General features: G+C 40.0%; 3 protein-coding genes across 7 annotated transcripts in view; 1 reads left to right on the top strand and 2 right to left on the bottom strand.

Annotated features, from left to right (window-relative positions):
- Positions 1-66,842: 66,842 nt before the first annotated feature.
- cd276 (CD276 molecule) lies at positions 66,843-130,018 on the bottom strand. Of its 3 annotated transcripts, none has more exons than XM_040129266.1 (8): positions 129,732-130,018; positions 122,945-123,040; positions 111,529-111,879; positions 108,940-109,236; positions 88,260-88,397; positions 84,725-84,766; positions 78,757-78,795; positions 66,843-67,721 (listed from the first exon to the last, which is right to left on the bottom strand). In XM_040129266.1, the coding sequence occupies exons 2-7, from the start codon at positions 122,988-122,990 to the stop codon at positions 78,773-78,775; spliced, it is 897 nt and encodes a 298-aa protein (XP_039985200.1). In that variant the 5' UTR covers positions 122,991-123,040; positions 129,732-130,018; the 3' UTR covers positions 66,843-67,721; positions 78,757-78,772. The 3 variants fall into 3 exon arrangements, with proteins under 3 accessions (XP_039985200.1, XP_039985190.1, XP_039985209.1); XM_040129256.1 differs by lacking the exon at positions 129,732-130,018 and adding an exon at positions 128,814-129,119; XM_040129275.1 differs by lacking the exon at positions 129,732-130,018 and adding an exon at positions 128,679-128,798.
- ubl7b (ubiquitin-like 7b (bone marrow stromal cell-derived)) lies at positions 129,774-134,978 on the top strand. The gene is made up of 11 exons (XM_040129245.1): positions 129,774-130,190; positions 130,590-130,770; positions 130,991-131,110; positions 131,212-131,297; positions 132,669-132,753; positions 132,846-132,903; positions 133,020-133,153; positions 133,567-133,616; positions 133,710-133,886; positions 134,016-134,129; positions 134,363-134,978. Exons 2-11 carry the CDS (start codon positions 130,596-130,598, stop codon positions 134,501-134,503), a joined length of 1,140 nt encoding a protein of 379 aa, XP_039985179.1. The 5' UTR covers positions 129,774-130,190; positions 130,590-130,595; the 3' UTR covers positions 134,504-134,978.
- A 3,825-nt stretch (positions 134,979-138,803) lies between these two features.
- zgc:158464 (uncharacterized protein LOC791139 homolog) overlaps positions 138,804-144,179 on the bottom strand; it is a 103,059-nt gene continuing 97,683 nt past the window's right edge. For all 3 annotated transcript variants that reach the window (XM_040132330.1, XM_040132338.1, XM_040132349.1), the window contains one exon: positions 138,804-142,330. In XM_040132330.1, coding sequence (XP_039988264.1) covers positions 142,144-142,330 — 187 coding nt within the window. In that variant the 3' untranslated portion in view covers positions 138,804-142,143. The remainder of the gene's footprint in view (positions 142,331-144,179) is intronic.

The following is a 144,179-nucleotide window of genomic DNA, read 5'->3' as shown; positions in this document are numbered from 1 at the left end:
AAAGAATTGTGACCAATATATGTACTAAGTGGGCCATTTTATACTTAACTGCATTCTCATGGACAAACTGAGCCACTATTTCCAAACAATCTCAGACCTATTTTTACCATTTCTTCCTTCATATCCGTCGGGTCAGCAATTAGGTTCAACCAAGGGCCATTTTTTACAGCATTGTTCAATGGGGGACACACAACAGCTATTTGTTGACCACTGATGGATCTACTGACATCTGTTAAAGGGGCTATATGTAAGTTTTCTCTGCCACTGGGCGTGGTTTCTTGGTGGTGGTGATAATGGTTGCTTGCCAAGAGCTTCAGACATCTTGCGTTTGCAAGACAAAAGGTTAGAATCTGAGCAACATTTCTTCTTTATCCTCTCATGTTGGACCGAGGGGCGACTGGACACTACAGTGATTCACTATCGGAAAGTAGTATTACGAGTCAGGTTGGTCCGGGAATAGCTGGATAGCATGCTAATTTCAGTAGAAGAAATGACAAAATAGAAATAGAAGCAAAACAAACGTTGAGATTGCTACCGCTTTCCAGCGCTGGAGCCAGCCGTAGGCTTGTAAAGGAATGAAGTTTGATGCTGAACTTACTCTACACTGATAAGTAAACACCTGTTAATGCTACTATTGGCTATGTAGTGATAGCAACAACTTACATATAGCCCCTTTAAAGGAAAGCACTCTAAAAACGTAAACAGTTTCTTTATCATGGATCCTAAAATACAGATATATACAGTACTATGAACAGTCACAGAATTGAGTGGGGCTTTTCGAGTTTCAGTCTTTACACATTAAGGAGCTTTTGTGTTCACTGATTGGTTGTCTTTAACAATGTGGGCCAAGGATGTGTGAGTAGTAATACAAGAGCAATACTGATTGGGGGGTCAGACCAGGAAACATCATGTCATCTCCACTTGTCCTTGAAAAAACAATCTGTTCTTACCACTTCTTACCACTAAAAAATTTTATTAAACAAAAATATAATGTCATTTTTTTCCCATTGTCCTTTTACAGTAAGAAAACTTAATTTACCTTCAGCAAAGGTGAAAACGAACCATCAACTGCATCTGCAACAATCTGCATCTACGATTTACACTTCAGTAAACTGAAAAACAACTATATCAAGAAGTTCTACAACTCTGAAACAGCAATACAATTTCAAGTTGAGCTTCAACTGTGAAGTACGACTGCTCTCTTCATTGCCATTCAGTATTTTCACTGAGCTGAAATGGACAGACAAAGAAACCCAGTAAGATTTTCTCGATTGACCTGAAGAAACATTATTTGTCACCTTGCCTCTTTAGGCCTGCCCTACTTTTTCTCTATTATTCATTCATATTTTGACTAAAGCCTCAATAGATTTTGATAGAGTTTGTTGAGTTAAAGCATCACAATTTTAACAATTTCTCATATCCAGTAAGCCACATTGAGAAATACTGTACTTCTAATATATTTTGATAAAAAATACAAATAGAAAAGGATGACTTTGCAGTACTGTTTCTTGGGCAAAAATGCGTTTTTTTTCTCTCAAAATATCAAAACAGATTACTCTTGCTGTCAATGTCTCTAATCAATGGATTAAAAATAGAAAAAAAATTAAATTTGCACCGTAACAAAAAACTACCCAAGCATGTGTGTAAGACCTGATTAAAAACCTTGACCCAAACATTATCCTTAAATTTCACCAAAATAATCTACACTAAACTAAATTCAATCCCAAACAAACTCAACTGAAACTAAAAATACATGTGGCAGCATTTCTGTAGTAATTTGGTAGCAATGAGGAAAAAATAAGAAGAAACAGTCTTATTACACAAAAAGGTTTAGCTTTCATAGGATATGTAGGAATTTGAGATGTTACAATAGATTAGATTAGATTAGATTCGACTTTATTGTCACTTCACAAAGTACAGGTATTGAGACAACGAAATGCAGTTTAGCATCCAACCAGAAGTGCAAAAAGCACCAATGTGCAGAGTAATATGCATATGAATAGAGACATATACATAACAGTAAGGGGTATATACATGAATACCTACCTGTATACTAAGATGTATACAGTATGAGCAGTATTAACAGTATGAACAGACGGAAATTAATACACTATGATATAGCAGTTCTTGTGCAGTTGCTCTCTGTTGAGGAGTGTTTCAAGGATTCATGTCCTTAGCATAAGTAGATTCAACTGTATAAACAAGTGTACAGGTTGTGTTAAGTTGGGACTGGCGTGTTAGCCATGAACTACACATACCATATGTTTACATTTTTCTGGCATTTCGGCCAATGCAGTTTAGTTCTGCCCTTTACGGGCCAAAGCAGTACAGGCCGTCTGCAGTGCAGCTGCAGCACACGGTGCAGGGCCTCAGAGACGCCCTCTACTCTGCAGTCACTGAGATTATGTCTCTCAGTGAGGAAAACGAGGCTCTAAAGGAGCAAGTTGCAAAATGGATGATGGCAGATGGAGACGCGGCTCCAAGAGGAGCTCAGACAAAAAGAGGAGCTCCTCAAAAGACTCACCAGAATAGGGCAGACTCCCACTAGGGCGTACATAGACTGCCTGGCTCTGCTCGTTCAAAAAGACAAAGACCTAAAGAGGAGTGAAGAACAGTGGAAGACCAGGTGTGAGGCACTGGAGGCAAGCCTGCAACAGGAGCTGGTTCAGAGAGACAAAAGCTGAAGGAGGAAAGTGCAGGAGGTGTAAAATGAGAGGAACCTGCACAGTAAAAAAATGTCTCAGGTAGGAGGAAGAATGGAGGAAGAGGGAAAGGCAGACTGAGGAGCAGATCAGCCTCCTAACCTCCAAATATTTACTGATTCAGGTACGATGCCTCAGCTGATCCTTTTACCTCAGAATAATGGCCAGCTTGTGTCAGACTTTGTTCTTGGAAGTTGAATAAAAAATACAGATTTTTATCTTTTAAGAAGCTTGTCAGCAATACAAAGGAACAAGAGGAGAGCAAGATTCAAAACAAGCAGGAGGAGAAGAAGATTCAAAAGGAAGAAAAGATGGAGAACAAAGATAATGAGAGGGTGGAAGAGGAGACAAAGAGGATTGAAGATAAATTAATGAAAATAAAGAGAAGAAGCCAAAGAAGGAGAGGGGGAAACAGAACTGGGGTTAGCTACAGCAGAACATCCCTCCCCCTGAAACCTAACCCACTCCCCGTTCCCCGCTCCTACCCTTCATCCAGCCTCTGCCCCCTTTTCCCCCACTTCAACCCCTTGCTCACACACCAAAACAAACCCTTCACACCTCCCAGCCATCTGTCCCTGTGCATGTATTACATATTGTAAACATGTAAGAAGTGAATTACATCTGCTTATGTATGTCTTTCTGAATATAGATACAGGATACATGGCTCTTATCAAGTACTGCAGTATTACAGTATTTGTTTTGGAGGAACAGATCGGATATGATAATGTATTGCATCTTTCTATCTTTAAATATGTCTCTTGTTTTAGAATCAAATAGACAATGGGAGTTAACATATCAGTGTGAATCTTGGAGGTATGGAAAAAGAGTCAAAGTTTTCTCTAGGAATTTTTCTTTCAAGTTGTTTTTCATTGATCTTGGTGATCAAATTAGTCTTAATGCCCTAAAAGAGCACTAGGTTGGCACGGTTTACTGTGACAACAGAGGGGGTAAAAAATAAAATATCATCATGATCATGATCTGATTAAAACAGCCCTCGTAACACCCCTGTTCCATGTTCTAAAAAACGTCCACCTCTGGCAATGTAGTGTCCCAAAAGCAATAAACCATATAATAATAAATCTCTGTTCATATAACATATAAACTACTTTTAGTTTCGTTTTTATGGTTTGGGCTATATGCCCTTTAGTTCAAATTAAGGCAATCGCCCTTAATGTAGTGCCGCTCAAAGGCTGACAATTGCATTTGTATAAGATAGCTCAAAATATAATGAATAGATTACTGTGAATTTGATTAAGCACTTGAGGATGGACCCTGTGTTTTGTCACTGTTAACTTTCCAGGCCAAAACATAAGGATAACTGTCCTGCAAAAAAGATGGCAGAGGGAGGAGCAGACTGTATGACAGGACATGAGAGGTCTGTTTGTTCGAACATAATAAAGTATCGTCAATCAAAAGTTAATTTTTACCTTAACCAAAATGTTAGATAAGGATCACACACAAACACATAACACACAATTGCATCTCACATCTCATCATAATGGATAGATAAATGCAGACTGATTTCCTGATGTTCCTGCTTTAAACACAGTAAAAGTTAACTTTTTAATGCCGATTTCCACATCTCCACTAGCTGGAGAGTGATTAGTTAAAATGCTTTTAATTTACATTGTAATCATTATTCCATTATTACCATGTATTTAGTTTGCTTGAGTTGATAAAATCACCAAAGTGTTCTGAGACATCACGTGCCAAAGAGATAATGTTCCGGCACATGTAAACCCCAGACTGTATTAAAATCACATTCCATGTAAACAGTTGACCCGAAATCTTCAATCCAAATAATTTCAATCAGAATGAAAAGGACGTGTGCACACAACCTCACCGAGGAGACTGTATCGTTGTACAAGGAGAGTTGATTAATGATCCAGTGTGGACAAATATCTTCAACTCCAGTTGTTAAATGTGACATGACATCGTTTTAGAGTGGCTGGGTCAAGTGAGCAGAGCACAACCCGCTCCCTGTCATCGTCTGTTATTCATGTTCCCTGCTGGCATCTGATATCCACTCTGCCAACACTCAGCATGAAGTCACATAAAAACACCCTCAAACATATATTTTTTCGCAGTTTAACTTTGACACATTCAGTTGTCATACGTAAAAATCTAATTAGACAGTTGTGCCATGTTCTTGAATTGACTTGACCTGAGTATAATACAAGTACTGGTTCGGTTTGAGCTGCAGGTAAAAGTCTGCGACAGCGTAGCTGGTATTGGTTTCACCATATGAGTCTCTGTGTGTGTGTGAACGTGTGTGTGTTCATGTGTTTACGTGCGTCATCATCGCAAAATGTGGTCCTGGAGACACCTACTGTAGCAGGAAACACCACAGAGACAGTTTTAAATACTTTTGCAGGTGTTTATACGCAGATTTGCCACAATATTGAAAACAGTCACTGGTGTTAATGTTGTGGCTGAATGGTGTATATATACAGTATATACAGTGGCATGAAAAAGTTTGGGCTACTGTGAATAGCTAAGGGAGTAAAAGATTCATCATAAAGTTAAAGATGAAACATTTCTTTAATATTTTAAGAAGGATTATTTTAGTTTCCATCTTTTACAGTTTCAAATTAACAAAAAAGGAAAAGGGCCCAGAACAAAAGACACCCCACTAGCTAACACCCCATTTGGCAGGTATCACAGCTTGTAAACGCTTTTGTAGTCTCAGAGAGTCTCAGTTCTTTTTTGGGGGATTTTCACCCATTCTTCCTTGCAAAAGGCTTCTAGTTCTGAGTTCCGATGTTGTTTAGGTCGGGGAACTGTGAGGGCCGTGGCAAAACCTTCAGCTTGCCATTGTGGATTTTGAGGTGTTTTTAGGATCATTATCCTGTTGTAGAAGCCATCATCTTTTCATTTTCAGTTTTTTTTACAGACACTGTGATGTTTGCTGCCAGAATTTGCTGGTAATTAATTGAATCCATTCTTCCCTCAACCAATGAAATGTTCCTCTTGCCACTGGATGCAACACAGGCCCAAAGCATTGGGCTTTCTCCTGCTTTGTGGGCATCAATTACTTTGAATTTCAGAGTGCTAGGCTTAAAGGAGCTTATGGCTGCTGATTGTTGGGACAAGGTTTGGGGAGTCAGAGTATTTATAAAGCTTTGAAATTTTCATCACCTGACCTTTCTTAATGATGACTGTGAACAAGCCATCGCCCTAACAAGCTAATTAAGGTCTGAGACCTTGATAAAAGTTATCTGAGAGCTCAAATCTCTTGGGGTGCCCAAACCTTTGTATCGTGCTCTTTTCCTTTTTTTCACTCTAAAATTGTACAAAACAAAAACATTTGTTTTACCACAACATTAAAAGCGTTAACTGGATTTAATGCTTTGGCTGTCACGTAATAATGTACTACTGAGTTCTGAGTACTCATGGGTCGCAACGTCAACATGTTGAGAGCATCGCAGCTGCTGTGATCCCATCACAAGATGGTTTCTATAGTTTTTTCTGACTTGCCATGTGACTCTATTGCCTTTTTACCCAGAGTTCCTAATTTGAGTGTTTACTTGCACAAAGTGCAGCAGTCTTCAAATTCATTATTTTCTGCAGGCTTCAAACAACTAAATGCACTTTTCTCGAGCCAGATCTCGTTGAACTTGCACTTACCTATATCAGATGAAAGTACCGTTTACAAAAACAATTTTAACTTGTTACTTCTTGAGGATGCTGTTTTTTTTGATGAGAGGAGACGCCACCACATCGTGACACACTAGCTGGGTGTGCTCCGATAAATTCTGACCAGTAATTTCCGTCTGTTCATACTGTTAACCAGTGGTTATTGGTTACACGTTGGTTTCGTTTCAACGTGATCAATAAAAAATGTTCCCAAAAACAAATTTAAAAGCATGACTGAAGTTAAAGCAACTTTATGAAAGTAGCTTTAACTTCATAATCAATTCAAATTTTTGAGACCTTTCAAAATCGTATTTAAGATGTTTTAGGGGGCTTCAAATTCAGATTATTTGATTTTAGACTTTTTAAGGACGCACTGAAACTCTGTATAATATATTCACAATTTAAAACAACAACAATATAATCTGATTAGTTTCACATGCAGCCTTTGTTCTTATCGTAATTACAATCCGGATCTGGGATCTGAGATTGAGTGCTGAGGCAGTTGGCATATCTCATAAATAAGCAGCAGCTACAGAAAACAAAATGGCTAAGATAAAATAACAATTACCACATTTCAGAAGAATGGCTTCAGTGCATTATAGTAATTCACTAATGAGATCAGTTCTAAAATGATGCTAACACAGCTGTCCTGAATTACTTTCATCTGTCTTCCTGCTTTTTTTGAAGCGAGGAATCAAGACATGACACTGTCACAACTTCACCCTGAAAGTGCATCCACACCAGTGGGATGGCTTGCTGTCATACTTGGAACCAGCCTCCAGGAAATGTGGACTGCGGAGAGAAAAATATCTATGAGGGGTTGTGAGCAAGAGAATGGTTGCCATGGTGATGCAGTGGCAGGCAGGCCGGGAGAGCTGGATGTTGGTTTCTATGGGCCACAGGACGTCAGGCGGGGTGTGAAGTGGCCAGGGCTGTAATGAGCGCTGCTAGGTGTGCTGACGAGCCAGCTGACGGGCCTCGATGCTACACTTGGGCCTGGGAATTTACAGAGCCTCTGTCCCTTAAATCCCATGCATGACCCTCTTCAAAACACAGATTTGTGTGTTTAATTGTTGCAGTGCCTAATTCCCAGAGTATGAGAGGAAAGTGGAAATGCATCCGAAGATGTGAATTCAAATGAAATATTTAAGGCTTCTAATGAAATATTCTGTAAGGTTTGGAGGTTCTATGGGGAACTCTTCCAGTGGAGCTGCTTTTAAGAAAAGAGAGGCAGGCTGTTTTAATGAGCCTCTGGGCAGCCTCAGCCAGCCCTCTAAACTCTGCCTGTGTGTTTAGTGGCCTTTATTCCTTGTCTGCCCTGGACTTTTCATGGGACAATGATTGACCAGACATTGCATTAATAGCTTGTTGAAATCCTGTGCACCCCATTTCTGTCTTGACAATACGCAGGATGATCATCTGACATCTTTGAAGTCAGCTTCCCCATCCCGATCTGCATTTCTGATATTCTCAATCACGAGGATAATCAAGTCTTATGGGCATAAAATATATTGCGTTTTATCTCTGAAACATATTGTGAATTAACAGGGAGATGGAAATTGATACCCCATCAAATCTGATTAAAAAAATGGGTGATGATATTCTTACAGTTTTTTTTTAGTTTTTAGTTTTTTTTACATGTCACTAATGGGCATATCCAGACTGCTTAATTAGGGACACATTGGATATGTTAATTATGCCAAGAGGAAAGGAGCTGGAGTGTTAAATTACTTGACAATGCAGTGGCTCATCCACTAAAAACAAGAGGCATTTTAAAGGTTTGAAATGTAATCACAATGGTTCAAAGAGAATTTAAATAACAGTGGCCTTGATTGTATATTGAGGTGAAACTACAGACAGGGAGAGGAATTTTAACCTCTAGGGAGGTGTTTATCAATGTTGGCTGTAAAACATTTCCTGTCGTGTTCGTAACAAAGGAATGGAACCTTTGATTATGCAGTGCAATCAAAACTCTTTGTTAAAAAATGAACTGATACTACGTTCCCTTCTACACAATTACATGCAGTAAATCAGCACGTAATCACCAATTTACATGCTTTCACTCTGAGAAAAGTTGTTTTCTTCTGTAGGTTTGTTGTTAAATTATTAAGATCTTTTTTCTGTGCACTGCATTTAGCAAGGAGGCTGCAAGTGCCTCTAGATTTGTCCCTGTGAGTACTTTAGGGAGTGGATCAGAAAAAGAAAAAGAAAAAAATACTGAATATTACATTCGCAGCCACTAAATATTATATTTATGTTTTAAAAATATTCATGCAGATTCTGTCTTGGAGTTGAGAATTATGTGCAATTGTGAGTGAATGACTCAGCTCTGATTTGATCATACCAGCCGAACTTACTTGCTGGCTGTTCGTGCTGCTGTTGCTTACTGTGTTGCTTTTTTTTTTTTAATCCTAAAGCCAAAATAGAAAGGTATATTTGTTTTTGTTTTTTTTAGATTTTAGTCCCTGACAGGAACAGGAATCACACAACTGAAAAAATGAACACATATGCAAAATGTGCTGGTATATGGAAGAAGAAAGAACAAAAGAAAGGTGAGACAGCAACTTCCTGAGTCCTCTGTGTCTAGAGCTCAACGCCAGTGGCTACTGACAGTCTATATTAAAGATTTGCGTTGCTGCATCATGTCATACTGAACCACAGGAGTTTATTCAGACAGATTCAAGTTTTAGATTTTAAAACAGTTTTGAAATGGTGTTTTGAGTTGGCATATTTAGCACTGCAATCTTTCCATTCTAGCTATGAACTAGAAGGGCTATCAAACTTGCCTGATTATTAATTTACTAATCAGGTGCATATTAGTCAGTATTATTCATAACAATCATTGTAATCGGGTTATTTTAGGCTGTTAATTTTACAAATACTTATTTTTGCTATAGGTGTTATTGCTGTAATTTTCCTTCAGCCATCCAATGTATTAACACTACTATCAGAAATAAATAGGCTACATCAGACAGGAGATCTACAGTTATAGCACAGGGGCCATCCTGCCTTCATACTCTAGCTCGAAGCCTTGCATGGCACTTGACAGTGTGTGACTCTCTCTTCTTGCTCACAATTATGTTTAATTTACTTCTGTGTGAAAGCAAGTGCATCACTGAGATGCTCTCATTTATAAAAATACATTTTATTTTCCAGTGTCATAAATACCAACAATTCAAGCAAAGCAGAGTTTGTCAAATATATTACAATCCGGTTATTGAATCCGAAATTGTGGTCTAAAATAACGTGTATGGTACCCAGAAACAAACAATTTTGAAATAAATGATCCTTGGCCTGTTTTGGAGAGACAAAATTGAACGATAGAACGAAAAAACAGATTTCAGTTTTCTGACCTAATTTTTTTCTAATCTTACTTGAAAAAAGAAACAAACAAAAAACAAAGAAGCAAACAGACAAAAACCTATAGACTCTAACAGTAATCTGTACTGTGGTTTCTTTCATGTTCATTTGTTTGGAGTCTAAATATGGTTGAATCTGTAAAATAAAATATTGTTTCTATGGAGTAACATAGAACCTGATTAATCACTGCAGAAAAGAACAAAATTCTATTTATAATGCAATGTAATTAGCCTGAATGCATGGAGTTAAATTAGGGATACTAACATGGGGTGTTAAGTGATTAAATATGATTTATTAGGACTATTTAAAGAATAAAAATTAAAACATTAACTAATGCAATGCCATCCCTGCTTTTATTGAGAGTTAGTCCAAAGACAGTTGGATTTCACAACTGAAGAAAAGAGGAGAGAAAAGTTAAAATGTGATATTTGATCCCAGCTCCTTCATAGTAAACAAACATTGGCAGTTTTAATTTGATTTTAAGTGGAATCACTGTTTTATCCACAAGATTAAGATATGAACAGAGCCAACAACTGAAAGTATAAAAATCACTTATCAAAGTCCCTAAGCCACATGTCTCATCTCTATTGTGCACTTCTTGCCAATATACAACATCACTCGGAGCTCAGATGCTGCAATAGTTGTTTGAGAGTGACTGCACAGTGTTGTCTTATTTTTTTGTGGGTATAGAGTCTCTCCCTTGTGTTCTCCTCCATCTTTGAAGTTTAACTGTTCCTCTCCAATATCCAAGCCCTTCTTCTTTGCCTTAATAGGACCAGTGGTGTAGCAGATGGAGCTTTACAATGCAGTGTGTGTGGAAAATTAATAGTCCTGAGGTGCAGAGTGTTGCATGATGCTTTTATAAGTTAACAAATATTTAATGTGTCCTTCTGAGGAGAGAAAATGCATGAATAATGCATGCACCAAACTAGTGTGTTATGCTAGCTGGATGGTTAAAGTGGAACTACAGTCAGTGGGTAGATTATCAAACCCTTTCCCCTCAGACTTGTGTGATGAATACATCTGTTTGTATTGTGTGCTGAGTGCTGTAACCAGGTTATCAACAATATGCTGAATAATGTAAGTGAAGCACAGTTGAGGCACAAACTATGTGTGTTTTTATGCGTGTCTGTGTGTGTGTGTGTGTGTGTGTGTGTGTGTGTGTGTGTGTGTGTGTGTGTGTGTGTGTACTGTCAGTGTTTGTGTATGTGTATCTATATGTGTATGTGTGCAGAATCTACCTTGTGTGAAGATCAAATCTCTAAGAAGGGCCAAGAATTTAGTGGAGTGACAGATGTACTTCTATCATCATTCAACTACTGTCATCACTGGTATTACTGTATAATTTGAGCACCACAATAAAACTGTTATTTTCTATATGCCAACAGAATAATTGTTTTATCTTGGTTAAACTGACAAGCTGTTTGTATTTTTTGTTAAGAAATGTAGTAAATACGGAACACTTTTATGGAGTGATGTTTAATTATGCTTTAAGGTACTTTTATTATGTCAATTCTGTTGCATGCACACGTGAACAAGTGTTTCAAATTTTACGTCCATACTTTATGGCAGTTATTGCTAACAATATATTTAACTATATCTGATGATCACAATCACTTCCATTTAAGATGACTACATAGTGACAACAAACTTGGAGAGAAATTATGTAAAGCATTATGTAAGACAACATTTGTGGAAAACTGTCCTGCCATTCATTGTCCTACATGAAGCTTTCTCCTGCAATCAAGTGCAACAACTGGCAAAACTTTGCTTGTCTTTGTTCCTGAACCTGAACTATGAGTAGCATGTTTTTTTTAAAATAAATTTTGACATTCATTTAATAGTGTATTATATGAATGTGTCGATTTGTTTCGACTTTTTCAATTGGTTCTTGCCGAGATGTCCTACAGTCGTGGTTGAAATTATTGGCACTCCTGAATTACAAGTACAGAATTTAGCATATCTTCAGAAATAAGTGCATGTTAAAAAAATTTGTATAAACACAATATTTGATTAAATGTCCAAGGTCACTGAACAAAAAAAGCTGTCATATAGTAAAATAAAAAATACAGACATAAAATGTACGTTTGACACAATTATTTGCACCCTTTTGATGAATTTATATAAGTTTCTCAAACTAAAAAAAAAAACAAATAAAACTCTCTTGTGTTTAATTTTCAGTGTTCACATGACCTCAATTAACCAATTAATGATGGTTTTATTTAATGATGGGGCTGATTGTTTCCAGTTTCTTTTTCACAATAGCGAAGACAAGAGAGATGTCTGATAGCATCGGGAATTTCACCACCAAAAAACATAAGTCCAAAGGCTACAAGGCCACCGCCAAATATCTTGAAATCCCTGTTTCAACAGTTCGTAATGTTAGCAAAAGTTTCACAGTCATAAAACTGTTAAGACGCTGCCAGGACGTGGTGCTATAAAGGAACTCAGTGAAAGAAGTTTCCGAAGGTTGATGCGGATTGTGGAAAAAACATCACGCAAGACATCTGAAGATCGCTGACCTGGAGCAATAAGGAGTGATGGTTTCAGCCTGTACCATAAGCCTCACACTAAACCGAGTAAGGCTCCTTGGGCGAAGGCCAAGGAGGACACCACTTATGTGATGTTCTTTTCCACCACATAAGGAAAAGAACACCCTACCTATGGTAAAACATGGTGGAGGTTCTATCATGCTGTGGGGCTGCTTTGCCAACTCTAGTACTGGAGGCATTGAATGTGTCAAAGGAATAATGAAATCAGAAGTTCACCAAGGCATTTTAGAGCGGAATGTGTTATCCAGTGTCAGAAAACTAGGTTTGAGGTGAAGGTCTTGGATCTTTCAGCAGGACAAAGACCCAAAACACACACATCCAGCAGCACAAAAGAAGGGCTGAAAGGAAAAGATAGACTTTTTTACACTGGCCAGCAGTGAGTCCTGACCTAAATCCCACTGAAGACCTTTGGAGAAAGCTGAGTTCTGCCATTGCAAAAAGGACTCGTGCAAACTTAAAAGAGCTTGAATGCATAGCAATTGAAGAGTTGCAGAAACTACCAGCAGACAGGTGCAAGAAGCTTCTAGATAAGACACTATTAGAGGCTGTCACTGTTGCCAGAGCTTCTGAAAACATACATTTTGTGTTTGTATTATTTGATTATCGTGCAAGTTTTTTTTTTTTTTTATTTTATTTTGTTCAGTAACCTTTTATTTTATTAAAATTTATTTATATATTTTATTCAAATATTTTTGATTATACAAAATTGGTTAATTTTCTTTTATTTCTGAAGATATTCTAAATTCTGTACTTAAAATTCAGGGGTGCGAATAATTTCAACTGGCACTGTACCCTCCTGTTCTTCCGCTTTGGTGGACATTGATTTCAACTGGATTTTGGCCAAGTCTTGAGCACACTCTATTAGACAGAGGTAAATGGTAGCTGGACTGCACTTATATAGCGCTTTTAGAGTCTTATCGACTACTCAAAGCACTTTACAATACATGCCACATTCACCCATTCAAACACACATTCATACAGCGCTTTTCTATACATACACACACACCCACACACCGATAATACATCGGGGGGAATTTGGGGTTCAGTATCTTGCCCAAGGACACTTCAACATGTGAATTGGAGGAGCCGGGGCTAAAACCACCGACCGTCTGGTTAGTGGATGACCCGCTCTACCTCTTGAGCCACAGATGCCCATGGTGATAAACCTCTAGGATCCAAAAAAGGAACATGGATATGTGAAAGCAAAGTTCATCTCTCTGGTAATTCATCACGATTACAACATCTCTAAGTATAACACACCTTCCTTTACGATTTCAGTGTCTGTTTTACTCCTCACCTGAGCCCCAATTCCTTCATTTTAATCAGTGCTTTGTGTGTCTCAGTTGCACCTACCTCAGTTTCCCAGCAGAGGAGACATAATGTAAGGTGCTGCATTGGAATGAAGACTTCTATTTGACATTGATGCACCTTTGTGGTATTATATGCAAATTGACCAGGATGAAGGCGGAGGCTGTTTGATATGCAAATGATGATTTTGGGGCACTGCAAATGTGCACACCACTGCTTTTCTGTTAATTACCTTCCCTGTGGAGTCAAGAAACTTTATTAGAGAAAGAATGAATGTGACCATAAAGAGAAGTTCCAGTTGTCACGGTTTGAACCTGCTGAGGATGTAGTGTATTCAACATCACAACACTGAATAAAGTCATGATCTATGCTTGTCCTGCAATCGTGGACCATGCAGTGTACAGCAATGCTTAAGTCTTGCAGTGATACAGGAATCGGTTTTCAAATAGAAACAGAAGTGCAAACTGCAAAACTACAGTCATTTTTGAAAGAAGGTGTAAACAGTCATATAAACAGTCACAGTGAATATAGCCAGTGTTAAAAGAAATGCAACATGTCTTTGGCAATAATCTTCACTGCACTGCTCCAAGCTGTAATCTGTGTGTCAGGATCAGATACAGGCTAGCTCACTTTTATTGATTCTCTTGGTACTCGCAATAAAACTATAATAACTGGGTGTTATTACACTCTATGGCCTTATCAAGTATCACTATGGCCTGGTACCTTACACTACACCCAGAGAAGGTCAGCCCAGGAAAAAAGTTCCCAGTGGCTACATATCACAGTAAGCTGCTTCATATTGTAACGGGCTAGCATTATAACTCTGCATTCCTTACCATTTCACACCTGCAACCTAGCATCCTATCAGTGACCAGATAAGCTACACGCACTAACCAGCATGTTTTTTTCATGGGTGAAAATTGATTACTTTGTCAAATCTATTTCCTTTGAATTTCTGAAGGAGCCTTTGATCAGCTATAGATGGTGTGTAATCAAAGACAGGGTTTATATCACTTGCATCATGCATTACCAGTTGTAGTCAACCAGCTGTCAAGCGCATTGCATTGCAAAGAGGCCGGCACATCCCGTGTGTGCACCAACCACAGATTCACAAGCAACTACCATTCACAGCCTTTCTGATGTTGCTTTGGAGGCGAGAGAGAGCATGACTCTCAGTGCACACATATCAGAAGCATGTTTTGAGGCATATCGACAGCTGGATGAGCAACACTATTCATTAATAAATTGAACTTTTTGGGGGATTATTTCTCCTTGCGTGATCTAAAAGAAAACCTCTTGTCAGGCTCACTGATCTCGGAATTCAGGGAAGCTTTCAAGAATTGCTCCATGTCTAAGACTTTATATAAACCAGTGTGTGCTTTCTGAGTCATGTCTAATCAAGAGACCTTTCTCAGCAGACATCTTGACTTGTCAAACCCAAGTGTAACCAAAAACATTATCAATGGCTGCATTCTATTAAGGTGCTCTGGTGCCAGTTCCCTGCATGCTGTCTCACTGGCTCACTGCAAGCCTGGGATGGAGCTGAACCGTCATTAATGTTATTATTCACACTTTTTCTTCTCCTGCTATAATATGTCAAATTGTCAGCATTGAGAAATTCTTATTGAATTTGTCACAGGTGGATGTTGCCCAGGTTTTAGAGACATGGATGATCAAGGAAGTTAATCTTAAAACATTGTACCTCATATGATATTGAATTTGAATGGATTAATATTGAAATAATGCTTCAAATACACGGTCTACAAGAGGTTAATTGAGGATAATTGATTTGTTGCACTGTCAACAAATCACATGCAAAGACCTAAACCAACAATGTGTTAGTCCATCTCTCATTACTTTTGTCTTCCCTATCCTGTTAGTGGCACTCAGTGCCAAGCCCATTCATTCCCAATTAAGAAAAAGTCTTTAAAGGCTCTACACACCATCTTTGCAGTCATAGGTGTTTTCATTTATTTTGACAGGTTGGACCTCTTCTGAGGATTATGTTGGTGCATACCAACTGAGTTTGATTGCACCTGTATGGACAGGGATGTTACCTCTTCATCATTCTTACTGGTTCATTGTGTTCAGTGACCTCATGTAATTTTCCAGCAACGTTCCACCCAACTTCAGCCTAAGCAGAGGGGTAATTAGCCCAAATAAATGAAAACACCTGCATGGGTGTGCAAGGCCTTTAAAAATGAGTCACAGATGTATAGTTCAATTTTTTTGTTAAGTTATTTCCTAAGACAGCTGGGCATGGCAGTTTTTAACTAATTAATTTCAGAGGTAAATTAATGCACGTTTTGTGTTCTAGTGAGTATTTACAGCACCAGACTGGGGTTTGTAAGACTGACTCAAAGTAAACTATGTTGTGGCTCCTTTATGAGTCTGCAGTATGTTTTGTAGGTCCACAGTACACAGGAATAATATACATATATCGGGGTTTGGCTACATAGGCACTACTTGTTACTCAGATCAATTCATTGTTGGTTTTCATATTGTCATGGGATTTGGTGAATGTAAGAAAAATTGAAGAATATTGCTATTCTAAATCTTTAAGGAAATGTGTGTTAAGCATTACTGTAAAGACATGCGAGCTGCATTTATACCCAAAAAGCCTGACAGCACCATTGCTTCGTGTTCAACATGGTTAGACTCTCAGTCTCTTGTCATACAGTACTAATGCTATAATGTGCCCAATGTACAATATAGAATGCCCAGAAAGGCCACGGGTTGTTTCAACTGTGACTGCACCAGCAGCAGATTGTCTGAAAGGAACACAGGCAACTTGTGAATTCTCAGTGGCGTTCTCGCAATGTTCTTGCAATGTACTGTTGGTCTGGTATTCCACCACCACTGCCTTCCACTTTCTTGCTGCAGGGAGAATTTGTTAATGTTATTTGAAAATGTTATTTGCTTGCTTCTTCAACAGCATTTGCAAGACAACAGCTATGTTTGTGAAATATTGTTGCTTTGTAATCATAATAATTTAGAGATTCAGGTATTGTCTCATAACCTCACAAGAAAAACAATCTTAGTGATCTCTAACAGTTTGTTTTATAGGAATTCAGCTGTAGTGAGTGCTCAGTCAGTTAATATTCCAGATGTAATGTGTATTATCAAGAAATAATTTAAACATGTCCATTTACAAAACAAGAGTCTACCATCTCCTGAATGCTAAGAAATCCAATGCTTCACTGGCCAAGCTGTGCTGTATTGAGGAGCTGAATCATTTGCTCTCTTAGCACGCTCACTGCTTGTAGATAGGGCTTTGTCTTGTGTTTTAAGCAGATATTTGACACTAAGATGGGTGTTTTCTGTGCCTTGGAGGGGTGTGCAGTAAAAGGATTGCAGTAAAAATTGCCAAGGTTGACTAAGGACAGATAAGAGCCTCAAATTTATTATAATTATTCAAGTTGCCCCTGCCTCTGAAGCTGTTGTAATATCTACTTCCATTAAATAACAGGCCAGAGGAGCAAAGGAAGGTAGGGAATAATAAATAAATATTGGTCAATTAGGGCAAAATCAGGGCTAATCTTAGCAATTTCTTTCACATCAGTTACCTTGAAATGGGGAAATTTACAATATATGACAAAAGTAACTTGTAGCTGGATGATACAGTAACGTGCAGAGGTGGAAAGCTGTCACAATTACTTTACAGTAAAGGCTAATTTTTAGTGAACTTGCAACTTTTACCAAAGTTCCTTAGTTTTCTAAACAAATGTCCCTGTTAAAGTTTCATTTGCTGTTCATTAGTTTGTTACTAATATAACTACAAAGTTATATGTAAATGAATATGATGTATTTAAAGATCAAAGTATCAAAGGAAATGAAGGGCATACTTCTTGCATTAGGTCTTTTACTGTTGGTAGAGAAAGAAACAGTTGTGGGTGAAGACTCCTGCTCAATGACCCTAAGCCCTGCCCTCCTTAGTTACTCTTGCTATTGCTATGTCAGTCAAGCTTTTCACTGTAGCATAGCACATATGCCATTTCCTCTGATAGCCGTGGCAGATTTATCTCTCAAAATTTGCAGTTATTTTTGAAACAGCTGGTCTTAAATTTCACACAGGGAAGAAAACAGTCTGATTTTTTGTCAGCTGAAATAACAACTTCTGCCAGCAGATTTTATCAGCCAAGACTAGCTAATGCTAAAATTAAAATTCAGTCTATTTGAAAACTTTGTATCCAGATGATTGAGTAGATTTTGTTTCAAATGAGAAACCTGTAAAATAAATATGCACACGGAAGTCCATGTAGACAACATGATATATTGCTAAAACACTGAGGTTAAAGCTACACGTCACGGGTAAAAAGTCAACATCATTTCCAGCTGATGGTCAATGTAGACAATATGGAAATAAAAGAGCAGCATTTTTCATGTATTGCAGGGTAGAGCTAGTTAGCCCTAGTAACCCTGGGCTATAATACATTATGAAAAATAAAACGTTACCGGTTCTAACATAACCAATGGAAGGTTTAAGAGCTTACAATAAAAAAACATACTTGGATAAGCAACGCAGTGGTTAGATTTATGCTTTGATGTTTGTATTTTTACACAGGATGCTTTACTTTTATTGGGAAAACGGATTTGAGGATGAGGAATGACCTATAACGTAAGTTGGCTGGAGTTGCTGAAGTATAAACTTTCCCAAAACAAATAAAGAACCGGACATAGTGGTTATTTTTTACTCTAATAAGCCTGATATAGTAGCATCTTTGCTCCCGCAGGGTAGATAGTGCAGTGAAAAACAGGTCTTTTTCTGGCATAACCCCACAAAATAATGCTTTTTGGTAATGACAGGTTACATCTGCAGGTAGTAAGCCAGCTAGTCGGACATGCTATCATTTGCAATTTAGTTTGAGCAGAAAAACACACTTTAATCGATTCCTTCCTTACACTTTTGCTCCTATGTTTTTTGGATTTTTAAAGGCTAAACAAAGACAGCACCTTCCAAACTCCTTAGATACCAACATTGCTCTTATTGTTACATACACACTATTTCAGCATGTGGAGAAATCTACAGCTCGACAGGCCTGCCATGCCTAGTTGTGATTGCTGAGATATGATTGGACAATTGCGGCTTGATGTAGGAGAAAATATTTTCTGCTCATGTTTCATGACATATATTTTTTCCTGTGAGAGTGCTAGTGGAATTCCTTAATTTAGTCTTTCTGTGTGGTAAATTGTTTATTATCACTTTATTTTGAGTAGGCTGTCAACAGAAAAGATAAATATTAAGGTACAAGAATGGCAGTCCTAGTTGTGTGTGTGCGCTTGCAGATGTGTGTAGGGGAGAGCATTTGGGTGTTAACTATGTATACACATCCAGTGACAACACAACCACTCCCAGAAAGAAAGGTTTCTGAGGCCTGGCCCCTGCAGTATGGTGGGCTTGGTGATTAACAGGGGTGCAGTGCAGGAGGGGCTGCAGAATGATTAATTGAGCTCAGGACCTCATCTGCAATGTTTTGATGAAAATGAAGAGAAGAAGAAGGGTCGTGTATGTTGAGGGGGAGGGAAGACAACAAGGTACTTTAATGAAGCTAGAAGGCAAATAACTGTGCCCGGTTGGTTGTATGAGTTGGTGTACAGTAAGTGTGCCTTTGTGGATGGTCTTGTGTGGTTATGTATGACGACTCTTTCCCTCGCTCGCCTCTCACTTTCTCCCTTTAAAACTCGACATTGACAAAACCACAGAGGGACCCGGATATCTTCTCTTCACCGATGTACAACTGATTTAACCTTGCCAAGCACAAAACTACAGTTTACATTTGGGCTTTTGATAAAGTTTAATTTAATCTTGCCTGAGGGAAAGGACATTGTGCTCCAGTAACTTTATTTTATTGTTTTATACTACGTCCTTGAGTCATGCACGGTTAAGAAACAGATCCAAAATGGCGACAACGGCAAACGTAGAAGACACACCTTGAGAGAAAGCATGAAAACAGCCTTTTCAGATGAGCCGCAATTGTCACTCAGCATGTGAAGGGCTGAATTGTGCTCAAGAGGAGAGTCTCTAATGCGTTTGCCTGATTGAAAATCAGTTCTCATAAACACTGCAATCACCTTTATAGTCTCCCCTAGACAGTTTGATCCCCAGGGGTTGTAATAAACACCCAGGGGAATACGAGGTGACATGCAGTTTGCATTTTGTCATAAGAGAGAAGTGATAGCCTACTTTGTCATGAATGTATTTCCTTCAAATGACATTAAAGACTGAAGGATTTAATTGGTATGTGAGCTGCAGTGTGTAAGTTGGTCTGCAGTACATCAAAACACATTTTTCAAACAGGCAGAATTTTCTGCTCCTTCAACCACTAAATTGTTCTTTTTACCACTGATGAGTGTATGTTATATACTTGGAGGTAGATGGACTGCCGTTTGTAGCAGAATTAAATGTACTGCACACTCATTTCTTTCACACTATTCATAAATCTTCTGACTCATCTAAAAAAATATCCCCACCCCTGTTACGAGCTGAAGCTCAACATGAGATCTCAAGGCATTGCATTGCTCAGTTGAGCCTGTCCATTGCAGCCCCTAGAGGCCGTGGAAGATCCCTTTCCCTTTCTAAATTTGGCAAGCCTATTTCATTGTTTTCTTTGCAATTAGTAACTTTTTATTCTGCTTTTAAAGGCCCATCTTCTAACCTCCTTTCGACGGTATTTAAAGGCTACAAACTGATTCTGTGACTCAGTGCATGTGTGTGGGAACCAATTTTCAGTGCTGCCATTCATCACTGTATATACATGCGCCTGCAAATATTTTGGCCATACAAGAAAAATCCATTGACAACATGTAGATTTAGGTTTTGAAAACACTACAACTTGGATCGAGATGCTTACATTAATTTAAAGATTAGAAATACGATTTTTTGTTTTTGTTTTTGTATATTTAAACCTGCAAGAACTTTAACTTTCATTTAAGCCTGCTGCACAACAACCAACTGCAAAAAAAAGGATCAGGAAACCTGTGGGTTGACTATGTTGTGGGACTTTATTTAGTAGATTGTTAGTGGCCAATATTTATAACATCAGGAATGTGGCACTGGAACACTGGAATGAAATGCATTCATTATCAGTGATATGTGCTATACCTTTTAAGGGTTTTTCCATTTTTTTCCCCTAAACCTCTACAGACTAGATTAGATTGCAGACAAGGTTATTAAACTAAAGATCAAGACAAGTCCATGCCAATAGCACAAAGGTTGCAAAATATGTTTTAAATGCAATTTCCTAACCTTTATATACTGTAAGGACAAACAAAATCAAACTGAAACAAAGTAAAAAGCAAACAAAAACTATTAATTTCCAGAACATAAAAGAAAACTATAACTGCACCTTTGCATACCTTGAAAAGTGCCTAAAACAAAAATTTGAAATCTATTGGAAAACGACAGATCAACATAAAGAAGAACAAAATAAACTGCTGAGGATGTTTCTTTTTGTTCCATTCCTCTCTTTTGAAACACGGGTACAACAAAACAACAGGACTGAAAAGCATGTCTCAGGACAAAGTTCAGGGTTTCTCAAAACTCAGCCTCTTTATTCAAGAACAAGTCAGTACACAGGAAGGCAGATAGAACAGGAAAACAATTCCGAAAGGACTGGACAAAAGATGTGGTCGAGACTAGGCAAACTTACAAAAACCTGAAACACTAACACAAGGAGATTGGTTGAATGCTTGTCAGGAGGAGCAAACACAGACTGGCACAGAGGGAAGGGAACACAGGGACTAAATACACTGGGAGAGGGGGAGACAGTTGGACACAGGTGCAACACATTAGGGTGGCGTAGGCAATCACAAAGGTACGAAACACCCGAGGGCAGGAAGTATCAATCTCGAACAAGAGGGAGAGTTGATGACATCAAAATAAAACAGGAAATAGTACACAAGGTCTAAACTAAAGGAAAAACCTGACCTAATTGGCAGAACAAGACATGACACCCTTGCCGTATTTAAAACTGATCTGCAGGCAAAAAGCACAGAAAATGTCTATATTCTGCTGCATAGAGCCGTTTTTAGGGAAAAATAACAAATTACCACTAAGCTTGATAAACGCACTGCATTTCCTGTGTTTGCTTCACAATAAAAGACACCCAATGGTTCACCAGCTACATGTTTTTAATTTGAAGCAACAGGATTCTATCTAATAAGGTAACATTACAAACACTAACCTGGGGTACCTAAATGCATTTTTTCAGTGGCTTACTGTATAGACAGGTAAGCACAGGATGTAAATACATTAAATTACTAATGCTGAAAAAATGCTACCCATAAATTTGATCACAAATTGAATTTGATATAATGAAAATCTAAATGGTTCTAACTATAAGATGCTTCAGTGTTATGCTTTCATTACATGACGGTAATTTCTTTTTCATAAATTAAGCATGCGATTATTGTATTATTCGATGAGGAGTATCATACAGTAGTAGACTTGACTTACACTTACCACTGATCAGGTTTACCTTAAAACACAAGTTACTATTGTAATTCAACCTCTATTCATCCAAGCTTTCTTTGTGAAACACTTACCTCTCTGGAGAAGCAATTAATGCTCAAAATAGAACTTAACAGAATATATGCAGTACTTTGCATTATCTTGTGATATCAGTCAACATTGTCTAGGTCTGCTCATGACAGAAGTGTCTTTCCTTTCTGAAAAAAAAAAAAATACAAAATAGAGGCTGATACAATTATTCAGATTTAGAGTGACACGTTGCATCTGCTCAGTACAACTGAATATGACAGGATGAACTTCATTACTGTTATGTGTTTCCTTGTGCCAGTCTAAATAGTAAGGAGATGTAGACAGAGAGAGGAGGATGAATTTTGTTCCTAGGGTTCCTCTGACTTAATATCTCAAAGAAGCAGGCTTTAAACCCCCTAAAATGGATCCAATTACAAAGAGGTCTTTTTTGGTGATGCTTGTGGAACTGTGTGTAATTGTGTAACCCTAATTTTCCTGGCATGGAGGCTCGGACAGAGGCCTGTCATCTCCCTTAAACCTCTTCTCTCAGGCACGTTGCTGAAATGAGATCTTAGCTGCAGAAATGGTGAAAGTAATATAACAGACACCAAGAGAACAAAATCACCTTCTTACAGAGAAATCCCTTAGAAAAAGGGCTTTAACTTCCATATCTACGCTGGCCTCTCTGCTGACATGATGCAGTGAAGAGGGCTGTGTGATATCCACTAGCTGTACGGTCTAACAGATGAGAGGAAATGTTTCATCTCTCAGGGCATGATCTAATTTCAGTGTATGATTTTTTTTCCCCCTAACTGGATTCAGTGGTTAATTCACATGTAGTCTTATGTGTGCAAATATCCCCTGATGCACTGATGAAGAAAAAGAGCGGTCTGGCTCGTGTGACTCGCTAAGTTCACCTGCTGTTTGCCCCTCTCCCCTCCCCATGCCTCTCCGACCTCATAAGCAGTAGCAGCATCCTCTGGCCTGGCAGTCTAATGGCTCATAAATGTTTTATAGCAGTGTATGATAGTGCAATGACATCTGGCTATTCTGTGTCTACCTCAACTGTTGCCAGTCCTTTCAGAGGAGTTCACGCTGTGATGACAAGATGCCCGTTGTTCCTTTGACTTCCATCAAGTCATTCGGAAACTGGCTGGCACCAGTCTCTGAACAGAAATAAATACAATTAATATGAAGGCTGTTTAGACATACGACGTAAAATGTTACGTAAAACTGCCGGTTTAGTTTTCCTTATCGTCATCAATTAGAAACAGAAGCCACTCAGTCACTGATGTTCAATTTACTGATGTGATTTTTCGGATGAAAATGAACTGTTTTGGTTAAAGAAAAGTAGGTTAATGGAGGGTGAGTGTATATAGGATTATATGTGTGGGGGGGCTCTGAAGCTACTGCAGATAGTAGCAAATCTCCTGCCTTTGATCTTTGCAACCATCAAAGAGATGCGTCCTCCCAAAGTCAGACACTCAGCTACATGCGGGGCTGCATTTCATATGCTATGAGAGAATGTCAAACAGCATCTCTTCATTTCTCTCTCACCGGTCAGTAATCTCTGCACAGAGACACTGTGAGATTGTTGCTTCCTACATCACAGACTGCCAGCCACTGGCACAAAGTTGTTAGGGTTGACCCGAATACCATTCTTGGGGCTTTGACGCTTCAGTCAGAATTAAAATATAAGAAAAATAATAAAATAAAATAAAACAATAGAAAAAAGAAAATTCTGCAAGACGGCTTAACTGTTACTTACAGTTTTCAGGTGATTTGCCAAACTCGTTGCAGATTTGTGATAGCCGTAACATGTGAGACTGTCACGTGCTCATGTGTCACTGTCTGAGTGTCGGTGCTGGTAACGGGAGATGGGAGCTGTGACGCAACAAACTATCACTATCACCTCCTCCGATCACTACGATTAAATATCATTGTCTTAGAATAACTAATGATAATTAATGCTGATACATAATTAATAATGTTGGAAAACTATTTTTTTTATTTTATGGGCTATTTGGGATTTTTGTGGTGATGCATTTGTAATAATAATAATAATTTTAAAAAGGCAGCATTCAAATACTGATTTGGACATCAGTTACCATGGCAACGTTAGAAGCTTCAAAGCTTCGAAGCATTCAGGTCAGCCCTACTAGTTAGCGCAATAACAGATGTAAAAGCAAGGCACTGCCTTTAGCCATCAGCGTATGAATAACATAAGACAGACAGTAGAGGCATTGTTTGGCTTTTTCCTGTACTTATGACAATGAATCAAACTGTTGTAAGTCTCTATGCTTACACATGCTTCCATACATCCTATGCTTTCTTTACATTACTTTGCATTACATTCACATTAATGTTTTTGCTGCTTAATTATTGGTTATGTATCTTATGTCTATTACTGTATGACTGACATTTTAGTTATATCCTATATATGTATTTCTATTTTTTTTTCTTTTTTTTGCGTTTTTCCCTACAGTATCCTGTTATATTCAGTTTGTGGCTGTAAGAGCTCAGTAACCATTAGTGAAACATGATCATACCATGTTGTATTGTATTGTGTTGCATCCTGGATTGTATCATATGGAACCATATAGTATCATCCTGTAGCGTACGTGTACCCTACCATCCTTGGTGATGGATCCATTTTATACTTTCGTTTTTTTCCCCATCTTTTTTCTTTTCTTTTCTCTTATGCAGTGCTCCTCTAAAACAGACAGGATTTATGCAAATCACTTTGAACTATCTATCTGCCATTATTTTACATTACCTGTGCTGCACGGATCCTGCTCATTTATCTTCTGGTAATCATGTCTTTTGACAAAAAAAGTGTCTTTCAATGATTAAGAATACACCAAACCTTGCAGAATGGTACCGCCTCCTCCAGTACTGAATTTTACTTTCTATATAAATGTTACAACTTTTAAATCACCTTTTCCTCCCCCATGAGTAAATTGCTGGACTGGAGGCCAGTGGTCCCTGCAGCTATAATGCAGCTGCTTAGATATTTTTTGTCATGTCAAAGTGGCAAAAACATTTAAACCTCTCTCTGTAACTGTACTCTTGCAGGTTTTTTGTTCTCAAACAGCCATTTTGGGGTCAGAACAATATTTACAGTTGCTTCGCATCAATGTAAATTACATTATACCTTTAGATACTTTTGAGTGTGATTTATGTGACTTCTTCATTTGTCTCTACAGTATGCAGAAAAACGTGACTTCTTAATAAGTTGAGCTTGTGTGAAGACCTTGAAGAGGCAGTGTGGAATTAATCTTCCTTTGCCAAGTTCCATCCCTTCTGTCACTCTTCATTTAGGTGACTTGCAGTCATTTCTGCCAATCAATGAAATTTTAATGACAAAAAAGGCAACTCATCAGCTCAACCAGTGTACAGTAATCTGTCATTTACCACCGTGAAGTTCAACATCAAAAATGTATTCTCACTACACCCACGACACCCATCGACCTGTCTTCTGTTTGTAAGATGTATTCAAATGTTGTCTTGCAGCTTTCTCAAGATATCGGCTATAGGCTGCCAGTAGTGGTACATAGTACGCACTGTAGGAAGTGATTGCTTCTTTCTTCCATAAGGGAGGAGACAACTTAGTGAAGAGACATTTAAAATTGATCTGTTTGCTGAGCAATGGAGATCCAATCCACTGTAGGATTCAATCAGTGGACTTCTTTAATGCGATGATAGCTGAACCTAAACATTTACCACTAGCTTATTAGTCACTGTTTTTTGTGCCTACTAAAATTACACATTCATTTTATGAGATGGGCTGTATTCCAAATTCATGTTCATATTCTATGCTTTAACTTCAATTTTGGGTAGTTGTTGTTTTGATGTATCAGAATTCCTTGAGGATAAGGCTAAACGATTTAATACCAGAGTGGCTTTCATTATTCCAGAGAGTCCGAGCGATCTACTTCTAGCATTTGAATGGGCAGGCTGTGACAGTTTTGCTATTCATTTGTGCTCTCTCTGCTACAAAATGACATGGTGTATGATCGCACAAGGTCTACCCAAGATCGCAATGGTATATCAGCATCATTCATTTATCTAATAATGCAGTTTATTAAGAATGCAGACAAGAAGAACAATGTCTCATTTTTGATTGTGTTGTAGGGGCTTCCTTTTACCTCTTTTGTGTCAACCAAGCTATTAGTATTTATGTGTAGATACTTATAGATACATAGTAGAATTAACTTGACAATATCCCATAGTAATTCCACTTAGAGGCACCATGTCGAGTTTTTGTGTAAACAAACAAAAGTAATGTTTACATTCAGCGTTTGTCACCAAGAGGTCAAATTAACATGCTGAATGGAATTCTTTCCTCATAAAACATTTGCAAGGCTGATTGTTTGAAAATTTAAATCGTGCATTGTTTACATCTATGTTTACTACCTTGCAGTCTTCTTCTTTACTTTGTTGCTGCTTTGTTATGCTTCTTGATCAAACAGCGAAAAGCCTGTGGCAGAACTGTGTATGTATTTGTCCTCACGAAAATACTAACAAAGCATGGAACCACTCAGAAAAACATTGCTCCGTAGTGTAGACTGGTGGTCAAATCTCAACAGGGAACGTTTAGATAATGCAGTTTCTTAGGAATGCAGGAAAGAACAAAAAAGCCTAACTTTTGCGCTGATTGCACGGTCTTCCTTTCATCTCCTTTGTGTGCACTGAAGCTATTAGATTTTACCTGTAGATATGTCATTACATGTTGATGTTACATGTTAATTAGGCTTGGTCATTTTTACCATTATGTCACAATATTGTTTATAGTTTTCTATCCTGTACCCTACTGAAGATAAACTTAGTCCATCTTGCACAGTTGTCAAGGTTTCCATTTCACCGTGAGAAAAAGTGACAGATAATTGCCAGTAACAACTAAATCACTTGATAAAGGAGAATAAATAAATGTAAATTCAATTACCCCCCGTGCTTTCAACGGCATTCACGTGTCATTGGGAGTGTGCATTTGGGAATTTGTTGTTCAGGAGACATTGATTAATTATGCCACACACAATTAGCCCATCAAATTGAGTGTGTCCTCCTCTCCTGTGGAAAGGTGATGTCAGAATTTTATGGGGCATTAGGCAGTGGTGCTCCTTGTATTTTCTTAGAGATCACCAGAGAGTAAGAGCACCAGGGGAGAAGCCCATTTGCAGGCTGTTTCTGTATGAGTTGGGAATTGTGAGGCCTGCAGGGTAAAGAGAAGGCTAACTGACCCTTTTAGACCAATGTCAATACTGATACCCATCATTGTTTGCACTCCCAGCAGGGTCCACGGCCTGCCTTTAATGTCTGTGGCATCTCAGTGATTGAGGGAAGAAATGACAGCGAGACAAATTAAGAAAGCAGACAGAGATGGCTGCCCCTGTGGTTCCTCATTCCCGAACACAAATTGTCACCTAATACTTTGCTTCTAGGTTTTTCCCAGACACTGAATAAAGAACATTGGCCTGCAAAATTATTATTGCTCTTTCTACTAATGCTTTGTCATTGATATCAGGTTTTGGTTGTATTCTCTCCATGTTTAACTTTGCTGTATGTGAGGTCCGCTTTCCAGTTCTGTGCTCTTATCAAGTGTTCCTTTAAGGACTGTAAACATCAAGCTGCCAAAGTTGCCAATATGTTGCTTCATAAGTTTAAGAAAATCCTGTGGAAGCTCTTATGTTATGTTTTTGAAAATTTCTGTCTTCTTTGCTGATAAGCAGGGATTTCTGCACTCTGCAATGATCATTAGTCAACCAAACACTGTAGTGAGTACATCTGTATTCCTGAATTTTCAGTTTCTTTACTCCTGTTGATGTCTCGGCCACTGCCTCATGCAAAGTTCTTTTATTTATCCAAAAGTCATTGTTTCCTCTACAAAATGCAAAACTCATTACTAAGAGTTAATGTACTGGTTAGGTATTCAGTCATGATTGTGATATGCTGTACAGTGAATAAGATAATGGTCATTTTCTTGTATGGAAGTGGACTGGATTTTTGCATTATTTATGTTTGATCTTTTAAGAAGCTCTGATTCAGAGGTTTCTATGCCTTTTCACAAGTAAGATTTTTTTTAATAAGTACAGTAATAATTCACTTGTGGGATTAATTTTGCAATCCTAATTTATTTATTTTACCTCACAGGACCAGTGTAAGCAAGGGTTCCATATTTATATGTTTATCTGCCAATGAGGATGCCATAAAAGAGCATCATAAAGTATCAAATAAATTTCTCAGGGAGCTCATAACAAAACTCCCTCAGGCAGTTTTGTGCTTTTGTCTTTGATTTTTCAGCAGCAGACATTATGGTTTTCAGTCCGAAAAATTTGCTGCAACTTCACCTTGGTGTGAAAAAGCCTCTGTTAACCTTGTCATCCTTTATTTCTTTCATACTTCACGGCCATTTTCAAAATGACAAACCAGTATTTGAGGGTCTCACAGATTCACAGATAGCCATCAGGTTCTGAGGCTTTCCTAGGAAGTTTACTAAAATGACTACAGTTGTTTTGGGTGGGGGTGGTTGGCAGTGGGGTCAGTGTAGGGGGTCGTGGGGGAGGGTTTGCTCTTGTTATTCATCAACCATGTGACTGTCATTTCAGTTTTGAAGGTCAATGTACAGTTAGTCGGTAGAGGTCTTAGTCTGGAAAAGTATTTCCATGACAACCATTTACTAGGGGCCTGACTATGAAAACATGAGATAGCTCAGCGATCAGTTAACATTGGTTCTGCATGAAAGAGAGATGCTGGTAGGTAAAGGAAATCTTAGCACTTTCAGTGAGTACCAAAAAACACTTCCAGAAACATCCAGGTTGATCAGCCAAGCAGCTAAGCTGTCTCTGAATGAGCCTTAGCTTTTCAACCCACTTTACTGCACAGGGTGTATAGCATAGCGGTGATAGTGTGTAACGAAAGGGACACTGCCTTGAGAGTAAAGTGGGCAAATAGTGTGCCCAAAGTAAATAGGTATAACCCTATACAGAACTTGTGGCCTGTATATATTTATATTCAGGCCAGACCATAAAGGCTTTTTAGTACTATTATACAAATGGTTAGACACTGGTATAAGAAAGCTAAGATGTAAACTGGCTCAACAGCCCCATTAGAGCCTGTGGCAATCTTGTGGGAACCTATTGATTTCCCATTTAATATGAAAGATGGGTCTACACCTTTCTGTGTGGTCAAGGGTATACGGCTTGATGAAGTATACAGTGCATTCAGAAAGTATTATGACCCCTCACTTTTTCACATTTTGTTATATTGCAGCCTTATGCTAAAATCATTTAAATTCATTTTTCCCTCATCCATATACACTCAATACCCAATATTCACAAAGCAAAACAGAGTTTGGAAATTTTTGCAAATTTATTGAAAAGCAAGAACAGAAATCAGGGTTTTTCTTAGGTTTGTTCAGGGTGTTTAATGCATTGTGAACATATGCATTTTCACATTATTTTCTACACTACTCACAGTAGTGAGTCAATTTGTTGCTAAATTGTCCCTACCAATATATTTACCCATCTCAAACGATCTTGCCGTTTTAACTCCCCTCTGTGTTACCAGTAAGATCTATGTTGCAACTATGAGCTGCCAGATTTGTATGTTTTCTACAAAATTTGGGCTATTATGATAAGGGGTGAGAGACTGGGATATGAAGGATACTTGACTATGATCCAGCAACCCTCAGCTTCAAACTGCATCACACATTGTTGACCAGGTGCAGACCGGCAGTAGCAGTAGAGGAATTGGTGATAAGCAGTGGTGAATCTGAAGCATTAAATATTTATAGTTTACAGTTTTCAAATCTCACAGAATTGAAAAAGTCTTGACTGGAGAAAAACAAACATCAGTTGATATTATATTTAAATTAAGTGTAAGTTAATTTGTGAGGTGAAAATGCCTCGCAGTGACTTAGCATATCAGGTTCTTTTTAGAGAAGAACTTAAGTGTAAGTAACAGCTGAGCTTAGTTACTGAGAATGTTCTGTAATCAATCCAAACATATATCTTCTCTGAAATTAGTTGTAGAAATATTTACCATTCAACGTGATTCCTCCCCCTTTTCCTGATTGGATCAAGAGCAGAGTGTTTACTGCATATAGGCTACAGCTTGTCCAACTGATTTGTTTTTTAATGTCCGGCATCATTTTATTCTGAAAATCCTGTCAGCAGCAGCCTGAGCAACACAGGAACACAAGAGAGCTGCAGGCTCTCAGGTGAACTCTGATGTCCTAGTGACAGAGGTTGCCATAAATTCAGGAGCTGAAGATGAAATTGAGCATTGCTGTGGCTCTGTCATGAAAATCTCGAGTTGTGTTGCCTAAATCAATAGAGTAAAAGAAGGACAGAGCTACAGAATCTCAGGTGAGATTTGAAAATGGCTCACAGCAAACAGTTGGTTAAAACAGTGTTGCACCTTACACACAGGGTTTTATAAATTTTCTTGAAAATCTAACACGTACAGATTTGTATTAAGTTAAAAAAAAAAAGGGTGTAAAATATCAGTTTAAAATCAGAGAAAAAAATCATGAGAAAAGTCCCATTTCAACACGTTCAATTCGAGTAAACTTTCTGCAGTTAGGCACTTTGTGGCTCTATGTGTGTATGTGTGTGCATATGTGTGCATTTGAATCAAAAGAGGGATAGAGAACAAGTGCGCAAAGATAAAAACAAACCTACGCCCACTAGCCTAGCAACATAATAAGGCTACAAATAACCCATGATGCAACACTCTGTAAAACACCGTAGTTACACTGGTACTCGCTCTTTTGAAAAAGAATCTGTTGTAATGAATGAACACATAATTGTCTAGTCCTGAAATGTAGGACAACCCCCACTTTTTTAAACCTAATTCTCAGAGAAAAAATAATGTTTTATATTCGGGCCAATACGCTATCCGTTCTCTCCAGGGTGGTAGAGAATTCTCTGCCTAGTTTTTCCATTCATTCATTTTAGACATTGCTCAACATTGCTTAGGCGCTGTGCCCAAGTCTTATAATGGTAGGGAAAACCCTGGAAATATCACACTGACTTAAGCATTCAGAACCTTTGCCATGACACTTGAAATTTTTTTTTGACATGTTTCTTTAACTTGATTGGAGACCACGTGTGGTAAATTCAATTGACTGGACATGATTTAAAAAGCCACACACTATTCTATATAATGTCTCACAGCTGACAATCCATATCAGAGCAAAAACCAAGCCAAAAGAACTGCCTGCAGAGCTCAGAAACAGGACTGTGTCAAGGCTCAGATCTGGGGATGGTTACAAAAACAATTTTGCTGCACTGAAGGTTCCCAAGAGCACAGTGGCTTCCACTTAATGAAGTTTGGAATGACCAGAATTCTTCCTAGAAATGGCTGCCAAACTGAGCAATTGGGGGAGAAGGGCCTTGGTAGGAGAGGTGACCAACAACCCAATGGATGCTCTGGGTGAGCTCCAGAGATCCTGTGTGGAGATGGGAGAAACTTCTAGTAGGACAACCATCACTGCAACACTCCACCAATCTGGGCTTTATGGCAGAGTGGCCAGACAGAAGCCTGTCTTCAGTGAAAGACACATGAAAGCTCTCTGGAGTTTGCAAAAAAAAAAACTAAAGGACTCTCAGACTGTGAGAAACAAGATTCTCTGGTCTGATGAAACCCAGATTAACTGTTTGGCCTCAATTCTAAGCGTCACGTCTGGAGGAAGCCAGGCACCGCTCATCAAGGGCCCAATACCATCTCAACGGTGAAGCATGGTGGTGGTAGCATCATGCTGTGGGGGTGTTTTTCAGCAGCAGGGACAGAGAGACGAACAATAAAACATCTCTGGAGAGACCTGAAAATATCCTTCCAATGACGCTGCCCATCCTACCTGACAGACCTTGAGGGGATCTGCAGAGAGGAATGGCAGAGAATCCCCAAATCCAGGTGCGCAAAGCTTGTCGTGTCATACTCAAGAAGACACGAGGCTGTACTTGCTGCCAAAGGTGCTTCAACTAAATACTGAGTAAAGGGTCTCAGTACTTATGTCAATGTGATACTGCAAAAATGTCTAAAATTCTGTTTTCGCTTTGTTATTATGGGGTATTGAGTGTAGATTGATAAGGTAAAAATGAATTTAAATGATTTTAGCAGAAGGCTGCAACATAAAATGTGAAAAAAGTGAAGGGGTCTGATCACTTTCTGAATGCACTATATATAATATTTGCTGAGCTTCCTTTTGAAGAGCTGTGGTAAATGTCCATGTGCATGCGCAGTAGGCTTCTGCATGAGCTGGCCAGCATGGGTAATCTTTAAAATGGTATCATATTACATGCTCAGATGAACATTGGATTTTATGGTCTCTCAGTGCATGGTGCTCCCTCTTGTGCAGATGGCTTGGAGGGATAAGGTCTGCTCTAGCGTCGGGGGGATGGGAGGGGGATAGTTATTTCATGTGATAAATACTACTCTCATGCCATTATTATGCTGCCTCTTCAGGGTAGAACCATAACTCCCTGAAGTTAATGTATGTGTGCACATGTGCCTGCCCATAGACTCATACACACACCCAAAATGCATAGACCATACTACCAATACTATACCAAAGCTACATCCTTATCGTTATGCAATAGAGTCGGCTCATAATTTTAACTTAAGTAGGCATTTCTTGTGGTAAGGCTTGATGTTTTAATACCAGAGCTGATCTTAATCCTCCTGGGTGAACTATTGATTATATTAAGAATCTAGTACCACAAGGGATTTACTTTAATGCACACTTCGTGTTGAGAGACAAAGACATATGATCATATTTAATGAGTTGTTTTATTAATGGGATGCTGCTTTCACCTGGGCTTTGCTATGGGAATACAGTGATAATTGACGAAGGTCTAATGTACTTATTTATTTGTCCAGTCCCCAAGGACGAGGGTAAAAGCCATGCCCATCCTGTGCCTGCCATCACCTTCTTCTCCAGTCATACAGAACTCCCAGCTCTCCTCTATTAATCACTGCACCTAAGACACTTTATTTAATGCTAGATGCACTGCGCTTCAAGCTGAACTGAAAGCGTAGTGATGCTTCGTGTAACCTTTTTTTGTCAAAGAATTTGCAAATATAAGAATCACAATCATCAACATACAGTATCTCTCATTACCATGTGTTTTTGCTAGGGCTTTAGTCTCCCAGACGACTGGTCGATTGGTTGGTCAATATGCTCTCTTCCGACCAAATTCTCATTGGTTGGAAAATTGTTGGTGTTACTTTCATAAGGAGAAAAGCGTTACATCAGCAGGCTTCCAGAATTAATCCAGAATTTAGTGCAGCAGCAGGAGGAACAGACTACCTGTGAAAACAAGGTGGTGTTTTCACAATAGGGGTGTTTTCAAAACAACACAACTTTGAACTCGCCCAACCCAATGGAAACTGCTAGTTCTAACTCATTTAACATTTGCTTAACATTTACTGAACATTTACTGAACGTTTGATAAACATTAACTGGGAGTCAGCTCCAAACAGCAGTTTTGTATCACAGCTCAACAACCAATATGGCATATCATCTAAAAATGGTAGGTAAATTATCTGCGTTAGGATGCTCCGTCAACTTTCGCATTTAACGCTTGAGGCTTGATTGTAAATTCCTCAGTAGTTCTTGTGCTGGGATCACCGGTTGACATAGTTCTATTTTCTGAAATTATAGGAATATGGGCAGCTGCACGCTTTGTCTCTGAATCTGTTATCATTTCAGTATAAAATAATTAGGTCAAAAATATTTAATATGCTTCAAATACTAGCTTTTTATTTTTATTTATGATTTATTTAGGCTAATAAAGCTACCACGTAGAGTGGCCAACTTTGTTAATTTAGAGATGACGTGCAGATTTTCTTTCCTCCTTTGACCTACTCCTCAAATTTTCATTCGAGGAGTAGGTTGACTACAGCCCTAATCTTTGCAATTAGATTTGGCTTTTAATTAGATATGAAAAGTATGATGTGGTATTTATTGTAACCTACCTTAAATTTGTGTGGTTTTGTGTGGTTTTGTGTGTGTGTGTGTGTGTGTGTGTGTGTGTGTGTGTGTGTGTGTGTGTGTGTGTGTGTGTGTGTGTGTGTTTGTGTGTGTGTGCACGCGCTTGTGTGTGTGTGTGTGTGTGTGTGTGTGTCTGGACACCCAAACTTGTTTTGTCTCCTGTGGCCTCTTTTCTGAGATAGCAGGAAATAAATGTATCACTCTGAGACCAAGGTACAGCTCTAAGGGAAATCTCAGATCATCCTTCTCAAAGCATCTGTTAGAGAAAAACAGAGACAGACATTTTTTTTTGTCCGTTTTTTGTCTGACTCCCACTTACCTACAGTCATCTGCCCCTCACCTCAACCCACTTAACCAAACTGAAAGCCTTTGGGAGAAGGAGTGGGCCTTCACTTGTAGGGGTCAAGCTGAGGCTTTTAGTCCTTTATTATAGTCCTTTAGGTTCAAGCCCAAATGGCGACACTCAGCCGAGGGGTGTACCCAGATTTTCACCAATGATATTCTCCTCATACTAAAATGGGAAGCCTGAGATTGACTTCTCTGTAACAAAGACAAAATTATGATTAGCATTATTTCCTTAAAAGAAAAACATTGTAACTAGGAAGCACTCAGAAAGTGTTCCCTTTACCTCCTCTGAGACCGCAGAATATGCTGAATTTATTTTAATAGTAAATATTACAAACTTCAATTCAGAGTTTGTTCCAGAACTGCATCAAAATACATACAGTAATAGACAATCATATTTTTTTTAATAAGCTTTTGTACAAGGATGAATTATTAAAAATTTCAAGTTGAGTTTGAATCTACAACACTGAGCAATGACCATTTCATGATATCACTTTGCTGCAGCAATACATATGGGTGAAATGCCATCTTTTGCATGATTGCGCTACACACAATTGAAGAATGTGCATTTGTCATACAAACATCAGAAACATGTCTTTAAAGAGTACATTTAAAGTTAAAATCCAGGTCCAGTTGTGCTGTGGTTGTTGGTCTTTTCCTGGTGTGTTCTCTTTCAGGTGACATGTGTTGAAACACTCACTGTTGAAAAGTTAGCACAGTATATCTGATAAAGGCCATGCCTATTTTGAAACTAATTAAAATAAAACTTCACAGAAAAATAGATGTTTAATATGTTAGCTTGACTTTGTGATCATTGTGATCATGCACTAAATTTGGGGAAAATTTGATCTATAAATTGTAAGAAAATTATGAAAAAGCAATAATTTCCCTTGGATAAAAGGGATGTATTCAACTGCCTATTTTATTCAACCAACAGTTGTTGACATTTAGGAAACTGGAACCAACAAAAGTCTGCCAATTCTTTTCTTTACAAATATTAAAATAATTTATTGATTGTCAAAATAGCTGCCTATTAATTTTCTGTGGACCATTCGATTAATCAACTAATCATTGCATTCAATACTGGGGAAGTTTTGCACCTCCATCTGTTAGTTGATTCATTCAGACTTCTGTAAAATAAATTTGACTTGTATTTTTAAAAACTAAGTGGCATTTCATGCATTTCCAACTAATCTGAAGCAGTTCAGTAAACACCCATTATTGGCTGTAGCTTTTGTTTGATTACAGTCACCCACGGTTTGATTAAAGGCACCTTTTGTTTGCCACCTAACATTTACATGGCAAGGTAATCAAGCACAAATACAATAAGAGATGAATATAAAATGTCTCAGATGGGTCTCATAAATTTACTTGTGATTTCATGTGATTTTTCAAGCTTTGCTTTGTCAGGATGCTAGGGAATTGGTCGCACTTAGGTGGCACCAGGTCTCTGAGATCCCAAACTGTTTGCACCCATGTGAGTCGTGACAAATTAAACCTTCTGGAACACACTGAAATAGTAACACATATGTCTAACACGGCTCCCACTGCACTGTAGCTTGTCTGGCTCAAGCCAAGTCCTGTCAGCCCATACGACTGAACTATAATTCCTTCATTTCCTACCGTTTTGATTTGGTTCCATCTGTTTTCACTCAGCGAGGGGCTGAAGATATTACTGGACACCCTAGGTTGAAGAAACACGTAGGATGGTGACCTTTGTGAAATGCTGGATGTGTCTTTCAAATACCAAAAGCTAAAATGTAGTTTCCTACATTTAACAATAAAAACAGCTCACAGCCTGAGCTCTTCATAGAGACAGCGAGCTTAAATATCCTACAGGCTCTTTAAAAGAGGAGTTAGAAGAAAGCTTATGACTTTAAACATTAATTTAATGATATACATTTCCAAAGGCAATGTACCAGTTAATGTTGCATTCAATGCTGTGGAAATTTCTTCTTCTTTGTGAAATTGTTACATGTTATTACTGGCATGCAGAACAACTGTATCAAAGATTTAGAATGATCAAATGGCTCTTTCACCATAAAACCTGTAATGCTTCACAAACAAGATAATTACAAGTGTTTCACTGAAAACACATCAAAGACAGCTGCAATCCCTTGATGAGCTGGAGCCAGAGTTAAGAATGCCAAGAAAGGACATAGATTCACTTTGTAAACTTATCACTGGATTTGTGCCGAAACAATCCCCGCAGTCTGTTTGTCTCTTCTCACCAGGATGGTGGGAAAGTGATTAGGGTTGATGATACTACTAAAATGTGCAACTTATCGGACTTCTGTGTCAGAGTAGTGTCCAATCAGGCAGGATAATGAGCAGCATGATTCCACAGGGATCCTCCCCATGCTGTGTTGATGTGCGTTCGAAGGAAACATCTGGCCTTTTTCAACGCTCAGGCCCCTGTGAGACTGTCACTTCCCAAACCTTTATTTTACTAAGCAGGATGAATAATACTGCAGGAATCATAGTCCTCTCCAAATCCATTTTATGCTTGTAAACATGTATCAAGAAAAACTGGAAGAGCAGTGTTTCAACTTTCTTTAAATAATTGAGTAGGTGGATGATTTTCTAATATCAAAATATTTTCTAATATCTAAAGTGTTGTACATCTGTTGTACTCAGGAGATATGACAAAATAAACTAGGCACCATCCTGCACCATCCATACAAGCCACGACGCCCATCAACATGTTGACGTTCCAACCTATGTGTACTCAATAGTCATTACTACATTATTACATGAGTAGTTAGTACTTATGGGTTGGACCACACCCATCTTCAAACTAGGCCTGCATTTTGATCTCAACTACATGTCTGTATAGTTTCATGACTTCTTGTATGGTTACAGAACCATGTGAGGGGGCTGCCATTACTACTGTCTGACATACCACTATGGAGGTAAGTAAAACTATATACAAATTTGGAAAATGTTTGAACTACCTCTTAAAAGATGCAAAGAAAGCTCTACTCATCAATTTCTCGGTTAATTTTCATTGCTTATCAAGAGCACAATACTAGATATAATACCAGAAATAACAAAATAACAGAGCCAAATGTTCCAAGGAGGGGCTGCAAGGAAACGTTAGCTGAGCTCAAGAACATTGAGTAGGAGACTGCAGCCAAGAAAGAAGAGCTCAGATTAATGTAGCCTAGTTCTTGAGTACACACACACACACACACACACACACACACACACACACACACACACACACACACACACTATGCTTGTGTACACACAGTTCTGTGTAGTCAAGTTTAGATGAATGTTCATGTTGAATGTGCATAAATTCATTTACTTTGCAAATAATTATGGGACTCCAACTTCCATTCACATCCTTTATACTTAGTTTGCCAGTGTGGGCGTGAAATAAGTCTTAAATTGTATTCATAATGGTCTTAAAAAGGTCTTAAAAGTTTTTAACTTGTTGAAAACTGTAGAAACCCTGTTTAAGTGATGTCAATTTGCATGGCTTATTTTTCCAACTCCATCTTCACACCAATAAACTAATCTTTCACATGACAACAATATCCACTCATCTAAAATATTTGTGGCTGGTGAGTTTGTTTTGCGAATATTACTTTTCTATGACAACTGTATGTAGCATAACTACAGTCAACTCTGTTAATAATACAGTTAAGATCATCCATGTCAGTTTAAGGGCATTTCTATTTCATTGTAACCTGAGGCTTCTTTCACTACTCATTGCCACATGATACTCTGTGCTGATCAGAATTTTATCAGTTATACTTCTTCCCTTTACAGCTAGATATCTTTCAATTTTCAGGGGGCATATTATATATTTCAACAAAAAAATAAATGGCTATCCTAACACTGGAATTTAAGCTCCCTTGTGAAACAGATTTTATTGGCAACTTTTTGACCTAGATGGTCGTAATGTTACCAATGATGTCTATCTCCTGGGTGGGCTTTAATTTCAGTCAGCAGATGCCATTCCAATTTTCGTTGCAATAATATAGGCATACCCTAGTAGTTGATATAATTGCCTCAGACTTAATGCAAGTAACACATTAGCTATTGTTCCAATTTCGCTTTTGTGTTATTCCATGTTTAGTAAAATATACAGGTTGAGCAGCCATCATCACTGAAACTTCAAAGGTCAGGACTTAGTTACTGAGACATCTTTGCCTGCCAGCATAACCAAAGTAATGGACAAACAGTCATTAATTGTGGCGGTAATGTAGTTCTGATGATGTCATACATTTATTGTTTACTTTCTTGTTTAATAACTTAAATGTTTCTTCATTCTGGCGTTATTTGTCTCTGTATATGCCATAATGAAGTGTATACCACACTAAAGATGTATTATGATCACTTTCTTATTCTTCATATCCTGATCCACCTCTACTCATCTACTGTATCTCCTTCACTCAATTAATTACTTTTCCTCAGTGGACTGTTACTATATCTGGAAGTCACTGTTCAATCTGCACATGACAATTAGACTGACATGATGACAAGCTTTGTACTTACAACTTAAGAGCTGCTGACACCTCAGCTCTTGTCACCTTTAATATCAAAGTAACTCTGTGCCACTTGAATGATACAGTAGATGAGGCATATGAAAGCAACAAACGTTTACTGCTTTAACAGGTGATATTGCACAACCCCATTGCATTGGGACAATTAAATACTGAATAAATAATAAGTAAGTAATGGTTCATGCTTCCCATCTCCTGTTTTACTGCTGACCATCATGAGCTTGTATTTATGGTCATTTTAAAGGACACTGCTGTTCTTATAACTTTCTTTTGCAATGGGGAGGGAACTGAATGCCAGCACCATCTGGTACCATTCAGAAAATGCTTCAATTCGCAATAGAGATTGTCATTAAAACCTGATATGCCAATCTACAATGATCAATTTACTGACGTTGGTTTCTTTGTGTAGTCACATGCAAAACTGTTTAATCATTAAAGCAACAATTACAGTTATAGTTGGATATTTAGCCTTACAAGTATAACAAGTCTAACTTAAAGAAAAATAAATCGAGTAGTGCATTGTACTATTGCCTCTTCACACTTCATTTTCACTGGATCTGTACCAATACCAAAATCTGAATGCAGTTAGATACAACTAGTCACACAAGTTCAGTTGGCGAAAGATTAACCTCTTCATCTGTGTATAGTAAGGTCTGCTATGAATGGCATCATTGTGAAAGCATGAGAGCAGTTTGTAACAGTAGTGTCTACGGAAGCGCCTTTGTGCATATTGCAATAAATACTGCATGCTCAGATGCGTTTCACCGGCCGCAGCGTGTGAAACTGCAGTGCATCTAGATGGTGCTTTTGGGTCGGAGACAGATCATGACGTAACTAGTAGAGCTGCCTTGGAGAGACGACACAGACGGAGATGGCCTTACCATTTTGAAGTTTGAAATATTTATTTGATATAACAGACACAGTTGCTGTGGCTCAAGTGCGACAAGTGTGTTAATGTTTCACATGAGAAGATTAACAATATCCATGTTTTTATTATTCCCATATTATTTATACAGTGAACAAAGACTTGTATGTAATTAATCATTTGCTCACTTTTCTCCACATTTTTCTGGCTTGTTCACTGAACATATTGTTTCAACTGAAGGCGTCGCCTTAAATGAATTCTTATTAGCCATCTAAAAATAGTCTCCTGGTTTCAGGGTCTAGGCTGCCTATAATCTGACAAGCACAGAGGGAGCATCATGACCAGCCAGCTGCCAGAGCTTCAATGAAAAAACATAAGGAATATGGGCATTATATAAATCTCCTGTGGAATATCAGTGGCTGTTATGAAATATTTCTTGCTGATCATTAGCCCAGGCAAATCAATATGAGGAGACTGTTTGCCTCATGTCACACAGTATACAGTATGACTGCAGTTTTGGTGTTGATTGTTTTATTCTTTTCTTTTTTTTTCAAGAGAAATGTTCCATCATCATTCCACATTAATTTGCCATTTATTGTGGTACATTCACACATTGAGAATCCAATGATAGGAGTTTTGGGATATGAACATACAGGCAGAACTTTATGAGATCCCATTGCTGTGCACTCACACTGAGGCTAACTTAGGCTTGCTATGGCTTTACTCCATACAGTGTTTTTATGTTTTGTTCATTTATATTCACACTATGGCCCCATTCTTTTTCTAAATCTCTCTCTCTTTTTCTATAATGTGGTCAACATCCATATTCATTTGCAGTGTAGCCCTGCAGCCAACACAATAGCATGCTTGGTAAAGCAACTGCACAGCCTTTATATACTGTACATCTGCTCACTGTGTAGTAATGTGTTTGTGTATATTATTATTGTCACTGATAACAGTCATTTGTCAGAGGTTTTGCAGTGCTTGTGTAAAGATCAGCACCTTACTGCTATTACATAGTGGCAAAATTCTGACAAGAAAACCGCCATTGATGTCCCAACCCAGCATCCTTGTGATACATATGTTGCAAACTGCAATTTTGTTTTTGGCTCCAAAAGTAGCCAACAGTTTTTACAAGATGAAATTTCCATGTACAGTAAGATAACAGTATGATTCTCCACGCATCAATGTCATGATTGACACATTGATGCATTATAATAATGTGCAATGTAAAATTCTTGGGGCATTTGTTTTACAGATACAGTAAATCTACAGATACTCATTGTTCAAGAGTCACCAAACTAGATTACAAGTCAGTTGTGAAGGTTTAAGTTAGGGTACAAGTTGCAATTTATCTTCCAGTATGAGGATACTGCTGTTCTGGCCTATACATTGTATTGCAATCTCTACTATAGAAAGTTAAAATTTAAAATAGCTTGATTAACTCAATTCTCTAGCAGAATTTGGAACACCATTTACAGTCCTCCTTCAGTCCAATTGCATGGTTACTTGGCTATACATGTGGCAAATGACTCAGGAAAGTAAAATTAAAAGTCAAGTTTAAATTTGCCTTCTATTTTTGTCCTATTTTCATATAAGAAATTATTTAGAGTACACACTTAAAATACAGTTTTTGATTTGTTTCCATTCTGAGGTGAAAAGGTGCCAAGAAACCAGCAAGATGATGCAAAGCAACACTATGAGTTTCTACAATTATGACGACCAAAGACTAAGTAAGTAAATATTGTGACAGCCAGAAGAAAATTTTATCATCAGGGCCTACATAAATCCATGCCTTTTCTACATGTACAAAACAAATAAGTTGTGTCATTTGCTTTACTTGATTGTAACTGAATGAGGTTGTGAGATAAATGTGCGCTCACATTTCATTTTAAAAAACATTCATGAAATCCTCACTAGACCATTTGACCCATGGGATCAAGAATCAAACATCAATGCGATCAACGTACACATACACAGAAGCAATAGATGGTGAGCTCAAATGAAGCAATTGCTATGGGAATATGAATGTCTTTGAGTGTAATCTGTCTTCTTGCATTCCCTTCAGTTACCATCGGCAAGTTTCAGTGTCTGCAGTGCAACGACCTGGATTCCAGTCCAACGGGAAGAAGGTGGGGATGCAGGATAACAAAGTGCACGAGGGACCTTAGCAAGGATTGGCTTTAACACATGCACCAATTACAGTGAGCACAGTATGCATCCTTTTCCAAACACTGCTGAGCATGCCACAACCCCCCTGAGAAAACATCTGCTTCTGTGCACAGATCCCAGTTCTACTCCCACATATACATCTGGTACACATGAGCACGCACACACACACATACACACACACACACACACACACACATAGACACAAAACTTGTAAACACACATAATTATGCACTAAATAAGAATTAAAATAACTGCTTTTTGTTAAATAATAAGCCACATTTTCCTTCTTTCACATCAAAACAGAATTGTATTGAATGTCTCCTTTGCTGTTATCCTTATGCTCACCAACTGTGAAATTCAGAATTTTTATTAAAAGTACCAAAACAATAATTCTCATTTAATATTTCATTATTTCCATTTTCATACAAATAAACAAGGCATATCATGAAATTCAATGCATTTTAAACCTAATTAGTCTGTGAGATTTACAGATGCAGTACTGTATTTCCAACAGGCATGTCTTTCCTTGGACATTAAAGTCTGAATGTACCATCTGAACCATGTTTTAATCACTCTTTTGGCTCAGTTCAATGATGACAGAAGTCTAGTGGAAAACAGGGGTCTTGGTAAAATTATGCTAAAATTATGAGCTTTATGGTAAAATAAATGAAAAAATATTGAATACAATCAATCATCATGATGGCAATAACAAGAAATAAGATTACCCATCTACTGTTTATCTGTGTACAGATGCACTTGTAGAGGTAAGAATAAAGCCCCAAAATTAAGAGGTATCAAGCATTCTACCAAAGACAAGAAAGCATATCGCATAAAATACATTTCCTTGCTTTATTTAATTACAATATCCTATAATTGGATATTCAGCCTTCTTTAAATATTACATGTATATGGTGAATTGCCCACTCAATAAACTATCATCAGACCAAAAATAGAAAGACAAAATAACTCAATTTTCAAACAGATGGACTATTGGGACAAATGGGGACTTCATGATGCAGAGTGGTGCCGAAATCATAATGGATAACCCCAGGTTATAATCCTAATTCAGCCTCCGAATAAGAAAAGTTAGACACTGTATATCAGTTCTTCTGGTTTTGACTTTTCATCTAGAGGTAGTACAGAATAGTTTGGTAGTTTGTTAAAAAGCAGGAGTACAAGCCTTAAGAGCCCTAATGCTCTTTTATGTCTTAATCATAATCTACAAATAAAATTAAGATACCAACCTAAAAATACAAATACATAATGTCCTCTATGTTTGTGCAATCACAAAGAATGTGCAAATACACATGCAAAGTAGTTATTATAATCAGTAATACATGCATATATATTTAAGAACTACATGTACTGCACGTTTTTAACACCACCTAAATGGCACTCTCAGATGACATCATCATTTCTTGGTGGGTGTGGATACGTTCACACAGATGCATATTACCCATCAAAACCAAATTTAGTTTCCATCAGTTTGGTTTGGTTATGTTTTCCCTCTGTAAGTTTGTTACTTTTCTTTTCTTTCTTTTTTTTTTTGCACATCCAGGACCTGCAGTTCATAATCTAACACCACAGCCTGGCATACGCACATTGACATTCATCATTTATTCATCATTCATCTTCAAGATCAACAGACCAAATCAAAGACACAACAGAAAGTAAGCAATAAAAGCAACACCAAAGTTAGGACTTATTAGTATGGGTTATCTCAAAAACAGAAACTAGCATGATAAGAATGTTCAGAATAAAGGAAATTATTGTCAGACACTCGTAACTCCAATCTTACGTACTGACGTGAGGTGGGTGGAGTTTGCAGCTCAAACTGGTAAAAATTCTGGTATGAATTTGTGCCTGTGTTAATGCAGATATGTTATATCCTGTTCTTACAAAAGCAAGAGAACGGAGCAAATTTTGAGGCTTTGAGGCTTTAACTGATCTGTCTACCATCTGAGTTTTGCCTTCTTTACTTTGATATAAATTTTCACACACAGCAAAAAGTCTGTTCTGGCTTGCATTTATTTATTTATTTTTAATGGTTGCATTTTAAATTTTTATATAATAATATAACACTATCACTGTCTTGATCAATATTGTGGGATCAGAAAAAGAAATTTTGCCTTCCTTCGGATGCGTCGCTGTTATCGCATACTACATTTTTTTCACAAATATGGTTGTTAATTCAGGTATTGACAATTGAAGACAGTTTCAAACAGGTGTCCCACACAGGAATAGTGATAATCTGTCCTTATCACCTTTCTGGAAGTAGTATTGGTGTTGTCCCTTTCAACTGGTTAAAGCAGGAATGATATGTCCACTGCATCTGCACTCTCAATTTGAGGGATGTCCTGTGAGTTTCCCAATCACGTGAAATCTCACGTATCATGAATCACATATCCCAAATCACGAATTGCGAATTGCACCTCCTGTGCATTTCTGCACATCAAACTGTTTGGCGATTCCATGCAGATCCCAAGTTTATACACTGAAATCCTCCTCACTCAGATTATACAGTGATGAATGCACACTGAGTTCCCTGAAAGATGTTTTGTTTTTTTTCTCCAAGCAAAACTCCAAACAACATTTTCTTTGGATAATCAAAATAATATTTTATGTTGTGTACATGGGATTATTATGGAGGTCTGTCAGACTATCAAGTAATGAACTATAAATGCCTTGAACATACTGTATTTTCTTTTCATACAGCATTTACAGCAGTGCTGTTGGTGTACAGATATAAATGTACCCAAATATCACCCAATGGAATAACTGCTTTTTTGTCTATCAAGTAAAGAAATATATAGATATTTTACTACACGTTGGTGTAGTTTTAGCCAAATGCACAGACATGATTGTCCTGTGTACATTATTAGTGATGGAGATGTGGTGACAAGAATTTCAATGTTGCCTAAAACATAAACCAAACATGAAAAGGAGACATCACATAACATATTTGGCGTGCTGCTTATTCATATTTTGGGTGCTACAAACAGTATTTGTGCTTTGGGACTTTGTACCTCCCACACAAGAACCATTTTCTCCTAGGAGAACAGGAGACTAGCCATTACTGAAGCACGTAGTTTTCTGTTGTGGAATAAAATACAACTTGCATGCTTGTCGCTAAATGAATGAGTATTTGTCTTAGCTAAATTCCCTGATTTGTCATCACTATTTTCCAACTGTGTGCTGTCTCACCACATAATTACATGAATGATGTGTGTGGGCAAACAAAGGATGGTGGAAATTGTGTTGGTGGAATTTCAGCCTGCTTTCTTTAACAGATTTAACTTGAACAAAAGTTATGCACTGTAATCCCATTTCTGTGAAAACAGATTTGACCACCCCCCTATACAGGGTAGCATACTGATGACCAAGTGGAAGAAGCAACCATTTCTTGCCAACCAAAACTTAGTAAGGCTGTCAAAACCCACCTCTGCATCCATGACTCGACGGTGACTATGTAGGTCAAAACCCTCTGACAGGCTCTATATGCTGAGGGAGTGTAGCTTCACATTGCAGAGGCAACTCATGCAGAGTGAGACAGATACACACACACACAAACACACACACACACACACACACACACACACACACACACACACACACACACACACACACACACACACACACACACACACACACACACACACACACACACACACACACTTCAACCATTTCAGGCTAAACACAGTCAGGACAGGTGCAGAAAGAGGTACTCAGGTATCTCAGCACTAAGCAACTGATACATCTCTACATCCTAGACAATGAGGATGCATAACATCACACAGTTCACCTCATTTCACTTGACTACAGTACATGACTACAAAAATGTTGTTATGGCCAAAGTGGGCAGTTAGCATCCAGGGCGCTCCCAACATAGAAACCACCTCAGTTCCACTCAGAGGTAAGAGCTAGATACAAATCCAAATGCTACGCAAAATTATGTTGTGATTAAAAGGCACAACATAATCGAACTTCCAGAGCATCAGTAAGTGAGATGTAGTTCACAGGTATGACAGGCAATAACACAGCACTTACTGTAGCTCCTATACATTGGCAGGTTCATTAATGTAAGGAAAAATATTTAGCATGAGAAAGAGCCACAATACACTGGCCATAAGGCAAGAGTCCCTAATTACTGCCTTGTGGGGCCTTGCTTATCATCAGCAGCAATTTTTGTGTGGCAAATATTCCCACAACAGCCTTTGATGTAATTACTTTCCAAACAGCTCCCCTCTAGCCAATATCCTGTTCTAAATTCATGGCTTAGCTTGTTTGCAACGTCACTGGAACACACACGTTTTTCATTTGTTGCCCTGTAGAGAACGGAGATGCTGTAGCTCCACTGATACAAGGGAGCAAAACCACACAGTATTCACAACCACGACAGAGAGCAAACAGGTGAAGTGCAGACTACTGAAGGTGGACTGGTAAAAGCAATTCATAATTAAAATTTAAAAAAATGTTATGGCCAATTCATAGATTTTTAGTTCAAACAAAAGGCCAAATCTGAACATCTTTAGTTCAATTTGTGCGGTGTGTAATCTGTGTGATCAGCAACTGGAGCTGTGACTTTAAGTATATTCTGTGAGCAAAGTAGCACTCAAAAATTCAGTGGAGAATTATTGAGCTAAGAAAATAAATCAAAATGTAAAATGTTTAATAAAAGAAAAATCAGCATTTCAAAATAATTTCTAACAATGCAATAAGAGACTGAGTGATAAGACTAAAAAGTCTGAAGCCATGCTACCAGCTCTGTTATGCTGTACTTGCTAAAGCTAAATGTTAAATGCTAACGCATCTTAGTTTAACATGTTAGCATGCTAACATTTGCGAATTAGCACTAAACACAAACTAAACCAAAGTATTGGACAAATTAAATTTTTTACCTGATTATGGAACTAGCAGAGAGGTCATGGAATCACCAAACTTATTACAATTCATCCTCAGGAGGACATGAATGTCTAAATTTTATATTTCTATCGTTGTCAAGACATCTCACTGAAAAACACAATGTCATCTTCTGTGAGCCATGGATATAAGAACAAATCGTCGTACCAATCTATCTAATAGATGTTGATATGTGAATATGGACAACTTTGACCTGCGGGGAGCAGTACAAGAAAGGTGAGGGCTTCACCAGAGTCATAATATTCATCTTCAGGGCACCCTGGATATGTTCCAAATTTCAAGGCAATCCATCAAGAAGTTGCTGAGACATGTAACTAAAAGCCAAAAAAGTCACCCTGCCGATGGTGTTAGAAGAAAAGTTAGGGGATCACCAGAGTCAGTAGGTTTCATACTATGGGGACCAAGAATATCTAAATGAAATTTCATCTTAATCTGTTCCAGTAGTTGTTGAGATATTTCAGTTTGGACCAAAGTGGAGGACTGTTCAACCGACTGATAGGCGGACCGAATATACAGTAGAGCCATGCCCCTATGCGCAGAAAATAAAAACAAAACAAAAGTTAGGCTGTACTTGCCATGGTCAACAAGTTAAGTAGAGTACTGCTAGTGTGTAAGCAGCTTAGCAGACATCAAATTTGAATGTACTGTCCATCCATTCTTTCTTTGGTGTTATTAAGTAATCAGATATAATACTGTTGTCTTACTCTTTCTAAAAACGCTTCCCCACACACTTTTTTGTGGTGCTCCTATTCTTTGTCATTATTATTACAATAGAATACAGGGTAATTAAATTTTTTCTTCACCACCACACCAACCACCTTAGTTTTAATATACCTGTGCAAATCTGCAATCGTTTATTCAAGGCAGAGAACTGATGACAAGTAAACTGAACTTCCGGGCCAGTGAGCCTGCTTGATAAATAATACTTGTCTCCAGGTGCAGATTACAAGGATCAAAATGCTTAGAAAATTAAGCTCAATGAAGCTTCAAAAGCATTGTAAATTATGTTCTTTTCATCACAATGGCACTCATTGAGCTAACTCCACTGAAAAATGTACTAGCTTATTGGGATGGTTATTGGAGTTCAACATGCCTATCCTATAACACACTGTCATGTAAGTAAATTGGGATTAATTTCATACATTTTCATTCAGCAAACTGACTAAGGCTAAAAATGCTCTTTCTGTGCCTTTTCTTAAAGTGTCTGCCCAACTTTTATTGTGTTTCGAGGAATGAGGTTCCTAATAATTAGTGAAATGTGCCTTTTGAAAAGATCTTTTATTCATGTACTGTTTCTATGGATATAAATCAAAAACAAATAAGTCTCATTGTAACGTAGTATAATCTGTTCTGAGTGCCTTTCATCACATTTTATGACTATTGCAACTTTATTAGTGACTAAAGTATTCAGCCTGGCCATCGACCTTGACAAAAGTGCAAGATCCAATTTCACTTCTAGCTTTCAAAGAGCCAAAATGATCATTTTAAACAGACAGACGTAATTTTGCCTAATAGAATACATTATCACACTGCAATGGCCAGAGTTTGTTTTTGCATATAGATTGAAGATTGTAATGCCCTGCTGCAAGTTTGCTGTCACACACTATGAAATAAAGAACACAGACTGAAGGTTTTCAAATGAATGTGACCTTTAAACTACATACTTGTCAGTACAAATGCATCACCGTCTTCATAATGACTTGATGAAATCTGCTTCAAAGGACCGTTACATATTTAGGATGGGGTGGAAAGGGGGAATGCATTTCTGCTCATGTAACTTGACAAATTGTGCTTCAAGGTTTCTATTTATATCTTCCTCATCTCACAGGGAGGGTAGAATCTTCCCAATTCCCTTGCCGTTTGCCAGAGGCTTAGTGTGACATATTGCTAATCTGGTTATTATGCAATTTATCAGCCGTCTCTCTTTTACAGCCGTGCACGGATATTATGTAGGTTTCTTATGAGCCCAACTGCAATAACACTGCAAGGAGCTAATGAGCAGCGGCTACTACTGTGGCAATACATCTCAAGTCACTTCAGGGTACTCTTGTTGCAACAACTTGTTAGTCTAAGTCACTCCATTAAACTAACCAAATTATTTTTTTGCTAATGATATAGAGAGCCTCTCAGGCTGAAACCAATGGATTGTGAACAAAACAAGAGAGGAAGATGTCATCACAGTCTACTGTTTGACAGCAAATACTTCAGGAAAGGAAGTTACAGACCTCGCTACACACCAAAAGCCTCATGTAACTGGTGCACTGGATGGATGCAAGGGAAGCAGGCATCTCAGCAAGGATCCATTATTGCCTCTGGCATCTCTCAACATATGAGGTATGGCCACAGCCAAAAAGGGGAAGCTGTTTTTGCAATGTGAGCGCGGCTTGATATGGATGACAGATTGAGACTGGCCTGAAGCGAAGATCTTCCTGAGCCCTCACATGGTCATCCTTTTCAGCAGCGGCTGCATTTTTGCACCATCAGCTAATTAAGGGTGGCCTGTCATTAAAGACGCGTAAATCAGACCTTAATGTGATTCAAGAGTCTTGGTGAGACACTGGGCGGGAAGAATGGGGCCCTCTGATTTAATGGGCCCTGAGCTGAAGGGGATATAAGTCTTGATAATGATAGCCAAGTACAGTGTATTGATCACCACTCCCTCTGGTGTCTATGTGGGTTAAAGCAGCCGGGAAGGAAATTGAACCAGGACTTCTCAGCTGTGTAAAGCAAGCTTACACAGAGGCAACGTGGTCAAAATAACTTGACTAATGTATTTGTGCAAGACCATTCTGAGTCACTTTGTCATTTCCACAAGATGCCCACTCATTTGTCCATCTGGCCACAACTGTAAAAAAAAATCCAGTTCTGTAAGGATTTGGTAATAGATTGTTCTTGTTAAATAAAGTGTTTTCTTTCTAGGGGGAAAAACCCTAACTTTGCCTCACTTGCAGATGACAACTGTCCCGGAATACATGTATGCAAAGCATTGTGTTCTTTGTAAGTAGGTCTACGATTTGTAACTCTTTAATTGTCAAAAGGATAGACATTAACAAACAGTGGATGCCAAGTACCAAATTACTGGTAAACTCTTCAATGTGCAGTCCAACTCTTTTTTACACATAATTGCCTTCCTTGTCACCACTCCTTCATGAAAGTGTTAAATGCTGGCAGAGGATGCACTGGGAAATTGTTAAGACAGTTAGAGCTTCCTCTAATTACAAGACAGCAGCAGCAAAAGTCTGACAGCACTTTGGCATTTTGCATTCCCCTCATTATTGAAATGCAACATTAAATATTTATCATATACGAGTCAGGGGGGGAATCATTTTGCCCAGTGTCATTAAGATTTTTGGTTAATTATCATGGCCCATTGGGTCCAGCACCTCCTGCAATGTGCTACTACCCTCTGTCCATTATCCACTATGTAATTATCAACACACTCTGTCTAGCCACCATCACAACATTTGCTCTTGGAAACATGTTCATAATTACACCCAAGATGTTGATTTGGCAAATGCTGTTAATGGAAAGCTCTTGTTAGTTTGCCTGGTTTTGAAATCAAAAGGCATTTATGGAGACACTTGGGAGTGCTATCTGCAATTACCTGCTCCTGCAGTTCCTAACTCAGTTTTTTCAAAACTGCTTTCCTACCATATTTTCATCACACAGTATTTTAATTAAAAGTGCAATGATAACGTCCTATTAGATCTTACAGAGAAAGATCTTACTTCAGACACAGTCCTTCCCTGGCTACCAAACAGTGGGTGAAAGTGAAAATAATGGAAAGTCCCTTTAAGAACGCTGATTTTGAATACACCTTACATTGAAAGGTTTTTAAATAACATTAAAAAAAAACTATGTTCCAGCACTGAAGTCAGGAGAATAATAGAGGAGAATAAAACATAATTTATGTGCATTTTTTGATATGTATATCTTATATTTCTTTTAAGAAGAGAAGAATCCCAAATACAACTTGTCTGTTATACAGTAATGCAGCTACTAACATTTAATATGTCCTATAAATGTAACGTTGATTTTTTTCCCCCAGTTATGTTTGTATTTATTATTGTTGTACACTGTATGCCTCCTGGTAAAATATTGTTATGTCTGGCAAAGGTTTTTACCACTGACAGTGTTATATTCATGCAGCGAGTGTGAAAGGCAGTGTCTATTGTCGGACAAAAACTGTCAGACAGCAGTAACACTCACCAGGGTCCAGGGGATTTTTACAGAGAAAAAGGAGATTGCGTCCTTCTCCAGGTGAACAGCTTCAATCACTTTTCCCAGCTGCCATAGTAAACAAGAAGGAAAGATGTTATCTTCGGCTGTTTCCTCATATAAAAACACTGTCATTAATCATCCACTCGCCTAATTTTACCTAAATTGCATGTGTCATGTCCTATTTTCCTGCTAACGTGTTTGCAATAGTTACTTACCGGGGTTAGTGGTGACTTAGAGTTACCAAGATATAGGCCACAGCAGGTGAAACTTAATTGTATCATATAAAGTAATCTTCACTTCACACCCCAATGAGGACATTTCAGTTAGCTAAAGGTATACAAAATTTGCACATGGCTGTTTAGTTAATTTATATTTCCTGGGACTTTCGCATCAAGGTCAATGGAAAACTGACACTGCCCATTGATTGGTTACCACAACTTCTTCCTCTGATCGGCCATAGCAAACATCAGTTTAACTGGTTAAAATGAATTAAAAGTAAGATCTATGATTATGATACAGGCCTTGACAGTATTAAAGTTTCCTTATGTGCAGACATGCAAACATTACTTTTCTACACCATGTATTATTAGTGCAAAGATAACTCGTTATATATTACAGATTGCAATGTGGTTTTTGTTGCTCTTTCCTGTTCATCATGTTGAAAATCAAAAACTCAATAGTTCCACTGGACAGCACTATTCATCACAAACATGTGGAACACAAGGAAGATCACAGGCTGATGATATAATCCTGTAAAAGTATCCAAGGATAGAAGTTCCCTTTAATGTCAGAAGGCTCATTTAAAAAATGCCCGTGACTTCTTCTTTGAATTTGGCTGTAAGCAAAACATTTCTGTGGAAGTTTAGATTAATAATAATATCATTTGACTAGATCTGTTGGTGGAAAAATTAAGTTTCATGAACATATTTCAACATCACAGAGCTGGAGGCAGTCATATGGCTGAGTTACATTTCTTTCAGGCCCCTAGTGTGTCCAGTGATAAAAAAAAAATGGAGGAAGCATTCAATGCCGCGGTGCTTTCCTTTGTCTCATGCCTCTTCTCCTGCTGAGATTCAACTGCAAGTGTGTAAGTGATGAGTTTTCATGTAACATTTTGCCTGTCATGTGAATTAAACTGCCAAGTGTTAATTACTTGTTTTGTTCATCAGTCCCTGCATAGCATCTTGCTCTCTGTGACTCCTGACAGTGGATCAGGCCTGATCAGATGTGAGCACTCCTTCCTACTCTTTTCAGAATCCCCCAGTCAATTACCAGGAAGCTGCAGGTCACATGACCCGCCCTGGTCACAAATGGCATATTTGGCCATCTGTCAGTGGTTTGATGCAGTCAGGTAGTGGAAGTAATACATGAGCTTTGTGGGTGTGAAAACACATTTCCTTCTTCTGTCATTTAAAGTGCTGAGCATCACGTGCAGCAGTGATGATGAAAACCAAATGTGATTTCCTTTAGAGGATGCACTGCCTGACATGCAAAATCTAATACAGTAAAAATGCATGTCAATTAGGAGTAAATGTTAGGGCACATTTGTTTGTGGACCCACAGACAACAAGGCGGTAGGGAAAACTGGGCTTATTATAAGATAAAGGGGAATGGTTATGGTGCTGGAGATGGGAGGCAGGCTGAGGCAGAGGGCTGGTTGTCGATGATCCAGGGGGGTGGAGAGGGATCAGTAGGAGGGCACAATGGACTGGAAAAGAAAGGCTTATGGAGGGACAGAAGGAAGGTCGATGAAGGGTGGATTTTCATAGATTATTTAATTTTAGCCTTATTGCGGAAGGGTTGATGATCTTGTCAGTTTCAAAGGGACCACGGTAAAAGGGCACCAACTTACAGGACTTCAGTCGAAAAGGTAGGTCACAAGAGGAGAGTCATACCTTCTGCCCAGGTTGTTAAGAGAGCACAGGAGTGCAGCTTTCAGCGACACCGATGGAGATTAGTCTGTACAAACAACATGGCCACTTCTTCCTCCTGTGCAGGAAAAAGGGGGGGTCTGGGAAGGTGAACATACAGTGGCGGTGCTGGTCATGGAGTTGTGGGCATATTCTATTCGCGGCAAGTGCGAGCTCCAGGAGGACGGGTGGCGAGCAGTGACATAGCAAAGTGTTGCCTCTAGGTCCTGCTTGGCCGGCTCTGTCTGCCAGTTAGTCTGAGGCGTGGTATCCAGATGTGAGGCTGGCAGTGGTGCCCAAGGCTTTGCAGGAAACTTTCCACACTTGAGAGGAGAACTGCGGATCCCTCTCAGACACGATGTCCAGGGGAATGCCGTGGAGCCGGAACACATGGAGTACCGGGAGGTGTGCAGTCTCGGTGGCTGAAGAAAGCTTTAAGAGAGTGACAAAATGCACAGCCTTGGAAAAACGGTCAACAATAGAGAGGATAACAGTGTTACCTTCAGGTGGTGGCAGGACAGACACAAAGTCTGCGGTGATGTGGAACCAGGGACGGCTGGGAACAGGCAGTGGGTGCAGTAAGACAGTAAGAGGCTGATGGGATGACTTGCTGCAGGGATAGATGGAGCAGGTGAACACGCAGGCTCGTGTTATTTGGGTCGTGGAGGTCAACCAGAAGCATTGCTTAATGAAAGTGAGGGTGCAGTTGAACTCAGGGTTACAGGTGAGTTTCAAGGAGTGTCCCCACTGGAGAAGTTGGGGCCTTGCTGGATCACGCACAAACAAATGGTTAGGTGGACCAGTACCTGGATCAGGATGGCTATGCTGCACCTCTCTGACAAGGGTCTCTACTTCCCACTTCACTGCTGCCACCACGTAGGACAGAAGAAGGATGTCTCAGGCTTGGAGGAAGGTTCCACTGGGGCAGACTGACAAGAGAGGGCATCTGGCTTAATGCTGTAGGAATCATTGTGGTAGGTGAGGGTAAAGTTGAATCTTCCCAAGAATAGAGCCCACCATGCCTGATGGGAGTAGAACCGTTTGGCAGAGCAGACGTAAGAGAGGTTTTTGTGGTTTGTCCATATGACAAATGGTTGGTCAGCCCCCTCCAGCCAGTGCCTCCAATCCCCTAGAGCCAAAGCCACTGCCAGCAGCTCATGGTTGCCCACATCATAGTTGTACTCAGCCAGATAGAGACGCCGAGAGAGAAAGTGCAGGGATTCAGCCTTTGGTCTTCTGGGGAACACTGAGATAGGAAAGCTTCTACGCCAGAGTTAGAGGCATCCAGCTCCACCGTGAAATCCCTTGAGGTATCAGGATGTGTCAGGACCAGGTCAGACATGAGCTGCTTAAGGTGGTCAAAAGCAGCATCTACCTCGGGAGTCCAGGAAAAGGGGGAGGTTGTCGAGTTGACCTGGGTGGGAGGAGCTGCCACTCAGCTGAAATCCCTGATGAAGCAGTGGTTGAACTTTCCAGTTTTCTCACAGACACTCTCAGTGCCCACAGACATATCTAATCCCAACCAACCCCACCAGTGCATTACTCCACCACTACACTGGATCTTAGGGCTCCCCCGCCTGCCAAATCCCACTTTAAACCCTGCCACACACATACACACACAAGAGACAAACAGGGGAGGTGGACACACAAGGGAGACAGAGAAAACAGGGAAAGACAAGGGAAAACTAGAGTCATGGCCAGACAGTAAAATAGGTTGACTGGAGGACAAACCACAAACTGCATCACAAGAGCTCTGCCGACAACATGATCTATAACTTCACCATGATAATTATGGATGACAAGAGAAGACTTGTAGGATTAAATCCTCAAAATAGTTATGAAGGTTTGTTCAGGCTTAATGTAAAAATAATTAACGCATGGGTGTCTGGCTAGTGAGTGTGCTCCATTGGCTAGGTGGAAAATGTGGCAGGCATTGTCTTGAATCTGACACCACAGCCTTTGTCACATGAGTTTCCTCCCTTCCTATTATTTTGCTCATTTGCCCCTGCATAGGCTATTGTGTTATAATGCTCACATGCTATAGAAATTTAAAGGAATAGTTTGATATTTTGGGAAATACACTGTGCTGCTGAGCATTAGATGAGAAGATCAGTAACAAAATCAGCCTACCACCTCTAATCCACACTCATTAACAAGAAAAGTCCCAGCTCAAGACAAGAGGTATAATCAAAGTCTGTGTTTAGGCAGCTTATGTCCTGAACCTAGCTTGTTGTATGACAGGTTGACTTGATCTTAACCCCTGGTCCCACCGTGGTTTTCTCTCCATTGGGGCTCAGCTACATCGCCAGACCACACTGAAGCTCTCCAGTCTTTTTCTCATAGTACTATGGCTGTAAGTCAGAGCACCTCTTTATCTCAACCCATAATTGTTAATTGTTTAATCCCCATAGTGCTATCTAGCTATGCAGATACTGTAGTTATAGTTGGATTTGCTGAGATTTTGAGATCCCTGCCAGTAAGACCACACGTTCTTATTCTTTCTTTCTGGGATACCTCAGATTTGATGGTTTTCTGTACATGTGCAGAGGAAAAAACAAATAGGTCTATCTTCTACTTTTAGCCCATGTTATTATCATAACAGCCTTGAAGCTGGACAATTAAGCTCTTCATACTAACTGGTTTGTAAAAGGAACAAAGGCCATGCTATATGACTGACACAGCAACACAAGTTGCATTCTTAAGAACCCCCCCCCCCATATAGCCACTGGTTGTACAGTTTCTCCTCAAGTGGTGCTACAGCAAGTTAATCAAGACAGCCATTTGGGTGCATCCTTCAAAATAAAGGATCCCTTGAGAAATGCAGCTATATTGAGGGATCACAGACTGAGGACTACCTATTGAACTTCCAAAAATTCCAAAACACTGACTCCAGACTGGGAGTGTTGGTGAGCTGGATGTATAACCGCTAAAAAGAGGAAAATATTAATAGAATACAGTTTCCTGGAAGGTGCACAGAGGTACAACATGCTTTTGGCTATTACCTAAAAAAACCCAGCTCACACTTTTTGTGAATAAAGAAAGCCATTCTGACTATGATCTGTAGCATGGTAGTTGCTCATGTGGCTCTGTCAGCACTGATTTACCAAGAATCAATCAAATATGAACCAAACAAAGCATAACCAACTCCTCACTTTTTTTTTTTTTTTTTAAGAAGCTTTACTGTAATTTGCAGCAGGTTAATATTTAAAAGGCGGGTCATGAGGAGTTTCACCAGTCCCCACTGGAGGCAGACTGGACTATTTTCATCACCAAAAACAGCTGTCAACATCCAATAAAAAGAGATAGAGTCCCCAGTATAAAACTTCCATACTATAAAAAATGACCTCACTTTTATTTTTTAACAACTATTCATAAGGAGGGGATCACGGAGATGAATGTCAATGAACAGCTGTGTTTATTCATTATTCTTATCCAGTGTGATAATCCAAAGTTTATCTGATATGGATTGCTGAGAGCAGACACTCCACAGGAAAGCATGGATAATTTGGCAGAAATAGCAAGTAGCCCCATCAACCCAAACCCCTAACCCCACCCCCACACAGGGCCTTATCTATTATTGAACAACCTGAATAACACAAATGAATTTGTACATCTTTATTTGTAACATTCAAAGGGACCAATCATTATCTTTTAATTACTAGTACCCAGTAGTGGGGCCCATTAAAGCAAAGTAATTAATCTAACACTTTGGCAAGGGAGGGGATCTGCTGTATAAACAGCAAGTTCATTGAAACTGATATTGAGCAATAATATACACATGGAGAGGAACTGAATAACGAATTAATGGTGCAACAAGGAGTAAAGTGAGGCAGTATAAACAACTGAAGGTAGTTATAACATGTATACCACACAATAATTTATATACATGTATATATTATATATTTATTATAAATGCTATTTATATTCCGTGTTAACATATTAGTATGTGCTCAAGCTATGTTGATGATTGATTAACATGTCAAAATAAATTACTGTCAAAGTAACATTAGTTGCGCTGATATTCCACACAGTCCAATTAAAGCCATTAATAGACTGAACCCACTCAGCTCGCAAGGACAACAGGAGACGACTACAAAGATCTGATTTCAATTTCTGTAACCACTGCCATCTGTGGTGTGGTTTATGAAACCATTCAATCCATTAACATTTTTCCATACAGAAATGTCACCCAACATGGCAGCTCTGCAAAGCTCTTAAGTGTCTTTTAGTTCTTTGCTCTTGTACAAACTGCAGATTCCACCCTCATCAACTCTGTTTCCAGGGGCAGCAACAGCAGCAGCATGTTCATAACAAAAAAGTGCAAATAAACTTAAAGATGGCTATCTCCTCAGCACCAAAAGGCAGACAGACACCAGATATTTCAAACACATATCAGACAGACCAGTAAATTGGTGATAAGAGTGATTCCAAATGAATGCTAATTTTGCTATTTGCTGAAATGTTAACAAATAACAAATTTAGGTGCTAATATGTTGGAAGAATCTATCCATTTGGCCAAAAAAATCAACTCATACAGCTTTAACAAATTAATCTTTGTTCTTATGATTAAAACTATGCCTTGTTCAAAATTTTCCATAGTAAATACCAACTTGCAGTCCCGCAGACCGAAAATCCCAGTGGCAAACTGTAGTTCTCAGGGAGATTAATGAAAGAAACTATGGCAAAACACACTGAAGTAAGGATATCAAAATAAATGACACTATAATTGTTTAATCAACATGTACATAAAAAAATAATTATGGAATACAGTGATATCATTGCTAGTCAGCAAAATGGAAGTGTTAGAAAAATAAAGTAACATTATATTGTGGTGTATAAGTACTAACAGTATAATTTGCCTTAAAATTACAATATGTTAAGTTTCTATGGTGGTAACTGCAGTTTTTGCAAATATATTGTACGTGGTGGTGAGCAGACTAATGCCCAAAAATGAGACATTATCTTTCTGTTAAATGTTGTAGCTGACTGGTTTATTGTACAGTATCAGTGAGTTTAAAGGGGATAACTTGATGCATTTAATTGAATGAATAGAAATTATATTCACAATTGAAATATGCAAAGTCATGATAACAAAGAAGACAGGTAACTCTGGGGGCAATATCTACAGTATTGCCTAAATCTGCAAAGGGTCTCAAAAAATTCCAGTATCATACTGCTTTTGCAGTATCCATTTCCCGTATTGGAATGGGATATTGCAGTATCGACTTGCCATTTTGATATTGCACATCCATTTTCTATATCATCACAGTATCTATTTCACACAAAAGTATGTTTTTTTATAACAATAATCCTGTGTCGTAGTTATATGGTGCATAATGTAAAACATTGCATAATAGAACACTGAGAGCGGATCATGACACTGTGCTTCTGATGTGTATTCAATCCAAAGTTTAAAGAATATTATTATCATCTATCAGCATATCTATCTCAATAAAATCAGAAAATACTAGCGAACTGAGATTGCCCTTCAAAATAATATAATAATAAAAAATATACCTGAACTTTATGAGAAAAAAATTGAACAGGTGCAACTAATTACGCTGTTTTGCAAACTTTTTATTATCTGCCTCAGGAAAAGAGAAACCATCATCACCAGCAGAAGAAAACAACAATGCACGGCTTTAGAGAAAGGATGGTTTGGAGATTTGACAGTGCTGTGGTAATTTGTCAGGGTCGTTCTCCATGAGCATCTCGACATCGTCCCCACACTTCACACAGGAAATGATTCATCTGCATCCAGGAGAGATGCAGAGCGCCATTTCTAAATTACCTATGAGTTATCTCCTCAATAACTTCTAATCAGACAGTTGCCGTTTCCTCCACTGTAAACAAAAGTAATTACAGTAGATGTGATGGATGGAAAGAATAAGACAGCTTCTGCATGCTCAGGACCAGTCTGGGACTCTGTAGAGCAGAACACTTTAATTAGGGACATCCTAGCCCAGCACAACTGAATGAGTCCGACAAAGCACACGTTTCAGTTGCTAAAATAAGCCTCTGCCTATGCATTGTCTTTTGTCCTCCCATGTTTGGGCTAGTGATTTACTTCAGTGCCTCTGAAGAAGTTGTTTTGAGAAGCAAATAGAATCTAACATTATATCACTCCATCCTGATTAAAGGTAATGAGATTCTAAATAGGATTTAGGAGAAAAATCAAATATGCAACCACAGAGTCAAATAAAAGCGGCAATTTTCATTGGCCAACAAGGGGGAGTCATTACTTATTTTGCTCTTCAGTGCACTTTGTGATTGATCATTATTTATGAAATGTATAAACTCAGAGCATATTGGGACAAAAATAAACTCCATATCTGGTGTATATTCAATATTCTGTATATGGACACACAGGAGAGAAAAGATACTGAGTGTATTTATAATACAATACTGCAGTTATGAGGTAAAGGAGCTGGGGTGGCATTGCGAGGAAACCATGCTTTTGTGTTAAACAACCAAATATAAATGGCAAATATTAATTAGTATGTTATTTTAGGGATTGTGAATCCTTTTTTGTTATCTGTGGAATAAAAAATTGAGCCAAACCTTATCTGTGGATACCACTGCTAGCGTTGGCTATTTTACCGAGGATATGGGGGTGGGTCCAAGTGCACCCCCTGCAGTTCAGGGGAAACATTGATATTTTAACTCCAGTTGCACGCTGTGTTATTAAAAAAGTCCTCATACCTACAAATTCAGCTGTTTGTATGTGGCCTTCATAACAACCTAAACAACTGTTTCAAAAGGGACTCATATGAGTGCTTTCTGGTCTGTGACCTCTATGTTTAAGGTCTGGTAAACTAAAACTAAAGTAATAAAGAGATCACCTTCATGGTTTAAAGAAACCAATACTTACTGTTATAGGAGTTGGAATGCAAACCTCAGTCTCCTGTGTCAAAGTCAGACGCTCTGTACACCCAACCTTCCACACCAGAGTTTTGTTGTCGTGGTGGAACAATGTCATGCCTTTGCTGCTGAGAGAGAAGAGTCATTATTTGCATGACCACAACAAACCGCTCATGCACTGAAAAACAATCTATGTAGTCACCCTGTGGTAGAGAGCTGATCCAAATTTTGAAAAAGTATTTTACAGCAAACACATTGTGACATGCTGAAGTAATGCTGCTTTACAAGAAGCAGCAGCTCCTTTGATTTTCACTGCTGCTCAGGGGTATCCTTTTCTGTGGCACTGCATACCCTCTTCAGCTCTGCTCCCTGTAATATGCATCGACAAAGTTGAAAATTAACCTAAGATGGAAGATATCAACCTGAATTAATCTTATCTTATGTCGAAAAACATGATGTGAGACAGATAAGCGGTGATTAAAGTTTAATGACATTACAAGAAAATGCTTTTACTTCAATGGAAACCAAACATGCAGAAATGGATAAAGGTTGTAAATCCAACCAAGGCAGTTGTGTCCATATTAAGTATGAATGAGAGGTTTTAGGTGTCAGAAAACACTGAATCATGAATAGAGTTGGGTCTTTATTGATTAGGATTTGGCGGCAGAATATATTAGCTATAAAACCTTGGGAACATTTTCAGCCTGAGGTCATCACTACTTAGGTGTAAGAGTCAGCCACTCTTTTTCCATGCATTCAGTACTGTTAAGTATTAGGGTTATATCTGCTGTTTAAAGTTGACTGCATAATTATCAAAACTGCGTCTTCAAGAGTTTGTGGAATAGTTTGGCACAAAAGATATTCTTGTTTCTTTAATTTATGTATTTGACTGCATGATTCTATTATTTTTGTCAGCATTAGAAGACCTTTCCTCTTTTGTTGGACCTTTGACTTCATAGACATTGATTATGATTGATGTTTACCATAGTATTGAGGGATCTTAAGCCTACAGTAGCCAACGTATTATACAGTATAGCGCTACAGGGGCCCAACCCTCTGTGCTCAATGGGTGCAGCTCCTCTGCCTGTTGTACCCACTGCACCTACATGTCTTTGATGTTTTTTTGTTTTTTTATTAATAAACCACAACCATCTGACCTTTTCTTCATGACTTCTTTAGAGACCTACATGTATTGCTAGAACTTTGGCACAAACTCAGTTAGCATGGCTCACGGAATACGGATCGGTGAGCGTAACAGCTCGCTGAAAGTGCAGTGCACTGAAAGATCACATGTTTATGTCGGTATAGAGAGCATGTAGCTGTCACTTGTTCATTTGGCATATCATGGTATTTGGATGAACTGCCTTGCCAGGTTTAGTTAGCAGGGGGGGATTTAGCCGTTTTATTTCCTTTTGCAGGACCCAAAAGTTGGATCAATGCCAGCCTCAATGGAAAGGGGTTTCAACATAATAAGTACAATAAATGAATTAAGGTAAGGTGCACTGTGCAGCTGTTAAATACTACGTAGGAAATCTGTGCAAATTCGTGCACTCGTGCAAACTACTAGTGAGTGCACGTGTTTAACATTTGAGTAAAGATGTTTTTTTGGAGAGCACCTGTTACTGATGGGGAAAAATGTCTTGTAACTTATATATCCAGCAGCAACACAAAATTGTTGTCAATTCTGTCATTCTGCATGTCCAAGTGTTTACCTCCACCTACCTTCATGGATAGGTTTTAGCCCCCTTTGACCCTGGATGCATGTATTCTCAGCATGAGGATGACACTAGGTCAATTGCCTATGTGCCATTTTACTAATTTAACACAACTGCAAATAATTGCGTCTCTTTTTATTAATGTTGAATTAGTTTGATCCTATACACCTTTCACTCATAAACTAAAGTGAGACTACTGTTTGAGAACCAGAGGGATATAATGTCCGAGCATGTAAGCATCAAGTCAGCAACACAATAAATTACATTTCAGAAGAACAAGAATCTTTGATGTTTGAAACGTGTTTAATTCCATTCATCTGTTTTCTGTCACCTACATTTATCAGGCACCACAGATGTGTTTCTCCCCAGCCACATCTTCCAAACCCTCCTGGGGGACCCTGGGACCATCGCAGACAGATGTGTTCTCGGTCAGCCCAGAGGTCTCCTCCCAAATGGACGAACCCAGAACACCTCCACAGGGAAGAATCCAGGAGGCATCCTGATCAGTTGCCCGTACCAACTCTCTGGCAAAGTCGCAGTGGTGGAACTCTGAACTCACTGTGGACATTTCAGTCCCACACCCTGTCCCTTATGATGAGCCAGGACACCCTGTGAAGGAATGCTTTTTCAACTGCTTGAATCTTCAGTTCTATTCTTTCTTTACCCCGAGTTCATCCAGAGTAAATCAAGAGCTTTGCCTTCAGTCTCAGCTCCCATTTCACCATGACAGTCTGGTATTATGCCCACCACAATATTAATGCAAATCCATGATCCTATTCTCTATCTCGCTGCTGTAAATATTAGTCGTCTTAACACAGTTTCTTTAACTGTAGTGATAGCGAAGGGTCTGACATGACAGCACAATCTTAAAGCTATTCTTGAAAAAACTTCTTAGACCCTAAGTTCTTCTTTTTCTTCATTGTAGTCTGTATCTTTATTGTCTGATTCTCTTACATCCTTAAGCCAATATCTCATGACCACTAAGGCTGCTCACCATTCAGTGAGAAGGATAAGAATGAATAAATTCAAGTGCATTTTTAGTGTTTTTTTTGTTTCTTCTCCCACTTTCACATCATGATTCACTCGAGGAATTTCGATCTAACCTTGAAACCAACTCTTTTGCCCTTGAAGAAGACACCCTTGTATGGGAGCACAGCTTTGAAAAGACATGGGAAACAAGGACCTAAAGAGGGTTTTACAAGCGTTTTTTCATTTATGATCCCTTTTATATTATTTCAAGTAGTCTCTGCAGTGTTTTCACTTCAGATTTGTCATGGCAGACTGCGGAGGAAGTGGCATAATTGTATCTTAATTCACTTATTTGGTCACCTTATAAACAGTATAAACCCTAACCCTTAACAGTTAAGGGAGTAGTTTGACATTTCAACTCTCTTGCTGAGGTTTAGATGACAAGACTGATACCAATCTTGCATCTGTCCATGAAATATGAAGCTACAGCCAGCTTAGCAGCTTAGCAGAAAGAGTGGAAACGGGGAAACAGCTAGCCTAGCTCTATCCAGCACCTCTCAAGCTCACTATTTAGTTTTTTATACTGTATGTTGTTTTTCTAAATAAATTATCAATCCTCCTCAGGAGAAATAAAACATAGTGTAACCTGTGCTAGCAGTGTTTCCAAGGATGCATCGTTTTTGAGCAAAATTTTGTGTTTAGACACTACGCTTACATGCAGAGTAACTGGCCACTGGCCGTAACCCAAACCATTCTCATGCACCTTGATAACTTGTGATAGAGTATCCCATGTTTCCATGAATAAACCAATTACACAGTGCTCTTCAATCCTTGTCCTGGAGCTGGCTTTCTTTACCACCATCTTCTTAATTGCATTCACTTGTTGTCCCTTGTGTGACTCAGTCCCTGATTAGACTGCTAGAATGAAACGAGCAGAGCTGTGGGTTCAGAGTACTTGGACTGAGAACCACTGACCTCAGGTGTCCCATCCTAAAAAGAATATGGGCCTTTAGCAATGATGAAAGGGGAAAGCTGCCAGCTGCCTCCTCTCTATTTGACTGAGATTAATTTTAATAGATAGGACAGAAATTATTCATATAGTAGTGAAAATATCTACAAGCTGTACATGCTAACATTGAAGTATCTGGTAAACAAAATGAGAAAAAAACTAAAGTTTGGTATTTACTAAAGAGCACACTAAGCATTGACTCTGCACTAAAATTTAAGGTGCATAGCTGGCCCTATTTGAGTGACTATGTTACTAAGATCTTGTGTTCAAATAAACTCAAATGCAGAGTAGCAGAAGTGCTAGTACAAATCTATTGTGATGTTTGAACCATAGTCTGAGCCAGGGTTTATGATCTGTGTGGAGCAGCAGCATAGCTGCATTGTGTTGCCTGGAGATTGGAGTAGCTTTTTGAAAAATGGATGCGCTGATGTTATCTCTCACTCCTTCATTGTATCATTCTGTCTGCGAGTTTTTTGCCAGACTTTATTTGAGCGAATCTGACTGCTGGAGTGCTTGTTCAGTCTGTGTTTTTAGTCACGAACAGCCAACAGATGTGCTCACAATAACAACATGTACAACCTCAGTGTGCGAGGTGTGCCTCTTTGTGTGTATGGCAGTTTAGACTGATCAAAACTTACTGGGAACTCAAGTCTTCTCTCTTCTGGCTCCTGTCCCTGTACATCCATGGAATGTAGACTTGGGAAACCAGCAACTTTTTGCAAACATGAGCACACACATCTTTGCCTGGATTTTGCTGCTTTGAATCTCTCTTTGTTTGCCTCGGTTAGTTTTTCTTGATTGACTTTGTATGTACTCAGAAGCACTGTACCTGTACATGCAAAGGACAGCATTCACCTTATTAGCTGTTGGACTGGAGCTGGAGCAGGTTTTCTCTCACCATGAGTTGAGAGCGAGGGGGGCTGCAAGTAGAAAACCCAAAGTGACTGCACGGACAGTGATCACAAGACACTTTGAAGTGGAAACGGCTGATGTTCACATACCCCGGCAATTGAATTAGCAGACTGAAATCAAGAAGAAAAAAATCTGAATAAGCAGCAATTTCACAGACAAATATTTCACGTTATATGATGTGTTATTTAATTTGATATGTTATGCTGCTCTAATTTTATTCAAATTGTATCGACCAATTTTGAGCACAATTTCCAATGGATTCCAGTTTAAAAAATTTGTAAATTGCTGAAAATGTCAGCTTTTACTAGAGTGTGTGGACTGTGTCCAGTATCAAATAAGAAGATCAGCTTTGGTATGAGCAGGAATCTATCATTCCAGATCACTGATTTGGCTCATCATAGAAAAAGGTCAAAGGTTCCACTTTACTTTAATCAATCACTTTCACTGTTTTTGCATTTATCCATGAAACTACTTAAAATACATATTAATAAGGCCAGGTACCTCAGAATGATTTGACTCTTGTGAGTTTGCTTTAAAAGTAACAGTGGTTGACACAAGTAAACAATAAAGTAAGTAAGTATGATTTACAGTTGCAGGAAGGAAGGCACAGTGTTTTTTGTGCAATGCATGTAGCGTGAATATATTTGGATTCAAAACTATTTAATCTGTGAAATTATTCTTTGTGTGTTTGATGCTGTCTGAGGCTTGACTGTGGGGCAACTCAAAACCCTGCCGATATGACATTATCTTACACATTTATCCTTTAAGTCCGAGTTTGTGAAATGTGACATCAAGTGTGATCAATTACAGATGAGAGGTAAATTAAGAGCTATAACTTGAGTTAACTGGAGTTGGCAGGTGTAGTCAGCTCAGAGCAGGTTTGTGATGCATGCTATCATGTATTTGGACATATTTAAACTCTAAATTGAAATTTGATAAAGTAGCTCCATACTTACAAATTTAGTCTCTGCTCACTGTCCCTTATGTTGTGGCATGCTGATCTACAGTTCCATACACAGAGCTACCTATTTAGCCAAATCAGGCGAGTATCCTCCAGACTCAGTCTTTTTAGTAAGAAATCAGAACCAATCCTTTAAGTTAGGAGTTTAATTTATTAACTTGCTGAAGTCTCTTTTTTGGTGCATCTTAACTCTACCAAAAAAAATGCAGTGACCACATGATTCGTGATTTTTTTTTTATTTTTAATTTTACCTTTTTGATTTCCAATTGATGATCATTTGTATTTGAATGTTGTTTGAAGTGAATGTAATTTGGAATTAGGAACTAAGAAAGGCTTGACAGACTTCCAAATTAATGAGGGTTTGGCATTTGCTCCTTTTGTCTCATAAGAATGATTTTAATTTAATTTATAATTTAAATGAATTTCCAAGCTGTACATTCAGTTTGGTTTAAAGAAACAGTGAGTTGCTGAGGTGCTGTCTCACCAGACTTTCTCAGTTTAACTTTTTCTTTTCTTTTTTAGGAATTATTATTTTTTTGCTTCCAACCACCCATTTTTCAGAACTCCGAAACCTATTTCCATTGGCCCTCTGACCCTTCTTCCTGCATTTTAAGATTCAGAAGTGTTTGCAGACATTTCAGTTTAAGGGGACCACTGGTTCCAGCACTCACAGTCAGAAGAAAGAAAATGTCTTCAAGACTAGCATTTTCTTCCTTAAATCCCATGACATTTTTTCCAGTCCCTGAATGAGAGAGTGAGCGCTTCTCAGAGAGGGGCCAACCAAATAAACCCCTCTTTGGGCCTAGAGCCACTAATCTGTAATTTAATTTCAGGCGGGTGTCTGGGCCATGAGGACACCCAGCAAGGTCAAGGGCTACTGTACAGAGAGATCTGCGCAGTTGGGCACAGCCTGGGGTTTGATCAACAGTCTCATCCAGCTTAGGAAGAGGACACAGTATATGTGCGTGTTCCTGTGCATGGGTGTGTGAGTGGGTGTGTTGGGAAGGTATCTCAGCACTAATTATACAAGTCAGACTTGATGCAAGGTAGCTATTTCACATTTGACAGCAACAAACAATCACAGAGAAAATCCATTATTCAAAACAAGTGAAATGTTTGGGATGACTGAGCATCTGCAAACAGAGAGGGATTAGCCCTAAAATAGGACTGCATCTAACTGGGAACAATTCGACTTGTCAGTGTTGATCTGCATGTAAATGAAATATTTGTATTACTTTGACCATAATTCATGTTTTACTCATTATGTAGAATAGTCTATTTGGCAGATAAATCAACTAATGGAAAAGTGGAAGGATGAATTTGAGCAGCATCGCTTATCCTGTGGGTGAAGAAATGTCTGTAATAAACTCAACCTTGTTCTGCCTGATTGAGAACAAAGTGGCCCTGGGAATGAGACCAATAATTACCAATGACCAGGCAGTTTCACCATGTCTCTTTAATGTAAATAGGCACTGGGTTATCTGACACAAATGGCTTTGGCATTCATACATGGACATATGGCACGGGGACTTGCTCAAGTACCTCAAAAAAAGCAATAAAAGCAACCTGTACAGCCCCTAGCCTGTAAGAGAGAAAACATTCCACACCAGCAGTAGCAACTAGCTGAGATGTTCATTAAAACCAATTTCTTACATATAAGGCTGTCAGGTCAGTGAGAAAATCAGGGTGTATCCCATGCACCATTTGCAGTTTGTTGGAGCTTAGCTGGCATTCAATTTCAATTCCTTCAAGTTACTGAATATAGGAGAGCGGCACACACTGACAGGTACAAGTTACTCCAACGACAGACGCTAATTAGCAAGTGCAGGAGTAATGGGAGAGCCAAGCTCTCTCTCTGGCAGAGAGACAGTGATGGCAACTGAGGCAGGGTCATCTCTTTAAGTGTCTCACTTCCTATTAGACAGGAGATCTCTGGCACATGCCCCATCACAGCCCATACAGAGTGATGTCAGTGACAGAGAAAGGATCCTGTCACATCCTGTAGTTTTCAAACAGAGCTTCTCTTTTGCATACTGCTTGGAACACAATGCACTCAGCTGCATTTACTCACTGCCGCCGCCCTCCATTGTCAGAAAGGGAGGGAAGGGCAATAGAAAATAATGGCACGTGATGTGTTTATGTGTTTTGATGGAAACTCAAGGGAAAGTCTTAGAAAGAAGATGATGGACTCATCTTCTGCTCAGCGATGCATTGACATTCTGTAGGGGATGCTGGAAATAGTCTCCAGGTTGATGGATAGGTGCAGTGGGATTACCCGCCAGACTCATCTCCTACCCGCTGTCTGGCCCTGACTCCTGGAGAAAGACACAGAAACACAATTCGTATAATGCCAGGCTGTTCACCATGGGGAGGTTATTAGCTTTGAAAAATAATGAAACACTGCATGCTGGTCACAATAAACAGTGGCCAACTAAAGCAACTAAAGCAAACAGTTAATCCTACTAATACGATTTGGTCTCATATGCAGGTAACTAATAATTTTCTACCATTATTATTATTTGTAATAGCGAAAAAAAAACAGTAGTAATGAAAAACAAATGGAGAAAACAAGCAAGCTTGGCGTAAATAAATAATGACACCAAAAGGAAGCGATGCAACAACCTTCAAGTCCTTCTCCATCTAGTCATCCTCTTCTTTGTATCACAAGTATCTCCCTGAACTTCTAATGCTCCTCCTCACCCGTAGCCACTGTGGACCACCCCACCACTACCACAGCAAAAGAAATTGTTGTCCCTGCATCATTAAACAGTTTGAATTAACTTGGGTGGAATCTAATTATGTCACAAATTAAGCTTTTCTACTTGAAGCTTTTAAAAGCAATATAGTTGGCTATATGCTTGGCGGTTCAGTTTTTAGATACATCATTCAAGGCAGTCAGCCATATCTTCATGCAACTGGACTCCTAAACGAATACAGTGGGCTTTGCCCATCAGGGCAGATCTGTTCGTTTCTGTTTCCTTGTGAGATATACAACATAAATACCCTGTGAAGAGCTAATAATGTCTGCCTTGTGGCAGTAGAAATTCTGTTCATGCTCTTTGTTCCATTACGATATTAGCTGCTTGTCGAAACCTATCATGAATCTACTTTTGATTTAGATATACTGTAAGTTGAATAGCTTTGACTCTGTGCACTCAGTAAGAAGATGTATTCTTGTGTTTGAAGCGCTCACTGTGTCTATCCTAGTATTTCCTCACAGGAACACAATAATAGTTCTTTTAGTGTGCTTCTCCTACCTCCTAATTGATACTCATTATTATTCCTTTATTACATTTTACACATGACAGGCTGGTGTGATGTGGATAAATACTAAATGAAACCCTAAGGGCATTGCCAACAGCTTCAAAATGTCAAAGCAAAAACTGAAAAAGGTATAAAGTCTGTCATTGTAAATGATAGGAATCTTTGCAAATTGCAAAGAATATCTCTTTTATGGAGCAGCACTGTATTTGAAAATGGAGTCAGGTTTCCATTTGCTCCCTGTCAGAAGGTGATCCAACTTGCCAATTCATCCATCACCCAAATGAACAAAACACAATTTTCACACGTGCATTTTCTCATCAGATTCAAATCTACCCCTACGTGCCCCTAGAGAGATCTAAGGACATGATTCTCAAAGAGGAGTCATGATAAAATGAAAGACCTCTAACTTCACCCAGACACTGGATAAATATCTACAGCAGAGTCAATTAAAATCTTACAAAACAACAGGAACAACCACCATGGTTTTTTTTTTTTCTGGGATCTTTAACATTGGCAATCAAAAAGTAAACTTCAACTTAAGTGTTTAACAGACAGTTTCTCTCTGTCTGAGAATCCAAAGCAGCCATGGCAGGGCAGAACTGCTCCTCCACTCCAGCACCTGAGACACAAGCTGATGGACAGATTAATTTACAGCAGGTTCACGAGATTGCAAACTAATTTACTCTGGCTATAGGAGATTGTTCGCATGGAAGATACAGAGGCACAGTGGATTCAATCTAATGAACCATTGTAAATCCACACTGTGTCCATTTCTTTCCTAATTTACATTGTAATGTATGTGATTTATCTCATTCTCTCCGTTGGAAACTTCCCCTTCTTTTTAAAAAAAAAATGTATATCTTTATAGAGCATTTCACCAAAAAACAGCATGCGTACTGCTTTTTGACACTGACAGAAACAACAACAATCAAAGTGACTAGCAAAGACAAGCACCGGGCGAGGGACTATGAAAGTAAGCGTTTGGGAATAACCTTGGAGGCGTATTCTGGATAATGAGAAAGTAGATTGACCTTGGTGATACTTAAAGATCATTTACAGATGATCAAACACACCATGACAATTTAACTACGCAAGAATGAGTAATTATGAATTACTATGTATACTACTCAAAGAGGATATAGAGATCCGATTTCATGGATACATTTACATTTCAACAAATACCCTACAAGGCTTAAAGTAGAGGTCTGCAATAGAAATAGGATCCCATGGGTCCTGTAGGACACAAATAGTGGAGTGTGGGAGGTAGTTAAATAGTGGTTAGTATCATCAGCGTGGGAAGACAAATAAGAGGCTACTATTATTAGGCTTAACCATGCGTGTAAATGCATAGGCTTCGAGTAAACTGTATGGTTTATGCCTCCAAATATGCCACCAAATAAAGCTGCATTGTCTCTCTCTTTCACTGGGCCCCTCTTTTTAAAATAAGTATTGAAGTCAGTTATACAAACATAAGGTGACAATAGAAATTACCATTCACATTGTAAAGCTGGTAAATAAATAAAAAAAGACCATCACCGCTGCTCTGAAGTCTCAAATTAGGGCACCTTATTTGTATAATGTTGCTGTTCCTGTAAAGGAATATTTTGACATTTTGAGAAAATATGTTTTCTTACCCAGAGTTAGATGAGAGGATTGTCTGTATGATAAATATGAAGCTGCAGCCAGCAGTTGGTTAGCTTAATTTAGCACAAAAAAATGGAAAACTGGGTAACCAGCTAGCCGGGCTCTGGCTGAAACAAAATCCTCCTACTAGAACCTTTAGTGTTAGCTAACTAAAACGATATATCACTTTCTTTCTTTTTTTTTTATCTCTACAAAAACACAAAGTTTAAATACAGCATGCTGCGGTTTTACGGAGGATAATGTGCTGGTATTCCTTGGCCAGTGCAGTCACTTCTGACCTGGCTTGATCTCTCCTGACCAAGAAATAGTCATGGCTCATAAACCCTCAGTGTAAAACCATTTTTTGTCTTTGGCTTTGTAGAACACGATATAACGTATTAATTTGTGAGCTTTAGAGATGCTAGTAGATGGATTGTTTTACTGTTGGACAGAGCTAGGCTAGCTGTTTCCGCCTGTTTCCAGTCAAGCTGCTAGCAGTAGCCTTATATTGATTGTGCAGACACAAGAGCACTAATAATCTTGTCATCTAACTCTCATCAAGAAAAAGAATAAACTGTTCCTTTGAATGTTAACAACAGCATTTCTTTTAGACTGATACATTTGATTAGGGTTAACTCTTTTTTCCTGCAAACTGGGGAAGACAGTTACTTAGCAGAAAACAGTGTTGTGTAGGAATCTCTGCAGGAGTAGGCCTAAATGGGTTTGCCAAAAAAACAAAAACAACAAACAACAAACAAACAAAAACAAACAAACAAAAACAAAAACCAGTCCTGTACAGTGGTACTTCACAGTGATCACTATGAATGATGCAGTAATCCAGCAGCTCTTGCTACAGGCCAGAGTGAGGTGAATAACAGGTCATCCTGTTACCACTCCACTGTTATTCCAAAGCAGCAGCACACACCGCACTATAACAATCGTTATCAGCTCTTTTTCTATGGCTGAGGTACCCCACCCTCGACCTCTCTCCAAAAGCAACATGCAGCCCCCTGGTGTTAATTATAAGACTTTTCCCCCCAGAGCCTGGGTGGGACGGGGAAGTACATTAATCTTGATTCTTCACTTCAGTCTAAAAGACCGTTTGAAGAAACTCCTGTGGTAAGCCCCAAAGGGAAGGTGTCTCAGTACCATGAGACAGGTAGAAGGAGAGAATAAAGAAAGAGTCACAGTTTACTCTATGCTCACAATAGGATGCTGGCAACCTCAATAGGCGAGTCAATCATTTGCCCTATACCACCTCTACTCTCAGTATGTTAATCTGGATGAATATTTAGAGTCACACAGGGTGACATGCCATGACCATTTTCCACCTGTGTTGTGAATTATTTGTTTGCTGATGCAGCGTGAAGGTGACTGTAACCTTATATGCTGACCTGAGCAAAGCTGAAGGACTGTGACATGTTTACGTAAATGAGTTTACATTCAGGCCCATTTCATTGCACACTTTAGCATATCATGGGTCTGCAGAGGTCAGTGCCATAGTGCCATACCATTTTCATAACGTATACATATACCTTATATCTTTTTTGCTCTTTTAATGATTTTTGATAATGTAAAATAACACTTTCTTATTATGTGATGCGCAATTACTGATACCCTACCGCATCTCTGCTCCTTGTTTTTGCCAATGTCACAGACTGTGAGATAGAAGGATGGAAATGACACAGACAATCGTGTAATTGCTTAGAATAATACTGCAGACTGGAGGCAGCCATGAAAAAGCCTTTAAATGATAAAAAGTGACTGGCCTGAATACACAAGTCTTTTGATAATGTCCAACCAGAGGAAAAAAGAGTAAAATTATCATTTTAACTGACTGACGAATTGAATATTCACTCATGCACCGGTAATCAGCTGCGTGCAATACGATAAAACAATCACATCTGATGCTTTAGCTGTTACAAAAACATTTCTTTCCAAAACATTCTCAAGTCAGTGTTATCAAGTGCCTCATTTCTGTGCACTTGATTTTGAAAGACTTTCTCCGCACATTTGTTCACAGTCGTTCTTATCTCACTATTAATCTACTGCTACAGTAAGAATAAAAGTTAGTTAGCATGCAGAGACATGCATGTTTAAACTCCCTCTAGCTGAGCATGTGAAAGTTCACGATAATGTGTGCACACTTCAGAAAGCACATAAAAATATAGTTCATCTCACTATTCAATAAACAACATGTTTATTCCCATTACAGTGGGAGGACTGTTCAGTGTTTAGGTTTGTTACATCTGTAAATTCTCTGTTGCTGAATATAATCTCTTTGATAGCCATCCATTTGTGAACAATAGGCCGGTATCAATTTAAAAATACCAGCCCCTACTTGCGACAAGACTGATTTAGGTTTAAGAACTGTATTCCAGGCATTGTTGGTTGCTGCAAATGGGACATTTCATAGTAGCAAAAGTTCAGAGACTCTGGAGGGAGACTCAGATATCATGTTGCCAAGAACAGCAAAGAGGCTTCAGTTTGATGGATAGTCAGAAAGTGTTGTCTTCGTTCATGTAAAGTTCTTCAGACATGTTGGGTTGGTAGAGAAACTGACAACAAGCGCCCTGAGTGAGGAATATTAAGTGATGCTAATATACTATGACGAAAGCCATGGCCTAGTGATCACACATAAAACAAACCATGTCACTACCATGGAGCTCTCAATTGCCCACAGCAATACTGCAAAACTTACATGTAATGCAGTTGCTGCAGGGCGTGCTTGCGTCTACATGTATGCAACATTTCAGAGTTAACATGGAGACTACAGATCCAGTGAAGCCGTTTGCTTTTTACATTATAATTTTCATCACTCCATCTGATGTCCACCCTTCGGTGCATAGAGCCTATAAAATAGCCCCAGAGAATGTGCATTTGTCCGTGCAGATAGTGTCTATTTTGATTCTCCCAAAAATCACTCTTTCACTTGTTACGGACCTTTAATGGAGCTTTTTAAAATCATCTATACATTGATAGCATATCTCAGCATCACAATGACCCAGTTGTCTGTATCCATACATGCCCTTCCGTTTGTGTGTGTGTTTTTTAACATCACCACATCGCTGCTCTTGTACACAGTCTCTCATCTGCATTGTGAGTAATCTATGGCAGTTAATTGAGCCCAGAGGCAGTTGGTTTCAATGAAGGCTCCTGTGCTTTCCTGGCAAAAATAGGAGAAAAAGAGCTCTCTCGAGAAGGCAGCTCTCTGTCGAGAGGCAAACAGAGCGGAACTCCTACCGTGTTCATTAGTTGTTATTGATCAGTGATTCAGTTGCTGTGCAACTCCTACCACTGCTCGCACATTACCAGTTTCATGTCCTAAAAATTGATATAAAGGTAAGAAAGTGGAGCCAGCAAAGCATTTTCCTTGTTATATTTTATTTTTTAGTGCACTATTTTGATGTGGATGGATGTTTGTCAAGGTTTGCAATGGTATGCAGAGATTGCTCCGCAGCACACTTGTCCATTCCACCGTTTTCTGATATGAGCTACTATATTTGGTTATTGGCTTCCCTCAGAGGCTTTCATCGCTGTAACCTATTCCATCACAGGTGAAGTACTGTAGAATGAGGCTGCAAGGTATAAAAATGCTGATAAATGGCTGAGACAAAAGTATAAATAATGCAGAGATCAGAGATACTGGAATAGTGAGTCAAATGCCACTTCAAGACACGCCACACCTCCCTGGAAAGAGTCCATCGTAAGTGTCCTGTCTGACAACATCAGTGTCTGCCAGGCCTCACCTGCCACATACAGCAGAGAAGAACTGGAGTAGCTCTACTTTGTAGTAGTCCTCTGTAGTCCTTGTCCTTCACTACTCTTACCACCAACTAAAAAAAAATTAGCCGAGAACTCACATCCCATCTTCTATACCTGGCTGCAGCTGGCTTTTTAAATACACTTGGACTAGTTTTCTCCTTTCAAACTTAACTCTATTTTACCCCCTTTTATCTCATCCCCATCCTTTATGAAAGGACTCCCTAAACGGAGTCTGTACTTATAAAACCATGACGGTGTAAACCCTGAGCTATTACTGCAAAAAAGTATAACAATTAGATATATTCTTAGCATGACTGTCCAGCGTTTCAGTGAATATATAGGGGTGATTTAAATCAATATTTCAGAGCTCTGCGGAAGGAGTTGGGAAAGTACCATTACTTGGCACTAATTGCACCTATAGGGCCTAGCTTATATATATAAAAAAAAAGTCATCTGTGCTCTCATTGGAATTCATCAAAAGTCCTCAGGTAGATGACCGGGCGGTCCACGCTGCTCCTCATTTCACTGAGTTTTCTTTTTTCTCTTCATGTCGGCCTTTGAATATTTATTTTCTTCTTATTTGCAGCCATATCTGGCTAGGCCAAGGTTCTGCACAATACCATATTGCTCCTTTACATATGAAAAGAACCAAAAAAGATTTGTAAAAAATCATTGTAAATTATTAACCCAGGTCTTCCAGTCCAATGCAGAATTTCACCTGGAAATTAGTAAGATTTCTCTAGACAATGTTACTTCTAAGATGGTATTTTTTATGTCAGATTGGTCAGATGTGATTAATGCATTTAACTCTAGTGCCCAAAGAATAGTAATACTGATATTCAGCTTTTTTCAAGAGTTGCTAGAACCAGCATTATTCAGACACTGTAGTTACGCAACAATCAGTGAGTATCCTTCCACTGACAAAAACAAGGAGGAACTGTGGAAAGTGACCCGTGACTCACTCAGTTATCTTAAGCATCACATTAGCTTTTGGACTATTGTGGATTTTACCCATATTTATGACAGTGACCTTGACTTAACTCTGCTGGGCCAGTAAGCAGAGAAGGAAGTATAACTGCAACTAAACATTTCTTGCCATCATAGTTTGCTTACAGAATTTTATTCTTGGTAGAAGAACAGGGACAACAGGGAAGACAACAGTGATTAACAGTCACCTTAAGGAAACTTCTTTGTGTGTTAAATGTGTCTGTTGTCTAAGTTTCCAGAACCACTAGGTCACCATAATGATCAGTGTGTAACATTTTTGATAACACACAGCAAGTTTCAGCAACTAATGATGGCAACAAAGCAGTGTGCACCAATCTACAAGATATTGACTGGGCTGCAGATAGCCATTTAATATGTTATCTGTGGTTGGCTGCTAGTAATGAAACAATAAAAGTTTGAATGGATAAACATAAGTCACGAATGAGCATGTGTATTGATAACGTAAGGGTTTATGGAAACAAAGTGCCCCCTGACTCTAAAGCGACTCAATTAAATGCAGAACCTTGCTTTATTAAATAATATATGTTGCACTCTGCATAAATGCATTAATCGATAGCAAAACTGCAACACAAATATTAGAATAATTGATCCAGGATGATTCAGCAGTGAGGAGGTCTAGGGGCTAGGAGATATTACCTAGCAATAACAGTTCTGGTGAAGGTCAGTGGATACTACAGTAATGACAAATATCCTCTCTTTGACTCCTACTGGCCAGACTTTATTTTGGCTAGTTACAGGAAATTACTTTCTGCACCTTCCATCACCTTCTACTCACTCTGTTTGTTGCAGCTTTATGGCGATGACCAATCAGGGTATAATAAAAACAAGCTGTTACTGTCCAGCCTTGTAATAAAAAGTATTCACACAACTGACACCAAGAGTTAGAGGCACAGTGAAGAACAGGTATAGTGTGGGTCCATAAGGTATGCTAATGTGAGATAGTACGGAAGTACGTGTGACTCATTGACAGTGGTGTGACTGAGCAGTATCATCCACTTTATTTTACTCTACCTCCTCTGCAATAAATGTGTGCCCATACTGTACACACACATCATCAGACTTGGACGCCAAACATACACAGCATGTCAAATCTGTTCTGCTTCTGAGTTGCTGCTTTGTCTTGAAAAATAGGGACTTGTAGTACAGGTTTCCATTTTTAGCTGCATGAAGCCGGACTGGTCTCAAACAACAATCAAAATTCACTATCAAACAGCTAAATTAATCAAATTATGTCTCATTTTCTCACAAAAGACAGACCAGCTACGCTGTCCTGTTATCTCTCCAGCACCAGAGGGACAAAAAATTGTCAATTCAAAATTGATGAAGTGCCTCTAAAATGTCTCAAAAAATATCAGCACCTAATATCAAAAAATCTATGTCACAACAAAAAGGAAAAGATATTTTTCTCCTTTGACCAAAAAAAATCTCCTCTGTCCTAACAACCTCCATCCTTATTTGGTCATTCCTGGCCTATAGAGGTCCATGTGCTGAGTCCAGTGAGGGAGATGGAACCAGACACAGGCTGGCCATGGTTGAGTGACTGTTGGGCCACTCCTCTCCCGAGGGGCACAGGGTCCAACACTGCCAGCACCCTGGCTCCCGACACTTTGGTGAATGCCTGCCTGCCTACCAACGTATTACTGCTGCTGTTCCAGGTCCAGGTCATGTTGCTATTAGAGTGGAGTCATTAATAAAATAGGTAGCCGTACAGTCAACCCTCAGTCTGATAATATAAGTGGGTTCCTAGAGAAGACATACCTCATGATCTTCACACTGAGACACAGCTACTTACCAAACATTCAAACATAGTAAAGACAACACTTCTTCAGCAACTGGAGACCTAAGAAGTACTGAGGAAAGGTCAGCACAAGAATGATGCCCTACGCCAGGTGATGATATTCAAATGGCAAACCATAACTGAGGCCCCTGAGATTCCTACAAAGATATAAACAATATGTAGAATAATTCCAAAATTATAAATATCCTGGTCTCATCTGGATGCCTTTTTCATGCTCACAGCAGGAGGAAACACGCAGAGGGTGGGGTTTCGTGAAATCAGGAGTCATAGGAAGGCATGGAAGCATTTCTGGTAGGGCAATTCCAGATGACGAGTCCATAATACACACAGGCAGAACACCCAGAATGGCATCCCTCCACCTGTGGCGCCATTTCTTTGGTTACTCCATATAATGCAGGTGTACTGATGAGGTTTCTCTGAGCCTGGCTGCATCATTTCCTAAGTTACATAACAATTCTTCACCTGTCCTACGGAGAGAATCCAGTTACCAATCTGTTGGTCTGTGTTCCCGTTTATGACACTCTTCCTTCAGTTCAAATCAAGCAGGCCAGTTACAGTACCAGTATCCAGAAACCAATGAAAGTCAACATGTTATTTCAATAAAACTCTCACACGCCGCGCAACCCTCGTATGTTGCTTTGGGGAGTGTAACTCTCCATGGTGCTGAAAGTCTGTTCACCACTTCCTTTCTCCCCAGATGAGGCTCTACAATATATAACAAACAACATACTTTGTCTTTTTTTGACATAAGCACATATTTGTATTTGTAGTATTAGATATCGCCATTTTGGTGCATTAAAGTTTTCATGCATATGCTATGAAAACTACACTTTGTGTTGCTTCACAAGGGGTCATTTTTATTTTTCTAAGTCATTAAGAGTCACTCATCAAACAGCACTTACAACTACTTTGGCGCAAGACTGAAAAACCCCTTGCATCGTGCTGACTGTTCAGCTTATACCTTCAACTATGTTTTCATGCTGCGGGGTGACATAGTCTCAAAGACCTAGAAAAACTACAGCAACCCACTTCTTAAGATCAACGACCAAATTGTGGATTTGAGGTCATGGTTGTAGCTGCAAGTCTTTATGCCATAAAAAAAGTTGTTAATGGTGTCAGTTCGACCAATGCCATCAGGAATGAAGGAGAAGTTGACTACTGTATCTCTACAATGGCAGCTGGGGTGTGTAGCTAGCCAGCATGACGTGCGGGTGGCATATCCAATTGCAAAATTCACAGTGAATACTTGGTAGTGCAGGCGTGGTTAATGGGAACTTGCCTGTAAGCAGTTTTGCCTATAAATACATGTAGTGTTCAAGATGGGCCACAAAAAAGCAGTGACACATTGCTTAAATGTAGCAAACATTTATCCTATTAACCTTATTATGTAAGCATGTTGTAAACACCAAAACGGTATGCTGCAGCTCCTCACAAGCTGTAGCTGGCAGTTTGAAAACTTCATGAGGATGACACTGAGTATGCATTGTTTCCGACAGAATGAAAGAAAAAAAGGCAGGGTGCATGACTCACACCTTAAATGTTTACCATTAATCAGTCTCTTACAAAGTCTTTAAGCAGGCCAGGGCATTTATGTTTGCATGCTAGATAAAATGAAATAGATTTATCATATCAGCCAGTTACCCTGTGATTCCTGAAATCAAAATGTCAAGACTTCTCATATTCCCAACTGTCTGCTGAATTAATGCAGCCTAGCTTCATTACAGCAGCACTTGCCCATAGCCCCCAGAGACACTGTGTCCTCCAGAGCATTAATGAGAATACCAGGAAATTGTGATAGGGAGAGAAAAAAAAAAAGTGTGACACCTGAGCAACACATAAAAACACAGATGTACTTAAAGACAAATGCATATACATATTGAAATCATACTCACCTTTATTTCCTTGGCCTTAACTTTTCAGTAGTGTCATGGCTGAGGAAAAGAGACAAGAATGAATACTTCTGCTCAAAATACTGCATCAATAAAAGATCTGTGAACAGTTCAACTACTGTAAAGTCGTCATGTTGGCATCAACTTTCATGTCTATTGTCTCATGGACCACAGTATTATCACAGGCTTTGTAGTTGTTATCGCATCCCCTCCTCCCTCAGCATCCCTCCTCCTCCTCCTCTGCTCCATCTCTGTGCACCAACCTTGCCATGGCTAACAGGAAGCAGAGGGCACAGCGCTTTATTTAATTAGTCACAGCAGCTGAGTGCTCATGTGGAACCAAACAGGGGAGGCAGATTGGGGTAGTGAGATGGATAGGCACTCTCCCACTGGACCTTGGCTGTGCTGTCAGAGGAGCGTAGATTACATGACAGAAGGGGGAATGGAGGGGGTGGAGGGCAGGAGGATGTAAACTGCGCCTGTGCAGGGGGATTCATCCCAGGAAAGAAGATTGCCTTCACTCCTAAAGTACCCCAGTCCTCTCACAAAAGCACTTTTTACACTACTTTTGTCTAATATGCAAACCAGTGAGCAGTGGGATTGGCCTGTTGTTGTGAAGCACAGAACTGAGTGGTTTGACTGCTTTTATTAACTGTGACAGCACTCATCATTCCACATTATTTGGGAGCTGCTGTGATTCTTCCATCTCTTCTGACAACGATCAGGTGGCCTTTTCCTCACGGACCAGCAGATAATGTCTGTGAGGTAAGAGAAGTTGCTCAGTATGAAGCACATTCTTGATGAGTTTCTTCCCAAACTCAAAGCAACAAACGAATAAAGGGAAAGGAAAAAGCTTCTCAAACAACTGGCAATCCACTTTTGTAATAAAGGATAAACACTTTCTCATGTTGAAGATATGGAACAAATAGAAAAAACTAAAGAAAGCAAGTACAGGAAATATCTGTTTGTACATAATTACAGAATTTGTTGTAGTGAGAGACCTATATGATTTATGTGATAGGAATTTTTGTAATTCCGATTATTATCAAACCAGTGTTACTTGGCCTTCAACAACGAAACAGCATCTGTCTGGGTTCACCCTTGAAGAAAACAGAGTAGTAAACACGTAGCTTACTGTATGGTGCTGAGCCAGCAAAGAACACGAGTGCAGCACTTGAATAATGTGTGCGCAACTACTGAGCAATGGTGTGCAGAGAGCACTTTTAATTAGCGCTCTTGAAGTTATCCAGTGACCCACATCTAATAATGAAGGCAACATGAATGTTCTATTTACATATGTTTAGTCAGTAATGTGTGACCGTTGGGAGAGCCCAGTGGCTGAGTATGTGGTGGCAGTGAAAAGGGAGGGCATGTCAAGCACAGCTGCCTGAGGCTGCCTTCCAGGGCCCTCTTAATTCGAACTGCAGCTATGTGGAATGGTATGTTAGTGACCTGCAGATCTGTCGAACTGGGTTATGTTATAAGAATACTGTATGCAACTTTTTAATGAGCCTTGGTCTCGTAATGCCACACATTCCAAGAATGCACTTTCAAGTTACCATTATAACTCTAGTTCAGGTATTTTTGCCATAACCTTTATACTCTGTGGCTTAAAGCGGGCTTGTTAATTTATGCCAATACAGTAAATAAGAAAAACAAACTAACCTAAAGGTGCCCTGTGGAGTTTCTGTAAACATAAAAAAGCGCTGCTTGTACTCAGTGTTTCCCACCAGAGCACACTGTATGTATCCTTGACGTGTAACGCACAAGTTGAGTGCAATTTTTTCCTTATAAAACATTTGCAGAAATGTTTTTAAATAATATTTTTAATTGTGCATTGTTTCTTTCCATGTTTTTTGTTAGTAGGCTTCGTGCATTTGTCAGTGGATTTCTAATTTCGTTGCTGCATTACTGACACCAACTGCTGATTAGCGTAATAACCTGAAACTTCATGATGTGAATCTCACTGCCTGCAAACAACAAAACAGGGACCCACTTGTAACAACATTGCTCCATACCACCACTAATGGTCAAAAACTCCACAGGGGTACCTTTAAGGTCAGATTTTGGCAAAAAACAAGATCAGGTAATAGCTAGATTTTACAAAACAAAATTTATTATATCAATGTCTTTTATCGTTACTGGTTGCTTACAGTCATCCTGTTCCCTAGAAAGCAGTTTTTGTATTTAAATGTAAAGACTGTTTCCTTTCTATAGTTAAACTGACTATATGTATAATGAATTACAGGGCATTCAGAGACTAGTCAGACCCCTTCAATTTTCATTTTTTGTTATGTTGCAGCCTTATGGTAAAATCGTTTTAAATTAATTTTTTCCCTCATCAATCTAACCTCAATAACCCATAATCACGAAGTGAAAACAGAATTTTAGAAATGTATTTTAACAGTCTGAGAGTCATTTAGTTGCTTTTTCACAACTTCTCCTACCAAGGCCCTTCTCCCCCAATTGCTCAGTTTGGCCGGGTGGCCCAGGCAAGAAAATCCAGGAGCTCTAGCAAGAGTCCTGGTTGTTCCAAACTTCTTCCCTTGGAAGAATTATGAAAGCCACTGTTCTCTTGGGAACCTTCAATGCAGCAAAATTGTTTTTGTAGCCTTCCCCAGATCTGTGCCTTGACACAGTCCTGTTTCTGAGCTCTGCAGGCAGTTCCTCCAAAAGTCACGGTTTGTGCTCTGGTATGCATCGTCATCTGCGAGACTTTATACAGAAAGGTGTGTGCCTTTCCAAATGTCCAGTCCACACTTGGACTCCAATCAAGGTCTAGAAACATCCCAAAGATGAGGTTTAGAGAGAAAATGGGAGGCACCTGAGCTAAATTTCAAGTGTCATACCAAAGGGTCATTGTTATATTTAAGTTTTTCATTTTTTAATAAATTTGCAAACATTTCTAAGAATCTATTTTTGCATTGTCATTATGGGATATTGAGTGTGGACTGAGTTGGGAAAGAATTTACTTAAATGATTTTAGCAGACTGCAATATAACAAAATGATAAAAAAGTGAGGGGTCTGAATACTTCCTGAATGCACTGCATATTCCCAGAGACAATAAAGAATGTGCAATTCCAAGGAACATACATCTATGCTCCCTACTGAAATCTTCAAACTTCATTCATTTACTCAAGATACTAAACTTGGATTCCCAAGAGAGACATAAGATGAATATTATGTTCTCCGTGCACTAAGGCTTTGTATTTTCATTGCTATGTGAATAACTTAATAGAAAAGACAGAGGGGGAATACAATAAGCACAGAGGTGACTTTGACTCTGGTACAGCTGTCCTTGTTTTTGTCTGTCTGCTCAAGAGTCACCTTTACACACACTTAGCTTGCTAGACTCTTAAAATCAACACAATATTTAGGGTGATGAGCTACTGGGCTTTCAGTGGTGGACTTGATGTAAAGGAGTCAGAAGACAGTGAAGGGTGGGGTTTCTCCCTGCTATCTGCTTTAAAAGGCCTGATATTCCCTAACCTGCCACCTTCACTGTACCTTGCCTAAGTTAAGATGTGTTAATAAACCCGTTCTTCACATGTAACTCCCTTTTCAGAGGGCGTGTCAAATTTTTCTTTCCTACAATTCTTTGTCTATGAAAGAACTGGGTCACTGACTAACACTCTCTTCCAGGGCCTTGTTGCTAGGGCCTGACGCCTTAGAGTCCAGGATTTAGGGAGACATGGGCTAGTGCACATAAACTGAAGCCAATTTGTGACAGGAGGAGCTGCACTTGCGTGACTGCAGCCCCCTTTAAACAGCACATCATGTTCAGATTACTGAACATGTTTAAGAGAGGAGGTGGGGCGGTCAGGGATGAAGGCAGCAAGAATTGTACACACTGCACATTTCAACATGTGGATGTACGTTAGTGCATAACACTGCCCCTTTCTGTGTGTTTGTGTCCCTTTGCATGAGGTTGCATGTGTAGACCTGTGAGTGTGTGTTATGTTTGTGTGAAGGGGTGGCTGTTGGCTTTAGCACCTGCAAATAAATCCAGAATTTGAGCTCCACTGTTTGTTAAACATTATTTGCCTCTGCTGTAAAGGCAACAAAGGTATCCTACTCCATTGCAAACGAATGAGTCCACGTCCCTAGTTATCACTGGTTATTGTTCCAATCGGGCTGGGTTTTTAAAGGGGAGAAACGCTCTCCTTTGGACAATTCATTAAGATAACACACAAACATGGCTCCCGATCATCTTGGGTTTATTAAAGTGGGGCTCATTTCAGCTCCTTTGTCTCGTGCAGCAACCCCTGGCTTTGTCAGCGCAATTGGAGCCAGATGGCAAAACAAAGCTGCCTGTCTGAAGTTCTTACTGAGTGATCTCTGAAGGCAGAGCCATTAGCTTGACTTCACCAGCTCACTGCCCACAACCTCCACCTGGATCAACCAGGTGCACGGACGATGACGAGAGGCAGCGAGAGCAAGGGTGGCTGCAAGTTGCTGTCTTGTCACTGGAATACAGGCACACTACAGTCTCCCAGTTCCTTTGCCCAGCCCCCTGTAGCTAAAGCTTAACTATTACGTCTTGCTAGTTGTGGGTTGGCTGACCCCGCTCCTGGCTGCACAGATCTCACTGAAACATTCACGAGAGAGGAATATAGAGAATAAAAGTCATTGTCCCCCTTCACTCAAAGACTCTCCTTCACCTCTCAGCTTATTAAAATCACATGGTATTAACTTTGGTGTTCACATAAAGGCTAAATAATTCAATCAGACTAAAGAAGGAGTCAAATGAATAACTCTAATGACATTAACGCTTGAGGGAGAACTGCTCAGGACTGTGAGGGGTAGGCACTGAGGCTGGGCAGGCAGAAGAAGCGCGCTCTGCTTGCTAATGGCGAAATTAAATGTGGACTCATATATGTCATATTCATACAAAGCAAAACATCACTCTAATCATGGAAAAATAAGCACATATAGAAGTATTTTGCTCTGGTTCACTAGCACTCTAGAAAAGTAAAATATGAGTACTTAGCAAAAACCTATTATTTCTTTCAAATGAACAGTTACAGGAAGTCCAGAATTTCTAACTGAACAGGTATTGAAGGAACAGTTCAACATTTTGGGAAATATGCTTATTTGCTTACCTGCTGGGAGGTAGATAATAATATTGATACCACTCTATCATCTGTACAGTTAATATTAAGCTATATAGTCAGCAGCATGTTAGCTTAGTTGGGCACAAAGACTAGAAACAGGGGGAAACAGCTAGCCAAGCTTCAGCTTGGTAAACACGATCATTTGAATGCAGCACATTGCAGCACTATTGTCGACATTTAGTGGAACTTGGAACTTGTGGAGCCTGTTACCATTAAATGTATAGACAAGATAGATTTTACAGTTACAGCTGTAGCTTTGGGGGAACAAATAATGTGAAACAGCTTGTTGGCATCACTAAATTAGTGCGTTTGTCTCCCTGTCTCTGCCTCAAACGCTTACACACATAGATAGTGAAAAAGTTATGCCACTGGGCTGCTGTATTGAATGGATTTGGTGCCTGGAGCTGGTCTCATTTCTTACGTGCACTCATGCTTGATCAACATTCACTCGCACTTCCGTAAACAAACTTAACATTCAGTTACTTGTTTTGATGGGTCCCTACCATCCGGCCACCTGGACTTCTTTTGAAAGAGGTCAGACTAATCTGTGGGTCATTCTTATGTTAGTTGATATTTTTGTGACTTCAGTGCCTTGCACAGTAAATAAAATGAGCTATATTTTTGAAAAATACAATCTTGCATCAAGTTTCCAATGAGATTAACAGGTGTAAAGAATTATTAGGCCTGCAGTTTTATCTAAAGGATGTAAAACTATAACAAGTGGATTTTCAACTAGTGCTCTATCTTCCAAGACCAGCATTTGCAATATACCTTACACCTGCAAAGCACTGCTAGCTAAAACATACAGCTGGCCCCTGATGCATGCAGTGGCTTGACCAGGTGTGGACTGGCTGACCTGTCTTTGACTCCTCTTCTTCCAGCTCCTTGGCCTCTTCAGCTGTGGGAAGACAGAGAGGCCATTATCAGTGGGAGCCACAGTACAAAGGCAGGCGCACAACATAGTCATTTCATCACAAGCCCATGGTGAGCTGATCCTTCACAGCTCAAAGGACAGGCTGTGATGAGAGAGCCTATATGACGATGAAGCTCTGCACAATGGTTCCCACACCACATCATACACACACACATGCAGTCTAAAAATAGGCCTGAGACAGAGTATACAAGTGGCTGATATTAATTCCATGACACCATTTTCGCTGCAATTGGACTCGAGATCCACTTTTTAGTGTCAGATACATGAGATGAAACTGATAATTGAACAAAATTAAATGTCAAGGCAACACAGATCATTTGTTTATATTCCTGTATATTTGCCTGATTTTCCTTGACTTTGACAGCTGAGACTACAGTCCTCTAGGGAAATTAAGCAAAAATCCTTATTATTAAAGCAGCAGAATGTGCTGAGTTTCAAGATTCAAGAGCCTGCATATGCATCCCCCCACACCACATTCTTTAGTTTCTCCTCCTTTGTGTTATGCTGTATTTTGAAATCGGACTTGATAAAAACACATTTCACCACATCATGCACTGTGTATGCCCATTATTACAACACATTATCATTAGTCAGTACAAAATATGGCTTTGATCATTTAGTTTAAGATTTTGGGGGATTATTTTTAATCTGCAGACTGGTACCGAGAGGATTTTTTGTTGGCAACTTTAAAATTAATGTCTAGAAGACTGTTTTGAGTTAACCTGTTAATAATGCATACACTTTGAGAGTAAAATCCACAAAGCCCCTTGAAAAAAAGCAATATATACTAATGCCTCACAGCTTCACAATTGTGGTGTTAAAATTCACACATGTGTGAGCCCGTTTACCTTCACCACTTTATTCAACACCTCCATATCAACAAACAGTTCCACCACTGTGGCAGCAGTGGAAATACCTTGGGGGGCAGGGCCTTGATAGGAGAGTGAGGCTGGTTTAAAGGCACCTTAAAGTCAGGGTGAAGATGAGGACATCCACAGGGCAGGGAGTGAGAACTGCTTCCCTTGTATGTTGAGAATGTTTCAATTTTATGTCCCTATTGGCTGCATCCCAAATGTGTGGAGGGAAGAAGGAGGGTAGTTATGGCTTAAGCGCAAAAGGTGGACAAAGCTAATATAAGATGAGAGAGTCTGGGGACAGAAACAGCTACTCACTGAAGCCAGAAGTGTGCTACTGTTCCTCATCATGTTCCCCTCTGCCTCCGTTTTTTGTTATACTTTCAGTGGAGCAGCACTGACGCTGAATCTCTTCAAACACTGCTGTGATATAATGAGTGATTCAAATGTAAGCAAAAGCAATTGGCTCCACTTAGTAAACCTATAGTGCTATAAATACACTGATTAGTGGGCCTCATTAATTCATTCTTGCACCCTAGAAACAGCAGTCTTCATATTAGGACATAAGTCAGCATTTGTGCTGTGTAGGTTTTAATTCATTTTCTCTCCCTTTGAATATCAACTATTGATTACAAAATGAGACAATCTTGCTCATTAAAAAAAAAAACCACAATGCTTTGCTACTTTTCAGGGATCACGGTTTTAGTTTCTACAGAGACTAATATAAATCTATGTATTATTTCAGGGGTTTCACGTGCACACATAGGCGATAAATCACCTCATTTGGCCAGGGGTAAACCTGAGGGTTAAACCCTGTGTAACATGTGCACCACTGTGGAAAAAACCCCTTGGGGAAACACGGATTTCCTTATGACTTTCATTTGTCACAGAGGGGAAATCCGTCGCATGTCACCTACACATGATCTCGAGGGTAGGTCTGATTAAATCATATGCTTATCGAAATGTAAAATTAGCTTCGGAGAAATGGAACATTGGCTCTGGATAGGTCATTGATAGCGTATATTAGATACATAGTCACAGTCATTATGTAAGGAAAGACAGGGGAGAGCAATGAAAGAAGAAAATATCAGAGAGAACAAAGCCATGCTGGTGTTGAGATACAACACTGCCCCTGGAAAAGAGCTTTCACTTCTAGCAATACCACAAGCTGCTCTGCTCTGTTACGATACACGTTCGGGTGCTCCACATACATTATGACAGGGAAGAAAAATGACTTATGCACTTCCCCACTTTCACTGACCCTTCCACCCTCACTATCCAGACACGATGAAGAGAAAGTCAACTTCAATCTGGCCATACCCGGGAACACCATTAAAAGATAAGACAACCACAATTAGGTTGCACTTCCCTGCTTCCTGCCCTCCCCACAGCTCTGGATATGTGCATAGCAATCCTATTTTAAGCCCCTCCACATCTGTATTCATAAGGTATCATTCTATCAGGGATATAAGAGTCTGCATAATATGTGAATAAGTCAGCGTTCCCAGTCTTCAGATTCATTTTTGGAAAACACCAAAGACTTTTGAAACATTGGGAACAGAATAAGACTTAACATTTCAATAAGGCGGACAGTGGATGACCACATAATCAATCCCGCCTTCGGTGTTAGCGTTGCAGGGGAGAAATACTGCTCGTCATCCAACCCACTGAAGAAAAGGGCCCCATGACCCTGCGTGGCCTTTGCCCGTGGGAGGAACTGTATTATATTTCTCTCTTTCCATTTCATTTGATTCCATATGTTCCACGGAGCTATTTACTCTTTCCTCTAAGTCTGTGTCACTTCCATATTTATTTTTAAACCTCTGGGCCCTGGTGCAGACACTGGCTGACCTTTATTTAAATGTCTCCTCCACTCTGAGCGGATCTCATTACAGCAGAGCTGGTGGCTTTGCACTATCTATCTCATTTCAAAACTTTTTCTCTTTGCACTTGCGGCGATCCTCAGCTATTCCGCAATGCTAATTACTGAACCCGAGTAATGATGTTCCTCTCTGCCGAAGATATGTGTCCCACCATCCGAGATCCTGCCTATACGCATTAAGCAGAACTCCCTCTGGATTCTCAAAGTTCCTTGAGCAGTTAACATCTCATCACTGCTTTCTGCCCCATCTCCTTCACTCTCGTTGCGCCTCCCACATGATCTAGGCAACACGTCGCAATTGTGCATATCATCTACTGGCCCACTATGTGAAGAGTATAAGGAGTCATTCTGCATTTAAATGAAGGCCCTGAGAGAAGTTGAAAGGGCCTGAGAGCATGACAGGGTAGCATCCATTATTCAGCAAGCCCTTGAACTGTGTACGTAGTAGGCCAACACAGCCCATGAAAAAACAGAAACACATCTCATTAATCTATTTTTTTTAACATAAAACTCCAAAGTTGCCACTGCTCTGAGATCCAAGTTTATTGCTCCTAATGAAAGCAAGAAAGCCCAAAAACATGCTTGTATCTAACCTAGGGGATTAAACACAGATTTTCAAGAGAGTCATCACCAATGAATTGTACTCCTTGTGAGAATATACTCTGGCATTGAATGTGCAGTCACCTCTACCCTCTTTTTCCCTCTCTTCCATTCCCTCTACCTTCTCTCCTGGCCTCCTCGCAGCTCTCCTTGATCTTCCTGCGGCAGACAGCAGCCAGGGCAATGAGCAGCACCAGCAGACACACAGCCAGGCCAACAGTTACCCACAGAGCCCCCGGGGGGAATGCGATGTTCTGACCTGAAAGAAAGGGGCAGAGGGACAAGTGGGCTAAAGAAGGGAGAGCCTCATTATTCACTGTTGCAGAGCTAAAATAATGGCATAACTGTCACCACTGTATCCATTACCATTATTTCATCATTTGACAATTTTTCTGTTAGAGTTCACTGCCATAAAAATCCTGAATTATCCAGAGTGCAGAACTACTTAAGCACAACATGATGACACTGATGATGATTATTGCCAGTATCATCTCCGTGATCATAATCAGCTCTGTCACATCCATTCATCCATTGGGCTTGACTTTCACAAACAGTGGAAGTGTCTGAGAAAAAAGAAACGAGTGTGAACCTTTGCTTTATGTGAACTGAGTAACATCTTCTTTACTAGTGTCCAATTAAGACACTTGAGTCTTTCAATTGAGTCCAGATGGCAGATAGCTTACCAGGCGCACATGACTGTGTTGTTGTTTCACTCAAAACAGCCTTGGCACAGCTTTAAGAGGATGTTGGCACTAACTATCCCACCCCCTGCCTTCTGCTACACATTGCTCAGATGTCTAAAGTTGTGATGCATTTACTTTAATAATCTATATTTCTATTCATCTTTAACAATCTTAATAATCTGTCCACAATATTATTATCTCTCTGTAAGGGAATAAGATGTCAATATTTAGTGATATAAATATATATAATTAAATATTGATGTGTGTACAATACATATTTCTGAACACAATTTACAATTTGAGGAGTGCAATGATGATAACATATCTTTCAAACAACACTACACTAAAATCACCTTGGAGACAATTACCCATCAAAGATAGTGACAGTATCTTGGCAAACTGCAAACTGATGAGGAGAAATAAAAACTGGTCAGCAGGACAAAAAAGATATCAGAGACACAGCCAAATTTCCCCTGGGGTACTCAAACTGAACAGAGGGAAAAGAAAAGAAAACAGCAGAGTAGAGCCACTAGATAGCTGTGAGCCTGGCTGTAGTACAAACAGACCTCCTTCAGAGAGTGCCCGCTCTGGGCAGATAGAAAAGAAAAAAAAAAGACTGAAAAATGACTGGCATTGGAAAGAGGAAATGATGAAGCATCTGTAAGGACTTGGCATCAGCTATGACGACAGGCAGACATGCTATAATACACCCCAGCCAAGATGGAGGACAAGTAGAGGCTTTCTTTTTGGAGGTGATCAATTCTCAGATGGAAATCCAGTTCATCTGATGCTGAAAAACAAATGTACCTGATTATTCCACAAAACAGTCTTTCATGAAGGGCCACAGAGGCTCATAGACATGAGGAGGATGAGGGAATTATAGAAAAGTGTCATTAAAAAAATATCAGTTCAGCCTTTATCATGCTGTTGTTTTAGCCATGCTAGCAGCGGGGCTCTTGGGTCTGTAATCAGTCAGTAACTTAGTTCATCACTTTGGCCCCAGACGGAAATATCTCAACAACTATTGGTTGTATTTGCCATGAGATTTTGTGTAGACATTTATGTTTCCCATAGGATGAATTGTAATACCTTAAGTTAACCTTAAATGCCATTATCAGATCAAAATTTCAATTTGTACAAGACTTTGGTTTATGACCAAAATATCTACAAAACTAATGACATTCCCATAAACCTCAAGTGTGCTTTGTGTTTACTGGTTATTAATTAGTATGTTAGCTTGCTGAAATGCTAAACTAAGATGGTGAAGATGGTAAACTTTGTACGTGTTTAACACCAGCATGTTAGCATTGTCATTTTGAGTGTGTTAGCCTGTTGATGTTACCATTTAGCTTAAAGCACTCCTGTGCCTAGTTACAGCCCCACAGCATGGCGACAGATTCTTAGTCTTGTTATAGTCTCCGTGCTTTTTGTCCTAATACCTATCCTTGGTGATGTCATTGTGTTAAATGGTAGTAACACATCAAAAAGAATCACTACATAGGGGTAGATATTAATGTATACTACATGTTATTTAGTTATGTAAGTATTACAATCTAATTTTAAGTTCATAGTCTGTTTAGCCTTATCTATTTCCAAAGAGTCTCAATACACAAGGAACTATAAAGACTCTGGTACTGCCACTGCAAATTGGATAAACAACCAAATGTCACAGAGAAAGGATAAAATCTGGAAAGTCAATCCTGTCACTTTGATGAAGCTGCGTATGACTCCCCAGGCTAGTCATGACTGATGATGCTGTGGCTCTCTGTCCACCGAGCCCTTCACTCTGCTATATTTAAAGAATGACCATCTGAGAGCTACTTTGTACTAATAGCGAAAACACAAAATACGTATGAAAGAGGAACAATCATACGTGAGCTTTTCATGACTCATAAAGTCAGATAAGTAACAAATGTGTCTAGCTCTATGTGACGAGTAAAGAAGACATAGTGTTTTTCGTTTCTATTGTCTTTCTCATTCTCTTTTTATTCTCACACCTTCCCACCATTCTCTCCCTCCCTCAAGGCAGACTGATAAAGACAAATGCCATAGTCGGCTATCATTGCTACGCTGGGGCCCAAGGGGATGCAGGATCATATTTTTCTTTTTCTCTTGTTTGATGATGTGATTTTGTTTTCTTCAGAAATAGATTTGTCTCTAATGGCTCTGTTTACCTATCGTCTCTTTCCCCTTTTCCCTATTCCCTCTGTGCAAGGGTAAGGATGGAGTGCTTTGGGCTGCACTGTCACATTACCTAGAGTCTGCAGACTTCAGAGCTGCACCAAACAGGGCAAACATCATGTCACATTTGGCATTTTCTAGATACTATGAGTCTGTAGAGCTAATCAGAATACACATTTAAAGTTGTATGTTAGAAGAATCAATTAGATATAATTCTAAAACCAATTTTGCAGTGAACACCGTTCCACCAGAAATGGAAAGTCCATCTGCATTAAGCTGATGTGATATAATAGAAAATGAAACAAGACAATCATAGTAACAGACCTAAATGCCACACACTAACCAGGGTTCCTGACTTTATTTTCATCCTTCCACACTCAGTGTCAGTTGACTAGTCAGTGTACATAAATCACATAGATAAAGTAGATCTTTTTGTCCTCTAATTTACCACAACATGAAAGCCCGGAGTCATGATGAAATTCTGCACCTTTCAGCACATTTGAAGTATAGTATTTTATGAAATTTGTTTTTATTGGATTGTATATGTTGGATGTGTAGCAGTAAAGCTGCACCTGGTAACATTTGCATTTTGGCTTTGCCCACTGCTTTCCAGCAGTCCTTCCACATTGCTTTACTGTGACATCATGACTCTATAGTCATTTTTTTTATATGTACATTGCAAACATAAAAAATGAGAGCAAGTAAATTGGAGCAGATCACTACTTCCTGCATTCTCTCTAATTTTGAAATTTGGAAGAATATTTTGCCAGTTACAATAATACAAATGAGCTGCTTGTATTCTAATTAATTCATAAAATGTCATTGTCATGTGCTGTGGCCCCAACAAGGGTCACAATCCACAGCGGTCTGAACATGTAGAGGTCACATCTGTGTAATACATTACTGATAGATCCAGTAGGTGGACACAATTATAGAAAAACCCACCCAGTATAATACATCCAATATAACACCTTACTTATAATGTTCAGGTTTTATGGAAACTGTGTCTATGAGGCATTGAGTCAACACAGGGGCAGTTTTAGAAACTATAAAATGGTTTTGCTGTTGTATTATTTACTATCATACTATATATATATTGTGATGTACTATTGTGTCCATCGCTTGCAGCTTTTTTGTTGTTGAGCACTATCAAAGTTCTTTAAAAAATTATATATAGTGAAAAGATACTACTGGTAGTTACAAATGTACCTTCAATAAACATTTGCAACTTTTTTACAGAGGTTATATTGACCACACCTGGAGCATATCCTCTACTGTTGTTTCTTACGCAAACTGGTGTTTCACTATAGGTGTTTCGTGTATCATAGGAAGCCACAGCAGGCTGCTAAAGTAAAAATAGATATTTAATGGGGGCAGGCAAGAGTATGATAAAACACCACCTCCATATGGAGCGTCTAACACAGGGCCCATCACCAGTGAGAAATGAGTCTCCCTTAGTCTCTGGAAGACACTATAGGGGACTCGCAAGGGGCCAGCTTAGGGCTTCAGTGAATGTGAGAGCCAAGATTTGCAGGCATTTTTACAAGCCTGAGTGTTTTCTTTCCTGCACATTTGGAGGAATAAAGTGCTCCTAAGACTCCCTTGCCTGTCATCTTGGTTCTGCAACGTGAAGGCAGTGGAGATCAAAGCTGCTTTCACTCCAACTGTCACCCCAGTTTTACCTGCTTAGAAGGAACCTAGCCTCTTAAGCTGTGACCAAAGGAGAATAATGTCCTTTTACAGAAGGATGGCTTCAAGCTAAAAAGAGCCTCAAGGCTCATTGTAGACAAGCTGGAAAGATGAGGAAGAGGAGAGGAAGAGTCAGTTAGGTTTTTCTTTCATTATCAGGATGAACAACCTGGCCTTATCCTGCCCGGTTGTGAAAATAGAGCAAGAGAGAGGGGTGACCTGTAGAGGAGGAGTGTTGATCACAAAAGAGTGAACTGGACCAGGGGTTAGCCCAGGGGTTGAGCAGCAGCAGGGCCCAGTCCTGCTGGAGGGCCTATACAGCCCTAGAGACCAGAGAGGCACAGCTAGGCCCAGGACTGGAAATAAGCCTATATATCTCTCTAACAATGAGTCACATGGCAGAGATAAAGACATTCATTCAGACAATACAGTAAGGCAGGGTAGAAACAGTAAAGTGAATGAGATATAAAACTCAGTGAGACAAAACAGGAGCTCACACTTAAATCACATTCACACAACACTGGTGAGGTGATTGATGCATACTACCTCAGCGAGTGCAAACAGGCTTGCCGACAGTGGTTATTTAAACTTCTTTATTCGGTTTCTGTGTAGCACTGCCGATCTCACAGGAAAGAGATTGGCAGACACAATAACAACAGTGCTAATGGAAAGAAGATGGCCTTGGTGTCAGAGGACACGGATTAGCCAGAATGAAAAACATGAGCATGAATATTAGCATCACATTCAAGGAATGACTTTGAATTTGTTTCAGCTTCAGTTTCAATTACCAGCCTTTATTATCAACCTCCAAGGTGTCCATCAAAACCTTTAAACCCTCCCCATTCAGCCCCGGCATGAAAAGCTTGTGGCATGCAGGCACAACAGCCATTCTTGCAATATTATTAGGAACACCTCCCCTCTCTGGGAGAGGAGAAGAAGCTTGCTTGTAGAGGAAAACCTTGGCAAACTGAGATGGATGGCGACAGGTTTTTGTCCTGTCAGCATCTTTGCTCTGAGCCTTCTTTCCTCTTTTTGCATTTCAATAAATTGCTTTTCCAGCAAGATGCTACCTCACTGTCTTATCGGCATGCAGAGAGGCAATGCGCTCGTCTCTAAGACAACCTAGCGCCCATTTACTTACACAATTTCTCTGACATTATTGCCCTTCCCTTGACGCCATGGGCTTGTGGCAAACATGAGTGTATGATGTGCGGACGTGCACATTAAAATAGAGTAATGGCTCTGCATTTATAGGAATAAAGTTTCTAACAGCCTGCTTTTTTTCTCAGCAGGAGAACTATAAAAGCCATCTGGTAGTGTTGGGGGCCGTGGTGGAGGGTAAGCAGGAGAGTAAGGTGAATGAAGCAGTGAGTCAGTGAGGTGTGGAGGGATGGGGTAAATGGGTGAGTGACCAAGTGACCTAAGTAGGTGAAAAAACAAGCGGATGGCTGAATTTGTTGGTTCACAAGCAAACAGGCATTGAGCTGGTAACTGTGTGAATGCAGTTACCTAGATAACATTTTAAAAACATTGTAAGCAATGTAGTACAGCTACCGTCAAGTCTATAGACAGACCACTGGGGGCTTTTAGTAGTACATGTGGATGCTGAGCTACTGTTTATATAAAGTATATTATTTTAACCTATGTGCATTTTATTTACACATAAATACACATTATTTAAAAATAACTACTAGACTGTAGCTTGATGCTTCAACATACACATTATGTTTATGTTTATTATTACTAAGACATCACATTACAACATCTACATACAGGGATATGTGACTTCCAGCTGCTTTAGTAATGAAGGGGGACGTCTCTGGATGGCTAACGCCACATAAAGCTTCCAAAAATTTCATAGTGTCATGTACTGCAAACAAATGGGTAAAACAGAATTCACTGAAGTAATCTCAGTGACTGTCAGGAATCTTTTTGTGTATTACCACAGTGCATACAACCAAACCTGCAATGACAGTCACTGATTTGTCTTGGAGGGAGGAAGGGGGAGTTAAGTCACAGACACATTCAAAGGGATGATTTCAAGCCTGACTCAGATATGCCAGGGGCAAGGTTAGAGTGCATTTTCTCATATTTACAGTTGAAGGTAATCCCATACCCAGTAGACTGGCTAATTAACTGAATATACAGCTCAGAGCCAACTGTAAGGCTGTCGTGTTAGCAAGACAGATGTTACATTACAGGCAGAGGGGTGTGAGGATGTGTAATAGGAATATATAAAAACAAGCCTTGGGCAGAGGTGGAATCAACTTCACACCGTAGGAGATTCGTGCCCTGATGTGGATTTGGCAACACCATTTATTCTGGTATGGAATGGATTTTAAATGTCACGTCAAAGTGTACCGCAAGCACCAGCTTACTGCATGTTAACCAGCCAGCATACGCTTCTGTGTTACACTAAAACAAACGCACATTTACATGCTCAGAAAAGGGCGGGTGAAGAAATGGAGTCAGACAGCTGAATAGAGACAGGAACAAACCATGAGGAAACATGTCAGCGAGTATGAGGCATGTTTAAGAATATTCTCCAGCTCTGACACGAGCAGCACTGGCTCTGGTCTAAAAAAGAAAAACCCCAATGCAGACATTGTTGCCAGAATGCCTGTCCTAATGATGAGACAAGTCAGGATTCGTGGTACATAACACAGACTCGAAAATATTTCACCCAAAACAAAATGATTTGTACTGCAGCTGTTGTTTGAAAGTGATGCAAACGACACACACAAAGTGTCAGCTGTGCAGTGTGTGCTCTTAATTTCCACCAGGTATGAAACTCTCCTTCACAACTGCTGTAAACTATATTAATACTTAATTGATCATAACTTTAACGTCAGACAATAAATTGTCACCATCCCCGAGTTTTGTCCTGCATTTGAATCACTTTCTATTGAAATTATGAGGAAAAAATATACCATGATATATGTCATGGTACTACCAACATGAATAAATTTCACGTCAAGCTGCACAGTCCTAGTCTGGGAGTGAGATGAAGGTTGGCGACTATACCGTCTCAAAACAGATCTGGCCACCTCGTCTAGCACCGGTCCAGCTAGCTCTCTCTCAGCATCTCCCATGTCCCTCCCAGCCCCACTGGGGCATCAATTAAAAACTCCTCTGATGTCTAGTAACTGACAGAGACTCCATCACATCCACACACCCCCCTCCACTGAGAGTGGCATTAAGATGTTGGAGGCAGAGTGGGCTATTGATTTTCTTTTTTCTTCTTTTCCTCTGGTCGCTCCATTTCTTCACTGGGCCATCTTTGCAATGCAGGCGGAACTTGGGTGCAATAATCAGTTTACAACATTGTGTTGTCTACATTTTTAATTGGCTTTTAAACAAGAGCTGCCTGTGAGATGCTGAGGATGTGTAGGAGAGAATCACTAGTGACAGCGATCAGTACCAAAACAGACTATCTGGTGGCTTGATAATGCAAAGTGAGGGAGCTAAGAGCAGAGTGACAAGGACAAATAGCTATGAAAGGACTAAAGAGCCATTTAAAACAAAAAGCATGCATTGATCCTGTCAAACAAACCCAGACTTGATTCTACACTTAAGCTTTTTTTGACATATAATCATCTTATAAAGCTGTTGGTCGTGGTGAACGTTAAAGCAAACAGTTACCTACACATCTACATCCAGCAGACACAAAGCAACATTAGCATTCATTTGCGGTTGCGTCCAATACTCACTCTCCTTTTAGCTTTGTTCTTTCTCTCCACCAGCCCCTGGGAGAAATATCTTGCTCTTTAGCTGCTAAATGCCTCACTGCTCACAAGGTAGTTGCTAGCACTGTCAGCCTGCCATTTGGTGCTGGTCAAGAAGCAGTTATCAGAGCTTTTTTTGAAAACAGCTGCCTGTCGCTGCTGGAAATGGGTGGTGAGACTGAACCAAACAGTAGAGCATCAAAACAATGAACTGAAGGACGCTAAAATGCTCCATAGAAATGAGGGTAACTGCATAGTTAGCCGATGATTCTCATGGTTTTTTACTATAAGCAACTCCTTTTACATTACATTTATTCATTTAATCCACTGTTAGTATAAAAATGTTGATTAGTGCAGCTTTAAATTTCATCAGTGCATATATACATGCTGATAGTGGGAAGTTACATTATGTACATGATAAAGTCCATAGATCAAAGTGTAAATGGGGCTCATTACACATAGAATATTTCAATGACACAAACAGTGTCTAATATTCAGTCCCTTTACTGCTGGAAAGCCATGGTAACATGGAGGATGAGCCACAACTCTACTGTGCTTATTTCAGTGGCTCACTGCACCAAGAACAAACTGCAGCTTGAAACTCACTGCAGTTAGTCTGTGAGGTGCACACCTATTGCTCAAACACCTCCCGTGTTGCATCAGTATAGTGTGAAGTGGGTGAGAAATATCGTCCAGCATATGAACTTTAACATGACACTTACCGAACCATCCATTCAAGTGTCCATTTAAGTCAGGAACACACCCATTAGTTGCCCCAGTCTTTCGCATATGCTTTTTGTCTCTTTAGATTGCTATGAATCTGTATGACACAGCTAAATAGCATCGGCACTTAGTATCTAGTGTTCTCTAGTTATAAAATTGTCTTATCTCTTGTAAAACATTTTACAGTCACTGTTGATTCTGTCTAACATCTTCTAGTTAGACTTAGACTTCTAGCCATAGTTGAAATCCACAGGAACAATTGCTGCTTACATGATAACATCTCTGAATACAAAATGAGAGGATATAGGCTGAGCCCTATAACACAAAGCAATGCAAGTTCTCTCCAAAACATTAAAGAACTGCCTGGACCTCTTCAAAGAGCACAAGTTCTTAGTATGCTTCTCCCACTGCAGCATCACTAGGAGAATATATAATGACAGATTTTTTTAAAAGACATGTCTCTGTATGTCTTTGCCTAGGGCTCTCATTATAAAACAGCATTTCTCATTTTCCTCTGCTGCAGTCTTTGGTGGTTACTGGAGAGACAGATGAATATTCTCAAAGCACTCAAGCTAGGCTGGGCTCACACTTTGGAGCAGGTCAGCTCATTCCTGTTAGCCGTTCATCTCGAGAAAAAAAGCAAACGTCTTTACATGATTATTTGCTTAGTTTGGATGCAAATAAATATAAAGGCTGTTGAAAACACACAGATGCTGCTTTCAGAGGTCAGGTTCCGCTACTAAATAACGCCCCTGGTGCTAGCGAGGACACGGTGTCTTATTTGAGGACATTTCTAAGGGCAGAGCCCTATCAACGTGAGGCTTTGAAGTTTTTCATCACTCATCACCTGTGCTCAAAGAAACAACTGTGTATTAATTTATTCCAAGCGTTTTTAAGAAGGCGAGGTGCTTGTTGTTGGAAAAAGACAGGACAGGTGGGAGGAGAATGGCTAGCTTAAACAAAGAAAAGTAAAAAGCAAAACACAAATATGGTTCATACCATTCAAAACCCCATTTCACTATTTTTGATTTAAACGGGCTCATTAGTAGCCTTGTACTATATTTGTCCATATAGCTTTGTTTCACACTGACTTTTTTGCAATCACTTAACTCACTGCTAGCTTAAATAAATGGCTGCAGTCTGCAAGCTAGCAGTAAGTTCCATTGTCAGAGCAAATGATTAAAGAAGATATTTCAAAGATTTTTGGCTTTTAAACATCTTTACCATGTCCATTGAGGGCTCAATTGGATCAATACATCCAGCTTCTCTTTAGTCAATTATTGAGTTTAAAACAAATAGCAGTTTCTTGACTGTGCTTTTGATTGACTATGCTTGAAGTTCTTGTAAAATACCTTATAACCCAAAGTCACCACTCAAACTGGTAAGGATATAATTATTTATTGCTGAAACTACATTAAAATCTAACCTTTATGGCACATTTACACAATTTCTTTATTGCAGTCATTTTACAAAAGCAAAAACCTACTTGGGGCTGTGCTGTGCAGTTCCTTTAGAAGAGTCCTTAACAATGCCTCTAAGCTGTTCCAAAATCACTGTCAAGTACAGCCTCTCATGGCTTATTGCTTAAATATACTTTGTCTCCTTGCAGGCCTTTTAAAATACGATATCTTGGACAGACTGCAAAAAATGACAGTCTCTCTCTCAGTGGTATATAGCTAATCACAGTCTCACAACTTGTGTGTAGCAAAGTTATTTAACCTGTGAAAATGCTCAGCTGTGGTCTGAGAGAGGAGTCAGGGACTATATGTTCATACCAATGTACCACAAGGGTAGCACTTTCCACAAAACTAATACATTATGACTAAAATACGGCTAGTTAATGCACAAATAATGGCATTTATCTTCACATTTACTCTAAGTTCAAGTCAACACCGAGGGCTTAGAGCCATTTAAGTATGTGTCTGATAAAGTCTAAGGGAGTCTTACACTGATAAAAAAAATTGTAATTTGTGCCAAAAGTGCTTGTTATGCCTTTCTGGCTGCAAGCCTTGAGTAGATATATACAGAAAAAAAGCAAAAGGAAAGCTGTAGAGAGAGATGAAAGAATAAAAAAAATGTGAAAAAACAGAATTTTTTAATTTTTTGGAAAGTTTACATGGCAGAGAACAATCCACAGGGCTGCAGGCTACTGTTTAGCTGTCCTTGTGCAAGGCATTAACCCTTAAGAGTCTCTTGTGAAGATGCTCAGTGACTGGCAGAACGAGACTCTCTGGCTATTCCCAGGTGGGAGAATGTGAACCAGGCCACTGCTATAAACAGCATGCATGCTAAGCAAGTATTTTCTGGGTAAATAAAAACAAAACTGACTCTTTCACTTGGGCCATGACATTGGGACAATATTCTTCAAATAGAAATACTGATGCCTGGAAAACCAGAGTCACGACTTTACAATATGTGTCCAATTTCAGTGTCCGAACTACTTCAAAACACTGAGACACAATTAAGTGAGTCACATTTACTCAATGTGTGCAATACATACTATACACTCGGCTTAATACCATGCATACTACAGTGTGGATGATCATTACCTCTCCCAGCAATTAGTTCCTGACACTCTGTATTGTGCGTTTTTTAGTTACACAATAGACCCCTAAAGGCCTTAGTGCAGATAAATGACAGCGAGACCTTGAAGCAAATGTAAAATTTAGTTTGTCCTCTTTTCTTCCCTTTTCATCATATTTTGACATGACTATGGTGCACATTGCTGTTGTCTTTGAAGCTGTCTGCCCTTGCTTTAAAATTTTTGATAAATAAGAAAGTACTGGGAGAAACATTATTTAAGACTTTTTTGTAGAATCAATGGCAGATTTACAATGTACAGGATTACAACTTGAATCCTATTTTACTCTGTAACCTTGACAGCTTCTTTCCCTGCTTTGGAGTACCGGCACTAATTCTTCTCGTGGTACACAATACAAAACAGGACACACTTACTTTCATCTCTGGATGTAAGTCATCACTCTGCTGAGGCAGCACATATTTCAAACCTATAACCATTTACATCATCGCACCCACAATGTCATCACATTATGTCACGTGGCTTTATTGAGATGCAGTGAAATATTGAAATCCAAGGACATCGGTCGCCAGCCTGCCTGGTTTGTTATTTAGCAGATGTATACATAACCTACAACGAAACACTGAATTTGTGGGATCCTGAATGAGAAATATCATTGAAAATGAGACTCCCATTTAAGAGTATACAGTACGCAGTGTAAAAAATGTGTAATATATGTGTGGTGTTAATTTAATACATCTGGACTGTTCTCTCCTTCTCCATAAGACATAACAAGGTTTCTATCCCTAATGCTTTGCTGACTATGGATGTTAAATGGTATTTACAATGTATTCAAGGAATACTTCGACATTTTGGGAAAGATGCTTATTTGCCCAATTGCCAAGAAAATTGATTGCATTCTCATTTCTGTCTGGTTAAAATAGGATCACAGGTAGTTAGCTTCAGTTCCTACCAGCACAAAATATAACATGTTAAGTAGTGAGATTTAGATGTGCTTTTAGGCAGATTTTGTTAGCTTAAGGCAAAGCCAGACTAGCTATTTCATCCTGTTTCCAGTCTTTGTGCTAACCAGCTGCTGGTTGTAACCTTATTGTATATTTAACGGACAGATATTAGAGTCTTATTGATCCTCTTCTTTAACTCTTTGACAGAAAGAAAATAAGCTAATTTCCCAAAATGTCAAATTATTCCTTTAGATAATACTTAGTGTATCAGCAAACCTATTAAATTGGTTCCATTTCTACTCCCTTTCCAAACATCTGTCTTCAGCTTGGTTGAACTGAATTTCTTGGTTCCACAACATAGCCATAGTACTCTTACTAGTATAACCCTGTTTGGATTGCTTAACCCCTTTACCAACCACATGAGGAAAATGACCCAACATTACAAATGGCATCACTCTTCATCTGGTAGAATAAGTGGCTGAAAGCATCGGGAGAGATACATTATAGATATGACAGACTCTTGCGGTGTGGGTCACTGAGCTGTCTCTGCCGTTGACAGAGATTTGCACTTACTGCGGCAACACACACGAGGAGGGCAAGTGATGAAATTAAACACAGTTGACAATATTAATAAGGTAAGAGGAGTGAGTTTGTTTCCTCGTGGCCAGTTTGTCTGTAATGAGCTCTGGGGAGACAGGCGTGGCTACAGAGTCCAAGTCTGCTGGGAGATATTAATGCAACCTGAAGGGGTTGTGAGTCATCGCATGCTGCTGTCCCTTCAGACTGGTATCATAGGGAGTAAGACTGCAGCATGGCTTAATCACAGTCATTAATGTGATATTTGACACTGGGGTTGAAATAAAGGGCTCTGTAATACGTGCGTTTCTTATCACAAGGTGAGTCAGTGAGTGCTTACGTATTTTCAAGTCAAGCTGTCAGCACAGAGGGAGGTGAGCGGGTTGAGCACTACACCCGCTCAAAACTCCTCTCCTCTGGGACACAGCCACACTCACTCCGTTCTTAACTTCCATTTCACACTTGGTAATCAATTACTGGTCTCTAGAGCTATCGAAGAAAAGAGCCACCTATTCCGAGGAATAAGCTAAATCTCTCAACGCCTCCTAATTGAAAACACATTATAGCGCTAGACAATGCTCTTTGTGTGTAGTCAGCCACTAATTTGGACTGTTTGCATGCACAGAACAAAGCAATTTACTGAGGTTGCAAACAGCTTTTGCAGGACAATAATTCATGGTGTTATCAGGTGCAGAGTTTAAACACCAAATAAACGGGCTGAATAATTAAATAACCAAACTTTGATGGCGTGCCCAGCCATTTGTTGGTGGCTATTCTCCCAGTGACTCTGAAAAGCTGAAACTAATATGATTTCATATCGTGAAGCCAAGACTGATGCCAGACCTCCCGAAACCAATCCCTCTTACAGGATTTAGAGGGAGCTGTGTGAAATGTACACTGCAGGGCCCCATCGGTCCCAATGATAGTCCTTGCTGTGAGTCCAAATCAAAATGAACCCGATCAATAATAAAAGAGGGCTTTTGTGCATTTACTGCCATCATAAATACAGTGTCCTGAAAAGGAAAGCTAGGGAGGACAGAGAGAGACAGGTTTCTACCCAGCCAGGGACAGACATAAAGATGTCAGACTGCTGTTTGTGGGAAAGTGGCAGAGTGGGAAGATCATGCTGCCATGATATGATGGTTTTGGAGCAAGGATAGACACTGTTTTTGATCACACCCATGCTGACACACAGTAGACAGGAATAATCTCAAAGTGTATGCATGTAGACAAACACAAAAACAAAACTTGGGCATTCATGCTCACATGTATGTACTCTGCACGACACAAACAGATTGATGACCATTTCTTGAAGAACAAACGTACGGTAAAGATGAATACTCATTGTCCAGGAGGAAATACTATATCAATGTAGCTTTTAATTGTGGCAAAGAAAAGTATTTTGATACTCGAACAAAAACGCTTAAACTTTTTTTCAGAACTTAAATGCCAAAAAGTCAAGATGGCAGAGTGGAGACTAGAATAAAGGGAGAATAAATCCTAGCACAAAAGAAAGGAGCCCATATTGTCTTTCTGACTGTACCGTTTTAAAAGAGCAGCACACAGACCAGAGACTGCCCACAACTGAATCCAACCCAACAATCCCTCAGAGCTGCTAACAGTAAGACTGGGAGCATGACAAATAACTTCGCCCAAGCCATAATAGAGGGATAAAATTTCCTATACCGAAGGCCCAGAAGAGACCGTTCAAATGTCTTAGAGTACTGACAGCGGCAAGTGGCCCGAGTTAATAATCCTGATAGGAATTAATGTGCTTACAATGGCGCCATTGCTGCCTACCTGAATTTATTTTAGATTGCCTACATTACTTCATCTGTCTATCCGGTTGTTTTCCCTGGCTGGGTTCCTGATAAGACAGAGCATGCGTTCAGCAAGAGAAAGAAAGCCTGTTTGTGCACTGGACACTAATTAATACAGTGCTCCATTGGGACAGTTGCCTGCTTGCTGCTCTACTGACAACAAATTCATTTATAGTGCTGTTTTCTGCTTCTCCGAAGGCTCTGTTAATTGCATTTAAATTAGTCCTCATTCAGTAGAAAACAAGGACAGACACCGTGGTATGTTATAGAAGCTGGAAGCAAAAACATGATTTTGGACAACATATTAAGCCAAAGTGGATTGACGGGGCGTTTGATAGAAGATCGTACCAAGGAAAGGCACAAACATGCTTGTAAAATATTTCAGGAATAATTGTAATTACTGCAATTTCACCACAGCAGTTGCACTAATGAGAGAACCTTTGAACCAGTAGATCTCTGCATTTTTCTGTTTGGCCCTTTGGCAACGCTAGCACAGAAATACTTTTTCTCTGATTTAAGACACAAAAATGTTCCAAACTGCCACACGATATTTTCAAAAATTATGTTGAAAAAACATAGTATGAGAGACATTATTCAGAAAAAAACACTCACGGAGGGGCTCCTTAGAAACAATACTGGGATGAGCACGGTGCGGCAGGTAGCTATTTGGATGGCAACGTGCTGTCAGGATCAAGCTCTTAAGACATAATAACATAGTCAAGTGAAACGGGCAAGAAACAATCGGGCACACATCTAATGAAGAAAAAAAACTGCGTAATGAATAACTTAATGCTCTCAAGCAGACCACCTACCATTAGCATCTGTGTTAGATTCCATCTCCAAGATAAAGGTCAATGTTTATATAGCAATTAAAGATGTTTTTTAACCTTGATTTATCCAGTGAAGGTTGGTTTAGCGTGCATGTGCTTCACAATCATGCAGTAACAAACATTCCCCTTGGGGAAATATGCCCCACAAAAACAGTGTTGTACCTCAAGTAGAATAAGTCAGCTCAGTAAAGGCTCTCTGAAGGAAACTGGAAGGATCTGACTTTAAAATGGAGGAAATATGTGAGTGAATGTGGTCTAGAAGACATGGGTGAAAAGTTCAGTGTATATCTCAGCAATTATGTTTATTCCTGCACAGGGAATAAACATGGAATAAGCGACTATGTGTATTCCTGCACGGGGGCCTTACATGAAGTTGACTGAGTTGGGCAATCCTTCAGAGAGTGTGGACTCACAGGAGCTTAATACTAGCAAAGAAGGGCGAGGTGAGTGTCCATGACAGCCGGTTGAAAAAGTATTTGACAAAAAAGGGCATACTGTTGTTTATGCCAGAAAATAAAACCATGCCCAGCCAATTTCATTCTGTCATGCCGCTAACAGGCAAGGAAAAAAAAAAAAAAAAAAAAACACCTGCAGTTTAGACCTTCAGATGAAGACACTTAATTGTTGCCATCTATGGGCAAAGAAAGTAATTGCTTCTGCAGTGCTGACAATGTTTTTCTCCTGATTTCCTGTGTGTGTTTGTTTGAAGTTTTACTTTATATTTCAAATTTGCAAAATGTAAGGGATTTGTTAACGGGAATATATTTTCTGCTAAATACCGGGAAGAATACAGAGTTTAAAATTTTCTGAGTGTCCTTATGTGTCCCTTGTCCATATTGTCCATAGCCATGAAGAGATCACTTCCCAACATAAGCATGTGAGTATTGTTTTAAAGGGGAACTCCACTGATTTAACATGTGAAAGTCTGTTTACAGGCTTTGTAAAGTGTGAAGAGCTGTGTGAAGTCTGATAAATTGCTCCAAGTTTGAAAAAGAAAAAAAATCTGGGGATGTGGAGTCAGAAAGAATTGAGTTCACCAGACCTCTGTAGTCTGCACCTCATCTCTGCTTGAGGCTAGTGGCTAGAGGCTACGTTAGCCGCTACAAGCCTAAGAACTCCAAATCTCTGACAAAACTTTTGCCAGTCTAGTTGCATTGTGGGTAGTGTGGGAGCCACGTCTTGACAATTAAGAATAATGCATAGAATAAAAAAGTACTTCTCTATTAATTCAATTAAATTAATTTAATTTTTCCTATGTCCTAGCTAACATTTGGTCTTGTGGACTAACAAATACAGACATGAATACACATTAACAGTCAAATTTCATAACTAAAGGCGTTTTGGACTTTCTAAAACTTTTATTCACCTGCATGTCTTTGGAATGTGTGAGGAAGTAATGAGCATGCGCAGGATGCCCACACAAACGTGGAGAAAGCCTGCCTACGCCACACAGGCTGAGATTGGGAAGCGAATCTGGGATCCTCTTACTGTGAAGCAACAGTGCTAACCACTGAGCCACTGTGCTAGCCAGTGAAAGCTAGAGAATGCCAGCTAGATAGTAAAATTCAGCAGAAAGTATTCTACACCACGTGGGGTGATCTCCCTCCCCGTCAGAGAGTTCATCTCCGGCCTGTCAGGCCGTAGTGCCACAACTCTGAGCTCAGCAAACGTTTTCGTGTCCATCTTGCTTCCTGTCATCCACTTCTCACCCCCCTAACCCTATCTCCCTAGCTCCCTCTCTCTATCTTCCTGCTTCATCTCTCTATCTCCTTCTTTTCCCCACTCTATCTATCTCCATCTGCACACTGTTCACTGTAAATGCTGTGCCAGCAGAGTGATGCCGGGGAAATGGCGCCATCCTCACTGAGAGAGCAAGCAGAAGGAGTGGGGGTGGTGCTGGAGGGGGTGTTTCAGTGACAGGCCCTGAAAGCCAGCCATCAGACAACACACTGCAATCTCACAGCTCCAATAGATGGGATACATAGCTAAAGCTCCACATTCAGAAAAGGATCAGTAAAAAAATGATAGGATATTGAATCTTGATCCCCCAAAACTCCAAAAACATTATTCTTTTTGAGGCGAACAAAGTGGTCGGAATAGGCTGGGAGTGTGAGACGGTGCAAGCCATCAAGCCAGGCGGAGGGGGAGGGCGGGGGTTTGGGGGGACAAGCAAACTGGCAAAGCAAGCAGACAGGCTACGGTTCATTTGAGGACTGAAGCTGCTCCTTTCCATCATTCGACTGTTCATTAATACCAGCTGTTCCTATGGGTCTCCCCACAACTAAGCCTTGCTGCACTCTGCAAAATCTATCAATATCCCAGCAACACAAACACACTGCCTATTCCAGAGCTCGGCTGAAAAACAGACCAGCACGCCGCAGGGCTTGTTCACCTCTGAGATGCCTGATAATAGTGAACATGTGCTGCGTGCATATTACTGTTGACAATCGGGATGTTTCTGGTGTGGTAGTTAAACTGGTGGTGACTATAAAAGACGTTAGATTAACATGGATGACTTAAAACAGACTTTCAGACTGCAGCTCATGCCAGCCCACATAGTGTTCTGCTCAGTGTGGGTAAAGGGTTCATTTTCTCAAAATTAACCTTGTCAAACTCCTGTTCTGCCTGGGGGAGATTTGTATTACTATTGTAATTTTTCAATCAGAGATTGGGGAGACTGTGAAATTTGAACATGCTTGTTCACTCTATGCACCCCCCTAGCCCCCCCCCCATCTCTCTCTCTCTCTCTTTTCTTACTCTCCTATTTCTTAGTCTGTTTTTTTCCCACTCTCATAGTCCATTTAGAATTTTAAGCAGATTTCACCCATTCTTATAATAGGATTCTCCACTGCTTGAGTGTGGTGTGCGGTGTGTATACAGCAAGCGTGTTCGCTGTATCAACTCAAGCTCGGCACACTCCACACTCTGCTACTCCAGCAGAAGAGTTCTGCTAGGTCAAAATTAATTACAAAAACTGTTAAGCACGCACCAGCTGTTGTAAACAAATGCAAATACATTTTCATTTCAAACAAGCCTCCTTGTATCGCGGCACACAAAATACTGTAAACCCTCTGTGTGTTTACCACCAACTTGGGTCATCATCAAGCTGTGCTGGTACTCCTACTGAGAAATTACCCTTTTTCATGTACAACCACTTGCTGAAAATCACGATCGCCACTGTTTTATTTAGTATTTTTCTCAGTTAATTTGTGGATTTGCTTCTTTTGCTGTCTCTCATTGCTCTTGCCAAACCTCTTTTTTTCAGTCTGTTTTGCACTTTGGTTTTTTTCTTTGACTGGGTCTGTTCAGATCGGTTCCTTTATTTTTTATTGAGTTTGGGAAACAGCAGGACCATGACACTGACTAAAGAAAATGACAATCAAAGCCTATAAAACAGCTCAAATATTGTATTTAATCCTTCCAGTGTCCTCCTCCTTTAACTCTTGTTGTTGAACAGATATGTAAGCAAAGGTTCATCTGGGTGGGCTTGTGCTGCCCAATTTTGTGCAAGTGCGACCTATTTAAATAAAAGAAGAACGAATGAAATTTATTGATAACAAAGTGTTAACTCAAATGGCACCAGCAGAGAGCACTCGCTCAGCTAGGTGAGGTCTCAATTCAAACTCAAAAGAGGATTGACGATGATGACGCTAACTAACAGTCCACAAACTATCTCTATACTGATGGCGAATCACCACCACTTTTGAAATGTTAAAATATTTACATTCACATCAGGGAACTAACCTGTAGAGGTAAAAGCTTTGGCTTAAAATGTGCGGTTTTAAACTCAGTTGGACTGAAGAAAAGAAAAGGAAAAAACTGAAACGTCATTGTTGCTCTTTCACATTGCCTTCCTTGGAAAAAGATAAAAATGCGTGACAACCTAAATCACCAATCCAGACAACTTAATCAAATTTTTTTTCAAAATGAGAGTCTCATTTGTAGAGGGGAAATAGAGGAGACAAAAAAACTAACATTGAAGGTAATAAAACGATCATATCTGTTTTAACCAAAACTGAAATAGAGCATCAATCCAGCATAGGGAGAAGGGTAATAGCAGACACAGATTACTTTAACACTGTTACCTCACAGTCGTATTTCATTCTCACCATGTGTTTTATACCTTTCCACTCCCCCAGTGGTCCGTCTGAACAGTTGTCTGTGCTGTTTTGAAAGTGGCCAACCAAACCGTTAGCAAAGCCACCCTCCCTCAGCTGTCCAGCAAGCCTGCCCTGCCAATCGGCCATCCTGTTTCCAGACAGCACAGTCATTTCCCAGCCCAGTGGAGCAGCACTCCCTGACCTCTGCCTCGACCTCTGCCTCAACAGCCCCAGCTCCAGCACCAGCTCCAGCCCAGAGAGCAGGCTTGGGCCACCTCTACTTATTTATGAGCCATTTTACACAGTGCTGCTCCCATTAGAGACCCAGCCCTGGCCCACCTTATCCGGCACTTTCCTTGCACTTAACACATAGAGTACACCAGAAGGGCCAGGGGGACATGGGTGGGGGTTGGGTTGAGGGGACCATTAGACCTATCACATAGGTACTGTCACACACCCAGCTCAAGATTACATCAAACAATCATCAGACAAATATGTCAATCTACTTCTTGGTTAGCAAATAGACCCATCACTCCATCTTGCACGACCTTTTATTTCTATACTGCCATTTCAAATGTATCATGAACAGCTATTTGACTATCTTCAGGGAAATAATCACCCACTGATCTCATTTAACGATGCACAAGAACTGATGAGGTTATGCTTATTTGACCGTAATTGGACATCTCTTTATTTCTCAGTCCTTTCTTTGGAGCTGAACTGTTACTCTAAGCAGGAAGACGGAGAAAAAAGTGGAGTCTCTACAGAATAAAATTCAAATGACAGATTGATTCACGAAATCATGCAAGATATTAATGAGAAACTCTGCGTATGCGTGACTGAAAACAAGATTAGTCTGTGTTGGTAACATTCAAACACTGCAGGAAGCCAGAGAATATTAGCTTGTTTACTTTGCACTAGAACGGAGGTGACAACATTGACTGAAAGACCTAGAAGCTATTTATAAAGGGAGATGAAGACCCACACCCACCTGTGATTGTGACAAAGGCGAAGCCCTCCTCCCCCAGTAGTGGGCTGATCAGTCGGCAGCTGTAGGTACTATTGGGCTCCAGCATGACTGTCAGCACGCTGGTCAGGGTGAACAGCCCTTCCTCATTGGCCACCACTGAAGTGGTGATATTGTCGGTCAGGTTGCGGCCGCCCCCATCCTGCCATATGACGTCAGCCTCAGGAAAACCACCGTAGGCCACGCAAGTCAGGGCCAACTTATCACCTGGCCGCAGGTTGGATTCAGGCTCCAAAGTCACCACAGGCTTGGAGTAGGGGGCTGGGAGAAAGAGGAGTTTTGCACAGAAAGAGATCGGGGGGGGCGGTTGAGGAAGGGGAGAAGGTAGGGGAGCAGCAGAAACATACTGAATTTAGTGAGATTCTCTGCAGCAAGAGTTACCCTGTTAACTGTTTGAGATGATTCACATTAAATTCTTAATTATATTTAGGGAACTTAGATTAACACAGTGCTTACGATCCCACAGACATAGACAGCATCTGTGGCACATCCTAACGCTGCTCCCTGTAGACAGCCAAAGCACTGAGCCACTCCCAGAAAGGAAACATGGGGCTAGCTGGGAGGCAGAGGTGGGCAGGCCTGGGAGAAAACTGGCAAGCTCAGAGATTTGGGACAACTCAGCCTATGGCATGGAAAAGAGTGTGGTGGAGGTGAGTGGTGAATTGTCAGCCGAGGCCGACAACACGCTCCTCCAATCCCTGGGGCTAGAACACGAGTACAGAGGTGGCAGAGAAAGAAGCTGCTGCATTCCCCGAAACAACCACCGCACAGCAGACAATGGGGTGGGGCTGAGGGCGAGATGAAATAAGTTTGTCTGAGCTGATTTTTGAAAAGTGGACTCTCAACACAAAGAGAGATTTAGCGTGGTATGCACTAACTTCCCCAGCTGTCCATTTGACTGACGGGCAGATTTCCATTGAGGGCTCTTTTCATTTTCTTCCAGCACAACGTGAAGGAAATCTACAATCTTAACTGTAAAAGCTGGCTAAAAATAGAACATCTATAAATCCAATGCATAAAATGGAGCCAATTTGTCACTGTTGTAGATATTGTTTTCCCTCTCCCAGGCCAGGAGAAAAAAAATGTTATTCATTAACACCGCCTAATGCACATCCATCCTTGGAGGATACAGAAACAATCTCGCAACAGATATAGAAATGTGAGAAGGAAGGAAAGGCACACAGTGTCATTATAAATAAATAAAAGGCTCTCAGCTGTGAAGGTGGTCGATGTAGTCACACAGCAGAGAAGATGTTAGTGATGGCTGATTGACCGTAAAAGCAGCTAATAATCAAAGTCAGCAGATATTGACCATGACAGAGACCACAATCAGCGCTTATTGACCAAATACACTGCTCAGCAGCCCTGAGGAAACTGTTTATCACCTGTTTACGTCTTGTGAAAGGAAATGATCCTAAATCACAGTCCGCATTAGTAAATGTACAATACATTTTATTGCATACTATTAGTGTATATGTGTGTATAAGCACTGGGGTCAAATCACTTTCAACACAATCGGTTCAAAGTGTAACGTGAAGCTACTATGCAAACACCAGCTAATGAGACAGCATTTACTCATTATCTAGTCCTCATATTGAACATACTGTACAGAATGAACTTGTTTAGTTATTGGGAAATTTTATACAAAAAATTATCATGCACTCTTGCAATATATGATAAATCTCTGACAGGAGAGTTAAAGGGACACTATACCAACTTTACACGAGATCAATTTACTCACCTTTAGGAGTACTATTCAGCCTGTGAATTCAGTTACACAATGCCTGAGTTACAAACTGGGGCACGGCGTTTGAAACATTTGCGGGCATTTATCGGGCAGGAAAAGTCTAACAAAAGAAGCTATTAGGTTTCACAATGAGGAATTCAGGATTCAGGATTTTGACCCTTAATAGAGACTGAAAGTCAGGATGTCTCAGCCTCTCTGCTGCTTCAATTCTGAACCCCCGCTTTTTTTGTTTTTAAATCTTTCTCTTGCAAATCCCCCAACTTAATGAAAGTGTAATACTAAATTGCTTGAGTACCCCTTTAACATAAAAGGAAATTAATTTCAAAAGAATACAAACATTTAGGGCTGGAACTAAGATTTTGTTTATTATCAATTAATCTCTCAATTAATTTTTTTTAATCATTCAATACATCATTAAATCTATTAAAATGTAATGAAAAACAACACATTGAGGAGTGGGGAATTGTGTGCCTGAGGTTTTGTTTTTCTTGACATTTTCACTTGAATCATTAATTATGAAAGGGAATTCAAGTGAATACTGATTATTAATGTGAAGTAATAGAAAACAGTAAAGTAATAGTAAATAATATTGTTGTTTGTTTGCTAATTTAACTGGAAACAATACAGATAAACATAGCTATCTACCTTCATATCTAGAAGAAGCTAATTTGCCGCCCTGTCATTGGTTAGGGTAGTGTGTTTTTTGTGTATGTGTCTATTTTCTGCGTGCCACTGGTCGTAGCAGTCCATGTGCATGTTTATCTGTTTGTTTCTCCGCGTGTCGTAGGCGTCACAGCTTGACTCACCGGCCACCTGCAGCAGCAAGGAAGCACTGGCATAGTCTTGCACCCTGACGAAACAGGTGTAGCTGCCTTCATCAGCCACCACCACACTTCTCAGCAGGAGCGAGGCGTTGCCCAGGCCCAGCTGGCCGGGGAACAAGCTGGTACGGTTGGCGAAGCTCTCTGCCTGGTCCGCCAGCCGGTCGTGTCCCTCCCAGTACCCGTGCACGTTGCGTTTGGTGTCTGTCAGTTGCCAGAAGACACTCAGATCGGACATGTTGAAGGGGCTGGCGTGGCTGAAAGAGCAGTTGAGTGTGGCATCTCTGCCATGCAGCACCACCACTGGCTGCCCAGGGACTTGCACTTCTATCACAGCTACAAGAGAGGAGTCGGGACATACAGTATGAGTGATGTCAATATATAGAACACATCCTTGATATGAAAAAAAAAATAGTAGTTGTGCTTTTATCTACTTAGAGTGCTGTTTTTCTGTATGTTAGAGGATGTCATGTAAGCTGTCAACCACAGAAAATTATATTAAATACATTTACAAATTTTTTCCTCTAATCATCTGAACTCAGAAGCTTTTGCTATGTCAGTCTTCCATGCCAAACATAACCCATTTGTCACTTGAGTAGTCTAAAAGGGACAATAAAAAGTATTAGTAAATACTATTTGGCCCAGGTTTCATATAAACATACAGTATTCACTAAATCACAGCATTATTTCAGCATGCCGTGTTTAAATGTGACAGACTGACACCTACTCAAATTTGAATGTCTGAAAGAAAATCAATGCAGCATTTAGAAATACATGCTGGTACTGCTTCAGAAACATCCACTTTGTGCAGCATGGTAGCAGGCAGCGGGTGAGACAGGATGAAGGTGAAAGGGAAGAAGAGGAGGGATCTGGAGGAAAGCATTAGGACTTTGTTGGTGTTCCTATAGGCTTTGCCTCCTGGCGATGGCTCAGTGCACTGAAACTCAGAGATGGAAGCAACAACATCTGTAAAGCTTTAGTTAAATCGTTAGTTAAATCTAAAAAAAAAAAAAAAAAATCTGGTGTGTGTGTGTGTCTGTATGTATTGTTTGTCTAGACTAGGCTGAGAGCAAAGAGTACACTGCATAATCATTCTGGATTAGTAGCCATCGCAGGCAGTCCAGGGTACATCCATAGTATTCTCAAGAGTCAGCATTCTCCATTGATCCCTGTCGACTGTTATACAACTGTGAGACACAAATCAGCATCACAGGGGGGAAAAAAAAGCCACTCGACCCCTGGAGCCATACACTCTACTTTATGCTCAGCCTCTCTAATTGTTATAATCACAGTGGCATTTTAGCCTCTTCACCCCTTTTTGAGCTCTGTCTATCACACAGCCAACATCAATGTTGAATCACTTTGCTATGAAGGAGATTTGACTGCTGCAGAGGCGCAATAATTACTTCCCCTATTAACAACAAACAACTCTTTCATCTGAGAGAGTTCATATATGGATGGATATTGCTAAGTAGAGGCAGACCTATTTTCAGTCATTTTCAGCCAATCCCGGCAAGGTAGCCTCTCCACCTCACACCCCCACTGAGCTGCTCATCTGTAGGAACAGTGCCACCTGCTGCCTAATTTCACAAGTGCAGAGGAATGGGACAGAAAAATGGACAGACTGCTGCAAATGCACTATATACTCTATGCGTGTTTCTTAACGTGGGAGTTTGGGCCTGGATTTCTAATGAAAAGCCTTACAGAGTGATATGAAGGTTTTTTTTTTTATTAAATCAAAACAGTTAAATACTTGTGATACAAACATTTTACTAATGGACACTTAAAATAAGAACAAATTTACAATAACTAATGAGATAAGATTTTCCTCCTCCTCCTTCCTCCTCCAATACTGCATCAAATAGAAACAGAAACAGGAAACATCCTGAAAACCGGACAACAAAACTTGCCATTTTGCTATCACAGTCCACTATTCATGTGTCATGGTTCATGGGTTGGCATAACAAATTCTGACCTGGAGCATATCAAATTCACCATACCAACCAAGTGCCAGCCACACAACAATTCTCGGACCCCCATGGTGAAAAAAACGGCAGAGGGCTTTTTTTCTCCTTTACTGTGATTACAAAAGCTCTGCTGTTGCTGTGGGGGTTTTCTTTCAACCCATATTCTGCCCAAATTCACCCAGCAGGGCGACAGCATGGCAAACAATACAGAAGAGCACAGCGTGGCAAAGGCAGGCTGTGATGTGCCACCATCAGTAGGGATAACCAAGCACATTTCTGGAGTGTGTATTTTGGCTGTCTTTGGAGGTGGCCCAACCTTTGCGGCAATGAATAGGTCGCTGGTGTTTTTTGTAGGAGTGGTGGGTCAGTGACAGTCCTCTCCGAGACGTGCATGTTGAAGGAGGAGGAGAGAGAGCAATTAAATCACTCCCCAAGCAGCCTGGGATGACTCACACCACACCAGTTGATACAGGAAGGGGGATGGGAGGGATGGAAACAGAAGAGAGAGAAAGACAAGCCGGCTTCACGCTCACATTGAAAGATAATATCTGGAAACAAGCCAAGGAAGAGGCTGTGGTGAGGCCTCACACACTAATCCCTCAACACGGACCAAAGCTATGTCAGAGAGGAGACAGAGATAGAAACTCCCCTTTTTAATTCTACATCTCCGCCTCACTCTACATCTTTCACTCACTGCGTCTTTAACCTGTGACCTACCACTCGTTCCAAGGCCCCGGGAGGATGCAGCTCTAGCAAGGCGCGTCCTCGTGTGGAGACACCGAGCCGCTCTTGCAGAGAGAGCACAAGTGGAGCATTTTTGCATTGCATCGAGGGGAGGGGACTGGACAGGAGAAGAGGGCAAGTTAGGCCGGCTGACGTCATGGAAAACGCACATCTGATGTCCTATTCGTCAGAGGTGCAATTCCATGAGCCAAAGGGAATCACAGCATACTTGGCCGATTTTGATCTTACAACAAACAGCATGTTCTGTACAGTAGCTGAGTGTTTGATCGTCTCTCCTCAGGTCTGCTCTCGACATGAAAAAACATGCATTCTCCAAAGAGACAAGTATAAGTAGTAGAGTGTTAAAGATTAGAACATAAGTGGTCTTTGGTGAGAGGGCTGGGCTGTGCCTTGTAGCCAGGCCTTTGGTATCCTCTGAGGGGGTAAGTGGGGATCTCGCCTCTCCCTTCTCCCTCTCAATAAAGAGTTGCTCAGAAGCCGTATAGGGCAGACTGGGAGACGTCAGGCTGTGGGGATTTACAGACTGCACTTTGTGTTTATGGGCCTCAACTCTGTTTGAGTGCCTGTGAGACAGAGACGGCACTTTCACAGCCGACATGAAATAAATTCATTACAGTCTTTGCAAGCGCTGGCAACAGGCCCCTGCTTAGCAGCGAGGCGCAGGGCTGGCTAGAAAAGGCTGCAAGTGATCTTCATACTGCTCTCCACTCTACTTTCAAGACTACCCACCACCTTGTCACTATCAGGACCTCCTTCCGTCCAGCTTTCTACAGGTGTGCAAGGCACTGGTTCTGTTCGATTTGCCTCTACCCAGCGTTTTTTAAACAGTGAACTGATTCTAGCAAGGCGTGCGAGGTGAGCATGGAGGCTGAGTGTGAGACTGAAAGACAGCGTGGGATGCAAGCAGACAGCAAATAGGAGGATCACAGCTTTTATAGGAAGGACGCACGCAGGGTGATGCGCGAGGCTGTTGGTAAATAAAATCCTGTGATATCTCACATCCCCCTGGCAGATACACATAGGTGAGCACACATGCACGCATCCACGTGCACTTAAGACACAGTATGTGCACAAAATCAGATTAGTGGACTGGAATTATTAGCCCTCACCATTCAGTATAGCTCACATCTGATTGTGATGTGCAGACTAAATAAAATGAATCACACCTGTGTTGGTTTTAAAATTAAACAAACTGAAATGTAATCTAGAAAAACAACAGAAACATGAGCGCTTCTGGTGTCCCCCACAACCACTGCTGCTCTTAGAGGGGAAAAGATATCATTTTAAAGAGGAAAAAATATGCTCATCCCAGGTGGATCCCCTTTTTCCTCTTTCCTCTTTTCCTCTAAAATCAAATGTAATCTATTTTAGATTAGAAATATTTTTGGACAGATTAGTAATAGTATATTACTATACAAACAACATGCACTCTGCAGCATCACAATGTTAGCGTATACTGGATAGCTGTGGTAACTACACGAAGCAAAGTACATTTCAAAACGAGGAATAGTTGGGGTGTCTTTAACATGCACATTCAAACAATAACCTATGACAGGTCTTCAAGGCGTACATAGTAACATGTTACAGCAAGAAAACTAGAGGTGTAATAGTAACATTAATAATGGCTGCATTCCATTTAAAAGTGATAGCACGCCACTGGTATTGTGGCATGGCTCATTCGGAAACTGGGACACTAATGAAACCAATCAAATGACTCTGACGTCTTACTGTTCTACAGTAATATTCTGAGTAATTAATACTAAAAAAGACCTTTTAAATTTGTATACTATTTCTATATCCACTAATTTTTATATGCCGTTTCATTTTTGTTGTATTTTGGGTTCCTGGCAGCTTTATGCTTTGTAAAATTGACAAAATTATAAGTCAGACCTATAGCTGAGTTTGTGCTGAAAAGGGATACCATGCATGTGGGGTAAAGACAAAACGAAGACAAAAATGACTGCACAGAAAGTCAGCAAAAATGAACCAAATTGAACCTTGACTAATTTCTGCCATTATATGCAATACAGAAGCAAGCACCCAGCTAAAAGCTGAATTTATAGACCACAAAGGAACAAACCAAATAGCTGCGGATGCAGACACAATTTGCAATATTGTAAATAAGGCTATCAAAACAAAATCCAAGTGTGGAACGTTAACTGGAAATTTGTTCTTCTTTCACTTTCTTTCTGGCACTCACCCATTCACAAATGTACCTTGCATACAGGCAAATGTGTGGCCCAGCAGCCTCCACAAAAAGCTTCATCCTATTTACTAATTTTACACTGACTTTTTTTTTTTAAGATCTTATCCTGCAGCCCAAAAAGTGAGTCAACAAATGGCTGACATAGGCATGTGCACGCACTCACCGCTTCAGACAAACACAAAAGTGTACACAGTTAGGAATGATTACGGAGAAGCAGAACCATATTAGGTCCTGGTTGCTGACAGGCCAAAAATGACGTATTTTAGTCATTTAGCAATCTCAGCGATCAGCAAGAGTTTAAATGTGATGAGCAAGTGAGCAGCAATTATCTTTAACATCTCTTTATCTATCTCTTTCTAATATCTAACTAATGTCATGGAATACAAGTTTTCTAGGACTGAGATGGAAATAGTGTATTTGGCAGGGTTTGGGAAAAAAATATGACTGGAACATCCTGAGGATACAGATGGACAGCAGACCAAGTGGATAACGCTGCAAGACATTTTATGGTCACTTGTTACTTTTTTTGTCCACTGTGAAAAATCCATTAACTTAATTTAAATCAAACTTTCTAGAGACGCATTTTGCATCCACAAAGAAGAGAGGGTTTGATACTCAAATTAAACCAATTTAATAGTGGGAACTTGAGAAAAAGTGTGAAATAGCTGAGCTATGTCTTTCTCAGCGGCTGTAATCACTCTTTTGATCATCCTTAATTTATATCCATAGACACAAGCCCAGCCTGAGCCACAGCATGCTCCCCTGGTAGTGAGTTGTATCAAACTGTTGATCATCACAAAATTCTATCAGCTTATCCCTTTTGGGAAAAAAATACTCCAAAAACTAATCATGCTGAGGCCAGAGATGATCAGTAATGCTCGAGTGCCAGTCTGATTTTCAAAATGATGGTTATTTCCTTTCTCCAAAGCTTATTCACTTAGCAAAAGGGAGGAATGATTTTGCACAAGATCTACTGTGTAGAAGCAGTAACAAGTGATGTTTTGACATGTATTACAATGGATCACTACCTCTGTCTTCCACTATAAGGTAAAAATATAAGTATCAGAGTATTGTTAATTAGTGGTATCAAAAAGCAGTTTCTATGGATTGGTATCAACAAATTTCCAATCAATATCCAAACCTACATGCATATTCACTGCACTCAACACACACACACACAATTTCATACAGAAACAAGACACCCAAAGGCCAGAGAACACATTGATATTCCACACCTGTATGACTGCTGACAGCTCCACCGCAACACTCTGTCTGAGGAATTGGACACGAGGTACTCTGACACTACAATGGAGACGCTGTTACAAAGCTGCTCCGGAGCAGAGAGGTTCCCGTCAGCATCCAGCAACAGTCACACATAAAACAAACACGCATATGTACACAGCGCTAGTACACAGGTGTCCGGGGCCCCTGTACTGGCTCTGACACACAGGACAATGCACACACATCATAGGAAAGCACACTCTGTTGTTCAAGTTACTCATTTCTACAGCTACCTGCAAAGATTATTTTCACGATTCACTGAACCTCAGATTCAGTTCATATGTTCTGTCAATAGCCACTAGCATGCACACACACATTTTAACAGGCCTTCCAGCTCATTAAACTGCATAATTTCCCTCCAACTTGACTCAATTCAATGCCATTCTACCACACAAAGATCAGAATAGCACAGTTTTTCTTCATAAAAGGTGAAAATGGCGTCAGTTCAATAAATGAGTAGAGCTATTTACACTACCAGTGCAGCCACTCGTTACACACAGTAAGTATGCATGTTTAAAGGGTTGGTCTGAAGCCCTGCTGCAAGATTTGACGTGGGAGGACATGTTAATATGATTTCATACGTAAGGATGGTCAAGCACCAGCACTGGAGAGCAAATTGCTGGGGAAACATTGACACAGCAAAGTAAACAAGTGCAATACCAACAGAGCACAATGACAGTATGTTTTAGTCGGAGAAATGTGCCTTTACAACACTGCCCCCCTCTGTTGACATATGTGACTGCAGCTCAACAAATCATCATCATTGTGGACAATTTTGCAATACCTGAACATCAAAGGGTTCCGCTCAAAGGATCTGTGAGCCCTTTCATAACGATTATTCTTATGATATAGCCAATCCCTGTATAAGTCTGAAGGGAAAGCTAGCTTTTGGTTCCATGCTGTCGGGAGCAGATGTCGATGGCCACAATGCTCCCCATTCGAAAAAAAAAAAATTTAGCATCTGGAAAACATTAAGGGAGCAATGGGAGTGTGTGCATAGTAAGCATGATTCGGCTGAAAATTAGCAATCTGAAAAGAGTCTTTGTCTTGAGCAGCGGTTTTCAAATGGCCTCTCGGTGAAAGCAGCAAAATATGGACGAGATTAAGTGTGACTTAAAGCCTTCTGCAGTGTAAAGGGGTCACTTTCAACATTAAGCTCTCAACATAATCTCTTCCTTTCCCATTTTTGCTCCAGGAACTCAGGGATCATGGAGTGTGAGTGCCCCTCGCTCAGGGAGAGATACAGGTGATGGCAGATAGGGAAGACAAGGACTCTTGACTTACTTATTTTCAGCAATGTCATAAATCAAGATGGGACTCACTACCCGCTATTTTCCTTTTTCTTCTCCTCTCTCTTTTTTGCTCCCTATCTCTGCTCTCTCTGTCTTGCTTCCTTCAGAGATGTATGCCATCTCATATCCCATCAATAACCTGTTAATGGGCTCCAGCACTCAGATAATAGTGCTGGCTGAAGAACAGTGAGCAGATAAGGGCAAGCCTCTGGCTTACGAGCCTGAGAGACAGAGAGGCTTTGACGAGCAGGAGGCTGGGGATGGAAAAGAGAGGAGCGGGGAAGGTGGACAAGGGAGCACCTCGAGGTAGCAGGAGGGTCACAGGGTCAGTTCTGATTTGAGTGCGGCTTATTTCTGGTAATAGCACGCTACATGAGGATTTACATACGCTATGGCCATCATTACCGAGGAGCCAGAAAGAGCTGATGAGGAAGACAAAGAGGCACAGAGGGGTTTTTCCGATCCCTTTGATGAGGCAGGTGTTTTACATCCGCTGCCTTATGAAATGAAATTTCTAGCTCTTTCACAGATTCAAATACTTTGCTGATGTATAGTTTCAAACATCAGGACGATGCGGGGTTAAGCAAGGGTCAGTTTGTCACCAGCTGGGCAATTGTCTGGATGACAGACCCACCGTGCCTGACACCACCATCGCCACGTCACCGAGGCGACACCCTGGAGGAAGGTGTCTCCCTGTGTCAGCGGCTGGGTTGCTTCCTCAGCATGTAGCTGTGATGCTTTCCAAGCACAGATCAGTATCCGTTCAACCCATTCATCACAGCCCACTAGACACACAGTGGACCCACATCTGGCTCCAGGCCCCCCTTCCCCCTCCAGAACTGCTATCTCGGCATATTACCCATATCAATTTTTTAACGATCCCACAAGGCAGCCTTTTTAGGACTTGTTGAAATAATCATGAGGTGCTTGTTGGGTAATGCACTCTGTTTCAATGAGCGCTCTGTGAGAAAAGAAGAGCTGGGAAACGGTGAGACAGAGGCAAGCCAACAGAAACTGGTCATTATGTATGCATTGCGGCAAAACCAATCTTTGTTGAGCCTGTCCTCGATTGTTTTTAAAAGGATACTTCACTGGACGCAATCAAATTAGCAAGAACATCACTGATACGGGGTAATAACCCTAAATTCAATTTCTGCACAGGCTAAAGTGTCCCCTCACTGCAGAATCAATTGCTGTGAAGAGAAAAGGAGGACAGGAAGAGGGCATTCTTAGTTAGCAGACCTTTAAAATGTACACCGGAGATGCAGGCATGAGCAGGCTATTTTCACGCTCCGGGGCCCTGCCATAATGTGCGACTGCCGACTACTATGTTAGATGCAATCTATCCAATTATGCTAATTAATTAGAATTACCTTACAGCTCCCATCACTGACAGTGAAATCGGGTCAGCTTTCCATTTCTGCATTTGCATGAATACGATTCTCTTTCATTGTTTGGGTGCTAAGAGCTGCACAAGGCAACCTTTGGCAGCCTAGAGGCTGTGCTAACTGAACAGAGAGTATGACAACAACAAGCAATTAGCTAGACAGCCTCCTGTTAGCTCTGCCACTGGCTGACACTGCTGTATGCTGTGCTGGTTAGAGCTCAGGATGTTACTGTACTCAGCCACCATTGTGGCTCACTCATTACTGTACATGTGCATTGGTATTTTATGCATTTTGCTGACATTTGCTGACCACGATCCTTTGCAATGAGTGCGCTGAAAAATAAACTTAAGCTACTATAACCGACCAGTAGGGTCAAGGGGCAAAGCCGCAGTGGGTTGGTGTTGTAAATTTCCACACTCCTGCCTCCTCAGTAGAGTATCTAAGCAGAAAAAAAGCATCCCATTGTAGACAAGCATCTTCACGGCTGCAGTGACACAACAGCTATGTAGTGGCGGCTGTGTAAAATCAAGGAGAGGTTTCACCAAGAATGATCCATCATCTGACTCCTGATTCAGTTTACAGCTGGGAGCTACAGAGACAACGTTACTGCGATGGGATGACAGTGTTGTCATGTGCTGTCCTTGTGCGTTTCTTCCACAAACAGTGTTCTCACAATAGGAAGTGTTTTGGCAGAGACCACAAAGTATAATCGTGTCTACGGATATGGGCACTTGCTGGAGTTATCGAGCAATGACATGGCTGAGCACAAGGAAGATTACAGCCAGTAATCCCAACGAAGGACCCGGAGACCTAAGAGACCCCGGATCATTTAAAAACACACACACACACACACACACACACACACACACACACACACACACACACACAAATGTTTATAAATGAAAGGCAATCAAGCAGACCTTTAATTAGTTACCGAGATAATTGTGTCGTCCTATACTGGTGAAAAACAGAAACACTGTTCATTCATTCGTCAGGCCACAGTATTATCACCACTGCCTACCTACCACTGCACTTAATGAAATAAATATTTAAGTAAGATGGAACTTATGTGTTGTTGTGAAATGCACCTGAAACTCTCTTTAGAGCTGATGTCACACTTGAAGTTACTAACATTACATGAAATTAAATAAACTCCACAGAGCATGCAGTGTTGTTGTATCATTGTACAGCGTTACATGTGCAGACTATTGCATCCAACTAGACTCCAACTAATTCGCTTAGTGCTCCAGTTAGCAGGGAGAAACTGAATCATTGTGTGAGCTACAATAGCCCATTACCCGTGAGTTAAAGAGCTCCATCAGTCTCCGACACCTCCTCCTCTTCCCTCCCGGTGAGAGGAGCGAGTTAGGCAGCGGATGCCACGCAGACAGTAATGAGCAGGCCTCGGGCCCATTGGTGCTGGGAGAGAATAGGTCCCTAATGAACCACCGAAGACACTTAGGTCCACTGAGTCAAGATTGAAATGTGCCAGTGATGGCCGATAGGAGGGTGTGTCAGCTCAACCAGAGAGCAGAAAAGGCGAATATAGCTCATTTTAAATGATGGTGTTTTGGACAATAAAAGTTCTTTGTGGGTTTGCCAAAGTATGCTGAGGCCATGTTTTACCATTTTGCTTTTGGCATGCAGAGGAAACCTTCCTCCTTTTTCTTCAGGCGATACATTAATATAAAGGAATATCACCCACTATGAGATTGTAATTTACATTACGTGTCAGGCCCAAACCGATTGGGAAAAGGTGGTATTAAAATATATGCACTGTTGATCCCACTTTTGACATGCTCAATTCCATTCTTTTATTTTCCTTGTCGTGAGATGTTATCAAGCCAGCCCCAGCTATTTGTTTTATTTTTTACGATGACACGTTTTTCCGCCAGCACCATTTCTACTGAAGCAAAAGTTCTGAGTGTGTGAGTTATTAATCCTCAATTGTAACATCAACCACCACACTGCTTCCCAGTGTAATAAATATAAGAGGATGACTTCTTCACCACACTGAGTCACAACAGAAAAACTGCACTTCTAGCACTTTTCACCGAGGGCCTCACCCTAGCCCCGAGCTCTCTACTCCTCACCTGTCTGGAAAAGGTCAAAGCCATTCTGTTTTACAAACTGAATTATAAGGAAAATATTAAAAGAAAAAAACTAAAAAAAAAACCCACTCCTATATCATTGAGTTGTAACCCTGTAAAAACTACAGTTGACGTAATTATTGTGAAAAATGTGTTTTTACTACCTCAGGCAGGATGTCTGTATGAATAAGAATATGTTCTTTGTCAACTCGCCTGGATGGATGAGAGTTTTAACAGAGAGGGTTTATAACTTCCCAGCTACTGGCACATTATTTTTGGGAGCAGCCTCATTTGAACTGTTGTTTTGCCCAGCGAAGCCTTTGAAGGGTGAAGACTAATAGGCCCTGCAGGATGTATTGTTTAACAGGCAGTGGCATTTCCAACTGCGGGGACTCGGATCTAATAGCAGGGCACGGGCAGGGGCGACACCCACCCATAGCTTGGACGGCTAGCATTGCAGGCAGCAGGAGGGACAGCATGGTCTTCCAGGGTGGATTCAAACTGCAGATTAACTTCTTCAGACACAGCGCTGCAGGGGGGGAAACAAAACACAGACATGTGAGGACGAGGGAGATTGTAAAAACACAGAACACAACAGCACAGCAAAATAAACAGATGTATGGATAGAAGGGTAATTAGGAAGTAACGCTAACAGGGAGGGGTGTCTTCTGTGTCTTTGTTTTAGCTTGCTTGATGTCTCAGGTGGGTGGAGTTTGAGACAATGAGACACTCCAACATATATCATGAATTATAGGCTATTTGAAGGTCTAGAATTATATCTTTGGACTTATCTAAGAGTCTGTCTGAAGGTGACCATTTCAGTTTTTTCTCTGGCCTGCTCAGGGCTTTTCTCTTTCAGAAGGGAGTGGACCTGTGATGACAAATGGGGACTTCCAACGTTCAGAGGAAACAGCCAAGTCATTCTCTCTGCTTTCCACAGGGAAAACACTACTTCAGGAGTGTGTGGAGACGGACAAAACTATCCCCTCCCTGTCTATTTCCGCTCTACCATGCATGAAATATTTATGAGATATTTATCTGAGAGGGATTGGTAGAGGTCACTACTTGTATCTGTATTTGCTGAGAGAAAAACTTGAATTTGTATTTTGGATAATACTAGAGGCAAGCTTTTTTCCACTGATATGAAATCATTGTGCTACACTCACTGATTATAGATAGCTGGGTATATGAACAGTATAAGAACCCTTTGGTGCCGAAAAGGATCACTTTTTATGTAAGGAGCTTTAAAATTTAATATGTTGATGTCACAGTTCCGTGTTTGCTTGTTGCATGTCTACTGGGATGAATGCAAAGCTGTTTGGCAGCTTCAGAACTTCTCACCACCACAACAAAATTAATCTGTATTTTCAACTGCATTACCACACTGTGATTAGAAATAATAAGTTAACTGATAAGGAAATAAAACAAAATATATTTACTACAATGGAATACCTACCTCAGGCAAGTAGATTTTTCTTGTTTATGGAAACCAAAAGCTATCTCAAAGATGGGAAAAATAGGGTAGGGTTAAAGCTGGAAATAAACACCCTTTTCGACTTTTAAAAGAAGAGAAAAGTTGGTGCTCTGTGGACTATGGCTATGTTTTCTTCATAGGCTTCTCAATGCAAATAATATTGAACAAACTCAGAAAATAATAATAATATAATACAAACTGATAACTAATAACTTGAAGAATGGGAACATCTGAAAGCTAGAGAGACACATACTGTAGGCAGATGGATAAACAGCGTGTACTATGTGCAAGTGTGTGAGTACAAAAAGAAAAAGAGGAAGATGAAAACAAAGAAAGGAACAGAGTGGGAAGAGGAACAGACACACTCAGCATTTTGAATACTAAGCAAATATGGTATTTCTAATTGATAAAGCATTAATAACCCCACTGTAAAATACATGTAGAAAGATTCTACAGTCATTTAAATCATTGGACATCTTCGCCGTATATCTTTATCGTGTTAGGCTGTGCTATATTATGTTGCTGGTCATGTGTATAAAACAGCAGTTTTTTGCAACAGACATATCCTTTAGGAGAAAAGGATGTGAGCAACAATCTACTAGCAGTCACACATCATGGTTTCACAACAATAACAGATTTAGCATGACATCATTTCTTAGCCCAAAAAAAGTTTCCTTGTGGCGAGTTATCCACGTCCTCGTGTCGGCCCCTGCACTCTCTATTCCTCTATTCCTGTAAACGCAGGTGACCGTGCCCTGAGACAGTGTAGGAGAGCTGGGTGAGGACTTATTATGATTGATAAAGGCTGCTATGTGCAGAATTTTTATTTGATTAGAGCATGTTTCAAATTATACTGCACAAGTGTTTTTTTTTAGTTTAAGAATTAGACAGTGGTGGGGGAAACTGGTGCAGTCTATGTGTTGCTTTTCAGCTCATTCACTTCAGTGCCCCCTGGTCACCAAAGTTAGACATTTTCAAATTCAAGTCTCACAATAAAAGAATAGGTCAACAAGTAAAGGGAGGCATAATGTATTTTTGGGCTGACATTAAAAATCAACACCGCACATCGGAAATTGGAAGTAACCATTAGTCATACTGCTGATGGTATAAACTGACACAGTGGCTGCACAAAGATCCTCCAGGTGGCTGTTAAATAAAGATGTGACCTGTGAAATACACACATAATTTTGAGAAAAAAAAAAAAAAAAAGGTATTTATGATAGTAATTCGACCAGATAATAAGAGATAATAAGATAATAAGCAATAAATATGAAAATAAAATCCACTTTGTGAAATGTTTTCGGTGCAAACTAGTGTTTTTACAACATTTTAAAAAGTCCCACATTCACAGTGAAGCTTCAAAAACAGTAAAAAAAAAAAAATTCTCTTCTCCTTCTCTTTTAGCATCATGGCTGTTAACCAACAACAAAATTGTGCATTACTGCCAACATTATATAAAGCCTGTAGCTGAATGATCAGACTGATATGGTACGCCCGATTAATCTGGTTGGTTTTGGCAGCATAACTCCCCATTTTGACAGAACATATTCTTTTTGATTTGGGTTTACTGCCACAAAGAAAGAGAAAATGTCAATAACAACACCGGACTGGCAATACACAGAGGGCGTGATGTGTGTGAAACGTTGACAAGCTATGAGTAAATTTGAAAAACTCAGTTTACTATATTCACACTACTATATACTATATTCTTTTTTTTTTTACATTCATTCCCTAAGCAAGATATTTTCAAATCAGAGAGAAAAGTATTTTCAGTTTTCCACTTTTTACCACAAACCCTGGGTTACTGGGGAGTAACCCAGGGTTTACAGTAACCCCTGTGGTTGCCTCACAACTTTGAACATCAAGGTGTGGCTGAATGCTGGGTAATTCCCACCACTCAACAAAAGTGATGAAATCTTATGGCTGAACAGCTAAATGTCCCGAACAAATCCAGAACTGCAAGTCGAGCACACTTGTATTTTTTGGTCATACAGAAATACATATAAATTCAGAGCAACCAGATCAGTTGTGGTGTTTTGGTAATATGAAAAATTTCAATACTGCTCTCAGCTGTAGCTCCACCTCATCTCCACCTCATGACTTAACCAGAACTTTTTTTCCTCTTTCCATCAGGCTCCATTTATGGCTTCAGCAGAGAGGATGTGGGCAAGAGTGCAGCTTCATCACAAAGTTTCCATAACAGCGCCGCTCACCACTTGCTCACCATTAGCCTGCCAGAGACCGGCTCAGGATGCCTGTAACACTACCTGAATCTTCCTAAATATTTACCCTGAGAGGCAGAGAATACGCACAGAGATTTATAAACAGGATTAAATACTAAATAATAATTTAAAAAAAACACAGACACATATCACAGGCATCCTCTCCTTAAATACTGTATATCATTAAATTTTCCTAAGGATAGCATGAACTGAACTACAGGATGCCAACACACCAAACCACAGTCTGACTCTGTCTGTGTTGTCCAGACACCAGGAAGCCATCAAAGGGTTTTTTACTGAATGACTCAAGTACTTAACCGACCCCCATGCCGGGATGTTCATGCTTTCTTCTTCCTTTCATTTTACGATTCAACTTTAACGATTCAGTTCAATGGCAGAGATCAAACAAGCTTACCGCACTTTCAAGTCGCAACCTGAAGAATATAATGATACAATAAACTTTCACTGTAGAAGGTTGTATTTATAAAAAAAAAAAAAAAAAAAAAAAGGCTATGATGATATCCATCACTATATTACACCAATGAATCAAAAGTATTGCGAGCTCCTTATTCACATTTCAATTCTGTCCATGGAATTAATTAATAGTACTACTCTCTACAATGAAGACCATTAAAATGAAAAGGAAACAGTCACTGAAAGACTGTTTGACAGCCTGAATATCTTGAGGTTCTTTCAGCGGCTGAAAAAAGAATGATTCTTGAGGTTAACAGAACATAAAGATTTACAAATTTGCTGTGGTCATTGTACCATTGTACTATTCTTTTGAGAAAATCGGTGACGGTGCGTTCTCTAACAGTTTGTCTTTTTGCTGGCACTACTGCTCTTGAGTCCACTCCTCTCCTAGATGATAAGGTCATTCTTTAACACTATTAATATAATTGATCTGACTGACCTGGGCTCAAATGTCACATTGCCATACGGCTGGCATAATTGCCAAGCTTCTCAAACCATTAGGGGCCATTCAACCCTTGATGATAGGGACATTTCCAGCCTGGATGTCACCAGTCCCATCAAGGGGAAACATCATGGGCATCATTGGATGAAAGTGAGCCTTTCAGATTCAAAATTGCAGCAGTGGTAAAAATTTACCAAGCCCTCTTTCATGAGGGGGAATGTGCCCACATGTCAATTAGTGCATTACTTAGTCAAACTAAGTTTGTCAGACTGAGGGAAGAAGAATTCTACACACTTCAAGAAAGCTTTATGGCTGATATACGTGGTATGAAAGTTTTACTTGCCGACTTTCATTTAAACTATGAAAACAATCAAATTTACTGTTCACACTAGGCCATGCATCAGTCTCATACAGCAATCCAAGAATAGGCAAGAGAAGGCAGCCATAGACTGTCCATTTTTATCTGCCAGATATTTAGCAGTTGAGTCAGTGACAACTGTAAGGCAGATGTGTCTTCTCAAGACCAGACATGTGTATAGTATCGGTATGTAATTTGACTGTCTCCAACTTCCTGCTTATGTGAAGCCACAGCAGCAACTTCAGTGTAAGCTTTACCTTACGGCAGCTTAACATACAGTACCTATCTGTCCAATAATTCGCGTATGAACCCCCTACGGTAACAAGCCGCATCACACCCGTGGCAAAAACTGCAGCAGAGCATCTCGTAAAAAGTCAGATTACATTATTATCTCTCCGCTGTATCAGTGAACATTTCCAGTCCAAGTTGTCAGGACGGTAAATACTACATCCTCCTATATCCCGCGGGAAGCTGTACCTGCAAGCAGAGCACAGCTGCACTATCATGTGATAAGTACAGCATGAGGACATACAACGTCCCCACTGCAGCCTAAAGCACAGCATCTCCTGTCCAAGTGGTTCCCAACCTTTTTTTACTGGTGGCCTCTTAAAAACTAAGGAATGTCTACTTTCTACTCATCACTGGTTGCGAATATCTTCTTTATGTGACCACTTAAGCCAAATAATGTTTGTTTGTTTTTTCCTCTTGGTTTATTTGAATAATTTTCAGAGGTTAATTTTCCAGTAATTCACCAGAAAAAAAAAGACACAAAGAACAGATTAAAGTCTGCGAAAATGAGTGTTATTTAGTGTAGCAGAAATGTGTTAGGTCCTACCAATGGGTTGGGATTTGTTTTTTTTGTAAAACTGACCTACCTATGATCTCAGCGTAACACTTTGGATAAAGTCTGTCACTTGCTTATAAATGTAGAGGCTCTTTCATGCCCCCATTTTGACTTCTGAAAGCTGCCCTTACACTGATTGAATGTAGTGATGCAGTATTCACTTTATGTCAAATGGGGGCGCAGTCCATTTCATTCATAAATGCTATTTGCTCCGTCTTTGAAACAATAAGGCATACCGTGGAGCTTAGCACGCATCTGTCTTGCTATGATATACATAGGCTATATATATATATACACACAAGACAGCCTTTTGCACTGAGCCAGTAATAGAGCCAACTATGTGGACCAGTTACCTTGCCCTGAGTTCACTGGGTTTCTTCTGCTCCCCAGCTGTTGCTCGTCTTTGAAAATAACCGAACTTCACAGTGATATTTCCCGTTAAACTCATAAACCTGCTCTGCTTTCACACGCAGTCACTTCGGGCTTACCATGTTAGGAGGGCGAAACTTAAAAAAACCACCAACCACCCAGCGGCGGTGACTCTCTTCTCTGTCCAGCACAAGCGATGTTATCTTCCAGAGAAGTCCATTCCTCTCTCAGTGAAACACAACAAAAGAAAAACTGCTGCCGACTCGGTAAGAGTTTGTTTTCCCGGTGGATAAAAGTGCAGGGTGTTTTGATTTTTTTTTTTCAGATTGTGTGGGTATGTTCCATTGATTTGGGACGGCTCTTGTTACAGAAACCACTCCTTGCTTCTCTGTCCAGCAGTGATGTCATACCGAGGGGGGAAAGAGTCTCCAGAGTCCCGACCCCCGAGTTAACCGTTTGGTGAACACACCGTTCTACCTCGTTTTTCGCTGCACAGTACAGTTACTGTGTAGTATAATGTTTGATATATGCACGTTTGGAGTGATACTGCCTTTGTCTGTGGACACCCTATGTATACATCCATATATCCATATATCCATATATTATATACACACACACACACACACACATATATATCCATATATACACATGTGTATATATATATACACACACACATATATATAGCCATATATACACATATATACACACACACACATATATATATCCATAAATATACATATATACACACACACACACATATATATCCATATATATACACACATATATACACACACACACATATCCATATATATACACATATATATACACACACACACATATCCATATATATACACATATATACACACACACACACACACATATCCATATATATATACACACACACATATATATATATATATATATATATATATATATACATATATATTTATAAACACACACACACACACACACACACACACACACATATATATATATATACATAGAGCTTATACTTTGTGAGTCTTATTTTTACTTACTTAGACTGCTGATCGTTGTGGACAACTTAGGAGACACGCAGACCGTCTGGATTCACATTTGCCCAAAACATTACACAGCATTGAAAAATCCCGAATATGCAGCAGGAAAATCAATTGGGAACAAGGTGGTTACGAGTGCACGGGGAAAACAGGAGGTAGACATTTTACTCTTAAAAACAAAAGAAGAGTACGGGCACAGTGTAGTGATTTGTTCATTTATACGGTCATGTTTAGGCAGACGTTTAAATTGACCAAATCGTGTTTTTTCTTTGTCTCGAGGAGCTCGCGCGCGCGCGAGAGAGAGCAAAATAAAGACTTTTAGTTAGCCAGTGGTTAAAGATACAGTGAGGAATAGAGTAGTTAATTCTCCTATGTTTGGACAGTGGACGTAAACGCAACGTAGATCACGTGACTAGAACCTGGAAGTGAGAGAGAGAGAGAGTGAGTGTCAATAAAAGGGTGAGTGTGCAGTTCTTTTATAAAGTGTACAGTTGTTTCTTTATGACATTTCTGTTATTGTTATTTAAGGGAGTGTTTACATAAGTCATACTATAGGAAAGGCTCGTGTTTCATTTAGCAAACCGCCATGCTTCTTTTGCAAACGCTAAGCAGCTAGCCGGGGTTGCTAACATAGCTTTTAACCCCCCCCCCAAACAAAAAGATAAACATGAAGCTGATAAAAGGTTTTTTCCCTAGCCCCTCCTCTAAAAAAAAAAAAAATTGAAATTATAATATTTTACTTTTAGCTAACGTTAGGAGCCACAGGCTCACAACAGTAATTGCTGATAAACTGTAGCTAGCTCGTGTAATTATCTTCCATGCCCCCACGTTAAGGCTGTGTTCTGTTTGTGTGAGGAGGTATAGATGGCTTCCTCAGAGTGGCACCTGTCTTTGAAGCTGATGGATCAGCGCAAATCCATCTTCCAATTCCCAGAGATGATGCCAGGGGATGTTCCACCTGGAGGATACAGAGTCGCTACCTTGAAACAACTTGTAGCAGCTCAGCTCCCAGACTCCATCCCAGACCCTGAGCTAATAGGTCTGTAACAGCTGTGGCATTTGAACATAATGAATTAGCTGTGAATGAAATGTGCCTGTTTTTGTGTGCGCCACTGGCAAGGAAATTCCACAGTTGTGTCGTGTAATTTGTTTGGTAATCCCTTCGAAGTAAGTAACAGCTGCGTGTTGCTTTCCTTTTTTAAATGTGTCATTGTTATTTGACCTTAAAATGTTCTGTCTGTGTTCATGTTGCATATCAGAGTTGGTCCACTGTGGGCGGAAACTTAAAGATGATCTTACACTGGATGCCTGTGGGATTCAACCAGGATCCACTTTACACATCCTCAAACGGACTTGGCCAGAGCCCGAGAGCAGTCCAGGTCTGTGTGGGTGTGTGTCATTTAAGCATTGGCATTTGTGTTGTACTATTAGTGAGACCGAAAGTCTAAAGTGAACATGTGTGTGTGTTTTCCTTCTCTAGAGCCTGTGAATAGAGCAACTGCAGCCAGGGAGTTCAGGGTGTTTCATGCTGCTCTTCACTCTCTCAACTCTGCCTACAGAGACTCAGTGAGTAGAAGACACACACAGTGTCAAGCATAGCAGTAGCCCTAGGGACACCAAGGCAAAATATTCTCCTTCCGAAGCTCCAACGAGTGTAAATCATGTTACATTTGATCTACTTTGTTATTTTGTTTCAACCATCCTCACCTAAACTGTTTAGATCATTTTAGTCAGTGTTAAGAAGCACAATGTTTGGTCCTCCTTCCACCGCTGATTTGATTTCTCTCTCCAGGCCAAAATTTGTGGACACACTTTGGGGTAATATCTCAGCCTTCTATTGCAACAAGGTTTAGGCCTTGTCTAGATTTATCATCTCGCCTTCAGAAACATCTAGATTTGCCTGGCAAATATATCTCAAGCACATCCTAATAAAATCCTTATAATCATATTTCACTTCTCTGATTTTTGAAAACAAGCTCTGTTGCTTTAGATATACTTTGCACATTTGAACCTGGTTATAAAGTTGGAAAAGAGGCTAAGTAGAGACATGGACTTCATCATGTCTTCAATCCAAACTCTGTCCGAGTTATTTGGCAAAGTCAGTAAACTGCATCCAATGCTGTTTGGGAACTTTCTCATGACTTACACGGGATAAAAGGTTAATTAGGTTGTCCCTCACTGCAGGATGCAGGAGGAGTTGAGGTGTTTGCATTCTACTAAGTTTTGGACACACACATCTGTGACTTGAAAACTGTTTAGCTTGACTAATTCAGTAACTGGATCACCCAAGCTGCATTTTAGTGTGAACGGGACCCCAGGCAGCGAGGAGCTGGTCAAACATTATCCTCAACAGGAACAGGTTTAGTTATCATGGCTTGGCAGCTTTCCATGGCATACTGTAAACCTAACACCTAACAAACACAAACTGTTTTAGAATGCCAGCAGGTTGCCTTGAGTGATAAAGGGATGGCTCGGATATGAATGGTCACTTTTTTTTTTTTTTTTTTACAAAAACTGGTTTCGGCTACTCACTTTTAGCGATACAGCTTCATGGATGTTGACACAGATGATTGATTCCTGTTGATGGAGATACTTGTAAGTAGCAGATGGGGTCAGCTGACGAACCTTTTATACCACAACACAGAACTCAAATAATGTTTCAACCACACAACCAGCGATAGACTGCAGTATTTCTAATGTATTCCTGTTTTACGTAGCGAATGATAGAGCAATGTTACTAAAATCTGATACTCATTCACATAAGAATGCAGGTTATTCTCTACAGATAATAAACATATAATACCTACATTATTTTTTTTACATTAAGTATATGAATGATACTGCCGCTATTGTTGCTACTTGAAATACTATTACCACTTCTTCTGTTGCCACTGCTACATTTACAAATGGCACTTACTTACTTTTCCCCACATGTAGGTATATAAAATGCTTACAAATAAAGAGTCCCTGGATCAGATCATTGTGGCTACACCAGGGCTCAGGTCAGACCCAGTTGCCCTAGGTAAGACCTGCTCGGTTTTATAAACATCATCATGCCATCTCATTATACCATGTAAATATGTAAACAGTAAAATTTCCCTTTAATCTGTTCAGGCGTCCTCCAAGACAAAGATCTCTTCGTGCAGTTCACAGATCCTAACATGCTGGATGTGTGAGTGTGGCTTGACTTTGTTATTGGCTCTGATGTGACATACAAAAAGCAAGTCCAGGCAAACAAAAGGAAGGGCGTTTAAATTTACATCTCTACTTTGTCCGTCTGTTTAATAGATTAATCAGTTCACACCCAGCCCTTGTCAACGCCATCATCCTGGTCCTGCACTCTGTGGCGGGCAGTATGCCCGCTCAGTCCAGTGCCAGCTCCTCTCGCAACGTCTCTGCCAGTTCCTACAGTGATATGCCTGGTAAGTCCATCACCAATAGTTATAAGGAACTGCTGTGGCAAGCTCCAAATGTTGAAACAACTGAATTTAGGCAGAAAATAGTTGAATATTTTGAGAAAATGCAACAGAGCACAGTGTCTGGCCTTTTAAAATAGAGCATACATATGCACTTTGAACATAAATAGTTCTTTCGTATAACGTAAATTGTTTCACCTAGAAAATGCAACAGAGCACAGTGTCTGGCCTTTTAAAATAGAGCATACATATGCACTTTGAACATAAATAGTTCTTTCGTATAACGTAAATTGTTTCACCTAAATTATTGTTTGCTTCTTGTTCTTGAGTTTCGTTTATAACTTTTTTTGTTACATTTTTATGAATCAGTTTTTGTTGTTTTAACTAAAAATGTACAAGTAATTTTTTGTATCCGGCAGGAGGCTTCATGTTTGAGGGCATGTCTGACGATGAGGAAGATTTCCAGTCCGTGAGTCACTCTGGTTGATGCTCAACATCAGATATCATGTTCAGGAGAGCTGATCAATCTAAGGGCCTTAATGTATTCCTGTGTGTCTACCAGGGGAGCCCAGCAGGACCCTCCAACAGAGCAGGGGCCTCAGCAGGAATACGACCAGTGTCTCTGAGCCACAGTGGAGCGACGGGCCCTCGACCAATAACACAGAGCGAGCTGGCAACAGCTTTGGCCCTCGCTAGCACTCCTGACAGCAGTGCGGTCACTCCCACAACAGCAAGCCAGGTGAGCTTTATTTACATTTTCTGAAAGATACACAGACCCTTTTCAAAAATACCATCTCTGCCACAAAACCTGGCTACATTCCTGCTGATGAATACATTCATCTTTACTGTCATTCTGTCTTTGATTTAGGCGGACCCCTCCAGTGGTGTAGCCCCCATGCCGGCAGGGACCCCAGTCAGCAACGATCTCTTCAGCCAGGCTCTACAGCAAGCTCTGCAAGCCACCAACATGTCTGCTCTACAGGTGAGACTGTCAGCTGGCCGACTCATCCCCATATTCCGTTCATGGAGGAAATGTGTGTAAAAATATCAAATAATATTTAAAACGGTAACTGGCCTGTCTATCCCTACTGGTAGAAGATTTGTATTTGTATTTAGTGCTATCGGTGGAACGTATAGACTGCAGCTGCAAAGCTGTTTAGACTGGGTGCTCTTTGAATGAAAGATTATTCTTAAAATGTGGTTTTGTGTGGCCAGGGCCGCTGGCAGTCCCAGATGCAGCAGCTCAGGGACATGGGGATCCAGGATGAGGAGCTGATGCTGAGGGCGCTACAGGCCACAGATGGTGACATCCAGTCTGCCCTCGAGCTCATATTTGCTGGAGGCCCAGGACTCTGAGCCCGTAACCCACGGGCAGAGGCTTTTACAGAAATGAAAGCGGCAGAAAGCTCATAAGGCTGCTGCCTAGAAATAAGAAATTATGGCTGTAGACATGCAGTATGTACATTTTTTTTTTTAATATTACCCTACTTACCTTTAAATATACATACATCACTGTTTCAACTGAACTCCACAAAGGTCATGACAGCTTTTTCTTATTGATGTGACTAGACTTGTAATAAATTTAATCATGCTTACCTCATCAACTCATCAGTCGGTTTTCCTGTTATTTAACTGGTGGCACTGACTGTGAATGGATTACACTGGTCTAGGCATACAAAATTGTCCTCTGCGTTTACATCGTCTTGCAGCAGCCTATGTAATTCCGCTATTTCTACACTAGATGGCAATGCAGTCGTTTATATCTATCCAGGCAAGCCTGACTATGACAGGTCATCCTAGCACACATACTGCTTGTTTTAGTTGTCTATTCTTCCCTTTCTAAATTTCAGAGAACGTTCTTGTTCTGGCCTCTGTTGAACAGCATCTGATAAATGGTTGCTTTATATGCAGATGTGTGATTTCATTTTTCAAAGAGGACAATGTGCTAAGACAGCCAGTAACATAAAAATGAAAGTTGCAGGGATAAGGTGATAGCTTTAATAACATCTTCTGAGATGGTGCTGTGCTTGTCAGGGCATTACTACCATTAGCTGAGCCCCCTTTTTTCCCCTCAGCCTTATTACAGACTGCTACATTTGCTTTGTCCAATTGTCTCCCATCAGGGTCTTTTAGGGGAGGACATATTACGTACCCCCCTCTGCTGCCTACCGTTCCCCATCTATAGTAATTGCCCCGCTTAGTTTTATTACTGCATCTGTGAATGTGATGGCTCAATCAGTAGATTGCCCTTTCATGAGCACAGCACCCAAACAGCGCTTTGTGTCCCGTCTGTCCCCATTACCATTTTATATGCATGCACACCTGCGGGCAATTTCCACCTCCAACTGCCTCCAAGGGTATTTTAAAAATAAAGCATTTCCACCATGCTGAAGGAAATGGTGTCATAGCCTCAACAAAACAATAGTGCATAAAAGTGTCATTGTCTTTCAAGCAAATTTAAAAGGAGACTGTTGTTCTTGCCCAGAAAAAAAAACCGCTTCATTTCAACCAAACAGGGATAATGGGAAATAGTTTTGCATTGAACTCAGATCGAGATGTGCCATTTTTTTGGGGGGGGTGTTGACATCAGATGTTGCAGCTTGCATACATTGTAGTATATCATGTTTTTTAGTGCATAGACTACTATCTCAAGCTTCCTAACTGCAGCTTTCAGGATATTCCAAACAATTCACTGTGGCAAATCACCATGCGGAGTTGTCATGGAGACACTCAATGGTGTGTGAAATTGCGTCAGACATATGGTATAGAAAAGATGTAGAAACCATGTTTAGGTCCATTTTGTTGTCAAGTGTGAACATCTCTTCAAAGTAGTATTAATTATACAGTGTGTGATCTCTCAGGGCCTTTACATACTAATTTCTCTATGTCAAAAGAGAACTGAAATTGTCGTACAGTATATGAACTGATAAGTACTGTTTGCACCTGTCAACTCTCATCACCTCTAAATATATAACATATATAATATATATAATACCTGGCAATTTCAAAAACATCTCGAGTATATTCATTCCTTTAAAATTATGAGTAAAGATATTCAAATTGAGGCGAAATACCATTTGAAAATCCAACACGAGAGAGGGGAATCTTTAGGGGTTTTTGTTTGTTTGTTTGATAATGGGGGCAACCACTGGTCCACCAACAACTTTGAAGATGTCAGAGGCAGCAGAAATAATGCAAGATTCACTGTTTCCGATCTACAGTACTACCTTATTTTTGAGGTCACTATAGTCCCTCTTCACTGGGCTTCGCCACAGTTATCACAGGGTGCCTACACCGCACTTCAGACCGTGGTCAGTGAGGTTTCTGAGTAGCTGTGAAGAGTCACGTGTCGGTTGAAGTCTTCTTTGTGTGTTCATTTAATTTTTCAAAAGTTACCACAATGACACGTTGGTGGATGCGTATTTGTGAAAAACCACTTCTGAGCAGGAAGAGGAAATGGCTTTAACAACTAGAAAGTTGCTTCCTAATGAATCAAGCCTGGGGCTTTGAAGCTGGCACAAATCTGCCCAATTACTCCCACAGTGACCTGGTATTCAGGTAATGAGCAAGGTTCTGCACCATGTCATTACGGGCAATATGTCAAGCCAGTCGAAATCATCAATGCCAGATCTTTTGAAATGGTGCAAAAGCTCCTCTAATCAAGTTTTCACAGACAAGCAGAACAATACCAACACTGTTCTCTCCAGATAAAATCCTCCGACGTGCCAGAGGAAGCAGGAAGGATAGGGTTCGTATAATGCGCTCCGTCTGCTTTTGTCTTTCTGAAAAGAAGCACTTCGTGTTATTAACATGAGGTGTGTTACCTGAGATTGTTTTGTGCCCGGTGTGACTGAGCAGAATATGGAATGAGCTTCTGATGGACACAAGGCCATTTTATCCCCTTGTTGCCCATTCATTGCTTTCAAGCCACGCTTTTATTCTTCCCCTTCTTTTTCAGCACTCTTATCCACAAAAGGTTCTTTGATGCATTTCATCCCAGGTGCTTTAACCCTTGATGGAGCTTCTCTGGAGGAGAACAGAGCTGCTGCAGAGGGAGACGCAAAGATCTTGCAGAAACCACAGTGGGGAGTTAGAATGGAAACTTAAAATAGCAACTTCACTCCTTGTTTGAAGTTCTGGATTTGATTGAGTCGGGTGAGATAAAGAAGATTAGTACCACTGTAAATCTAAAATGACATGTGGAGCCAGTGCTCTTCTTGAACAATGTTGTGCTAATTTTCTTTTTTTTTTTTCAATTTTGATTTATAACTACAGTATTTTGTGTAGCCATTTCTCCAAGCTTGAGTATGTACCACTCGTCTGCCTAAAATCAAACTGCTCGAGAGGCTGTGAGTGTTCAGCGTTTCATCCCTCATCAGCCCCCTACCTGTGCCCTTCCTGAATGCCCGCCAGTTGTTCGGTGGCCAAAATGTGCTCCATCAAAACTGTTTTTGCTGTCACAATGCAACAGTTCTGAAAGCAATTTTAGGGTAAGGGATTAGGGATTTGACTGTAAAAAAAATTTGCTTTAGCTGCACTGAACGCTGGACTCTGAGCAGTTTCATTTACATGTAGCTGCAACACCCCAGAGGGTGTGATAGCTTGTATCATGTCTGAAAAGTATCCACAATCACGTAGGAGAATGCAGGCCCAAATAGTACAGCTATGCATTTATACTGACTGTAGTTTTATACTGTATAAATTATAATAAATGCAGAAAAAAAAAAATCAACTAGATTTTACTTTTTCTACTCTTTCTACGTTTTTGTTTTTGTTGCAAAGCATCCATAAAACGAGTTTGTCGATCTGTGTCTATAGAGCTATGTCATTTGGAACAAATAGCAGAGTACTGGGTACATTTGGAGTTAATGAATTCAAAATAATGGCTAACACTGGGCAAACTTAAAATTCAAAAAATACGGAGAATCAAGTTTACTGTAATACATGAAGATTGAATGGGGAATTTTTTTTTTCAAAGAATTTATTATTTTTACTATAAATAGTCGTACCAATGGACAGAGGTCTTCCTGGAAGCTTAGTAGGAGATTATTCCACAGACCCACAAAATAAAGTGTTACCACTGATAATCAACACTACTGTTCTGTCTCTACTTGGTTGGCTAAGAAATGTCCTCTGAATCCATTACTTAGGCCAAAGATTTTCTTCAAATGCCAAGAATCATATTTGATTTACACTTCATTACATTCACAGCATGGACAAAAATGGCTCACATGCATGCAATGCTGCTATAAATTACTTTATTATCAAAAAGGGCCAGAGGTGTGATTACTGGAAGCAGGAAACCTAACTGTAGAAAATATAGACAAGCAAGCTTTAGACAGACACATCAGGCAAACGCTACTGGCATCAACAACAGAGTGGAAAAAAATAAATAAATATTGCGGGACTGTGCTACAAAGCAGATCAATAGAGAACAAATGCTGGAGAACTGGCTGGATAATAGCGCCAACCTTCTGTCCTTGACTCAAACAATGGTTCCTCTTCATTATTTGTCGAAGGGCTTCACCATGGTAACTGGCGATGGTGAAGATCGAGGAAGGGGCTTTGCTCCTACTAGATAATTATGTGTTTGCTTCATTGTGGTGTGTCTGTATGAAACATCAAGGGAAAGGTAATCAAAATATCAGATTGCACATTTAACTCATAAACCCAGTTTCATTTATTTTGAACCTTGATGCCTCTATGTCCCCATACAATACATTCAGTATATACATTTGGCCATGAGGGACTGTACAGAGATATGTTATAGTAGTGCATACATACGTGGCACGAAAATGTACACGAAAGAAACTCATACGTGCCACTTTACCACGGTAAAGTGATACACAAGAATCACACGGGGCAAGTCAATGGCTGATGGCTGCTCACACCAATACACAAGCACACTCACACACACCCACACAAACACTGTTTCATGCATGCACAATTGTGTGCATGCACACACACTTTAAGACACTTCTGAGGGAGGAGTGGGGCTCTTTCAGGTTCTCATAACAGAAATATATCCGAATGTGAAGAGTGTGTCTGCTGATTGCAGCAAATCCCTCCCCCCTTTCCCATCACCCTCCGCTCTTGCTCTCCCTTATTCTTCCCCTCCATCTCTCCCGTTTTCTCTCTCTCTTTCAAAGCTAAGGCCTCTCTCTAGGCAGCGTGGCCATCATACACAGGCTCTTTCCTATAGTAGAGAAATACTCATGAGCAGCAGTAACTAAATAAAGAGCCTCTACTGTTTGATCCCTTAAACAGGGAAAAATTTGAACATAAAGGATACATCACACACATAGTTCATTTTAGATTTGCCTTTCTTCTTAGGATATCTTCTTTCAAGGAAATACATAGGTCCACTGCAACAACATACTATTCCCTACTAAAGCTGTTGAGGTTGCCTCATCACATGAACAGAAACCCTCATATGACATACAGTACTTATCTGATGACAGCAATGACTGTCTGCTCACTTACTGCACCGACAAAATAAACGCCTGTATACATCCCACTTTCTGCAAACTACTTTTACCAATCAGGTCATACTGCTCATTACATTTCTTCCCTGTGGATATTTTGTACCATCGCATGTCAACATTTGGTGGAGGCACACACTCCATCTTCATCTTCCCTTCAATGACTGCAGTTTTTAGTTGCATAACGCACAGTGGAGCTATAGTCAAAGCCAAAATTCATTTGACTTTGTATATACAGTGGTCATGCTTGCTAAAGTCAGTTTCTAGTTCCTAGTGTCAGTTATTTTCAGTTTGGACTAAGCCACCAAAATTTCAACTTTACTTGGATTTGCTCTTTAAACCACCAACCCAATGAATTTTGCAACACATAAGACTGACAAAGGTTTTTCTCAGCAGAGCCAGTTTCGCTATACAAGCGTTAGACACTCTCATTAGGCTCAGTTCGTGGTGTGGATACCGTTGGCAAATCAGAGCCTTCTTGCTGTGACTGGTCAGCAAAATCTGGTGCTGATGGCCGATATATGGACTCTGTTAAAATGAACTGCAGACCATAAGACGGACATGTCATTCCTATGAGTTGCTAATATCTAACGTGGTTAATGAGTGAATGCAAGAAGAAAAAGAAAATTGGTGTGTCATTGGGCTGGATTCTAGTTTCTCGATTTCAAAGGAGAGAAAAAGGCGCTGACAACCAAAGAAATTCAAGCAATAACTGTCACCAGTTTGTACCAGCAGGGTTAAAAACACACTGGAGCTCAGAAAGTCTGTGCACACATTCTCATTTGCATACAAATACCGTACACATGAAAGTGTTGGACACCTGCGTACTCACTCACATTCACGCATGTATAAACATCTGATAGTAAAGGGTAGATGACAGACAGATGTTAATGCTTAGCAGAAGAAAGTCATGCTGAAGGTAGGTGTTTATCCGGTTCAAACAGGCTGCACTTTGATTGGTCCGAAGAGAATATGCTATCATCTCTCATGTGAGGCTTGATAATCCCGTTCTTCAGGAGACGCTGTGAGTAGTGTCTCCGAGTCAGGCCACTGAGGCAAACGTGCACTTAGCAGAACTTGAAGCAAAGAAAAATGCAAAGCACCACAGTAAAAGAGGCTGGAGTAGTCCCAAAAAACACGATCACATCGGCACAGGACAAAGAGGGCGAGGGGCCGACGGGCCATCACTAAAGAGTAACACATCAGTAATAATTACCCCAGAATAAATTACAGTCACAGAACAATCATTAAAAGTAGAATTAGAAATTGGCTGATCTTGCGGACTGATTTGACCCATGCATTATAAGGCATTAACCAAACATTTGTTACTGACATCACACAGTATCATATTGATGACTATACATACAATTGCAGATCTGGAAAATCTGTTTTTTTTTATGAAAATGTTTTCATAAAACAATCTTGGATTAACTGTATTAAAAAAAACATATTCCTAGAACCAGTGATGCAATTTTAAGGGAATTGGGAATGTCGAAGGGAGGGCAGATCGATGTCTGCAATCCCATTGTACCTATTGATCTGCAGATGGGCGAATGAAATTGATTTTCTGAGGTAGACAATGCAGGCATATTTCATTCTCCCAATGCAAAGCCATTCTAAGCAGGAGGAGCAGGGGTAATTTGGTCCATTTGGACAGGCTCTGGTCTCCAGCCTCAGCCAATTGTACTGTGTCGGATGGGATGACCCATCCATCATGCTCTCCTGCCTGTCTCACCACTATGGTACTTACACTGTCATTGGCGTGATACACCCACTCAGTGATGGATAGCAAAGAGCATGTACTATGACAAGATAGAGAGATCAGTCTGCACAGCTCACAGGCCTGTTGTCTCATTGCAGCTGGGGACACACCATTCATACAAGGCCAGTTTATTCAATATCCTGACCACTGTATGGGGCCCATGCGGACAATATCCCTTAACATGCCTCATAAATGTCGCTTCCCTTACACGGCTCTTACAATCTTCAAGTCCCCTTACAAACAATTACAGTATCAGTAGAGCCTAACCAAATGAGAAAATCAGACAAACTTGTTCATACACAATTGCCATGATGTGCACTCTTAGGAAAAAGGTACAACATGATATGATAAAAGGTACATCCCAGTGACAAATGTTACAATGCTGTACCTTTCTTTTTCTTTGACTATTAAGTGCTAGGGGAAGTCAGCTCAAGAATAAATGAAATGATGTTCATCAGATAGTCAGTCTGTGATGTAATAAGCGGATGACCGTCATAAATAAAATAAAATAAAATAAAATAATAAAGACTTCTGCAAACATTGAGGCTGTAAGTATGAGATAGTATGCAGTAGGCCTTCAAAAGGTCTGGATTCTTTCGGCCATTGAGGTGAGTCAGGATCAGCAGTTTGGGATGCCGCTGTTCGTCTTCCCAGGAGCCTACGGGACTCTATTCAGAGGGACAGGAAGAGTGGAGCCACAAGGTGGTCTGGTGAGTACTGCAGGGGCCGATGCCTGCAGGTGACCCATAGCACTATAGTGTCCTGATGGCTACAGGGTAGAGCAGGGACATGTGTTCGGCACCCTTGATGGGCAGCTTGCGGCTGGAGTAGAAATGGATAATCTCAGGCACGCTGTCAAAAGGGCAGCTGTTCTGGCCCAGAATGTACTTGTTGTCCTTCGTCCGCGACAGCTTCATGTGCATGAAGCCCTGGCTGCTCCTGGAGACAGGGGAAGACAAAAGACAGGGACAGAAAACATGTTGTTAGTTCTATAAAAACAAGACCAAGAGTCTACATTATACATCATATTTTCTGAAGTGACAATTTCATCTTCTATTGCATGAAAATAAATTGTAACTTGTGTAAAACAAGGTGAAACAAGACAAGACAAGGGTCTAACCTTTTTCTGTCTTTCTAATTTTAATTCAAATTAATGGGTGCCATCTTAGAGTCCGGTATCCAGTTCTTACAATACATCCATTGTTAGCATGCTAAAATGCTGATGCTTAGGTGTAATGTTTACTGTTGTCACAGCCTGCCAAAGTTTGCTAATTCACACTAAAGACAACGTAAAGCTGAGGCGGATTAGAATGTCAATAATTTTGCTTGTTTTCATAGTCCAGTGTATTGGAAAAATTTAAATTTTCACCTAAAGGTAGTGTGAGAGGAAAAGTCAAAGTGGATCACTGAAGTCAAGAGGACACATCACATGGGGACCATGAATATCTCCACAAAAATACTCAACAACATTTGTGCCAACCAGTCTTGTAGATGTTGAGATATTTCCCTGGATAAGTGGGGGAATCACCAAAGTCATTAGGATTCATCCCCTGGGAACTACGGATATCTGCACTCAAGTTCATGGCAATTCATCCAAAAGTTGGTGAGATATTTCAGTCTGGAACAAAGTGGTGTATCGACCGACAGACAGACATTGCCACCCATAGAGCCACGCCATTACCACGGCTAAAAAATAATTTACAGAGAAAAGTATGTAAGAATGAACCTGAATACATGGGAAACTCAACAGATCACCTCCTTGGCAGCCCATTTCTCATTTACTCATGCAGTAGTTGTTCCCTACAGTGCGTGACAATGTTCTGATAGCTGGATTAAATCTGATAACTTTGAAGCTGTCTGGGGGGAGAACAAAAGGCAGGCTGCTTAAAGATCGGGGTTTCACATTCAGAGCATAAGGATGTTGCTAATGAACCCCTAGGATAAATCACTTAAGCTACAGCAATAAATGCACAGCAAATTAAAAGCTCCCCGTGTGTTTCTAGAAGCCTTCGATCAATACATTTTACATCTCACCAGTAATCTTAAGCCTTAGAAAAGAAAATTACTTTTTTTGGGGTTGTTAAGTGACACAACAGTAAGCTTTAGCAGGGGGCTGATACAAAACTAATGCTCCCTGAATCCTGCTGTAAATATACTGTTTCGATAATTTGTCTTTACAAAATACATTAACATAATAGCTTTTTCAATCAGCGGCTAATGCTTCTAGCGAGTTGTGATTGCTGTAAACTGAGATACTACGCACTCAATTGCTACAAGCGAGCAGTATGGCCTGTCATCAACATAATGTGCGGCTGCTCTTATCAGCTCACTAAACTCCCACCTATTCTGCTTAATATTATGTGCTATTTTTTTCCAAATCTGAAATAAAACTCCTGCTGATGAAATGGAAAAAAAACCCAGCAAGGCGGAACCCCAGGCATTACCAATTCTTACTAACCCTTAATGCGACCAGCAGCCAAACACACCACATCAGGTAAGAAAGCTGTGAACACACTGACTTATGAGGCCAGTCGCTGTTATCTGCAATTTGCATTCTGCTTTTGTCAAAGACGTTGAGGAACGGGACTCTCATGAGGACTGTGCACATGCTGGGTAAGTGTGCACAAGCTGTTAAGTAGGGGAGATATTATTTATTCTATGAACAAACTTAGGATGTGGGAATATTATTCTGACAGCGGTGGACATAAGAACACATTTTGGTTTTGATAAAATGGGGTGATCGAGAGTGTTAATGCGGTTTACAACCTTCATCACACGCCATGCTCCT

The sequence above is a fragment of the Xiphias gladius genome, chromosome 1 (assembly GCF_016859285.1).
Source record: "Xiphias gladius isolate SHS-SW01 ecotype Sanya breed wild chromosome 1, ASM1685928v1, whole genome shotgun sequence".
Classification (NCBI taxonomy): Eukaryota; Metazoa; Chordata; class Actinopteri; order Istiophoriformes; family Xiphiidae; genus Xiphias; species Xiphias gladius.
The sequence above is the reverse complement of the archived record's forward strand: the minus strand, read 5'-3'. Positions and strand labels throughout refer to the sequence as shown.

Excerpts from the sequence above, each read along its gene's own strand:
- cd276 (XM_040129266.1), bottom strand. The coding sequence starts at position 122,990 with ATGCTGTCCCTCCTGCTGCCTGCAATGCTAGCCGTCCAAGCTATGG. Across the intron at positions 111,880-122,944 it reads GCTAGCCGTCCAAGCTATGG|CTGTGATAGAAGTGCAAGTC; the intron begins GTGGGTGTCGCC and ends CCTCTCTTGTAG. Across the intron at positions 109,237-111,528 it reads CTTGCTGCTGCAGGTGGCCG|CCCCCTACTCCAAGCCTGTG; the intron begins GTGAGTCAAGCT and ends TCTTTCTCCCAG.
- ubl7b (XM_040129245.1), top strand. The coding sequence starts at position 130,596 with ATGGCTTCCTCAGAGTGGCACCTGTCTTTGAAGCTGATGGATCAGCGC. Across the intron at positions 132,754-132,845 it reads GTCAGACCCAGTTGCCCTAG|GCGTCCTCCAAGACAAAGAT; the intron begins GTAAGACCTGCT and ends TAATCTGTTCAG. Across the intron at positions 133,154-133,566 it reads TTCCTACAGTGATATGCCTG|GAGGCTTCATGTTTGAGGGC; the intron begins GTAAGTCCATCA and ends TGTATCCGGCAG.